This window comes from Rousettus aegyptiacus, unplaced genomic scaffold (assembly GCF_014176215.1).
Source record: "Rousettus aegyptiacus isolate mRouAeg1 unplaced genomic scaffold, mRouAeg1.p scaffold_m13_p_2, whole genome shotgun sequence".
NCBI lineage: Eukaryota > Metazoa > Chordata > Mammalia > Chiroptera > Pteropodidae > Rousettus > Rousettus aegyptiacus.
The window spans coordinates 14,212,295-14,338,653 of record NW_023416295.1 but is presented as its reverse complement, the minus strand read 5'-3'; the positions used below and the strand labels follow the sequence as shown (position 1 = coordinate 14,338,653).

At 47.3% G+C, this 126,359-nt stretch overlaps 4 protein-coding genes, 1 long non-coding RNA gene, 1 other non-coding gene and 1 pseudogene across 17 annotated transcripts; 5 read left to right on the top strand and 2 right to left on the bottom strand.

The window, feature by feature from the left end:
- The first annotated feature begins 4,689 nt into the window (after window positions 1-4,689).
- Window positions 4,690-31,930, top strand: LOC107516735 (sterol 26-hydroxylase, mitochondrial). 2 transcript variants are annotated; one of them, XM_016156760.2, is made up of 9 exons: window positions 4,693-5,480; window positions 27,636-27,826; window positions 29,232-29,431; window positions 29,559-29,756; window positions 29,923-30,095; window positions 30,656-30,822; window positions 31,028-31,109; window positions 31,189-31,398; window positions 31,537-31,930. In XM_016156760.2, the coding sequence occupies exons 1-9, from the start codon at window positions 5,211-5,213 to the stop codon at window positions 31,648-31,650; spliced, it is 1,605 nt and encodes a 534-aa protein (XP_016012246.2). In that variant the 5' UTR covers window positions 4,693-5,210; the 3' UTR covers window positions 31,651-31,930. The 2 variants fall into 2 exon arrangements, 1 of the variants encoding a protein (XP_016012246.2); XR_004955706.1 differs by lacking the exon at window positions 31,028-31,109 and having other exon boundaries at window positions 4,690-5,480.
- LOC118614777 lies at window positions 7,135-7,253 on the bottom strand. Its single transcript, XR_004956144.1, has one exon. It is a non-coding gene; the product is annotated as a 5S ribosomal RNA (ribosomal RNA).
- LOC118614785 lies at window positions 24,633-24,751 on the top strand (annotated as a pseudogene).
- A 2,319-nt stretch (window positions 31,931-34,249) lies between the features above and the next one.
- Window positions 34,250-44,511, bottom strand: PRKAG3 (protein kinase AMP-activated non-catalytic subunit gamma 3). Of its 5 annotated transcripts, XM_016156764.2 has the most exons (14): window positions 44,443-44,511; window positions 44,030-44,069; window positions 43,391-43,552; window positions 42,642-43,045; window positions 41,559-41,640; window positions 41,086-41,144; window positions 40,922-40,967; window positions 40,662-40,716; window positions 40,343-40,469; window positions 40,035-40,200; window positions 38,834-38,871; window positions 38,512-38,658; window positions 37,938-38,170; window positions 34,250-37,344 (listed from the first exon to the last, which is right to left on the bottom strand). In XM_016156764.2, exons 1-13 carry the CDS (start codon window positions 44,473-44,475, stop codon window positions 38,054-38,056), a joined length of 1,476 nt encoding a protein of 491 aa, XP_016012250.2. In that variant the 5' UTR covers window positions 44,476-44,511; the 3' UTR covers window positions 34,250-37,344; window positions 37,938-38,053. The 5 variants fall into 5 exon arrangements, with proteins under 5 accessions (XP_016012250.2, XP_036093515.1, XP_036093516.1 ...); XM_036237622.1 differs by lacking the exon at window positions 44,443-44,511 and having other exon boundaries at window positions 44,030-44,436; XM_036237623.1 differs by lacking the exons at window positions 34,250-37,344; window positions 44,443-44,511 and having other exon boundaries at window positions 37,610-38,170; window positions 44,030-44,436.
- A 203-nt stretch (window positions 44,512-44,714) lies between these two features.
- On the top strand, window positions 44,715-52,053 carry LOC107516789. Of its 4 annotated transcripts, XR_004955860.1 has the most exons (5): window positions 45,376-45,419; window positions 45,571-45,648; window positions 46,198-46,360; window positions 49,745-49,833; window positions 49,947-52,053. It is a non-coding gene; the product is annotated as an uncharacterized LOC107516789 (long non-coding RNA). The 4 variants fall into 4 exon arrangements; XR_004955859.1 differs by lacking the exon at window positions 45,376-45,419 and adding an exon at window positions 44,715-44,838 and having other exon boundaries at window positions 49,745-52,053; XR_004955861.1 differs by having other exon boundaries at window positions 46,270-46,360; window positions 49,745-52,053.
- Window positions 52,054-64,485: 12,432 nt separating this feature from the next.
- WNT6 (Wnt family member 6) lies at window positions 64,486-77,965 on the top strand. Of its 4 annotated transcripts, none has more exons than XM_016156882.2 (5): window positions 64,696-64,796; window positions 73,897-74,069; window positions 74,225-74,445; window positions 74,653-74,987; window positions 76,519-77,965. In XM_016156882.2, exons 2-5 carry the CDS (start codon window positions 74,062-74,064, stop codon window positions 76,978-76,980), a joined length of 1,026 nt encoding a protein of 341 aa, XP_016012368.1. In that variant the 5' UTR covers window positions 64,696-64,796; window positions 73,897-74,061; the 3' UTR covers window positions 76,981-77,965. The 4 variants fall into 4 exon arrangements, with proteins under 4 accessions (XP_016012365.1, XP_016012368.1, XP_016012367.1 ...); XM_016156881.2 differs by lacking the exon at window positions 64,696-64,796 and adding an exon at window positions 69,518-72,222; XM_016156879.2 differs by lacking the exon at window positions 73,897-74,069 and having other exon boundaries at window positions 64,486-64,796.
- Window positions 77,966-83,687: 5,722 nt separating this feature from the next.
- On the top strand, window positions 83,688-96,337 carry WNT10A (Wnt family member 10A). Its single transcript, XM_016156664.2, has 4 exons — window positions 83,688-84,226; window positions 85,265-85,527; window positions 92,453-92,832; window positions 95,161-96,337. Exons 1-4 carry the CDS (start codon window positions 84,114-84,116, stop codon window positions 95,656-95,658), a joined length of 1,254 nt encoding a protein of 417 aa, XP_016012150.2. The 5' UTR covers window positions 83,688-84,113; the 3' UTR covers window positions 95,659-96,337.
- Window positions 96,338-126,359: the final 30,022 nt, after the last annotated feature.

Here is a 126,359-nt window from a genome sequence, read left to right as displayed (position 1 = left end):
GATAGGAAATAGGAGCACTTAGCGATCTCTTGAGTTGTTATTTAATAAATGATTTTGGAATAATTAGACTATATGTTAAGATTCTAGGTCACACTGAAACCAAAAATTAAGCCCAGATAGATTGAATTGATAACTATGAAAAAAAATACAGTGTGTAAAAAATGAAACTATCAAATGTAAGGTAGAATATAAGATTTTTTCCCCCTAATAATATTGGGGCAGTCCAAAGCAAGATATGAAACTTAGAATTCATAATGGAAAAAAATACCAATTTGAACCACACAGGAATTAACAAAAGATACCCTCAATACAGTCAAGATACAAAAAAAACATGTCACCAGGAGAAAATACTTGTAATATATATAATAAAGGTTAATCTTCCTAAATAGAAAAGAACGACAACGAAACAGTAAGAAGAGACAAACAATACAATAGGGGAAAACCCAAAGGATATGGTTAAGGACGTCATGGAAGAAAGAGAAATGGTCAATAAACATTTTTCAAAAACAACCCCGAGCCTTTATAATATTTAAAGGAATGAGTATTAAGTTATCAACATGATATTTTTCACCTATAGGGAAAAAAGGTTTATATTAATATAGAACAAGGTCTAGAAGAATATGCGCTAAACTATGAATGGTGCTTCATTCCGAGGGAATATAATTGGAGAAGCAGAGCAGGGGTCTTTCATTTTATTCATATAAATTTTTTAAGTGGTAGAATTATGGGGGATTTGTATTTGGGAGATGTTTTTCTGTATAGTGTAATTCTTTTGAAAGCAATGCAAACATAAATTTCTTACTTTAAAGAGCTTTGGGGAAAATTTTGTTTAATCTTCAAAATCACAAAATGCATGAGTTAATTAAAATAATCAGATCAATTTTAATTACTCTCACATCTCAAGCCAATTTTCATGGATACTGCTTATCCTTGTACATAATTCATGGATATCTTCAATTATACATTTTTCACCCCATACTTCTTTCTGGGTAGCACCCCACTTCAAAAAAAAAATAGAAAAGAAAGAAGAAAAGAAAAAGTAAGGTGCTGTATGTATATAAAGGTTTAATTATTTTAATATATTGTTATTTTCTCTAAAGTTCTTGGCTCCGGTGACCAAGTTAATGGACAGCCAGACATCACTTTGGGAAACAAATTTTCACAAAGTTCAAAAGAAAATGTCCTTGCTATGTGACTTTTGGATAGGCTAGCTGAAAAACTGGATATTACGTATCCATGTTACATAATTCAGAGTTCAAAAGAATATTCTGTGAAATTCTTAGTGTTCCTGCCAGCTTTGTCCTTGAAGAAGATAGTTTTATAACTTTTTGTGTATCCTTCCAGAGATATTCTATGCATGTGCAATCATTGGGATAATTACATGGTAACTTACTCTGTTCCATTTCTTGTTCTTTTTATTTAAAAAATATATCTGTTCTGTTTCTTGCTCTTTTTATTTAAAAAATATATCTAACACTGTTCTGTATCTTGCTCTTTTTATTTAAAATATACATCTTGGAAATTGTTGTATATCAGTACATAAAGACTGTATCATTATTTTTTAAAATTTTTTAAATTAAGTTTATTGGGGTAACATTGGTTAACACAATTATATAATTTTCAAGTGTACATTCTATTATTATTTTTTTAAGGTTGCAAATGATTCCAATGCATGGATTAACCATAATTTATTTCATTAGACCCCTACTGATGGATGGTCATGTTCTTTCCAATATTTTATTTATCTGTACAAACAATCTGCGATAAATATACTTGTATATTTGTGATTTTGCAAATATGCAAGTTTATTTGTAGACTAAATCTCTAGAAGTACATAAGTACACCTTAAATTTTGAAAGCTTTGTCGCAATTTGCACTTCCTTTCCCTGATTGAGAGTTCATTTCCCTAGTACCCTCCACTACACAGTGGCATCAAAGTTTTGATGTTTGCCAATGTTAGAGATGAAAAATGGTTTCTAACATAGTTTTGATTTGTCTTTCTTTTATTATAAGCAAGGTCGAACATTTTGTATATGTTTAAGAGCCATTTATAATTCCTTTTCTATGAATTTATCCATTGTTCTCATTTCATTTTATTTACTTATTTTTAAACTCATTCAAATTATAAAAATAATATATGCTATTTAAAGATCCTCTTGAATAAGAAAAAAACTTGTAGCTACATGTTATTTATGAGAGATACTCCTAAATCAAAATAACTTACAGTGATTGAAAATAGAGGAATGAATAAAGACATATCAAACAAATGCTTTAAAACAAAGCAGGGGTATCAATATAAAATCAAACAAACTAAATAAAAAGCAATTGAATGTTTCAAATTTATAAATGGTGCTTTCATCAAGAATATGTAATATTCATGAATGTTTATGAGCCTAACAGCAGATCTTCAAAATATAAAACAAAAGCTGTTGGAAATACAGGAAGATTTGACAAATTCATATCTTTGGGCTACTTGACTGTACCTCTGTCAGAAGTTAACCAATAAAGTAGACAAAAATAAGTATGGCTATAGAGGATTTAAATAACAAAATTAATAAGTTAATAAACAGAATACATATTTTTCAAAAAATATACGCGGAACATTCAGAAAAATAAGAACATAAAATACATTTTAACAATTCTAAAAAGCAGAACATATATGCTTTGACCATAATGTGACAACATTATAAATTAACAACAAAAGAATAGTCTCTTTAAAAAACAAACAAAATTCCAACTACAAGTAAATAAAAACACCTTTTTTACATGACTCTGAAATGAAAAAGGAAATAAAAATGAAATTACAAACTATTTGGGAATAGATGGCAATGGGAGAAACTGTTTATTGAATCTCGTTGGATATGGCCAACATATCGTGTTGAAATATCATGTGAAAATGTATAGCTTTATGTGCATTTATTAGGAAATAAGAATATTTCATTAAACAATTTTTTAAAGGTTAAAAAATTTTAAATCAAGAAAATAAACCCAGAAGGGGGAGGGGAGAATTAATAAAGATAAAAGAATAAATTGAATTTCATTTCTGTTAATACTAGACAACTCTTTTTCTAAGGATAACTTGAACAGCTGAAAAAACATGACAAGCATTTACTTGAAGCCATCAGCATCAGAGAACAAACAAGGTAATAAAGAATTACTGGACAAGAACCAGAAGACAGAAATCCAGAGTTAAGTTTAGTATAGGTACCACTTTCCTCTTAGAGGTATATCTCATTGTCAGAAGAAGAAGCTGAGAAATGAATAATTTAGTCTCACAGGCCTGAGGGTAAAATCTGTAGTCCATGATCTTTTATACCAAAACTGTGGGTTGGGACCCAAAAGGATTAAGGATTGGAAATAAGACTAGCTTTCTAATGAACAGCAGCTGAGCTTCAAAACATCTCACTGCTAAAATTGAATTAGGGTGATCCTGTATTGCTTGTGTCTTCAGACAATTGTCAGTAACAAAAGCGAATCTTCCCTGAGGAAAATGAAATCATCCTAAACCTCAAATTAATTTTACCATAAACTTAGAGAATACATTTTTTAGCACACAATTGAAAGTAACCAGGCACAGGAAGAAATATAGCAACATGAACAAAAAAACACTAGAAACAATAGACAATAGAAATTGTCCCACATAGGTTTCAGACATGGGAGTTATTGGTTATAATTCTTCAAAGAGTTATGCTTACAAAAGTAAAGGGTATTGATAATAAAAGATAAAATTAAGAACTTGGCAGAAAAATAGAAATATAATAAGGACATAGATTTGAAAAATCTAATCAAATTGAAAACTGGAAAATGCAATAATAGAAATTAAGAATTCTGGATTTAACAGCAGATTAGACAGAGCCGAATAGAGAAGTAATGAGCTAAATGAGAAAAAAGGATGGAAAAGTACAGAAAAGAGGGTAAGAGGAAGAATACAGCCAGAAGGTCTAAAATATGTAAAATTTGAAGACCTGCAAGGAGAGATGAAAAAGGAATGGGTAGAAGCAATATTTGAAGAGATATCGTCTGAAAGTCTCCCCAAACTGATGAAAGACATTCAGTCACATATTTAAGAAACTCCACACCTACCCCTATTAGTTGTCAGTCTAATTATTATTGTCCCTTTTAGCTTAAAGTGCCCTTTCCAAGGTCTGGCTGCCTATAAATGCCCAATTTGAAGAAATGCTCTCAGAACAAGCTTTATTATCCTGCCAGCTCTGTCACTAATGGGTTGAATAATCTTTGACTTTGTGTTTTTCTATATTTGTATGAGTCGTGTTTTCAACTTTTTGAAAAGTATACTTTATATTTATGTGAAACAAAGAATTCATGAAATAACTTTCTTCTTGCAATATTATCTATACTCTTTTATTCTTTTCTATCTATTAAAAAATAATTCTGGTCACACTCACTAAACCTGGTCTCAACCTGCAATATGAAAAACCCTGCCTTAGCATACTTGGGGCTGGGCAGAGGTGGCGGGAAGAGGAAGAAGGGGAGAGGCTAGAATTGCATTAAAAATCCCCGATATTTACTTTTGTTCGTCTGTTTGCTTGGCTACCCGCTCCAGATATCAGATGACCTTGGATACTAGGCTGTTCTTTTGTTTTGTTTTGTTTTGTTTTCTTTCAGCGCTCAAACGCCGGGATCAGTGTGGGGTAGGAGATGGGGGAGGGGAGTCCTGAGGACAAGCTAGCGGCCAGTTTAATCTCAGCAGCGGGTTCCTGGGGTGGCAAACCCGCAGGTCCGGCGAGGGCCGGTCTCACTGGTTGGGGTCCTCGGCCTCGGAAGCCTTCCGGATCCCCGAGAACTTTTTTGCACTATTGCCCAGAGTTAGGACCAAGCGAATTTCAAGTTCTCTTTGAGAGTTCTCGGAAGTGCGAGGTTGGGGATCGCGGAAGAGGCGGCCAACGTCAGAGCATTCTGGGTCTCCATAAGTCCGCCCGTGCATCTTCTGCCTTTGTGTTGGCTGGTCCTTTCCGCGAGCCGAGAGGCATACAGTGGGAGAAGGTGGCTTCCGTGGGCTCGTTAGGTCCTGTTTGGAGGGACTGAGGTCCGCGAGGAAAAGTAAACAGTAAAGGGCCGGGCGGTCTTTAGCCCGCCCCTCCCCCCCCCCCCGGGTTTACTAGTGCCCTTGAACCCGCCCCTCCTGATCCGCCTTCGGGTGGATTGCAGGTTCTCCGCATTTGCAATCAAAAGGCGCGGCTGGGTGAGCTATGGATCGCATCGCTGCACTGGGCTGCGCGAGGCTGCGGTGGGCGCTGCTGCGGTCACGGGTGGCCTGCTCTGGCCTCGGCCCACACAGGGCCAGAGCCAAGGCCTCGATCTCCAGAGCCCTCCCGGTGCCCGAAACAGCCGAGGTTCCCGGAACTGGGCCTGGCGACAGGAGGCCTCAGGGTCTGGAGGAGCTTCCAGGACCAGGGAAGCTGCGCATCCTTTTCCAGATATTAATGCGGGGCTACGTTCTGCATTTGCACCAGCTCCAGGTAACCGAGCTAGGGCCTCGCGACTGGGGAATGGGTGGGGGGGTGCGCGGGGACAGAGTTGCTGAAGGTGCAGAGATGCTTGTTGGACAAAAAGTGAAGAACATGGGAACTTAGCTCGGAACCGGCTGGGGCTGCGGTCGTAAACTGTTAATCTGTAAGGATTATGTGCAAAGGGTAGGCAGAACCGTTTGAACTGAGGTGAACAGGTTGAGGAGTGGTAAGAACCAGGCTACTAGGAAGGAGGTGACTTAGCAGGTTAGGTTTAAAGTGGACAGACCTCGAGAGAGGAGGGAACTGCCTTGGTAGCAGAAAGACAGATGCAAGTGTATAAGCTGCCTTACGTTATAGATCCATTGTTTAATTATGTGGCGATATCGGCTACCATAGGCTTCTTCCAAAGGAAATGGCTTCAGGAGGATTCCAGAGGTTTAGCAATTAGCAAGGTAAATTTCTACTTAGGGGGAAAAAGATGTCGCTTCTAAGGGGGTAAAAGCAAAATGATAGACAATAAGGAAGAGGTGCGATTTTAAGAAATGTTATTATGAAATCGACTTCCAGTAAGAAGAGTTTATTCAGTGGAATGCTGATAGGAGGCGAGGATGAATGGATATAGACTGGAGTCAATGGGCAGAGACTAGAAAACCCAATGTTGGTTAAGTCGGAGAGGTTTAAGGAAATGAATCGAATTAATGCACTCACTCCGTGCAAGGCACTTTTTCAACCGTTTGGATTCAATGAGATGAGGCCATCATCCTCATGGGGTTTATATATACACCTTTGGGGAAGAGGGAGGTGTGTATTACATGCCACTGAGTTGGCTCCCACTGCTGGTGACCCTATGAAGGAGTGATGTCCACAATGTCCCGTCCTCAAAGGCCCTGCTCAGCTCCTGTAGACTCATGTCCGTGGCTTCTATTATGGAGTCAGTTCGTCTCTTATTTGGTCGTCTTTTTCAGGCCCCGAGTTGGTTTGGTGAACAGACTGGTTACTGTGTGGCTGTGCTGGACAATAGACAAAAAAAAAAAGAGGAAGAGCTGTGGGGACTGGGATAGGACAGGCCTTTGAGGAGGGATTTGAATACTAGACTAAGGACCCTGGTGGGCTCTGGAGCAGACATGAGGTAAAGATGGCTGCCGATGGACACTGTCCCAGTTATGCAGTAGGATGGATTGGACAGGAGAGGTGGATGATGAAGGCTTGGGTATGGTATTATCTGAGCCGCCCTCCGGAGAAAGCTAGAGTGGGAGTTGAGGATAAGGTAGAAAATGATCCTGAGCGTTTGAAGGTCTAAACTAACCATAGTCTCTCTATACTTGCCCAGGCTGCTGCCATCTCCCCTGGGACCTTCCCTTTGGGGTCAGCTCCAAGAAATGAAGCCAAGAAAGCAGAGTCCTATAAACTTCCTTTGCTTGATTTGACTTCTAGAAATTCGAAATGCCCACTGTGAATGTTCCAAGGGTCGGGGCTCAGGATTTCTCATCATTTCTCAGAGGGAGTTTACTGGAAGGTTTGGCTCAGGATTTTCTCTAGAGCAGTAAATATCAAAGAAATTCTAGATGGCCCTGGGAGGGGGAGGAGGAAGCAGGAGAAAGCCAGGAATTTGTGGCTTTTTATTTATTTAATTAATTTATTTTTTATTACATATTAGTATTTATTTCTACAGCACCTGGTCTTCCTAGGAGGTCTCCCATCCAAGTACTAACCAGGCCCAACCCTGCTTAGCTACCAAGATCAGACGGGATCAGGCTTGTTCAGGGTGGCATGGCTGTAGACCACGGACTGTGGCTCCACTGGGGTGCAAACCCAGGACCGTCTACGTGTAAAGCAGATGTGCTAACCACTACACTATGGAACCATGTCCTGTGTGGCCTTTGGAAGGAGAGGCCAGAGCTAGGATTTAGGAGAGCCCCCTGGCTCTAGCTCTTATATCCCAAAGATGCAGAGTCCATGGACCTGGGCTGTCTTATAGAAAATATATTAGCCTTTCCCACCTACCACATGTGGCTGGTGTGAGTTAATAAAAGTGGACTCCTGCACATCTATAAAACCGAGTTACTACCCCTATTGAGGAAGAATGCATTCCAGTGACCCACTTTCCATCAGTTCGAATTTATTTAGTTGCCACTCACACTGGCTTAAACTATAAAGCAGCTTTATTGGTTCATATAACCAAAAAGTCTAATAGTTGGATGACCTTCAGGTATAGTTTGCTCTAGAGATTCATGAGATAATCAAAGCTACAGTTTTGTTTTTCTGCAGTTCTCTTGTCTCTGCCATCTTGCAGAAGTTAGTTGACTGGCCTAGGTTAATTGCCTATCCCTGAACCCATCATAGTGGCCACAGGCATTCTCCAGTTAGCTTAGACCCATGCAATGTCATGAAGCTGGGATTGGGGTCCCTCCCTCTAAACACAAATGAGAGGAGTGGAATTAATATAAGGGAAGCTGACCATAATGTTCCCCGCATGCTCAGTGGTCCAAAACTGCATATCCCACATAAAAATAATGAAATCAGTTTAGGAAAGCATCATAGAACTTAAGGGAATTGGGACATGTGAAAATCATGCTAGTCCATAAATGCTAACTCCATTCTCTTTCCTAACCAAAATAATGTCAAGAGTGCTAGAATAATGAAATGTGAATATGTGTTAAATTTATATGTAAGTTTACGTGCAATTGGAATCTTTCAGAGATGTCAACCCTAACAACGATAAGATCAGCTCTCTATTCTGTAGCTCTTGTTGCAGACTGTCTGAATTGGTGACCCCTCTTGTGACCCCTACTGTCCCATGCACATACTTGTCATTTCATGTATCACGTTTCTTTTTTTTTAGTTATAAAATTTTTTGCTTGTGATAGAACTTTTAAGATCTACTCTCTTAGCAACTTTCAAATATATAATGCAGTATTATTAATTATAGTCACCATGCTGTACATTACATCCCCAGGAATTATTTCTTTTCTAACTGGAAGTCTGTACCTTTTGACCACCTTCATTCATTTCGCCCACCCCTCACCCCCTGTTTCTGGCAACCATCAATCTGTTCTCTGTGTCTATGAGTTCGGTTTTTTTGTTTTTAGATTCCGCCTGTAAGTGAGATCATATGTTATTTGTCTCTCTCTGTGTGCCTTATTTCAATTAGCATAATGCTCTCAAGGTCCATCTATGTGGTTGTAAACGGGAAGATTTCCTTCTTTGTATGGATGAATAATATTCCATTGTGTGTGAGTGTGTGCGTGTACATCACATTTTCTTTATCTATTTATCCATTGATGGACACTTAGGTTGCTCCCATGTCTTGGCTATTGTATATAATGCCACACTGAACATAGGGGTGCATATATCTTTTCTAGTTGTTTTTTCATTTTCTTTGGATAAATACCCAGAAGTGGAATTGCGGGATCACATGGTAGATCTATTTTTAATTTTTATGGAACCTCTGATCTATTTTCCATAGTGGCTGCACCAATTTACAGTCCCACCAAGACTGTATGAAGGTTCCCTTTTCTCCACATCCTTGTTAACACTTCTTATTTCTTGGCTTATTGATGATAGCCATTATAACAGATGTGAGGTTATATCTCATCAAAGTCTTGATGTGCATTTCCCTGATGATTAGTGATATTGATCACCTTTTCATGCATTTATTGGCCATCTGTCTATTTTCTTTGGAAAAATGTCTATTCACATCCTCTGCCGTTTTTTAATCAGATCTTTTTTTTTTTTTTTTTTTGGCCATTGAGTTGTATGAATACTTTATATAATTTGGGATATTAACTCTTATCAGATGTATGATTTACAAATATTTTCTTGGTAGGTTGCCTTTTCATTTTGTCGATGGTTTCTTTTGCTGTGCAGAAGCTTTTTAGTTTGATATAGTCTCACTTGTTGGCTTTTGCTTTTGTTGCCCAAGCTTTTGGTGTCAAAACCAAAAAAATCATCATCAAGAATGATATCAAGGAGCATTCTACCTGTGTTTTGTTCTAGAAGTTTTGTGGTTTCAGATTTTATGTTCAAGTCTTTAATTTATTTTGAGATAATTTTGGGGTATGATGTATGGTAGTTGTTCAATTTTATTCTTTTGCATATGGATGTCCAGTTTTCCCAGCACAATGTGTTGAAGAGACTATCCTTTCCCCATTGTTTATTCTTGGCTCCTTTGTTGTAAATTAATTAACCATATATGCATGGGTTTATTTCTAGGCTCTCTGTTCTGTTCCATTTGATCTATGCATCTGTTTTTATGCAAGTACATGCTGTTTTGATTACTATAGCTTCGTAATATAGTTTGAAATAAGGAAGCATGATGTCTCCAACTTTGTTTTTCTTTCTCAAGATTGTTTTGGCTATTCAGAGTCTTTTGTAGTCCATACAGATTTTAAGATTGTTTGTTCTATTATGTGAAAAATGCCATTGGAATTTTAATAGGGTTTGCATTGCATCTGTAGAATGCTTTGGGTAGTATGAACATTTTAACAATATTAATTCTTCTAATCCATGAACATGGACTATCTTTCCTTTTATTTATGTCTTCTTTGATTTCTTTCTTCAGTGTCATCGTTTTCAGTGCAAGGTTTTTCACCTCCTTGGTTAAATTTATTCCTGGATATTTTATTCTTTTATGCAATTGTAAATGTGATTGTTTTCTTAATTTTTCTATCTGATAGTTCATTATTAGTGTATAGAAACAACTGATTTTAGTATATTGATTTTGTATTCTGCAACTTTACTGCATTTATTTTTTCTAACAGTTTTTTGGTGGAGTCTTTAGGGTTATATATATTTTATATATATATAATATATATAATATCATATCATCTTCAAATAGTTACAAATTTACTACTTTTCGATTTGAATGCCTTCTATTGTATTGGTCTGTAATTGATCTGTTTAGATTTTTTTACTTTCTGATTCAGTCTTGGTTGTTTTGTGTTTTTACGAATTTGTCCATTTCTTCTAGGTTGTCCAGTTTGTTGGTGTATACTTGTTTATGTAGTCCTTTATGATACTTTGTATTTTGAGGGTATCGGCTGTCACATCTCCTCTTTAATTTCTGATTTTATTTATCTGAGTCCTCGTACCTTTTTTTGTATGTGTGTGAGTTTAGCTGAAGGTTTGTCTATTTTGATTATCTTTTTTAAAAAACAGCTCTTAGTTTCATTGATCTTTTCTATTGTCCTTTTTGTCTCAATTTTATTTGTTTCTGCTCTGATCTTTGTTATTTCTTTCTTTTTACTAACTTTTGTGTTAATTTGTTATCCTCTTTTTTAGTTCCTTGAGGGATAAAGTTGGGTTATTATTTGAGATCATTCTTATTTCTTAATGTAGGCATTTATTGCTATGAACTTCCCTCTTAGGACTGTTTTGCTACATCCCATAAGTTTGGGCTTTTACCACTCTCCGCATCCTTTCTTCAGAGCCTATAATCCCACTGTCCGATGGACATCAACATCAAAGGTCAGATGATCCGTGACCTTCTAAACCTGGTGGGCTTTGTTCTGCTCAACACAGAGGATATCATTTCCAGCTCCCACAGCTCTACCACCAGGTCAGCCTCCTTGCTTTTCTGTAGCTCTGCTGGCAGCATGAATAGCCTCTTTGTGACTCTGGGAATGAGTGGTGTCTGGGTGCTCCCTCCTGCTTGGTCTCCTCTGCCACTCTCCACCCCTACAATTTATGCATGCACTACTGCCACATCGGTGCTCCTAAGAGCATGTTTGTTTATATTGCTCCTCTGCTCAGAAATCTCCACAGGGCTTGGAGAATCAGCTTTCAACTCCATACCTGGACATTTGAGACCCAACCTCCTCTTCCCAAGCACCCCTCCCTTTAAGTTTTGGTATGCTGTATTTCCATTTTCATTTGTCTTTAGGTAGTTTTTGAAGTCTCTTTTGATTTCTTCTTTGACCCAGTGGTTGTTCAGTAGCATGTTGTTTAATCTCCACATATTTGTGAATTTTCCAGTTTTCTACTTGTAATTGATTTCTAGTTTCATATCATTGTGGTGGGAAATGATGCTTGATATGATTTTAATCTTCTTGCATTTATTTGTGATCTATTCTAGAAAATGTTCCATGTGCTCTTGAGAAGAGTGTGTATTCTGTTGCTTTGGGGTAGAATGTTCTATATCTATCTGTTATAAGTCCACCTGGTCTAATGTGTCATTTAAGGCCAGTGTTTCCTTATTGATTTTCTGTCTGGGTGATCTATTCATTGATGATAGTGAGGTATTAAAGTCACCTACTATTATTGTACAGCTATCTGTTTCTTCATGTCTGTTAATATTTGCTTTATATATTTAGGTGCACATGTTTTATATCTGCACCTGTATATATGGCTTAGAGACAAGACTGTGAAGCTGTGAGGGCAGAGCCTATGTTTTTCCCACTTCTGTGTCTCCCCAGTGGCAGACACAGTCCAGGGCACAGGGGAGGTTCTCAGTAATGTTTGATAAATGAATAAATTTCACATACTAGCCAAAGGGCTACGAGTGGTACCAAGGAGTGGCTATATCTGATGGTAAACTTCTTTGTGAGACTCTTCTCAGCTCCCCCATCTGGTTGTTTGATGTAAGGTAGAATAAAAAGAGACGATAAGGGAGGTGGGCAGATTAATTAGGTGTGGCCTTTCAGGTTTCAGCTTTCCAGCTTCAGGAACTAAATTTTGTCAGCACATTCAGCATGGGTAGACTGATCCACATTGGCCAAATCCACAGAAACAAATGGTAGACTGGAGTATCCACATATTTCTTACTGAGGAAGTTAGCCCTCACAGGAGTTCAATCACATAGAAACTTCCTATTCTGGTTATCTGTTGCTGCATAATAAAGTATCCCAAACACACAGTGGCTTAAAACAACATTTTGTTATGCTTATGATTTTGTGGGTCAAGAATTTGGGCTGTGCACATCAGAAATGGCTTATTGCTGCTTCACAACGAGTTGGGTTTTAATTCAAATGTCTGAAGATTGCTAAGGTGGCTCAATTGGGGCCATATATCTGGGCCTTGGGTCTGACTTTTGGTTGGCTTCCTCAGTTTTCCTTCATGTCACACATGCCAGGGCTAGAAATTCCAAGATGGCTTCTTTTATTGCCTGTTTAGTGCCTGGGCTGGTTTGGCCAGAACAGCTGAGTATCTCTCTCTCTCTCCATGTGTATAACTTGGGCTTCCCTACAGAATGGTGGTCTCTGGATCATTAGACTTCTTCCAGAGTGCTGGCTTCCCTCAGAGTGAATGTTCTAAGAGACAGAAAGTGGAAGTTGCCAGTGTCCTAAGGCCTGGGACTGGAAACTGGCACAACATCATTTCCACCGTAATTACCCACCAAGGCAACTACAGAGCCCACTCAAATTCCAGAGAAGATGTAGACCTCACCTCTTAGTGGGAAGGGTGTCAAAGAATCTGTGGCTATCTTTGATCCACCACCTCCTCTTCCTAGAATCCAGGTACCTGAGGAGAGACATTAGTCACTACATTAGTAGACTGGTGGCATGCAAGGACCCTAGAACTAAAGGAATATAATCATGCAGAAGGAAATTTCATCTAGGCCTTGGAGAAACCTGATTTAATGTGCTTCCCTGATGCCTGTCCACTGGGTTAAGTATCTCTCCCTTGAGAAATAAAGGCTGCCAAGTTCTGGCTGTTTGGCTCTCCTCTTTGGGTTTTGTGCTGGCCACTCCTATTCTGTTAATACATTCTTGCTTCAGTTGGGCTAGTCCCATTGATTAGATGGATTTTCTTCCTCGGTATTCACATTACTATCAAGCCTTTCAGAGATTATGCATTTTCATTTTCATCTGCCAAATATTTACAGTTGCCGTTGAGACTATAGCAGAATCAGATGTACTACTGCCTTTAAGCTCAAAGGATGAGAAATTTGAAACTAGATGTTAAGGTAAAAAATGCGAATCATACCAACTTACGAACTGTACTTCTAGAATTTTTAATTTACAGATAAAGAGAGATCTGAGCGTATTCGAGATAGCAATATCTCTGATTGGGAAAGATTGGAATGACTAACATGTCCCAGTAGGGGACTAATTAAATCAATTATAATACATTCATATAATGGAATTTTATGCAACCATCAAAAAGAATAGGGGTGGACCTATGTGTTTTAATATGAATCACTTGACAGGAGATGTGAAGAAAGTAAGGTGCAAATCTATATAACATGTCATTATTTGTAGATAGAAAAGAGTGTAAGATGTGTGTGTGTGTGTGTGTGTGTGTGTGTATGCATTTATATGTTTGTATGTGCATAAAATATTTCTGGGAGGGCACGAGAAATTTGTAATAATGGTTGCCTCTCTGTGGGGGTCTTGGGCTCTGGAGGTGAGAATTAGGAGGAAGACTTACTTTTTATTGCAAGACTGCTATGGACCTCCACCAGAGTTTCTTCTGTCTTCACCTTGCCCAGGCATAGTTCAAAAGAATAGAGAGAACAGGAGATAAAAAGATGTCTGACCAAGTGCCTCCTTGTCCAACATATTTTAAGGTCTTCTGATGGTCCTTCCTCTTGTTCGTCTGTCTGGGTCCTTACTTCTAGTGTCTCCTCCGTATTGACATCCTTTTCAACTCGGCATCTATTGTGGATCATCCATTCTTTGTTCCTAGAACGCTCTCATTGTCCTCCAGCCCAGCCCAGCTGGTAGGCAAGGTATGCTCAGAGTATTGAGGTTTGCCTCTAGGTGTGTGAGGACTGTGGGTGGTATGTGAGCAGTCCTTTCGTTTTTCTCACAGCTTCTCTGAGGGGCATCCCAAGCAATGCCTTTTCTTGGCTCATTCTTGGATCTTCCTCTACCCTCAACCTATTATTTCTCTTAGACTGCAAAATCAGGACATTCTTACTGTCCAGCTGTCTGGTAATTTATGACAGTTCTGCCTTCTCATACAAAAACACATTTTTTGATTATTGAAGTAGTGGCTGCACACTGCACAAAAAAGGTTTGTTTGTTTGTTTGTTTGTTTGTTTGTTTTTGCAGCTTTGTGAAATAAAAAATTTAGAAACACGTCAAATGCCAACCACCAGGATAAATAAATTGTGACGTATTTATTTAATAGAATAATATACAACAGTCATAATAAATGCACTAGCTTTTTAGGTAGCAATGTAGAACTCAAAAACAAAGTTGAATATAGAATGATATGTATAGTAGAATACTATTTCTATAAAATAAAAACCACACAAAAATACTGGAGGCTGTCATTGGATACATATATGTAGTAAAATTACTTAAACATTGTCAGAAAGGATACACTTCAAATTCAAAAGTTGCTTTGTGGAAGGAGGAAAAAGGGAAGGATAAGAAGGGGAATTGGTATCTGAAATGTTTTCATTTTTAAAAAGATATGAAGCAAGTATGACAAATACTAACAGTTCTTAATTCTAGAGGGTTTATAATGTTATTTTCTTTAATAATTCATATTAGAACATTCATAATAACAAAATACAAGTAATTTTGCTCATTACGAGTCGAGATGGTGCCACTGGCTTGGTTTGAGCTTAGAGGAGATCATTCAAGGCAAAATTTGGAGCAAAGAAAACCTGGGAATGTTGTTACTTATTTAGCACCTTCATTCACTTTGAAATGTGAATCCCACTCTTATGAGGAGATTGAGGCTAAAACCCTGACCACACTTTGATAACAGGAGACCTAGCTGTCCCTAGACGACTCCTCTTCACCTTTGACCCTGAATGGGCCTCCTTCCTGGCATTTGTCAGTGCAGGCCTCTGACAGATCTCTCCTGTTTTTCCAACTGATGGCTACTAGCTTTTAGGGATAGGTTTGTTGACACTTGCAAAACAGTTCTTGGTATCTGCTAGTTCACTTTTGTCCTCAGAGCTGTTGTTGTTTTAGTGTTGTTTTGCTGTGCTGACGATCTGCCTAAGGAGCGATAAACTAAACAAGGTCACTAAGTAAGAAAACAGAACATTGCAACACAGTGTCAGTTTTTTCAGGGGGAGATTTGGGAGGATTTTAATGTTCTTTTTTTTTTTTTTTTTTTTTCTGGCAACGGCTTTATTTATTACACAATTCACCCACTTAACAATTAAATGGTTTTCAATACCTTCACAGAGTTGCCCTACCATCATTAATTTTAGAATATTTTCATCACCTCAGAAAGAAACCTTATACCCTCTAGCAGTTACTGAAACCCGCTTCCCGCCCTATCTAATGACTCTATGTCCCCTATGCTGTTGACCTCCCTCATCAGCCCCTGGCAACCATTAATCTAATTTTTGGATTTGCCTATTATGGACATTTTATATAAATGGACTCATTCAATATGTGGTCTATTGTGAAAGCCTTCTTTCAGTTAGCATGATGTTTTCAAGGTTCGTTCATGGTATGGCATGCATCACTACTTTGTTCCTTTTTGTGGCTGAATAATATTCCATTGTAGGATATACCACAATGTGTTCATTCATTCATCTGTTGATGAATAATATTTGGGTGGTTTCTACTTTTTGGCTTAGTATTATTTTTTGAGTTTTCAAGGTACATGCAACTATTAAAGATAAGCATAGCTGGACAGTAGTTTAAGTGGTGAAAACAGATTTTATTCAGTAACAACTGACAACAGGACAAAGAGATAAACTTGTGCAGGGATGACTGGATGTTTTACAGAGAGTGTGAGGGAGTCGGGAGGAGGGTCCGCGGGAGCTTGAGTAGAGTCAAAGAAGGGAAAAATTACAAAAAAACAGGAGGCAAGTTGGTCCCTGTGAAACTCCTGGGTTTGCTAAATGGTGCTTATCTTATTGAAGTTAGGCTCCTGCCCTCCCACAGAGACTGGGGGACAGGAGCCCTATCTTCAGATGTTGGCTGGAACAAACAGGAATTCTTTTGGCAGCCTTGAGTTTCCTTAGTGTGTTAAAGTCTTTATAGGACAACGTTGAGGCCTAGTCAAGAAGAGGGCTAAGAGGAGCCTGATTAGAATTTAGTTCAGGAGAGAATCTTTATCACCACCCAAAACTAAGTTTCCTAAATTTGCAGCCTACCTTTTGAAAATCTGAAACCTATGGCACTTTGCTGCTGCAGGAAAAAATTAGTTTATGAACAAGGTATTGCATGAGATTTCAGCTCTCCACTCCCTCCCTGCCAGCCTTTGTACATACCCCAGGTTATCACCCCTTGCCTTGGAGGTAAATTAGTGCAGTTCTAGGCACTATACCTATAATTGAGATAATGGTCATAATGGGCTGCCTTGGGTTATGATCTCAGCACATGGATAGCCAGCCACAGTGCATCTTTGGGATCAACTAGTAGTATAATTCTTTTGTTTAACTAGTGAGGAAATGTCATGCAAGACAAGGCTGGTCCAAGGCCTGACTGCTTTAATAAGTAAAGATACAACGAGCCATATTTAGATTTAGATATGTCAGTGTTCCTGTAGTGAAAGGAAGAATGAGGCAAAGGTTCCAGCTCCTGGTGACCCTTATTCCCCCCACTGGAACTTCTCCTACCAGATGACTATAATGTGAGTTGCAGGGTACCCTGCTGCTAAGGAGCCCCTTCTAGACGGTAGCTAAGGGGCTTTATATTCTGCAGCTCTTTCCTGTAGGAGTGGACTGAAAGCCCATGTCTCATCAGAACCCAGGAAATGACAAGAAACTGTCTCATGACAGCCTCCCAGAAGAGATAGAGGGGTGAGTTAGGGGTGACTTCTTAATAGCTCTTTACATAAGTTTTGAGTTCCTGAGGTATGGCTCAAATCTTCTCGTGCACAGATATGTTCAAGGTAGCCCTGTAACTCCACCCTGACTTTTCACGTATCCACTCAAAATTCTCAAAGACTTACATATATCACCCCCTCGGATAGATATTCTAATTTTACTGATAAGAACTTGTACCAAATCTCTTCTGCTTGTCTTCGACAACATCAGATGAGAGTCACCACCACAACTATGGTTCTCTGTAGGTTGATTAGTCCTGTTTGGAGTGTAAGCTGCAGCCAGACTCCCGACCAGGAGGACAACTAGATGTGGCAGCAACCACGTATACCCCGCCTCAGCTGACCCCTAGAAGTCCTGGGCAGTATGATTACCTATTGCCACCCATGCTGAAGAATTTAGATCAACCCGTGGCAAATGAACAAAAGAGGTAACAAGATAAGGCTTAAGAGATCAAATCCATGTTCAGAAAGTTAATCCTGTTCTGCCACCTTTAGTGGAGGCTGATTCTTTCTGAAGTCAGGGGCTCTTGGGAAGTTTCTAAGAGTTTTTAGATTCAGATTCTCTTTGGCCAGCAGTCAAGGGTGAGTAGTAGCAGCCTGGGTCAAATTGACCAGATGCCCCATAGACAAGAGCTGAGAAAGAGAGATTAATAGCCCTTCCCTTCACCCACAATGGACAAGGGTTGACCCTCAATGTCCCACAAGCCAGAGGTGTTCATCTCCTTCCACAGCCATGTGACCAGTCCCTCCAGTAATTATTCCACACCTTGTCCGGGTTCTTCTTGTGTCTTACCCTCACGTGAGCCCTGGTGCCTCAGTCATTTCTTCCTTGTGTTCCTCAAGCTGTCCTGTAATATCTCCCACCCCCTGACAGGTGGGCCATGTCAGGACTACTTCGGTTGTCACCTCATAGTCGTGATGATTATCCTCAATATCCGAAATTGCCCAAGAGCAGCACGCATAGCCAGTGGCAGGAGAAGCACCCAGTTAGAGCAGTTCACCCCTGGGCTCTTCTTGCTGCTCACAGATTTCCATAGCCCGGTTTCCCAACGGGTAGGCGTGGGAAGAAAAAAGGGTAGAATGAGAAGAGTTAATTAAGTGCTTGAGTCTCTTACAGCCTCTGTGAGCCTCTTCCCACATCCCCAACTCACAATGAAAAATTCTGTTTAAATGGGAGGTGCCCTTCTGGTGAATTGCCACATGTATATTCCAGGCTGACCTTCTTAGGTGTATGTTCCACTGGGAGCTGAGCCTTCGCTGTCCAGTTATCTTTTTAGGATTCTCCTTTTAAAGTCCATTTCATCTTTTAGTGGCACCTGCTGCCTGGGAATAATCCAGGGCACGTAAGGTCCAACGAATGACCCAGGGAGCTGCCCACTGCTGGGTACTTTTTACTGCAAAGGTGGCATCATTGCCTGGTTGGATACTCTTGAGGAATCTGCATATGTAGCACAGTTCATCTAAGGGGGGGTCTTTGACTAGTGTGCTCCCCCATCTGCTGTGTGGATAGAGATGGCAGTGCCATACCTTGAAAAGGTGTCTACTGGAGTCAATAGGCATACGTTTGCCGCGGGCTGCGGTCTGCAGAATTGTGAGTCACTGACACATGTAGCTCAAAAGCCTCATGAGCACGGACTAGCCCAAGTTTAAGGGCGGTCCTTAAAGCCCATTGGATAGTTTTCTTGAGTACACCTGTGTGTACTAGATCTTTGATTGAGACGGTGATCTTCCCTGCGATCCCTTCCCTTTCTCTGAAACCCTGTCCTACTTTACTGATACCCCGTGGCTGAGCCGAGAGAACTAGGTGGACTCCTGGCGGTCCACTCAGTCCATTACATTATTCCAAATGTGGCGTTTCCTCATTGGGAACGCCCTTTACGATCAAGAGAAGAATCACATGCACTGAGCACGTCTGTTCCCACGATGCATTCAGCAGTATCCATGACAACCACTTAGTGTGTGTATTGGCTCAAAAAGGCTCATCCACTGTGAACCTTTTATATGTCAATTTGGCTAGGTCATGATGTTTGGTCAAACACCAGTCTAGATATCGTCGTGGAAGTAGACCTTGAGTAAAGCAGTTTACCCTTCATAATGTGAGTAGGCCTCATCCAATCAGTTGAAGACCTTAAGTGAAAAGACTAACATCCCCAGAAGGAAAGAATTCAGCCCCTTGACTGCCTGATAATCTAATGGGTTTTCCTTTATAAGTTACCATTTTCTTCTCCCTGGCTGCCCTGAGAATTCTATGTTGTCATTTTTTTTTTTTTGGTAACTTTAATACAATGTGTCTTGGTAAAGGCCTTTTTTGGGTTGAGATAATAGGGTGTTCTGTGGACGTCTTGAATTCCAAGTTCCAGCTCACTCCTTAAATTTGGGAAATTCTCATCAACTATTTGTTTGAAAATGCTTTCTAGTCCCCGCTCCTTTTTTTCGCCTTCGATAATGCCCATTATTTTTATGTTTCCTCTCCTGATGGTATCAACTCGTTCATGTATTTCTCTTTCATTATTTTTCATTCTTTGGTTTCTCTCTTCTTCTTTCTGACTTATTTCTAGATTTCTGTCTTCGATATCACTGATCCTTTCCTCGATTTGGTTGACTCTATTTCCCAAGCTTACTATTTCATTTCTCAACTCTTGCAGTATGTTTATCTTCAGAAGCTCTATTCTGTGCTTTTTGAGGGTTTCAGTTTCCTTGCTCTGCTCATCTAGGTATTTTTTCAATTCCCAAAATTGTTACTATGATTTGTTTTGGAACTCACTGAGTATTTTTCAGAAGTACCATCTCGACTTCTCTGTCATTTAAGTTGCATATTTCTATGTCTATAAGCTTATTTTCTGGAGATTTTTCTCTTTCTTTCTGAGGTGCCTCGTCACCTTGGTTGTTCATAGTGTTTAATGGACTGTTTCTCCTCCTGAGCATTAATGAAAGTGTATTCAACTGTTTTTCCAGAAAGAAGATTTACTATCTAAAGGTCTCTCTGTAGCCTGCGGCAAAGAAGATCCTTTTCTTTCGGTTTCCAGTAGGTGGCAACTAAGCTTCTTGGATCCCTGCTTTCTACAAAGCTTTAATGCCTTTTACATTTTTTTGTAGATACTTAATCACGCTCACTACCCTGTCTCAGTCCCCGTCACGTCAGCGACAGTGTCTGCAGCGTTCGCTCAGATCCTCCTGGGGCTCCTCAGTGACTGGGGGAGGGGCTCTCTGGGTTGGGGCTTGGGGGCAGCGGCTCAGCCTCGGTTTTGCAACGCCCCCGGTAAAAATCAGCGGTTGTTTTTCTGCCGTCTTGTTTCCCTGCTTTCTGCCCTGATGACTGGGCTCTGCCGCCAGGCAGCTGCGTGGAGCTCACAGCTTTCCCAGGCACGGCTGTTTAGGGAACTTGCTGCACCTTCTCCCTTCCCCCTCTCCCTACAGGGAGCTTCGAGGGCTGCGAGAGGCAGCTTCTTTATTTCTCCCAGTCCACCCTTCCGACGCCCAGGGTTCTGACCTTATGTGCAGATCCCACGCTCAGACGTGCTGGTGTGCAGTTTGGGTGTTTTTTTGTTGAGTTTTAGATGTTCAGCTTATTGTTGTTTCAAGGAGGGAGATCTGGGGGTGTCTCTCACTCTGCCATGTGTCTCCACTCTCCCCATAATCTCATTTTAACTGGATTCCTTCTGTAAAGACTCTATCTTAAAGTAAGGTCACATCTTGAGATACTTGGGGTTAGGACTTCGACATATGAATTTCGGTGTGACACAGTTCAACCCATAATACCCCCTTAGGCTGAAAGGCATTTATCTTGATCCATGTCTAGGCTTCCCTTCTGGGAAGTTTGTTGCCCAGAGCTAAATAGTTTTCCAGAGTCTATCATCAGGGTGCAAGAGAAGACTTAACCATCCTCAAAAGCCTGATGGTACCCATTGAACGAGCCACTCATTCTAACCTGAGTGCCACTCATTCTAACATGAGTACCCTGAGTGACCATCTCACCGTCTGGGCACTCATGTTTCCCATTGTAATTCTAGGCTAGGGTGACAGTAGTCCTAAGGGAAGTTATGGTTTACCCTCTTATCATCCGTGGGTGCTTATCAGGCGATAGTTTCACTATGGATCAGTCTTTACTTCTTCCTCCATGCTGATATTATCAGTGACACTGTTCTTGGCCAGGGCGGCTAGGAGCATGGGGTCGGTCCTTAGGTGAGGACTGGATTTCCATTCCTTCTCATCCAGCAGAACTAGTGTGGCTTTCTCTTCCTTCGACTGGTGCAACCAAACTTCTAGTGTCTCGTTAGGTTTTTGCCCAAACCTATCTCAAATTCCTCTTTTCTTCCTCCTTGTAAGAAGGGACCTCAGTATACCTCCGAGGAACTGAATCCTCTTGATGATCAGGAAGTATTTTATCTGTGGGTCACAGCTACCTGTGTGTACAAAGCAGTTTCATTTTCCTAGTTTTACCAAAGGATAAGGAACAATCATAAAATGCATTTAAAAACCTGCGTGGGGCCCTCTCCTTTTTCACTCTAAATACCAGCATAACTAACTCACGAGGGCTCTCAGGAACAATGGTCAAAGACCCTTGTCCCCTGGTCACTAAACACATCAGCAACCCAGTCTGCAGCTGCCTTCCAGGCTCCTGTTCCGTACCTTGATAGCTGACCTGCAGGGTCTCACTGTCTTTTTTTTTTTTACAAAAGGATGTTGTGACCTTATCAGCTTTGGGGAGGAAGGGGTTAAAAACCCCACGGAGTCAGTTTATAGGAGCAGCGAGGTGCAACTTTTATTTCTGGACCATACTGCTTGTTAGTCTGTAAAAGGCAGCAGTTTTTCTTCCCCCGCTGGAGGGTTTCGGTTCTGTCACTCTGCCCACACCGTTCCCAGAAACCACTTGACCGACCACTTGACCAGTCACTACCGCTGAGACTTTCAGCTTGCTAATTAATCAGCAAGACGTCATTATACAACGAAAACTTTGGACATCGGAAGAATTTTCCCAACACTTTCGGAATGCTCACAATTAAACATTTTATTGCGGGTTGCTGCACATTTTTGCAATAGTACATAGGAAGATAGGGCTCACAGGCATCTCTCACTCACCAAATCCCTTTCCCTTTTGTCTCTCCTCACTGCAACTCTTACCCCAACCTATCTGTCGCTTTTTACAGAAACACAGACCAAAGGGTTCAAAACAGGCACTGGAGGAATTCCACAGCTGCTGGAAGCTTGGGGAATCCCGGGGGGGGGGGGGGTGGCGGGGGGCAGGGGTTGGGGGTGGAGAGAGCGCTGCCAGTAAGAGCACTTTTTTTTACGCTTCCTTTAGGTTTCCAGTTGCCTGTCAAAATAGATAGGACTGTGGGAAGACCCCAACGCCTCTGCACTGCCAGTCTTATTTCTTCTAACCTGACCTGCATCATCTCCTAGTGAGAAGACCCTTCCCCTGCCACCCCACCCCCATCTCCACCCCCACCCATACTTAGCCACACCATGTGCTACTAGATCACAGGGAATCTATTTGTTGCCTACCTGCCCATGGCCCCAGGTCTCTAAAAGAGCATTGTAATTTTGCCAGCCCCGTGATGAGCACCAAATGCATCACGTTCACACATTAGAGAAGGCAAGGCGAAGGCCTAACAGATTCTTCTGGGAAAGATACAATAGGCCATGTTTAGATTTAGATAGTTTATTATTTACATAGAGTGTGAAAAGAAGAATCAGCCAAGGGTGTCAGTTCCCTGAGATCCTTGTCCCACACATGCAAAAGAGCAACCCTGAAATAAAAGGGGTCTGTCTGATCACTGCAATTCAAGTTGTGGGGTACCCTGTAGTTGAGGAGCCCCTTTCAGACTGCAGTGACTTTGTTTTATATTCTGTAGCTCTTTTCTGATGGGGGTGGCGCAGAACACTCCCACCTCATCAGAACCCACAGAGCATGAGAAATTGTCTCTTGACAATCTCCTAAGGGACTTGGGAGGTGAGTACAGAGGCCACCTCAAGGCAGCTCCTTACAGGCATCCAGGCCTCTAGCACCTGGGAGGGTCACAGGGCAATCGGTCTCAGAAAAGGCTGGTTTCAAGGCTTTCTGTATTCGCCAGGTCAGGAGGGTACCATGGTGGAGCTTTTACCCAACAAAGTGACAAAGCTGTTAGTGTTGGGGCCAGAGCTAGAACAAAGCCTACTGCCAAGTAGTCCCTGACCCCTTAACTGGTACCGCCAGCTGTGCGTAACTGAGCCGAGATAAAAACACGTGACAATGAGGCAGCCACTTTTTTTCCTATAAAAATTACCATTGTTTAGAGAAATCAGAAAATATAAAGACACAAAATGAAGAAATTCCAAGTCTTCTATAATCTTGCACATGTCAAAATGCCTTGTATACATAGGCGCTTAATAAGCATTTGTGAGATGAATCCATAAATACACACATAACCTTGGGGGTAAGTAAGCGTTGGCCCTGCTTGCTTGTCCTTGGTTAATAGGCATCCACCCATGTGTCATCTACAAACATGTGATTTTAAAAATGAAAGCGTACCGTATATTCTCTTTTGTAATCTGCCACTTGCTAAAAAATACATGTGGATATCTTTCTATATCAATTAACACTTCTATAACAGTTTTTAATGAATGAATTCAATGCTCACCCTCTTTGGAGTCTCACCTGGAGGAGGCCAGCTCTCCCATTCATCCTGGAAAGGATCCCTGGGGAACTCTGTTCTGAGAAGTGGTACTTAGAACTTTCTGAGAACCTTGGCGCTTTCTAACTGGCTCAGGTTACAGCCAGACAGAGCACACATCTCTCACCAAGTAATCTGTTGTCTTTCTAAAATAAGTTCTTATGTAAATAGATCCTGGTTAAGTTCCACTGAGTAAACTAACTGAGAGGAGGAATACAAAAGAAGAGCTAAGAAAGCGAGACTTAGGCGAAGGGGGAACCGTCCCAGAAACCTCCAAACTGAAAGCCAGGAAGTGGTGCCACAGACTTTGGATTCCAGGGAAGAAGCTGGTTCCTGAGAAAATGGTTATCGATTTAGTGTTTTGAAGCATGCCATTTTTTTTTTTCTGATTCCAAGATATGATAGAAGTTTTGAAAAACAGATCACAGTATAAAGAAGAAAGTAAACTATCTATAAACTGTGACTCAGAGATAACCACTGTTTGCATTTTTAATAAAAATCGTGACATGTGATTTTACTTGACCTTAACAAAAGGAAAAGAAACCGAACTTCAGATAAATATTTTTTCAAAACGAGATATTTTTTAAAAAGAGTCCTCTAAAATTAAATAGTGACGAGACATGGTAAGAGGTTGAGGTTATTGCAGAAGTTCTCAACCTGGATGTCTTTACCGCTGTGGAAATGTCTGGAGACGTTTTTGGTTGTCACAACTTGAGGGAGAGGGGTGCTGGTGGGTAAAGACCAGGGATGCTGCCCGATATCCTACTCTGCACAGGACAGTCCCCACAGCAAAGAATTATCCAGCCTCAAATGTCAGCAGTGCATCCACGGCCATGCCACCCTGAATGAGCCCGATCCCGTCTGATCTCAGAAACTAAACAAGGTTGGGCCTGGTTTGTACGTGGATGGGAGACCACCTAGGAAGACCAGGTGCTATAGGTGCAAAAAATTTTTAAAAATAAGGGATCGTAAGCTGACAAGGTCCTTGCAATCTGTGTGGTCAACCAAGGATTGCCTTGCCTAAAATATATTAATGAATTAAATAAAATAAAAATAAAATTTAAAAAATGTCAACCGTGCTGTGAGAAACCATGGGTTGTTACATAGTCGTGAGTTGTGGGGGTTTTAAATAGCACAGTTTTAAAGGGCATAAGTTCGATTCTAGTTAGTAGGACAGTTTTCTCAGGAATCAGCGGGGTAAGTGGTTGAAAGCACAGCCTCCAATCAGGTGGTATGAGTTTGACCTCTGACTCTTGCCCACTGACCAGTAAAGTGACCTTGAGTAACCTCTTTGGGTCTCTGTCCTCATCTACAAAATTGTAGTAATGTTAACCTACCTCATCCCGCTGTAGTCAAGACTGAATGAGCTCATGTAATTAAAATGCTTGGAACAGTGTCTGGCATGTACTAAGGTCCATGAAAATATTTGCAATTATTATTAATAGTATGTGTTATTAATATCTTAAACCAAATGGAATACACAAACTTACTTTTAGGATAATTCTTCTAAGGAATTTAGTAGAAACAATAGACACGTTAAGTATTTTTTAAATGGAAACGTTAAGAAAAATAAATAAAATGAATACCTAGGGCCCGCTTCTAAATCTAAAGAGTACATACATGAATTCAGAGGTTCAGCAAGGCTTTCCTATTTTCTAGAGTTACCTGATCAACGGCAGGTGGCTTATTGTTTCCCAAACACTTTCTGGGGTTTTTTTCCCCCTTTAGATTTAAAAAATTTAAATGCATTCTCATAGTTCAAAACTCGAAACAATAAAACAAGATCTACGTCGAACGGTCTTACTCACACCAATGTCCCCTCTTCGCTCCCACAGGTAATCACTTTAATTAGTTTCTGATGTATCAATCCGCTTTTTTCCAGACAAGTAAATGCAAATACTCTGTATTCTTATTTAGCCCCTCTTTCTTAGACAAAAGATGTCATACTTCCCCATTTAACGATGTATCTTGGCTACCTATTTTTCCATATTGCAATCTATCGTTTCGTATTAGCATACAAGGAGCAGATTTATTCTCTTTTAAGGTGATACGATATTTAATTATATAGATGCCCCATACTTTGTTTATAAATTTGTTTGTGATTTTTATAGATATTAGCACATGGGTTTGTGTTGTTTTAGACCTTTACCGGTAATGTATGAACATTCCTGTTTCTCTCCAGGATTCACTATAGTGTATAGACGATGAACTTTTCCAAATCGTAACACACTGTCAGGCATTACTGGGAGGTAGAAATGGAAACAAGCCTAAATAGACATTGGGGCCTTATCAAAGCTGCATTCCTAGGAACTGGCAGAATGAGTCATTAGGTCAGGGTGGATTCTGGGCAATTGTATAATATATTGAGGGTAATCATGTTGCATGCTCCTAGAAGAATTCAGTTTTTAATGCCAATAGTAAGACCCAGTAAGACTGGTGTTTTTTTAGACTATGAGTTGGGCGAAGTTGACATCTATAATTTGACTGATAGATCTCTACAATTTCGATGTCTCTTTTACAGAAGCCCTTTAGCCCAGTTTCTACACTGGAGCAGATTCGGAGCCTCTTAAAACCTCTTAGTAACAGATTGTGAGAGATAAAGGTCCTGGGAAACCATTATGTTTCATTTTCTTTCAGTTTGTGGGTATAAATTAGCCAGTAAATTTAGCCTCAATATTCGTGGATTTTTTTTTAAGTTTTAGCCCCACCCCCGGCCACCAAACCAAAATGTTTTCTCCCTCATTTTTGGCAAGTATAAAAACATTATAGCAATTTCATAGATGCTATGAGTATCAATTTTCAAATATTTTAGAAATTCTAAGATAAAATATTTAAGAATTACATTACCTAACACAACAAATATATATATATATATTTTAATTCAAACCACATAGTTTACTTCCTATCTGGATTCTGACTTTCCCATTCAGCTTCTTATTTTCCCTGGAGTTTATAAATGTATTTCTTTTTTCTTGTTAGTTGTATGAGATATTTATCTTCATCTTATTAACAACAAGCTGCACTAGATTTAAATGCTTCTATTATATCTCACTGAAGGGCTTGGTTTTTTAAAAAGCCTAGACCCTACGGTTTGCCACCGTAACACAGGAGCCCCCAGCCTGGAACTTGCACCTGGGTTTGTATATTCCGAGAAAACCACCAGTAGAACCAGAGGGGTGAGAGAAGGAAGCTTCAGCAGAACAGGCTCCTTCTGACCAAGTGCAAACAGAATGTTTATGCCCACGAGCAGAGAGAGGGATCATCTCACCGGGGGAGCAGCCACCTTCTCCGATGGATTGGAGCAGAATGTGCTGCTTAGTTACAGAAGCAGAGAGCGTTCATGAGAATGTGGACCTGCCTGCCACCTTCTTGAGCAGAGCAAGCAGGTAATGTCCACGGGGACAGCAGCAAACGTCCTCAGGAGCAGGCGCTGTCTAGAACTCTTTGTGCCCTGCCTTCCCTATGGCTGTAGGCCAAGAAGCCATCTGTCTTTTGCGTGCGTGGAGGGGCTATGTTCTGAGTTAATACTATAGCTACATATCCCATTTTTCTGAAATCTCTTTCTCTCAAGAACCTCAGCTCCCCCAGTTCCTCCAGTTACACCAGATACTCATCGCTCTCAATATTCTAACACCTGTGTGTCTATTTTTTTCAGTGTTCTTCTTTTGGAGCTATAGGCCATCCCAGTGCCTACCTCCTACACAACGTGATTTTGCCCAGCCCACTTGCTATGGTGTAGCCATCAGAACTCCTCCATCCCATCTTCTCTCCAGGGAGAGCCTGCCTGGCTGGGCCATGGTTATTCAGCTTTGTTTGAATCCTACAGGTGCTGCACAAAGCCAAGTATGGTCCAATGTGGGTAACCCGCACAGGGTCTCAGACCTACGTTCACCTGGCCAGTGCCCCACTCCTGGAGCAAGTGATGCGGCAAGAGGGCAGGTACCCAAAACGGGACAACATGGATCTGTGGAAGGACCACCGGGATCAGCAGGGCCTGGCGTACGGCCCCTTCACCACGTGAGCTGGGGCCTCAAGGGACTTGGACAGGGCCCCAGAGGGCCGGGCCCAAGGACAGTTAGTGGCACTGGGCAGCCAGTAGATAATGGGCAGGGTAGGATGTCCTTGCATCCTCTGAACCTGACACCCCATCTAGAAAGCAGTGGTTGGGATGGGCTGAAGCCCAGGGGACCATTCATTGTCTTTTCCACTAATATCTTTTATAACTTTGAACAAATGAATTATTTCCCCTTCCTTGGTTTTATTTTTCTCATATGTAAAATGGGAATTTTCAACTAGAGTATCTCCAAGGTAACTCTAGGACCTTTCCAGCTCCATTATCCTATATTATGGTTCAAAATATACCAACTCCAATCATAATAGGACATATCTGTTTATAGTTGACAAAATATCATTACCATGTTTGTCAGGAGAGCTCAGTTTAATTTTTAAAATAGTCCCCAAATCATGTATTGTATGCTTCTTGTCAGATGTAAGATTCATGGTGCTCTCCACACACAGAGATGTAAGTCTTAGTCTTGTCTTGAAGTTATACCTAGAAAAGTTATTATTATTTTTGCAGTGGCAAATTGAAGGATGGGCCGAAGGACAGGCTGAGTACATTGTATACCCATATGCCAATTGAGGTAAATAATTGAGAGTCACTGGTGATAAACCATTCCCAATGGCACGGGTTGTCATTGGATCTATTACAAGTTTTTTTTTTATTTTTATTCTTTATTTTTTATTTTGGCTATAGTATGTTAACAGAGCTCCAAAAACAATTAATGGCATTTTATTTTCTCTAGTTGCTTGACATCCATGTTTTAGTCATTTCTTAAAGGATTAAAGTTGATTCTGGTGGTAGTAATAGTAACAGCAACGAAGATAATAAGGAACTATGTGTTTATGGCATGCCAGACATTGGGCTAGTCTCTTTTTATTCATTCTTTCATTTTATCATCACAACATGCCTATGAAAGGGAGAGTAGTTTTATTCCCGCTTCGTAGATGAAGAAACAGACCCAGAGAGGTTTTCGCATCACTTGCCTGAGTTGACACAACTAGCGAGTCGTGGAATAGATCTGAACAACACTACTACAAGAGAGGCATTCTTATTCCCATTTTACAGAAAGGGAAACTGAGGCATAGAGGAGTTCAGTCGCCAGTAATCATCATTCTTGTGATTTGTCCCCTACACAGCCTGGTTCTAAACGCCCACCTTAGCCACTTCCGCTCTGCTGTGGTGAGATTCTGAAGTTTTGTGCTTCGAAGATCCTGTCATTTAAAAGTTTGGTGACTCTGTAATTTAACATCTAGGAGTCTGACATTTTCCTAGATTGTAGGGGCCTCAGGGTGGGAAGATGCCCTCTACGCTAACCCCTCTCAGCTCCTTACGTTTGTGCTGCTCCTCTGTTCCCTGCAGGCAAGGACAGCGCTGGTACGAGCTGCGCCAGGTTCTGAATCAGCGGATGCTGAAGCCAGATGAGGCTGCACTCTACACAGATGTTTTGAATGAGGTGATTGACAGCTTCATGGCTCGACTGAAACAGCTGCGGGCGGAGAGTGCCTCTGGGGACCAGGTGCCCGACATAGCTCACCAGTTCTATTACTTTTCTTTGGAAGGTACCTTTGTTGGGAGAGGGACTGGGTGGGCGTAGGTCGGGGGTAGGTTGTGCTTACCTTCCTCAAAGCTTTCTGGGTTCTGTGTGCCATGACACTGCCTCCTGTGACGGCCTTTGTGCACTGCTAGCAATTTGCTACATCCTGTTTGAGAAACGTGTCGGCTGCCTGGAGCGGTCCACCCCACGGGACACCACGGACTTCATCAATTCTGTCGGGCTCATGTTCTACAACTCATTGTATGCCACCTTCCTCCCCAAGTGGACCCGTCCCCTGTTGCCCTTCTGGAAGAGATACATGGATGGCTGGAATACTATCTTCTCATTTGGTGAGGAATTCAGGAAAGGAAGTTAAGGGGTAGGTCCCAGGGTCTGTGCATTAGCAGTTTCTCCCAACATCTTTGCCCTCATGCTACCAGCTGTTAGTGTGGCTCTTGGTCCTTGAAGATCATGACTTTTGGTTTTATACTCCCCTGTTCTTCATTGTCCCTGTAGGAAGGAAGCTGATTGACCAGAAACTCAAGGACATAGAGGCCCAACTGCAGACAGCAGGGCCAGATGGAGTCCAGATATCTGGCTACCTGCACTTCCTACTGAGTGGAAGACAGCTCAGTCCTCATGAGGCTGTGGGCAGCCTCTCTGAGTTGCTCATGGCTGGGGTGGACACGGTGCGTGCGGGGGGCCAACGAGGAGACCAGGGGCTCCCAGCTCCCATCCTGAACAAATTCCCCATTATCCCCCACTTGAGCCTGACCTTCGTCCCTCCAGGTACCTGCTTTTTTTTCTGTAACATGGATATAGAACTAGAAGGAGGGCAGGGAATTGCCCTTTTGTTAGAGGGATTCATCCATCACCTCCTAGAGCCTCTCAAACAGCTAGAAAGCTTCATCTCATATCTAATCCAATTCTCTTGTGCTATAATTTAAGTGGAGAGTTTAACAGGTTGTCCACCAGCACCTTCATTGTAGGACCTCTTTCCAGTCCTCTCTCATGTTGGCTTCCTCTCTGTTACAGTTTCCTCTGTTGTTAGAATGCAATTCTCCATCATTAATGCTCATACCGCAGTGGAGTCACATTTAGCGTGGAGGGTCCATCTTATTCTGCCATACTCATGGCAAATTAGTTTCTCTCCCACATTTTGCCTTCACCCACTCACATGCCCTCCCACTACCTAACCGGCTCTTTCCTGGAAATCCCTCCTCACTTCATCTCTCATTCTACCTCCTAGACATCCAACACACTGACATGGGCCCTGTACCATCTTTCAAAGAGCCTAAAGATCCAGGAGGCCTTGCATGAGGAAGTCGTGGGTGTGGTGCCAGCTGGGCAGGTGCCCCAGCACAAGGACTTGGCCCACATGCCTCTACTCAAAGCTGTGCTTAAGGAGACGCTGCGGTAGGTGCTGTTCCCTGGAGCACAGGGTCTGTATGTGGGGAGGACTCAGAGACAGGAGTGGGAAGTGGGAGCTGTTGGGCTGAGGTGAGGGTCAAGGGCGAGATGGGAAGAGGGGCTTCAGGGACCAGAGAGGTGGGGTCGAAGCGGTGGGCACTCTGCCCCTCCCTGAATCCAGAGACAGGTCTGTACTTTCTTTTCCTTGTAGTCTCTACCCTGTGGTCCCCAACAACTCTCGGGTAATCGTGGAAAAAGACATTGAAGTTGGTGGTTTCCTCTTCCCCAAGAACGTGAGTGGGGCTAGAAGGCCAGGGTTCCTAGGGTGCCCCACAGCCCTAAGCTGATGTGTTACCCATTCTTCCTGTGCAGACTCAGTTCGTATTCTGCCACTATGTTTTGTCTCGGGACCCTAGCATCTTCCCTGAGCCGGAGAGCTTCTATCCCCAGCGCTGGCTAAAGAGCGAGCCTGATAACCTCAGGGCCCAACACCCATTTGGCTCTGTACCTTTCGGCTATGGGATCCGGGGTTGCCTGGGCCGCAGGATTGCAGAGCTGGAGATGCAGCTGCTGCTGGCAAGGGTAAGTGGGAAGAGGCAGGTGTGTGCGTCAGGGAGCGGGGAGGCTGGCCTTGGGGAGGAATAGGGTGGGAGTGTGCAGAGGAGGGCAGTGGCTGGAGATCACAGACTTTAAAAGCCCTGTGTGCATTGTGTCTCCCAGCTGATCCAGCAGTACAAGGTGACCCCGACCCCTGAGACAGGGGAGGTGAAGAGTGTGGCCCGCATTGTCCTGGTTCCTAATAAGAAGGTGGACCTGTGTTTCCTGCAGAGATAGCACCGAGCTGGACCCCCGCCATCTCAGGGCTGGTCCTAGAGGCCCCAGCCCTGGCACAGGAGTTCCTGGCCACGGCTTTGTCTCAGATAAGGAGGGAACAAAGGCGGCTGCCAGAGTCCAAAAGCCGAAGAAACTCAGCGCACTGCCACGGGAGCGCTGAAATTTTGCCACTTTTATCATTTTGCGCAGTTCTCTCTTAGATAAAGAGCCATACCTTGTCACATTACTATCCTTGGGGGAAAATATAGAATAAAGGGATTTTTTTTTATTGATAATTGGAGACCTTTGTCATTCTTTTTGATGACCCACCTTCCAAAATCCTTTGTGTTTGGGGAATGCCCCCTCCCCACTTAGGACTCTTGGTGGAAGGCAGAATCACCTCCCTCCATGGACACTGAGAATGCCGTATGCTCTCCCAGACCTCGCGGAGAGGCCTTAGCTTCATCTGGCATTGGCTGAGGGCCTGTCTGAGCAGGAGCTGCAGGAGGCCCCCCAGCACTGAGAGCAGCACCCTATTTTGAACCCAAAGGACTTAGATATAGGAGGTGAGGTGCTACACAAATTGTTGAAAGAGCTCTAGGCTGGGCCTATAGGAACGACTCCTAGGACATCACTAGGGCACTGACTAACCTGGGGAGCACCATGTTGGCCACACTCAGGAGAATGGGAGTTGGCAAAGCTCTTGATACAACTCTTGGCCCCAGAGCTACTCCATGTCTCTCAGGTCTATGCTAGCAGAAAAAAAAAAGATACCCTCTTTGCCCCTACCTGTTAATACCCATGAAACCAGTAGTCACTGAACTTGAACCTCTGCTAATGCCTCCCGACCGCCCCCGCCAGAAAGAGCAGGAGCGGCAGAAACGTGGCATTTGTCACACTACCACTTTCCAAATCTCTCTCATGTACATCTGAGAGCTGGAACCTAAGTTCCTCCTAGAACTCTAGCTGTGAGGGAACCTGGGGATTGTAGTCTGTAGCTTTCAAGCCTATTTGGCACAGAAAACCAGCTAGAAGGAAAGTAGGGAGGTTGACATTGAGAGCCAATGTATCATATCACGGGCCTGAGAGGTCAGTAAGTCCCAACTTCCTAGAGTCCTAGTCTCAGCTGTAAAATTTCTGCTGAGTCATAGAAAACTGAAGTCAAGTTTCTCGTGTCTGTGGGGATTTGAGTTTGAGCCCATTTTAAAAAGCATGTAATTGCCCTGATTAAAATCCTTCAGTAGCTTCTCTTCTTAGCACCCAGGCAAAATCCAAAGTCCTTACTGTGGTTTAGAAGACTCGTATTCTGCTACCTTGCCCTCAACTCTTCCCCCTCACCCGCCCACCCAGATGCTCCTTCCACAGCTGAGCCCAAATTCTTTGTATTTCCCTGAGTACATAATGCACTCTCCAGGCTCAATACTTTGTGCTTAATGCCCCTTCTCCTTGGAACATCCTCTTCACCAACTGCCATGTCATCCCAGAGAACTTACTTTCCCTTAGGACTCAGCTCAAATGACACACTGCTTCTGCAAAGCCTTCCCTAGCCTCTCTGGGTGAGCCTGAGCACTTCCTCTTGTGAGTTCCCCTATACCCTTCCCTTTACAGGGCTGAGCACTAGGTGTGTTCACCTTATTATAGACCTGACTGCCTCCCCAACCAGCTGTGAACCCCCTGGAGGCACAAATCGAGCTCCTTTCCATTTGGATCCCAGTGTTCAACTCTGTGTCTAACACCTAGGAGGTGATTATATAATGCTTGTCAAAGGAGAAAAGAATGGGATTAGAGGAAGGGGAGGGAGGGAAAGAGGGAGGATAGTGAGCTTTCCATATTGAGAAGAGAAACCTGGAGAGAATTGGAAGGAATTCCTGATTGTAAAGGTGTGTATCTCAATCCAACCTGTGCGTGTTGGGGGGGAGGTGGGGAGGGTTCACCTGTGAGAGCCCCTTATAAATGCAGAGGATGGGGACTGGGCTTGGAGAGTGCCAGGATCTCTGTCACAATGTCACCCAAAGCAGACTTCTGCCTTTCCCAATGTGCTGCTCCTTCAGAGCACCAGGAGTGAGCTGTCCAAGCCATGTGAACCCTTCAGTGCTGATGCTTGGGTGGAGGGAAATCGATGTCATGTGGTTTAGGATTGCGGTTTTGTAGCATCTGTCCAAGGGAGTCAGCATTCATAATCTGCAGCTCAGTGTATGAACGTGTAGGCTAATTTCTCATTAAACTCTACGAAGATTATGTATATCCACAGGATAAAATATTATTCAGCTATAAAAAAGGGATAAAGTACTGATTCATGCTGCATCATGGATGAACCTTGAAAACATTATGCTAATGAAGGAAGCCAGACACAAAAAGACCACATCTTGTATGATTCCATTGACATGAAATGTCTGGAATAGGCAACTCTGTAGGGACAGAATGTAGGTTAGTGGCTGCTGGAAGCTGGTGGTAAGGGAGGATGGGGAGTGATTGTTTACAGATAAGGAGTTTCCTTTGAACGAGGAATATGTTCTAGAATTAGATCCTGATGGTAGTTGCGCAACTGCGAATATGTTAAGTGCCATTGAGTTGCACACTTTGAAAAGGTGAATTTAAATAATAAGTGAATTATCTCAGTTCAAAAAAAAAAGTCTATGAAGATGAGACTGTAGAAATAGTTGCCAATGCAAGCAATGCCTCTAGAGGCACTGCGGGGCGGGGAGGGGGCTTCTGAGGCAGCCCCGTACCGCCCTGCACCCACAGGGCCAGAGATCCGGCCTCCGATCACAACAGAAATGCAGAGCCAAAACAACGGCGAAGCAGTCGGTGAAATAATGGTATCCTTGTGAGCATTAATTAAAGAGCAGGCTATATTCCCTGACTTCTTGATGAAGTGTAGACACACCTTCAGAGGCTCCTCCCCACTTCCCCAAATTTTTGCCATCAATGGCAAGTGAAGGCTGCTTTCTACAACATATAAGAGCTGAAGAGCTATTAACACAACTATGAACTCTTGCCCATAGACACAGCTCTGGGAAGAGAATCAAAGACTTCTACCCTAAACAGAGAAAAACAAAATATAGCATGGCCAAAGAGGTTTTATCTTTATACTACAGGTTATTATTATATTTTTTTAATTTTAAAAGATTTTTATTGAAATACAACATATACCCGCAGAAAAATGTATATACTATAAATGTACATGAAATCCTTTTGCTTATCTTGGGAGTTGAAAATGGCCTCTATCAGTTTATGTTCCATCATAATGCCTGGACGAGACTTATTTAATGTAAATGAAAAAATTACTTTCTTTACGGTGATTCATTCCAACACATATGATAGCTATAGGATGAGTGTGATGTAATAGTTTGGGCTCTTTCCCTTGCAGCTCTACCTCTGCAGGGCGGAAAACATAAGCTCTGGTTTGAGGGTTGGCACAAAGCCCATCAATGGCAAATGATGGGCCACACTTCCACGGTCTGGGGTCTCCAGAAGTCACAGTGAGGCTCCCGTATAACCCACCCTGATCTGACTCTATAAGGAAAGAAGAATAATAGGATTTAGAAAAACTGCAGAAGAGTAAACATTAATTCGGCACAGCAGATATACCTTCTTTAGGATGGTGGACCCAGGAGGGTAGAGACCCCTGTGCTCTCAAGGGCAGAAGGAGGTGGAAAGAGCACTTTCCTTGGGCTGCCCTTTTCACCTAAACCCTGTGCTGTGACCTTTGATGGTCTACTCATGCAGAGCAACCCAAGGCACTGCCCCAAAAGACGACCCTGCCTACTTACCCTAGAGCCATCACAGCTAGAGGCAGCCTGCCCCAGGCTCCTCAAGGACACTGTCACTTGAGTGAGCAAACACTCCCTTCCAGCCTCCCACTTGAGCCCAAGACCCGAGACATTCCCGGGCAGGGCCAGAGCAAGCCAGCTCCTGACCCATGGATTAAAGCAAAGCCGGAAATGGAAGCTAAGATGCCATGAGAAAATGCCTTCATTTCCTGCCTGACTCATCAAGCACAAGTGTCTGTCTCCACTCCGTTGCTCTGTGAGTAAATGGGGTGAGAGCATCCTTTAGAAATATTAGACTCCTTTTCCCCACTGGATCGCTAGACCTGCAGTGTGCATTGCCACAGGGGCGGGGTGACAGAACGGAAGCTGTCTTGGCTTTGGAATTTCGAAAGCCCGACCCTTAAGGTAGGTGGTAAGAACTCAAGACACACACAGTGGATTTGGAAGAATATAAGAAGAAGAAAAAAAAAAAAAAAAAACCTCTACCTCTGCTAGGTAGAGACTCCACAGGCTGGTGGGGGCTGGGGAAGCAAAGCGTAGACAGTTTTTGAGTCCCCGAGAAAGAGCTATGTCTGAAGGAATGCAGGGAGAACGACAAGTACCCCAGAGAGGTTTAGAGGTCTTAAGGATAGTGGAGTCCATGTTTCTTGGGTAGAGTCTAGGAAAACTACGAGTTGCAGAGCAGAACAGGCCACTTGCTGTCCATCTCAGCAGATGGACTTGAGACAGCCCCTCGGAACTTCTCGAAGGCCAGAGGGGTAAAGAGCCAGGAGCTAGAATGTCCTCATGCCCCAAGAGAAGGCAGGCCCTAAGAGGCTTTGTGGTAGGGAGTGAGGGACCACCTAGCAGGGGCTACGCTTACCAGTGACCAACAAGTGACAACCGGATGGAACGGGGATGTTTTAGCAGGTGCTAGCATAGATGGGTAATGATGACTGAGGGAGGAACGAAGTCTTCCATGGCCGAAAGCTTCCTCCTCCTCACTGAACTTAACCCCAGAAAAAGAGGGGAGAGGAATCTCGAACTGATTGAGATTAATTTCTACTACCTGGTAAAGTGGGCTTCATAATAGAAATTACATTCGGTATTAGAAAAATTATGTTTCTTGCAAATTAGAGTTTGTGGAGTGAATTGTACCTACTACATAAGTAACTAATGTTCTCTTTATGGTTTTGTTATAAATTAAAGATGAAAGAAATTTCAGTGGAATAACACTAGGCACAAAAGAAATGCCCCTTGCGGTGGTTCTCCAGTGACGGATTTTCCTTTGCGTCTTTCAATTCAGATAGTACAGGGATCTTGCCACAAGTTCAGGTCAAATGACTGTAGCATTTCCTGAGGGAAACTGATAAAATCTAAGTTCATGGGTTATCCTCGTTCTTTTTTGTGTTCTTGATTGTTCATCCTCAGGATCTGAGTACAAGGCTATCGCTGGGGAGCGAGAACCTGGTTTGCTGGTGAGAGCTAAGGAGAAAGGAGGGAGGAACCCCATTGCCACAGGCAGCCCTGCAAACAGCTACTGCTCCATGGTGCCCCCCGCAGCCCTGAAAGGACACTGCAGAGAGCGTAGGAGGAAGGTGGCCAAGTGGGGAGCACCACTCAGGCAGTTAGTTTCTCTGGGGGAAGAACAGCTGGGACTCCCAGGAGCTGGGACACCGGTGGCAGGTGGTCTAGAAGCCGAGGAATCCAGAGCCCCTGACTAAACCCATGGGCCGAGGGCTCGCTGCACCACTGGGGCCAGTCGCCACCCAGGTAGGGGAAAGTGACGTGGGTGGACATGGAGCAGTTGGCCCTGGGGTAATCCCAGTGCCTCTGGTTCGGGGACCTCTAGGCTCGACTCAGCTGTTCTCCTTAATTGCATCATCCCATAGTGCACAGGGCATTCCCGAGGGTTTCTGGGAGCATACACAGGGCAAGGGCAATTAGGTAGGGCTGGAGAAGCCTGTGAGGAAAAGAGAAGGGAAGACGGTGACTACACGGGGAGGGAAGATTGCCTTTCCAACAGGGGAACCTCAGTCTTGTCACCCACTGCCAAGTAGGTGGAACCTATGCCCCTGCCCTTCTGTACCCCCCTACCAAACACACTACCAGGAAAACGTCTGAGATCATATCAGATATACTGAGATGAGTACTTAGATAGAAGCTCACTCGTTTTAGTCTTAGTTCTTACTGAGCGGGGAAATTTCATTCAACAAAGGTTTATTAACTTCCTTCCTTCCAGTAGGAGAATTCAAAGTAGGTGCGACATGAATTGTGAAAAGGCAGGTCAATCTCCCTAGAGCACCTGAAGTCACAGCACACTGCCTTGCCTTTATCCTGGCCCCTGTGCACCCCTCTTATGGGGGCCTGCATGACCTCATTTGAGACTGGAACAAAATGGTGGCCCCACGGTGTGTCCTGATACTCGTAGTTTTCATGGAGCTGTTCAACTATGAGCTGGCCCATCCCATCATCAGGGTGCCCCAATCTGAGATCTGGGAGCCCAGTAAGACCTAGGGGCTGGTGCTGAGGCCAATGGCCCAGGGCAGAGCCTACCTGAACCAGAGCTGAACCAGCTAATGGGGGTGGGGAAAGATGAAGGCCAAGTCCACTGGCTTCCCTCATCGGCTTTGGGTGTAGAAGGTGGCCTGGGAGTGAAGACTCAGATATTCTCAGGCATTGAGGGTATCCAGGCCAGCAGGGCTGAGCACCAGTGCCTGAAGGATGTCGGAGAGGGACACCACGCCCAGGAGATGCTGGGTCTTATCCACTAGCACCAAACGGTGTACCTGTAGGTCCACAGAGGTTCAGTAAGGAGGCAGAGCCATGTGGCTATGGCAGACAGCAAGGTTGGCACCAAGAATCACGGGCAACAACTTGACATAACCAAGGGAGCAAGGGCGTGTCTCCTAGAGACCAGTGAGGGGTGGTTCTGACCTCTCTGGGGTGACTAGCTGGCTGTCGCCTATGGCACCAGGGCCACACAGACAGGAGGCCAGTGTGGACACCGAGAGCTTTTCCACACACTGGGAGGATAGGGCGGGTGCCTGATGCGTAGGGAGAACTGGAGCTGCTTGTGAGAAGGATTGGACCACACGTGTTGGGAGCGTGTATGAGCGGCGTGGGGTACCTGCTCCCGGACGATCCGGTTGATGACTTCCTCTAGGCTCTCTTCAGGCTGGCAAGAAAGGACCCCCTCCATACACAGTGTCCTCTGCCTCAGTGCTTCTGCCACGCTCATGTCTAGGTGGTTGTAGGTTTGCTGGGCAGCCAAGTGCTGGGCAGGGAGGGAAGGTCCGGTCTTCATCACCCCTTCAGCCAGGCTCCGGTCCCACTGATATCATCGCCTACACACTGGTAAAGGCCCCCTGGTCCCCAGATGCCTCTGATTCTCACACCCGCAGCCTCCCTTCAGCACCCCCAGCTCCCCTCCGTTCCCCACGGACACTTACGATCACATCGAAGCGGGAGTAGAGGCCTACGACCTGACCTGCGGGGTGGTGGGCGGGGTGAGAGAAAGGCAGGGAAGAGGTTCGAATCGGAAGCAGGGTGCTGTGCAAGGACCTGGGGAGCACTTTCGGAATGAACTGCTTGATGTTCCCCACCCCCACCTCCAGACTTCTGGCTTTATAAGTGAAGCTTCAGGCTGCCACTCTTCGAACCCACAGATCAAAAGCATCACAGAGAGAAAGACGACCTGACATCATGCCTCCTGATGTGATACAGTGTGAGCACATGGCATCACCTGTGAAATATTCTAGCCTCACATGCATAGCCTGAATCCAATCAAGCCTTAAATCTAACTTCTGGTTTACAGGAAACAGGAAACAAGGTAAAGGTCACCAGCAGAAAGCAAACAGACAAATCTGGAGGTGAGACATTCTGTAAGACAAGGACCCAGGCTCTTCAACATCAATGTCGTGAAAATTAAGTGGAGAGGGAACTCCCCACTTCATGATCAACATTAAAAGAAACTTAGGGACAAAAGAAGCAAATGCAAAGTACAGACCTTAATTGATCCTGGTTTTAACAAATCAACTGTAAAAATAGATATTCTTGAGGAAAATGGGGAAATGAGAATTAAGATTGGATATTAGATAATATTAATAAAATATAGCTTTGTTGGGTGATATAGGAAATATACTTATTTTAAAAGATGCATACTGAAATGTTTAGGGGTGAAATGACATGATGTCTATAATTTAAATTACTTTAGCAAAAAATAAAGAAAAATATGTTAACGATAGTTAAACCAGGCAATGGATTTTAACTTTGAAATCATTTACAACCATAATTTACCAAATAATTGATCTTTTAGTTCCTACGACCCCTTTTTAGAGCAAGAAATTGAGGTCTGGCTGGGTCCCATGGCCCATTTCAGGTAAAATTAAAATCAAAAACCTCATCTACTATTTCCTCTCACCATGCTCATTTTATTGCACATAATCCTTTTAAATCATCCTGGGGAGTCAAAGGAAAGGTGTTGCTAAGATTCCCACTTTACACATGGGGAAACTGAGGCACAGAGAGGCCAATTGGTCCAAGGCAGAGACTTCTAACCCTGTCTCCAGCCTGGGCCCTGAGCTGACGCCATGTGGATTCTTGCCCTTCACTGCCCAGCCCCAGCCCAAACCCTATTTTAGGTACGGGTACCAGTTTCGTTGACCACGGGCAAAGCAGACACGCGCCGGTCCACAAAGATGTCCAGTGCAGTCAGGACGGGTGCCGTTTCCAGCACCACAGCCAAGTCTCGGAATGTGCCAATGCCCAAATCTTGGATGGTTCGGGAGATGAAGGATGGCCGGGGCAGCAGGGCACCCTGGTTGAGTTTGAGACAGGTAGTATCACCAGAATGGAGCAGCCCCAGGCTTCAGCTCCTCCTTCCTCAGTTTCCAGGGATACACGCCTTAGCCCCTGGGATACACTCACACGCCCCCTCAGCCCGGCTGGCCTAGACTCACAAAGATGTGCAGGAACTTGAGTAGCCGTTTGTGTGTGATGATGTAGAGCACGTTGCCTGAGACCGGGTCTAGGACAGGCAGGCGGTGGATCCTGTTCTTGATAAGGGTGTAGACAGCTTCAAACAGGCTGCAGAGGTGGGAGCAGTGAGCCTGAGGCCGCTGGGAGAGAGACACCTTCCATCCCAGCCCCCTAGAAAGGAGGGTAGGGTGCCAAGGCTGCCTGTGGGCCTCCCAGGGTATGCTGGTTTAGAACTAAAGGGCTAGGGAAGGGGACTGTGCAGAGCAAGGAAGCTCAGTTAGGTTTTAGAGGACGCTTAACCTGTCATTAGGAGAGATGGAGACCAGAGGCTTGAAGCAGCCTTGAAGGTAGATCTCTGTAGGAAAAGCTGGAGTCAGGCCAAGGGAGCTGGCCACCCTGCCTCACCCCTCAGCCTCCCAGACTGTCCCCCCCGTCAGGCCCCCCAGCCTCCCTGTCACCCTTCCTCTCCTCCCTCCAGGAAATCCCCGCTGCCTAGTCTCTCCTTCAGGTCTTGGACTCTGTATCCTCAGCCCCTTTCCAGGTCCCCTCTGTCCACTCACCCCTCCAGGTCTCGATCTTATGTTCTTCAATCTCATAGATCTGGACCTAGAGACACGGACAGGACGCCAGAAGTCAGACGTGGATCTCTCAGGCACCAGGATCCCTGAACTCCCCTCCACCCAACCCGGATGGGTGCCCTCGGGACTCCCAGCCCACTCCTCACCAGGGGAGACCGGTAATAGCGCTGCAGCACCAGGATGAAGTCTGTGATGGTCAGCATCCCTGCGGGGTTGGAGGGGGACGGGGGTTCAGCCTGGGGCCTTGTGGGAGGAGGCAGGTTGCAGGGTTAGACTCCCCTTCCCCGCCCTGCCACTGTCCTAGCACTGAGACAACAACGGTGGGAACTGTGGGAAGCAGGAGTAGGACAGCCCGCGCCGTGCCTGAGAAATGGGGCTCTCTCTTCTTCTCCTCTAATTTCTCTCCTCCCCCTACGCACCTGTTTCTATTTTCCCAATCTCTTCCGCTCCCTTTCCTCTTCTCCTACCTGCAATCTGTGACCTGGGATCATGGGGCAGTAGAGCGGGAGGGGTCGGCTGGTCACATCTCTTCCAAGATGGGGAAAGCCAACACAGAACCACCTCACTAGGTCCCTCCTTTCCTGTCCCCACCACCGCCGCCTCCCCAGTCCCTCCTTACCCACAAAGCTCTGCTTCTTGCTGTCCCACAGAGGTGCCGCCCGGACACCATTGGCCACCAAGGCAAAGAAGGCCTTTTTGATCTGAGGGCCAGGGAGAACAGTTGAAGGGTGAGTCTCCTACTGCCTCTCAGTGGTACCCTGCCCAACCCAGTGTCCTTCCATGAGATCTTCACTTGAGCTAGCCTGCCTTTCTCGCGTGTGGCACACACCAGACATGATCCTTATCTGTGACATTTGCTACAGAGATAAGGCTGCTGGTGGCCACAGGCACTCACTGAAGGTGACACCCTCACCAGGCACACTAGGGTGTGGAAAACTCGGTGTTTCTACTAGGAAGTCGTATGTGTACAGACATACACAGTATAATTTTGCTAATTTAAGTACTAGAGGTATAATTATTTACATAACATTTACAAAATATGTTTCTCCAAATAAATTTTACATTGATTCATTTTAACCTCATCCTTAGCAACGCTATCTAAACGTGATGGCTGTATTTTTCTAAAATATATGAAAAGAAATACAAAGCTACTAATATGTCACTAGTATCAAATTGTGAACTGTGGACAGCACACATATCATGCTTTGGAAAACACTGTTCAAAAATACATGATGATAAGAATGGAATCATAGGCATTTTGTAGCTCGGCCTAAATAGCAGAACAGAGAACAGAGCTCGTTCTGTTTATCTGGTACCGAGAGTCTCCTGTCCTTTTCCTAAGCCATGTCTGCAATGTCTTTCACATAATTTTGGGTTCAAAAAGTGCTCCCACCTATCCTAGGTTGCCTCAAGAGTCCTCTGAAACTTGTAGGGCAAAGCAAGCATTCTTATCCCTATTTTAGAGAAGATAGAAGTAAAGTGACAGACCCAAGATCCTGCAGATACTAAGGGGCAGAGCTGCAATAACAATTCGGGGTGCTCACAGAGAGGAGCAGCCCTCCCCGCACTGGTCTCCATGGTGCTAAGGAGAAGTTCTGGAAGGGGACTTTGCAGGGGGGCCTGGCCTGCCGGGGCGTCCCGGAGGGTGTGAGCAGTGCTTGCAGCCCCCTGAGGTTGGAGGTATACAGAGCCGTGGCCTCACCTCCAGCGTGGTGTCGAAGATGACCAGCTTGGAGCTGGTCGCCATGGCATCGTAGCAGGTGTGCTTCTGCATGAAGTGCATGTAGACCTGGGCCCCTGGCTTCTGCAGCTCGTCATCCCAGCCCTGCTTGGGTAACGGGGCCTGCGGAGACGGGCACAGCGCAGGCCTCTCTTCCACCAGGCCGAGCTCATACCTATAGGTTGCTGTAGCTGGGAACTCTTCGTCCAGCTCCAGACTGTCCATGCTGCAGCCAGCAGCTGAGTCTGTACACTCAGGGGAGAGGATGTCCCACTTTGTTAGTGGGGTGTCCACCCCAGCCAAAGTAGCAGACCGAGCCAAAGGTATGGCCTTGGGGAATGTGGCCTCCAGCCCGATGGACTCAGCATCTGGCCTGGATTGAAGACCTGTTTGGGATGAGAGGACAGTAATTCCATCTCCCAAGATACTTTACCATCTGCTGTCTCAGTTTATCCTCACAGCAGCCTTGGGAAGCCTGAATGTTGTGGGCCCCGGTTTGCATATGAGAAAGCTGGGTCTCAGGGAGTCACACAAGATAGTGGCTCTGCCTTGAGTAACCCATGCTGGGTCCCTGGCTCTGTGACGCAGTCATCTTCTCCCATGTCGGGAGACGGAAGCTACAAGATGAGGATTGTGTCCAGCTCTGTGCTATGGAGGCATCAGGGGCAGAGCCCCGGCCTCTGGCTCTGGGACTTCCCACAGCCCCTCCTTCCCATCTCCCCAAAACTGGCCTTGGCCTTCTCCCAGGTCTGGCACCTCCTCTTCTTCCACAGCCTCCTGCCTTGTCCATCTCGAGGCCTTGGCCCCCCGTTTCCCGTGGCTTCTTTCTGAGCTGGTGGTCATGGCCAGTGATGGCCATGAAGTGCTATCTCCTTGCTCTAGGAAGCTCATCTCTGAAAGAAGGAATGGGGCCTGTTTGGTTAATAGGGAGTAACATAATGAAATCAATTAAAATGTAGTTCATAATAATATCGAATACTTGCAAGCTTCCAAAGGCCTTTTCTCCAACATTTTTCTCATTCAAACCTCATAGCAATCTTATAAGGAAGAATATTATTACCATTCCTAGTTTACTGATGAAAGACCTGAGATGCGAGAGGTTAAGCAATTTGCCACAAATCACACAGCTAGTAAGTGGTAAAGTCAGAACAGGAGTCTAAGTCTTCAGACGCTAAATCCCCCTCCTCTTTTGAAAGAGAAAAGAGGAGGAGAGGAAACGGAAGAAGAAATAAAGAGGAACAAAGAAAGAAAAGGAGAGGAAGACAAAAGACAGGCTAGTGGAGTGAGTGAGACTGAGGGCCCAGAGAGGTAGGGGTAAAAGGAAGTGAGAAAAGAGGGCGGGCCCCCCAGGAGGGGGCTGCGCCACCTACCTTGATGTTCAGGTCCCACAAGACTGCTCCACCTTGGGGTCTGTGGGGAGAAGAACGTTTGAAGGAGAAAATGCCCTATGTTCTGAAACATAGGTCCTTCCCTTCCCACCACGAACACGCACACACCCCACAAACACACATCAACGCGCACGCCCATACACAAACCACTATGCACACTGAGGAGCACATACTCAACCATTCTCAGGCACAGAGCCATGTACACTCACACAAAGAATATACACACATAGACATCCACATAATCATATGCACAGAGAAAACCCAGGTCGAACACACACACACACACACACAGACACGGGCACACCGCACACACAGACACAGGCACACAGTGTTGTGTGTTTTCAATCTTCTGGCCTCAGCTGCCTCAGCTCACGGCCTCCCCCAAACCCTTGTACCCTGCGCAGTGCACGCTCCAGCTCGGGCTCCATGTGGCCAGTGCAGACCAACAGAGAGCAAGTGTGCGACACTGTGGCTGGGCAGCACTATTCTGGGCCCGGCCCTTGGCACCCTGCTCCCCTGGATCAGTTACTCTCTGGGTGTCAGGCAGCTGAGAGGGCGGGGCCCACCCGCTCAGCTGCTCCAGCCCAGCAGCCTGGGGGCAGGGTGGGGAGGAGAGGAGCAACCTGGAATCCTGATGTTTGGTCTCCGGCTGCCTCCTGGGTCCCTGAGGACTAGCAGGAAGGACCCTACTGTGGGGGAGGTGGCTTGGAGCATTGTGGGGCACAAGACTAGGAGAGGGTGGGCTCTGAGTCCTGGGTTCCTCCTCCAAGGGCCTCTCTCATCCATGTCAGGTACTAAAGGAGGGAAAATGGGGGTGGGTTGAGCTTAACTTTTTTCCTTGTACAGACTTCAGTCGTGGGTGGTGCTGGAGTTAGAAAGGGCAAGTCGCAGCCATCTAGGAGGCTGGGGGCAAGGGGTTTGTGGGTGGTCCCAGCAGAGTGACCAACATATGTCCCTGTTTGAGTTCCAAGAGCCTGTCCCTCTCTCTGATGGGGGAGTGGGTGATTTGGGCAGATGGGGAGCTATGATGCTCACCTCGAAGTGGTGTGGTGAGCTAGAGGGTACCAGGCCTACACTTGTCCGCAGGATGGGATGTACTGTTTCTACTTGTGGTTTTGAGGTGTGTCCAGGTTTGCAGGAGCCGCAGTCCCCCCATCCTGCTGTGTGTGCTGTCCCTACATCTTCTGGTGCCAACAGGATCGCAGTCCTGTTCTGGTGGCTGCCCATCCCCCTCCCTTGGCATTCCTGGGGCCTGAGTCAGTGTCCCAATCAGGAATGCTGACCCAGCTGCTCTGGTTCCTCTCTGCCCCTCCCTTCCCCTCTTCCTTTCGGGCTCTTCCATTTCAGTCTCCAGCCCTGGGGTGGACACTCGGTAATGGATTACTGGATTTCTCGCTGAATTTATTGAACGTATTTCGGGTCATCCCGCAAAGCTCCTGGGGGAGAACAGAGCGGGAGAGAGCTTTGCCTATCCATGTGTGTCTTGGATAGTACAGGGGGTGAATGCAGCTCTCTTTCCACAGGATCCGTGTGGCCTGTTCCTGTCTGGTCTCAGATGATGAAACTTCTAAGGCACAGCTAATGGGACACCTCAAATGGTGGTAAGATCGAGTGGAGGTGTGTGATGTATCGGACCTGGAAAAACCCCACCCCCATTTGCTCTGGGCCACCTTCACAGCCAAGCCAGAGACAGAATAGACTCAGCTCACACAATTGCCTTCTCCTGCGAGACTCCATTCTCCCCTCTACTTCAGACATGGCCCACCTACACGGCCAGTAGCAGGGGCACCTTTTAAGAAAGTCTCCCCCTGATTACATCGCCCTCACTGCACTGGTCTGATAGTGAATGTTCTGTGTACACACCTCAGTGTACACTGGCCTGGCATTTATCTAACTATTCGCATATAAATATCTTTTAAGTAAACAGCGGGCACCTTGATCAAATCTGTTGACTAGATGTGATGAAAACCTGTTTTGGTGGTGTCAGATGGACCTATTAAAATTTATGTTCTGCTGTTTGCTTGCTATATAACCTTGGCAAACATTGTTTTTTCCGAGCCTGTTTACATAAATGTAAACTGAGGATAAAGCATGTGGTGGCAGAGACTGCCCCTTGCCTCTTGATATCTATTTTTCTCTTCTTCCTTTAGTAATGAAGTTACTTGAATGGTAGCTGGAGTGGCTGCCTATCATAAAGACAAATTCCCCAGCCTTCCTTGCAGCTAAATATGGACTTGTCACTAAATTTGGCCAATGAATGTGAGTAGAAGTGATATGAGCAGCTTCCAGGTCACGCCTTAAAAGAAAAAAATCGTAAGTTCCTCTCTTCCTTTCCCCTTCTGTTGACTGCAATGCTAGTGTGATGGTAAGAGATAGAGCAGCTATCTTGTAATCAAGATGAAAGAAGCTCGTTAAGGGTTTCAGAGTCACCTTACTAGATGTGGGCTGTCTATAGACTTCTTTAAGAGAGAGAGAGATTTTGTTTGAGTCATTCTTAAACTGGGTCTTCATTACAACAACCAACATGGATCCTAACTAACATAGAAAGTGGTACCTGAAAGCGGAAAGGCTTTAAAAGCCTAAAACAAGTGGCATTGGTTTAGAGACTGGACAGCAGATGATAGCAAAGAAAAATATCATATACCAATAAACTGGCCACCATTGTTATATAACAGCGAAATATATGACATGTCTGTCATCTATGATGCCTTGAAAAGTAAAGCACATGCTAACAGAACCTATAAACACTCAAGGAAACAGGATGGAAACACTCGGATTGTTGGTGTGTACTGGCTGTTGCTCGCTGCTATTAGCAAAATCCAGCAAGATGCACTCAGGCTAATTACAAGAGGTAGTTTGGAAGAAGTAGGCATAGCGAGGGGTGAGCCTATGGTTCCAAACCTTTCTCAAGCACACCCTGTTCAGCAAAGCGTGGGAGTCCGCCCAGTGGGCAGAATAAGGGAGTTAGTTCCCTTCACAGCCACAGTTATTTTTTCCAGATGGTCTCAAGATAGCTAACTCCAGTTAGAGAAAGAATAAGAATATTCTACATCAACTCCGGAGTATTCAGGCATAGATGTTATGTCTGTATGAGACCACTGGCCGTGGTTACTCAAGTGTAGAATCAGTCAGAAGACTTCTAAGATTTTGAGGGTATTGTATTGTATTGTATTGTATTGTATTGTATTGTATTGTATTGTTTTGTTTTGTTTTGTTTTGTTTTGTTTTGTTTTGTTTTGTTTTGTTTTGTTTTGTATTGGCAAAGAAACCATAAACCTGGTCAGCAAAGCCTAGTTTGACGCCCTGCCCCCCACCCTCAGTTAGTCTCATTCCCCCAAATCTGCACCAGCAGGAAGAGGGCTGTGAAAATTGTAAGGTCTACCAGAAGGTGGGCATGTTCTCCAATGCAGCCGCGGAGGACGCTGGTAAGAAAAAACACGAGGCCGCAGAAGAGAGTAGAAAGAGGAGACCCTCCCAGGGAGCGGAAGCAGGGGTGGCCAGATGAACTGCCCAAGAACTTACCCTACTGTGGGGAAGTAGCTTTGCAATTCTGGCCCAACTGGATTTAGTATCTGTTAAGATTTAGTGACTGCTGGTTGTTTGCCATTCTTTCCTGTTCTGAGTAGATGTTTTAAGTTTATCCTGTTCTTCCTCCACTGTTGTCTATGGGGAATGAGAGAGCTAGATTACCTGCCTTTTGGTTGACAAGTCACCGGGCCGTGAGGACCTCATCCATGCCTGGTCCCCTCAGGGATCCTGGGCTCTGCACTGGTGCTGTGTCTGGTTGGAACACTGCCTTGCCTCCCCTTGAGGGGTGCTGAATGTGCTCTGTGTAAGGGGATGAACAGATGTTGGGCTCTGGCAGAGCAGTATCTTCTTCTTCTGCTAGTAAATCCCCACAATTTTAGCTAGAAGCAAGATTATATTTCCCAGCTTATTTAGGAGGTACGATGGCCACGTGACTCAGCTTGGCCAATGGGATCTGAGCAGCAATGTTATATGCAACATTTAAGGGCGCATTTAGAAAGAAAGGCTTGATTTCTCCCTTCCTACTGAATAGAATTATGATAGGGCGGTGGGAACTGGAGCAGCTATTTGAACCTAATGGTGGAAGACCTAGGTTGAACATGATAGACTCTCTCCACTCCCATGCTGGTCTGCTCACCTCTGGACAGTGATGTTATAAGGAAAAATAAACTTTCTTGTTTAAGCCACTGACGAATGGAACCTTTGCTACAGCAGCCGAGCCTCCCTCTAACCAATGCATTTACGCTGCAGGATGGAGGCAGGTTAGAAATTACAAAGGTGTCTGATGAAGCTTCGCAGTTATGCAATGCTTAATATCTACCAGGCTCTGTAAAACATGCTGTGTACCGTATCCCATGTCATCCCTCACAGTCCTATGTAGTAAACGCTTTTATTATTATAATTTTGCCCATGAGAAAATCAGGCCACAAAAAGATTAGGTAACTTGATTAAAATCTCAGAGCTAATGAGATGGAGCCAAGGCAAACCCAGTGTTTCTGGACCCCAACGTCACACTCTCAACCACTAAGCTTAATGTAGATAAAGCTCAAGCCTGGCCTATAATATATGCCCAGTAAGTGGTTACTACAATTATCACCTCACCATCCGCTTCTAGTCCCCTTGGACTTCAAGCTACGAGAGTCTCTGCAGGCAGGCAGGCATGGGGAGGAGGGTGCGTGTCACTGGTCATTTCAAGGAGGCATCAAGGGTCAGATAGAGCTGTGCTCCAACTGGGAGCAGACACCAGCACTGCTCAACACTAAAATCAGCAATTTTCCAGTCGTAAAAAATGAGCTCTCTGCCCTGTCCCAGCTCGCTGCCTCTCAGAGCTCCCGCACCTGCTCTTGCTGCCATCCTACCCCACCCACCCATTTTGGAAGCGCAAATGAACAGAAGGTACTGGCTTTGGTTGGGAAACAAATACTCCATGGGTGTTTGGTTTTCGTCTCTGATCATGGTATTATATTTCTTGAAACCCTATTTCTTGCCTTGCTCTCAAAACTGGGTGTAGTAAGGACACTGCACCCTGACCCTAGGGTGAATTTGGCTGCCATCTATGGATAGCTTATTTGTCTAGGACATGGGGTTGAGATTCTGTTTAAATGTTATTTTTATATTAGAGAAAGAAAAACAGCTCGAGGAGGCCAAGGGAGTAGCCCAGAGGAGGCCCATTACTGACAGGTCACAAACGAGGTCCCCTGTGCCAGAGTGGTGGGGAGGCTGTGAAGGCGGCCTTCATGTTGGTCACCCGCACACCCAGCTCCATCCTGTCTGCGCGTGGCTGAAACCAAGCAGCATCTATGCCAATGTCCCAAGGAGCTGGGCAGACCCAGCCACTCGTTCATGCAATTTAGTCTGCCCCATGTTGCTGAGCCATGGGAGATCGAAGTGGACAGGCGGTGCTTCTGTCTACCCAGAATCCATTTTACCCCCTTTTGGCCACCCCAAGTTTTCCTTCAGGGAACAACAATTCCTCTGATCTCAGATCACATGGTTTTCAAAGGGGCTTAACTGTGGATTTTAGGGAGTATGTCTCTGATTCGGACTTAGCCAATCAGCATATCATATTCCCCTGGCCATGTAAGGAGGGCATTGACCTAATTAGTCCCATGGTAGTGAATATTGGGACCTTTCTGGGGGCCAGTGGAAATCCTTTCTCATTGGATTTAGAGCTGTGATGGTGTGTGAATATTCTGCTACCATGAGCATGGAGCTGCCTGAGAATGAAGACAAAACACAGAGCTAAAGACCACAATATGGTAAGAAAGACCAGGTCCTCACGACAGTCACCAAGCTCCAGATCCAACCTGAAGACCTACCCCTGAGTTTTCCAGTTACATTAACCAACAGAATCTGTTTTTGTTCAACACAGTTTGAAATGAGTCTTCCGACATCTGCAGTTGAAAGAGTTCTGATACCAGAGTTAAAGAAACAAGACGTAGGCTTCTGGGGGTGGCGTTCAGCCACTGCCCTTTCCCAAGAGAAAGTGCATATTCGAAAAAGCAATTAGAATAAATGAAGGGGGCGTCAATGGGGATAAAAAGGTACTTAGAGAAAATACAGTAGAAGATGAGTTGGAATGGGACAAGGTTAATGCAGGAAAGCATTGGAAAGAAGGTGAGTTTGGATAGAGAAATAATAATCATGACAATGGCAATTATTTACCTTAACTATGGGCTGGGCACTGGGTTAAGCAGTTCACATATGTGGCGGGATAATATTTTGAAATACTAACCAAATTGAGAGGTACTTTCTTCTACCATACAGCCCTTTTCTCACTCAAGTTTAGAGTTTCCTTATTTATTGCCTCCGGGAAGAAACGATACGTGCAAAGAATGAAAAGCATCTTCTGGTTTTGAGTTTCAAAAGTGAGGTCTTCTGGGAGGAAAAGAAATAACTTTGGCCTAAACAAGAGATTTGGACGTTTTGGCAGGCTAGGCTATTTAGAAAGCACATTCCACTAAAAATCCCGAATAAAATATAAAGAGCATCTTTTTAAAAGCACTGAAAAGACAAGGTAGTAATGACTTACTTAGCCCAACTGAAAGAGAAATGGGCACACAGCAACGTTAGTGAGAAAAGAGTGGCTTCGCTCTAGAGCGCTTGCCAATTCTAACGAGAGCCATGGGAAGCGATGGGGCCCAGGACCCTTACAAGTTGGGAGTACAATGGAAAATCCCATCTATAAAAAGCTAGGATCTCAAAAGACGACACCCTCAGAGTAAGTGCAATCCATAGTAAACTACCCCTAATATCGATTTACAGTCAAGGTTGTCTTCGTCTGAGTGTTTCTGAGTGTGTCAAACCCTGAATTTGGCTTAAGGTGGTCCAAAGTCAGTAATGACCACAGATGCCGGACTGAAGCAAACATACATGTTCTCCGGAGAAAGTTACCTCCTCCAAATCCACAAATTATTCGAACAATATACAGGACAGGGTCGAAAATGATCAGATACACAAGGAAACTAGGAATCATGAGCAAGAGCCAGCAGAAAAGACAGCGGGACCAAATACCTACTCTCAAGGCCTGAATCTCTCAGCCTTACGTAAATACTTGGGAACTTTGACACAACCCCGGGGGAGCTGAGGAGATTGTGAATTAATTGAGATTGGATTTCTCAGCGGGCAGGCTGTATCAGTCAGGAGGATTTCAAGTAAAAGTAATAGAAAACAATTCAAATGGGTTTAAACAAGATGGAAATTTATTGATTCACTTTGGCAGGGCATCCAGGGCCAGGCTAGGCTTCCAGTTGATTTAAACCAGTAGCTCGTTATGTTTTCCTTTGATTCTCTTAGCTTGGCTTTCCTCCGGTGCCAGCTTCAAGTACTGAGGTAGGAGCAGCAATTCTGAGCTCCTTATTGGTACCCAAAGATACCCAGAAGAAGAAAGACCACCTTTTTCTGTACTTTCTTCTAAGAAAAAAAAAAAAAATCTTTCAAAAGCCCTTGGCAAATTTTTCTTTGTATCTCATTAGCCCAAACGGAGCCACACGTCGGGAGAATATGTTTGACATAGGCTAATCAGAGCTCATCCTTCACTGAGGTCAGTTCTCCCGATTGCACGGCTACTACGAAACTAGGAGAAATGGAGTGGGTATTGCAGAACAACCACAGATACGGCCCTCCCCTTTAGCCGCCCCGTGTCCGTATGTAACCTCCACACTACGTTACACCCAACTTCAGAAATGCCCATGCCTAATAAAATGCACTCAGACTCTTCTTTAAAAGGTACCACTCAAACGTCATCCAGTTCTGTATCCAGGTGCAAACCCAGGATCTCTGGGAGCTGTACAGGCTCCTCCGTCAAGTCAGTTCCGTGCACCTGGATTTAAAAGAAATCAGATAGAGAAATGAGGTGATCGTTTCTTATTCTGTGATCTTAGAAAACTCGGAGCCTGAGTGTCCTCTTGTATTAAATGATGTCTTCTATGCAGGATTGTGATACTGATTTAAAATAAAATATGACAAAAATAAACCAATGTGAGCTGCGTAGATTCATATCTCACCTGCTGATCCTAATAAATGTGCCACATTTGTAGCCGATATGCCAAAACCCAGGAGCTCAAAGTGATACCCCTTTGATTAGCCAAAAGACCTGTAATTTTCCCCTGGGACTAACTTCCTCCCCTCCAATTCTTTCTAGGACTTTGAGTATGTTCCATGCACACATAGCTGTCATAGCTGTCGTGCTGGGCTGCAGTCCCATTGCCTTGCTCTCCTCCGCACTTGCCATCCTTCCCTCCATGGGCTAAGGCCGCCCTACTACCCACACCACTGCCTGTGCCATTTCCTCACTCCTCTGACCACAGACTTCTGTGGCTTCTGTCTCCCCGCATTGGCCAACAGAAAATTTCCATCTACTTCTTCAGATCGGCTATTTCAAAAGCTGTTCCCACCGTCAAGCTGCCAGCCCCTAGTCGTACCCTTCCTTCCCTTGTATCAAAGAGACTTCTTTCCAGAGTCTCCAGGTGTGGAGCAGGGACTGGATGATTGTTGCGTGGAGCCTCACTTCTCACCGGACTCACAGCATCCTCCAAAGTCCTGGCCCTGCTGTCCAGTACCGGATTTCTTTCACACGCAAAGGCCTATTATAGGCCCATCAGAGCGCTGCGAGTGTTAATGCTCTCCCTCCTCCTCCTCCCCCAGTCTACCTTTTTCAGAAAATCCAAGTTTACCAGCTCCACCTGTTTAAAAGACAATAAGCCAAATTCAAGTTTACTCCTTCAGAGCCCCTAAGAACATTACAATTCAGGGGGACATTTGTCCTAAGAAGTCCTAGTTTACCCACAGGTTACAGGGGACCTTTGAGAAAAGTCTGGGCCTCAACAGAGCTCTTGCTCTGCCCAGCCAAGAGATGTTGCCACACTAGTTGTGTGGCTTTCAACAAATCATTTGCTTTCTGTGAGCCTTGAGTTCCACATCTCTAAAATGGCACCCGAGAGGGAAATTTATAGCGCTAAATACTTACATTAGAAAAAGGATGAAGAAGAAGATTACAATTTTTTTTTTCTTTTTTAGTAATATAGAAAGATATCCAGGACACATTGTTACATAGCATAAAAAAAAAGATGCAGAGCAGTGGACATAGTATGTCACCTTTTGTATAAGAAAAGGGAATTAGAAGATGCATTTGTATGGCTGGATTCTATACAAAGAAACACTGGCAGGGTAGATAAAACAATAGAAATGGTTACCCAGAAGATTCCTGACAGAGTTAAGTGCTGGGCCTCTCTGACTTCATCTCCTGCAAGCCCGCTTTCTTCCCATGCCTCCAGGCTAATAGCTTCTGCTGTCTTGAGTATAGACATTAGCAGAATTCTGTTTGCAGCTTAAGGAAATAAGGGAAGTATGCCTCAAAGATTTGTAGGAACCTTGTGACCAGACTCACATCAACCAGCCAATCTTGTTGATGGCGCCTAGATGTCTGCAGTGGTCAGTCACCTCTTGGCCCTTCTATCTCCCCTTCCCTTGACATAAAAGAAGCCTGAACTCTGTACTTTTGTAAGATAGATTTGAGGTACCACCAGGGCTTCCATCTTCTCAGTTGGCCCTTTCTGAATCAGTAAGCCTTGCCTTACTCCACACTCGGACATCTTGAGTTTTGGCCTTTTGAAGTGTCAGACGCATTAGTAACAGATCGGCAGACGATAGGCTGGGGGATGGGGAGGTAAGAGAGGGTAGATTGGAACAAAGTAAGATTTCCGTGCATATTTTGTTATATTGCCCTGATTTCTTCGTTAATGTGCTACCCATTCAAAATAACAAAACAGTTTTCATGTTTAAAAATGTAAAGTATAAAGATAAAAACAAACGAAAATGAGGCAGAATCTTCCCACCAGATAACCCCTGTTGACATTTAAAAATATCAATACATGCACATTGTTAAAAAAAAATTCCAAAGTGGTACACGAAGGAATGAACTTGAAAAGTTCATTCTTCCTTTCCCATTGTCCCAAAGGTAGCTCCTGTTAACGGTTTGTGTTTCCTTTCAGCAACTTGCCTATTTATAGGATTTACTGGGTGCACTGTACTTGTTTACTTCATGAACAGTATGTCTTGACTTCATCAGTATATGTAGTTTATATTTTATGGAAAGTAATCGCTATTGACGGACATTGAGGTTGTTTCTAGTTTTTTTGTTTATTTTGTTTGTTCGTTTAACTATTACCAGTAATATGCTAATGAGCTGTCTTGTTTAAATATCTTGACAAGACAAATCCATTCTGAACTTAGATGAGGTAAAAATGAGGCATTTGAGTCTTCTATAGAACATGATATTTTTCCATGATGCTACATTTCCCCTGCAAGTATTTAAAAACATTTTTTGTTAAGAGAGAAAGAGAGATGGAGAGAGAGAATATGAACGAGTCTAATCTTCAGCCCCCACCCAATGATGGAGGCCCCCAAGGGAAGGTTATGCTGGAATGAAATGCAGCCTTCAATGCCAGCCACTTGGTCTCTAATTGCTTTAGCCCAGAGATAGAAAATGCCTTGCCCAGAGCCAGGCTGAGACACAGCTCTCCCTGACCTTACACAGAGCTCGTTCTCTTGAGCAGTCCTGTGCCTCCAGTCAGTCCCAAGGGATTATCTCATCTCCGAAGTTGTCACTTTTCCCTGTCTCACTGTGGCTCTTTCTGGATGGTAGGAAGGTTGCTTTGAATCTGCTCCTTAGGGTCTGGCGCCTTCTGCTGGCCTTGAGGATTCACCACAATCGTTAAAGGTCTGCCCTACAGGCACTCACCTTAGTACTCATCCATTCCCACCCCCACTGTCATATGCGGAAACTGAAGCAGCACGTGGGGCAGGGACTTGCTTAAGAGCACAAAGCAAATCAGCTCCTCGGACCAGAACGTAGGCCCTTCTTCCAGCACTGTTTCCAGCACACTGTGGTTGGAAGGAATGAGGAAGACATAGGAGCTGTCAGACTGGACTCCCGGGCGGAGGGGCGGGGCAGGGTCTGCCTTCCACACACATCCCCCAGGAGTTCTCTGGAGCTCCCTATCAAGCTGGCGATTCCTGGATTAGAAGCAATGAATGCTTAGCTGTACTTGTCCTCTGCTGTGCTTTGTGGCAAATGGCCCTACTGCCCTCTCCGGCATGCTCCATTTCTCTCCTTAGAGCACGGATGGGTTTAGTAATGCTCTTGGATAGGCCAGGCTTCCCCAAAAGCTGTCATTTGCGGGCCCTCGCATGGATTTTGCCATTTTCATGTACCACCCAGGCTGTAATTTACCGAATCCTTTTCTTTAGATTGTCTTATTTTAAACTCGAAGTTCCAAGGAAATGCATCACCTTCCCCTGGTAGATGCATCTGCTTCCCTCGGAATTGTCTTGGAGTCCTCGTTGTCTTCGTTTAGTGCAGACAGACTTGATCTTCACCCTGAATTCCTCACTTAGAAAAACAATCGTCGCTAAGGAATGAGAACCTCATATCTTTCAGGTACTGATTTTGTATGTCTTCATGATATTATTCAATCCTCATTATAGCTCTATGAGATGAGTATTCTCATCCTCATGGGAAATTGAAGCATCGACAGGCTAGTTACTTGCCTGAGGTCCCACAGTTGGTAAATGGTTGAGCAGAATTTAATCTCACTCTATATCCAAAGCCAAATTATGTGACCTTGCTTGTCTTTCAAAAGTAACAGTAAAATTATGGAAAGCGTTGGTTACGAGATAATGAATGGGGCAGCATCTGTGCTATGGAGGGACTCGTTGTGCAGGAGAAAGACAGACAGTGGACATGTGAGTATAGTCAGGCAGACCGTGTTGTGACACAGGCATGAACGAGATGAGATATTCCAGCATATGGGAATATAGAAAGATCAGAGAACGTATGGGCCATAAGTCCAGGGGACTGAGGAGAAGATGGAGTAAATAAGAGGGGCATTCCAAGTCCTGCCTTCCTGATACACTGGGGAATATCATTGGCCCTAATGTGTGCCCTGCGTCCTGATCACTTACATGCCATCCCGTAACATTTTTCTCCATGGGAGCCCTTCTTGGTGGGGTGGTTCTCCCTGGGGCTTTCTCGGGGGGTGGAGCTGGGCCACTGTGAGGCAGATGGAGGAGGACGATAGTAAGGGAATAAACTGAACTGCTAGCTCTACCATTTGATGCATCTTATCTTGGCCTCAGTTCCCCCATCTGCAAAATATCCCATTGTCAACATGGAGATGCACTGCCCAGGCTCCCTTCATGGAAGGACTTGCTGCCCACAATAGAGAGTAGGGTCAGCAGACAGCGGTCAGCTGTCAGCTCCTTCAGGGTCAGCATCAGAGACACATTCTGCTCTTCTTGGGGCTGCCCACATATCTGGTGACAAAGTGAAGTAAGGGTGTAAAGACTCAGCCACTTCAACCCAGAAAGGGACATTGGTGGGCAAAGCTCTCTCCAGAGCTCAAGGATCCCGTGTCAACGGAAGCTTTGCTGAACCTGCGTTGCCATTCCACTTCTCTCTCTCTCTCTGCCTAATCCTGCTACGATCCCCTTCCTTTCATGGCTGTTGATTCCAAACATACCCCTTGGACCTCAAACTCCATCTCGGCATCTGCTTCTGGAAAACCCAATCTGTGGCATACCCATTTTAGGTGCAAAAGAAGCACGCCACCAGTTTTGAAGAAAAGATGCTGGGTACAAACCCAAAATGTGAGAATTATCCAGCTCATTGGAACTTACCTTCTGGCCAGTCCTAGATTCACTTTTGGTGGAGGTACTGAAGGCAGTAGGAAGGTCAGGCTGTGGGCTTCGGTGACAGCCTCACTGCATGATCTGGCCCTCATAGAACAACTTGAAGACATAAGAGCCAAGGGACAATTGAAAGGGGTGCGGAGAGAGAAGAATGGCACCAAGGATGATGGCTGGTATCCCACCACGGAGGATGATGGCCGATATCTCCGGCGCTGCACTGTTTTCATTTAGGGGCCCCACAGACATGTAGTGAATGAGTGTTATCTGCGAGATCTAGTGCTAGGAGACAGAAAGTTTTGGAGAAAAGCCTCAGGGAACATCTCAGACCCTGACTGTCCCGAAGGGACATTCTTCAGCCCTATGGGCTTTGGACATTTTCCCACTCAGTTCCCTATTTATTTTATTTCCTTTTATTAAATAACTGAAATTTTGCTAATAAAAACAAGTTTCAACCAAAGAGCAAAAAAAAAAAAAAAAAAAAAGGAAAAAAATCAAAATGCTTCTTTGTCATTGAAGAATATCAACTACATCTAAGATTTGTAAATCTTATTCAGCTCTTATTGCTGCATGCACTGTTTCTATTTCATAGTCTGTATAATAAAAATAACATTTTGGGTACTCTTTTCATCACTCGGCATTGGTTTATAGAGACTGTTTTCTGTTTGAATATAATGAACATTTTTGTCATTTTAATAGTGGCACAATATTCTGTTGTGTGGTCAAATCATACCTGATTTAACTATACCCTACTGCTAGCTAAGCATTGTATAAATTTCTAGCTCTTCACTAATATATAAAATGCATTTATAATCATATTTGCATGCATATAGTATGTTATTTTGTTTCTCTTAAGTAGCTTACACTGTGTATCACTCCCGGAAGGAAAATCACACAAAGTATATGACCAAACCCTCCAGAAAGTGTAGTCAAATTTATAGTGCCACTAGCAATGCACAAGTGTTTCTCCTCACCTCTGCCAGTTTTGAGTTTTATGCCTTCTAAAACTTGGTTGTTAATTTAACAGGTTGGTGTTCTTCTTGTTCTTATTTTTAATTTGCATTTCTCTTACGGAGACAACCTTTCAGAAAGTATTTTCTCTTAAGGAACAGTGTCCCATCTTGCCAGGAGATGGCGCTGTGACTCTGTGCTTCGGCTACCCTAGAAGGAGACTGTGCGTTGTGTGTATTCACTAGGAGAGAAGATGTTCTGAAATCTAGGGACCCCAATTTTCCACCTGAGTTCAAAAGACCTGGTTTTGGTGAGGAGGTGCCCACACCTGCTCGGTTTGTCTTGCCCTTCCTGGCAGCATATCTTTCACTCTCTCAAAGTTCAACAGAACTTTGAAGTGTCCGCTGCAGGCCAGACATAGTTCGCACTCTCTAAAAAACTCATAAGAAGGTGGGGGGTGGGGGGCGATATACAAATCAACTCTAAAGGCTCTATAAAACACATTCAAAATGCTATGGTTTATTGGGAATTGGAGAGATTGCTTTGAACTCTAAGTATGTGGGATCTTGGAGAAAGTGGGAGCTGAGCTGGGTGGGCCGGCTGGGGAGTGGAGTCAGGTGAGCAGAGTGTAGGGGGTGCAGATTGGGAACCAGGTTTTGCGGGCCTGACCAAGAGCCACTATGAGCCTGGAGCTCAGGTGAAGACAAAACAAAAGATGAGGCTGGGATGACAAAGAGACAAACTGTGTTGGGATGAACTTGATTTTGTAAATAAAGATGCGTCAATAGAAGAAGTCTTAAAGCAAGAAAATGGTGCACGCCCCCCTGAGCAGTCTCGACCAGGGGCTTGGCTAAATTACACCCTACACCAAGATGAGCTCCCCTCTGAGCTCCAGACCCATATAGCCAACTGCCTATTCGACAGCTCTTGTTAGTGTTTCAAAAGCATCTTTAATTCATGTCCTAACCTTGCCTAATGCTGGCCCTCTTCCAGTGTTCCTCAGCTGAGTAGACACACCATTCATCCTTTTAGGTCAGTTAAAAAATCCCAGAGGCCGCCTCCCTCTTCCTGACCCCCATTTCCAACCTCTCCCCAAGTCCACTCAACCATACTTCCTCCACACCAGCCAGAACTGTCTGCTGCTTTTCATTTCCTCTCCCATTCACCCAGGCTGAAGCTACGATGGCTTTTCACCTGGGCCATTGTGGAGCCTCCTAACTGGTCTTCCTGCTCCCACTCTGGCTCCCCTCCAATTCCCTCTGCACGCTGTGGCCAGAACTATTTTTTCAAAACGTGGAACTGACCGTGCCACTCATCGTCCCAGTAAAATCTCCACGCTGGCTTCCAATTGCTTTTTAAAACAAAACAAAACAAAAAAACAAAAACACACACACACAACCCTTTGATTAAGATGATACAGGAAAGAGCACAGAACAGATGTGCAACTGAAGAGCCTTGAAACCACCTGCCCTGAAAGGAGACAGAACCTTGCTAGCCATCCCACTCCATGTGCCCAAGACAGAACTGCCTCCCCTGCCACCCCCGGGGCAGGTGCTATCCTGACTTTTATGATAAACATCTACTTATTTTTGTCATCCAAACATGCATCTCTAAATACTATAGTTTATCTTTGCCCGTTTTGTCTTTTTATTTATACGTCTGTTAGTTCTCCTTTAATCTAGAAGTCCCCCTCCCCACATCTTTTTCTTCCCTCTTGCAATGTATGTGTCTTGTAAAATTCCCATTGCTTTCAAAAGAAGAAAATTCCCATCCATGCCTGTAAGGCTTTAGATGGTCTGATCACCCAAATACCTCCAGGCGCATCTCCCACGCTGCTGCTTGTAACTCTCCTTTCAACCCCATGCTGACCTTGATTCAGTGCCCACAAGCCTTGTCCACATCCCCACAGGGCTTTTACAAAGGCTGTTCCCTCTGTCTGAAATGCTTTTCCTTTCCTGTGGCTCCCAGCTAACCCCAGCTTAGTTTTATATCTCAGTGGGAGTGTTCCCTTCTCAGAGAAGCCTTCTCCAGGACTTGGCCAGCTCCGCCCCACCAGAGCCTCTCACAGCCCCCTCCCTTCTCCAGAGCACGGGTCAAGGTTGCTGTTTTCCCTTTTGTTTATGAGATGATAAGATCAATGACCATCAGCTCCAGGATGGTCACCATTGTTTCTCCACTATCTATCTGCAAGGTGCCTGGCACATAGTAGGCGTTCAATGAAAAACGTGTTGACTGCTGCTCAGGGAGAGAGAACTGGCAGGTACCAACATGATTGGGGGAAGTGGATGGAGGGAGCCCGAATTCCCTCAGAGGTGAGCAATGACACAGTGGGGGATAGGTGATATCCTCTGGAGAAGAATGGAGCAGGGAGAAGAGGGTAGAGGCTACCCCAGAACACCTGAGGCCATGCCAGGGTCCTTCTGCCTACCCCGCCATCTGTAAGGCGGGAGCCAGGCCTGGACTGGGATGGCTGGAGAGGCCCCTGGGTCCTACCACTCCCACTTAGGGACTGGGGCTGAGCTAAGTGGAAACAAATGTTCCCTGGCTTTTCCCAGTCCAGTCCCGGTGGGCCAGCAGCCCCTCCCTCTCCTCCGTCTCTCCCTGCCCCCTCGTTTGAGCTCTCCCCACACTCCTCATCCCTGTTCTTTCTCCCTTTGACTGATGGGGTGATTGGAAGGTTGGGGGCATGGGTAGGGTTGAGAGATGCGGAAGCTGGCAGGTGGGCTCTATGGGGAACTGGGACCTGGGGTGGGCGTTCCCTTACACGAAGGCCCAGAGAGAGTCTCAGGAAACTTGACCTGCAAGGTAGGGACAAGGCTGGTTAATGCTGGGACCTTAGAGTTCCCACCCTCTCAGCTGGGAAAGCACATTCTTGAGACTTCAGGTGGACTGGGAAGAGTTAAAGCAGAGGGATCTGATATACAGAAGGGAGACAAAAGTGACTCTTTTTTTCTTTTTCCTTCCCTCCATCTCTCTAGAGGGTTGGCTTGTCCTCCCTCTGTTCTTCTGGGACCCGGAGACCCAGGGCCCTTAGGAATCGTCAAGTCCTGCCACTATCCTGAAGGACTCAGAGTTAGGTCCCTTTGCTGGGGAAGGAGGGAGGGAGGGCAGTGGGGAGGGAGGGAGAGGGGAAGGTTATTGGGAGGGGAAGGGTCACAGGCCCAAATTCCTGGGCTCCTGCAGCTTCAGTCATTCTGAGAAACAAAGAAACAGAAAAAACTGACTTAGAGACAGACATAAATAGAGACCGAACTGTGGAGATGGGAGAGACGCACAGAAAGACAGTGAGAGAGAATCCGACAGAGACAGAGGGCTCTGCTCGCGCCTGCAGCGATTCCGATGTTATCTTTCTCCAGCTGCCTCTCTCCCCCTCCTGCAGTCCCCACCTCTGCCCCTCCTTCCTCTCCAACCCCACAGCCAGACACCCATGTCTCTCTTTCTCATCTCACTATGAGCCAGGGCCTAGAAGTGGAGTTAACAGATTCTCAGGACTTAAGGCAGAGTGATGGGGAAAGAGTGGAGGGGACCCGGTGCCTAGAGGACAGAGAGAGGGGGGTCAAAGTGGCATCTCTCCATTCGAGTTGCTCATATCTGGGCTGCTGTCAATCTCTTGTGACCGTTCCTCTACATGCATGTCTGTGCAGAGGTGGTGTGTGTGTGTGCGTGTGCGTGTGCGCGTGCGGGCATGTGACCTCTCTGGAGGCAGGCATGAGTCTTATTCTGAGCCAGCCCATCTGTGTGTTGTCCATCCGTACCTGTGGGTGAGAGTTATCCAGCATTGTCTGAAGGAGGTGAGAGTGTCTCGTGGTTTCCGTGGAGTCACCTAGAAGCCTGTGTGCCAAGCTGGTGGGTGGGGGCTGTGAGTGTGCATGTGTGCACATGCATCCTGAGCTGTCTTTGTGTGCCTCCGTCTCTTATCTCCTGGCCCCCCAGCTTCACTCCCTGCCCTGCTCCCTAGAAAGTCTTCTAAGGTTGATAGTGGTGGTTCGAAGCCCCAGTAACTTCGGAACTCGTCTCTTGGAAGATGTGGAGGGCATAGAGCAGAACTCATTGCTCTGGCTCTGCCCGGATGCCAGCCAACTCCTCAATGGAGGTGAAGAAAAGGCAAAACGGAGTGAGTAGAGACAAGGTTGCCTTTGGAACCCAGGCCCAGGGAACTGGGGCTGCAGGAGGCCTATCCATCACAAACTATAGCCCACACCTCCCCTGCTCCAGTGCTTCTGCAGGCACCACTGGGCCAGCTGATTCTGGAATGGGACTCTGGGGTGAGAGGAGAAGACAAGGAATTGAGGAGTCCAAGAATGGCCAAATATTCCACAAGATCTAGCCAGAGAGAGTACCGCAGGAGGGGTGGGGCCATCTGTGTGTGTTTGTAGGAAAGGTGGGGGGTGGGGGCAGAAAGGCTGCCTGCGGGGGAGAAGGCTTCTTGGCAAACACCCCAGTTTCCTGAGCTGATCCCTGCTCCCTGCCACTGCTCCCAATTCTGTTGTTTCAATAACATCATTTTTATCCACCCCACAGAGAGACTGTATCTTAGGAGGGGGAGGCAAGGGGCAGAACTAGGGCATGAGGGGGTGGTAATGGAGAGAGGCTGGGGTCTGGAGGCAGCCAGGACTAGAATTGGGGAGCTCCCTCCTCAGACAGACGCAGGGCGGTCCCAGAGCCTTGGTCCCCTGATGACAAAGACAAATACATTAAAATTCTTGCCTTGGAGAAGAATGCAGGATAGGGAGAGCATTTCATAATCTGCAATAACAGTAGCAGGGTGGGGGCAGGGGGTTCGAAACCCAGGCAGTGGCTGGGGGGTGGTGGCTGGTTATTGGCCACCTGCAGCCTCCAGGGACCCCCACAGGGCCCCCAGCCGTTCGCCACCATCTGGCCTGAGTATGTGCCCAGCCTGGGCATGTCTTTGAGTTTGCAGTGCCCAGAGTAGGCATTGCTCTGCAGAAACAGCAACTGTGTACAACATTAATAGGTGCAGGGACTGTAGGCGGCATCTGGGTGCTATGAAGGGTTAAAACGGGAAGGGGTAGCACTTGGGCCATGACCTCCTCACCATATCTTTCGGTCACCACCCATACACACCCAGGTCTCTTCCCCTTCTCTAGAGTGCCCTAGCCACTCACCAGAACTCTCTACCCAGGGTTTAGACTAACACGGCTCGGCTCAGACATCAGGAACCTGGGGTGGGGCTCCCAGCAAACCCAGGATCTTCCCTAAGTGCCTAGGCTAACATTTCTCCATTTCTCTTTTCTTCTCCACTTGCTTACCGTTCTTTGCCCTGATCTGCATCCTCCCATGAGGTAGACACCTATATGGGTTGTTGTTTGTTTGTTTTCTATTTTTGTCACATCCCCTTGGTCCCGTCTCACCTTAATCCACTTGTCCCTGCTCTCTGGGGGACTCAAAACTTTGCCTTCTCTCTGCTCACCAGGGGTGTTTATCTTTCTTGCAAGTGGCCTCACTCCCCAAGTTAAGCAGCGCCCCCCCCCCCAACTCAAACCACTAGGAGCTTTCCTTTGGGAACCTGAGGTATCTGAGCCACAAGCTCAAAATCCTAGATCTGTCCTCCCCACCCCAGTACATCCTAAGGATTGACGACTACTCTGGATGATGGGGGTACGGAGACTGGCCTTTGCTATGGAATGTCTCGCACTACCTGTCCCTCAGCACTCTTGGGGCACGTGGGGCTGGAGGGGAGGAGCAAGGACTGTAGCCGCTGCCAGCCTGCTTGCCCTGATGAATGGAGCTGTCCCTCCTTCACACGAAGCCTTTGATCCGCGCCCCCCCACCACCACCGTGGGGAGGGCGCCAGGGCCATCAAAGACATTTTTGTGGCATTAGAGAATCAGATAAACGCCGTATCACCTGCAGTTGACTCTCTCGCCCCTTCCGGCCCGGCCAGGTTGGGGAAGCAACGGGAGGCAGGGACCCGCGGATAAGCAAGGCTGGGCTGTAGCGAATTCTGACCCCTCGATCTTTTGCAAGTATGAACCTCAGCTCTATATCGCTCGCTTACACGTACGAGTGCTTGGCCGCAAGCTATCAAGAGGTTCCTCTTTGCTGTCTAATCTCCCCTCCGCACCGCCCCCCAAAAACGGGCTTGAAGAGGTGGGGCGGCTGGGGGGCGAGACTGGAGGCCTAAGGCTTCCTCTTTTGCTCAAGGAATGGCTGAGAAAGAGGAGTGCGGCACAGAGGCGGGGCTCGGTAAGAGGTGACTCCCTCCAGAGCCCACCCTTCCGAGCATCGAGTTCGACAGACACCCCTCCCGGGAGCACCCAGCGCCCCAGGCGGACTTCCTCTCCTGGCCACCGCTCCAGCATCGCCCCCCGCACCGCTCCCCCCCACCACCACCAAACTCCCTCATTCCTGGGAAGTTTTCTCTCTTTACAGTCAACAAACCTGTCAAACGTCTCCCTTCCAGCCCGTCCCCCATTCCTCAGCTACTCTTCCTTCCCCCCCTACCCCGCTCCACCCTACTTCCCCGCCCCTCCTGCGCCCGACTCCGCGCGGCGGCTGGGGGCTCCCATTCCGTGAGAGGCGAGGTGAGGGGGCGAGGCAGGCGGGTCCCGCAGCCACGAGCGCGCTCGGGCCCCGCCCCGGGCCCTCGCTCCCGCCCTCCGCCGAACTCCGCGCCTGCCGCCCCGGGGCGCACGGCTCCCTCCCCAGCGTCCCGCCGCCCGACTGTCGCAACTACCACCCCCACGGCCTCCCTGCCCCCCGCCCCCGCCCCGGCCCCGCTCCCCTCCCACCCCCGCCCCCGGCTCTGATTTCTTCTCCCGAGCGAGCTCGGCAGGAGACACAGGCGCTGGCTGCCCCGTCCGCTCTCCGCCTCCGCCGCGCCCTCCTCGCCCGGGATGGGCCCCCCCGCCGCCGCCAGAGCCATCGCCTCCCGGCCGCCGCAGCCGTCGCCGCGCTGGCGCTGAAGCCCGGGCCGCCGCGCGCACCAGCTGGCTCCGCAGCCTCGCCCCCTGCCCGCACTGGCTGGCGGTAGAGCGGTCACGATGCTGCCGCCCGTGCCCTCCCGCCTCGGGCTGCTGCTGCTGCTGCTTCTGTGTCCCGCGCACGTCGGCGGACTGTGGTGGTGAGTGCTGCATTGGGCGGTCCCGGTGCGGCTCCTGACGCTTGAGGGTGGGGACCTCGTGACTAGCAGCTCGGAACCACGGTCCCGCTGCCTCCGGGCTCTACCTGCGCGCTGGGGTGGTGCGGGGGAGGTGCGTAGCGCTCTCGGGCCGGCCTCCGCCAGGGGACTTCGGAACTGCCACTCAGGCGGCTCTAACCTACCCCCACCCCCGCACATTCTATTGTATTTCCTCCTACACCCCACCTCTCTCCCAGGTTATGCGCTTAATCCAGGTCACCAAGGAATTGACGGGTGGGTACGAAAGAACTGAGCAGACCGGGGAAAGATCTATAGTCAGAGATCCGAAGAAAAGCGTGTGTAAGGAGGGCTGTAGATTTAGGGGAGGGGAGCTGGATTTGAGGAGAGACGAATAAGGTGGGAAGCCACAGGCAGGTAGGGTTAAAAGGCTGCCTCTTCCCCGCCTCGCTTTGCCTACCAATCCACTAGCTTCTCTCTGGGCTTCTTCTGAATGGGCGGAAGTGGTGGGAAAGGGATGAAAAGGGGAAACTGAGTCAGAGCCTTGGCTTTCTCTATTTCTTCCTCCCCAAGCAAAGAAGAGGAGGAAAGACAAGAAAGGGACCCAGACGCCTGGGCGTTCCAGATGTGAGGTCAAGGATAAAGCGAATGTGCAGCTCAGGAGGTAGTGGGAACCCGGCAGGGTACTGATATAAGTGAGGGAGGCCTGGCTAGTTAAGGGATGAGGACTTTCCAGAACTGGCCCTAGCTAGAGCAGCTAGGCAGCGAAGGTTGCAGGAACTTCGAGTTTGAGGGGCTGGGGCAGGGGCTTGGAAGGTGGGTGCCGAGTTGGGACCACTGGGTTAGCTGGATCCCGCAGACTTTTTCCTTCCCAGTCTCCAGAGCTGCAAAGACCCGCCCGGAATAGCTCAGTGTTGAGGGAGGAGGGACTTGGACAATACCGCTGATGTAACAGCCAATCCTAAGAAGACAGGGCCTTGCCTATTTGCATATAGCCATGTAATTGGCCGGCTTCTTCACACTCCACTCCTCCCCCACACCCGGATTTGGAAGGGAGGGTGGAGCAGGCAGATCCTTCTTTTCTAGGGAGATAGCAGGATGCCCACACAGAGAGCTGCTCGCTGAGATCCTTCCTCCGTGAAGAGGGAGAGACGTGCCTCGGAGGTGTCAGCAAGGGGGCAGATCGAAGGAGACCCAGGTCTCGGCTAAGGAAGCTGTGTCCTTTGATCCTGGTTTAGCATAATGGAGTAGCAGCTTTGAAATAGACTTAAGATCTAATCTTCGCCATTTGTTAAATCAGTGACCTTGGGCAAGTCACTTATCACTGCTTCCCGATATCTCTCTACTGTAAAATAAGGAAACAATCCCCTTATCTGGCAGACCTGATAGGATTAGGTGGAATGATTTGCAAAATGATCTGACACTGGGAAGTACTCCATAAATTTATGTCCTCTTCTCTGCATCCCAGGTTCTGGCCAGAGACCTCATAGGTGCAAAGGGCATACATTTAAATGTAAAATCCAAGGTAAAGGGATCTTTCTCTTGCTTCGCAAACATACCTTTTCTAACTTTGTCCTCTCTCAGGGTTTGGGGACAGGGGCTTCTCCTTGACGTCTTGCCTTCTCTCTCCTCCCTCTCCAGTTGTCCAAATTGTACTCATCCTTCCAGTTAAAATAACACTTTCTCCATGAAACTGTCATTTTGTCTTCCCTCCCTTGTCTTCCCTGTGCTCCAAATGCACCCATGAGTGACAGTTACTGTGTTTCACTGACAACCATCTATCTCCCCTTGGGTCTCTTCCCTGCTCCTAGAAGGCAGAGCCTTGGTCTTTGGGGCCCTGGAGGCTAAAGGTGCTGTTTTGTGGAGTGTTGCTGAATTGGCTGATTCACCTTTCTAGGGTTTGTGTCTGTGGGGGTTCTTTTGTTCAGGAAGGGCTGCTGGGTGAGAGCCAAAACCAGAGGGAGGGAGATCTGGTCCCTTGGAGACTGACCCTGAAGCTGGGAAGCAGAAAGTGGGGGAGGAGGTGAGGAGGGCAGGTGTGGGAGAACACAGAGGCCTTCATGGCCACAGCTGCAGGGCGAGCAGGGTGAAGAGTGAGGGGCTGGGGTGATAAGGTGTCTGGAGACTGCCTCGCTCAGATGCTTCTCAGAGAACCTATCTCTCCTGCCTGCCTTGGCCCCCTCACTCTCCTCTGTCTGTTTTTGATACTTCATTCCTTTGGTCTGAGCCCAGATTTCCTTTCTCAGGATCTTTGACTCTGCTTGCTTACACTCCTGTCCTCACCACACCCCATCATTGCCCTTTAAGATAAGGTTTGGGCTAGTGGGCCGGACCCAGCATCCCGGGTGGCCTGAGGCTCCTGCCACTCTTTGTCTCATGCTCACCCTCCAACTTCACTTAGGCTAGGAGCTTTTTTAGACCAGGAACTTCCAAGCTGTTTCTTGATGTCTAGGAGCTGCTTGCTGGCCTTCTTCTTCCTCCTTTTCTGAGAATGCTAGCTAGGTCAGGGTGCCAGTGATGGACAAGAAAGCAGCTGGACCCTCAGCAGCTCACTGCAGTCCACTCTTACATTCTGGCAGTAGCCAGACTGGGAGCAGAGAGGACACCAGGAACTCTGAGTGACAGGACTCTCCTGTTTAAGAAAGGAGGGTCCTGGAGGCTATGGCCCAGGAATAGGCTCAGAGACCTGGCTCCAGGTTGCAGAGGTTTTCCTTTCACTCCTTTCCCTCTTTCCCTTTTCCCCCTGAAGAAATTTATCTTTTCTAAACTGCCTCCAGCCTCTGTCTCTCTCCCATGTGTAACCGTATCTTTGCGAATCACAGAATCCCAGATTCCAGGACATTGGCCAAGCTATCCTGAGGCCATCTTGTCTAGCCCACTACTTCTGGGCCATCCAGCTTGTACTCTGGCCCTGACAGATCTCATCTTGAGAATGAGGCAGAGAATGAGGTTATAGCTTTCTGGTCACCAGCTCCCACCCCTTCTACCCACTTTCTGTCCCCCTCCAGGAAGTTCTCAATGTCTGACCTATTTTTATGTACCTTCAATCAGTGGATGTAGAAAATAGCTCACTCTCACAGAATAGCCAAATCAATCTCCCTTCTTCTCTCTTCCTCTTTCCTCTTTCTGTTTTATATTTTCTGTGAAAGAAACTAACCCTCCCCTTGTTCCACTGGGAAAGACACCACCCAGTCTCACTTCCTTCCCCCATCTCATTTTGCCTTTTGCCCCCCACGCCAACCTTTCCTTATAGAAACAGAAACTGGAGGCCTAGGACAGCCTCAGATCTGGTCTCACGGGGAGGCAGGGAAGGGACCAGACTTCTTCCTGACACCCAGGTTTTCCAGCTGTGACCTCAACCCCAGGCTGGGCCTGGCCACCTTTCCCATCCCATTTTTATCTGGGGCCCCTGACCCTTCGTGGGCAGTCGTGTTGTTGGCCCCTGCCAAGCTCAGTGTGGGGTGGAGTTGGGGGTGGGGTAGCCATCCAGTCCCACCCTCCAGGCCTCTTGCCTTGGCAGCTTCCCCTGGTGGGAGACAATGGGGCTGTGAGCAGAAAAGGGCAGGGGCAAAGGAGGCTGGCGTGATCTGAGCCAGAGCATGCCCTGAGCCCACTAGTGTCCTGGCACTGTGGCACTTCCTGGGGGGGGTGTGTAGCCCTCTCCTGCCCTGCTCTCATCCGGAGCCAGCCATGGGGCGGGAGGGCAGTCAGTGAGAGGCTTCATCACCAGGGCCCAGTGAGGGGGATTCCAGAATGTGTACTTTGATGGAGAAATGCAGCTGTGAGGAGATGAGGCAAGGGCGGGGTGGGCAGCCGGGCCATGGTCAGGCTGGCAGCAGGGCACCCAGCCAGCCAGAGGAGGAGGCACTCAGGGAACACAGAAGCCTGTCCCTGGGGACTGGGGAAAGTGCCCTCTAGCCTGCATCCTCCTTCCTGCCTGGAGTGGGATGGGAGGGGAGACCGTGGGTACTTCCCCTGGAAGGCCTGAGGAAGACCTGGGGGTGGGTAAGGTCATTGAAGGGTTCTTCTCCTGTTTTCTACCTGACCTCTTTGGCTGTATCCTCCAGCTCTGAGCCCTCCATTTAATCCAAAAATGAGACCGGAAAGGACTTCGAGATCATCTGGTCTAATCTTCTCACTCACAGTGAGAAGTCCAGCAAAGTCCAGGGGCAAGAGGTGGCCTGAGGCACACAGAATGCAGGTGGCTGAGCGCTGAAGCTGGGAGTCTACCTCCTGCTGAGCATCTCACTCTGGTTGCCATGGGGTGGGTGTCAGGGAAGGGGTACAGGGCCTTCCACAGTCCCCTTCTGCTCCTACACCCCCGCTCTCACATGGGTGCTCCCCACCTCAGTAAGGGAGAGCAGAAGGCATGTGACAGGTTCTCCTCAGGGTATCCAGAAGGTCAGTGCATCCACTCTTTGGCCTCCCATAGCCTTGATCAATAGGAAGTCTCTCGTATGTTGAAGTCTGTCAGGGAAGGGAAAGACCTGGCCTCTCCCGAGAGTGTTGGGAAGGAGAAAAGGCCAATGTCCAGGTCTGGGTAGAGGAAAGCAGTTGGGGGCAGGATGGGAGAGGGGTGGCATGGGGTGGCCGGAGGGCGGTGGGGAGGCAGGGGTTAATGGAGCTGGGGCATCACTGGCTTTGATGTGGTGGTTGGGTGGGGGTAGGGGCTGGGGGAGGGGGAGCAGTAATTACTGAGTTAGACAGAGCAGGACAGGACAGGCTGGCGGGCACAGGCCCGGGCTCAGCCGCCTCGGCAGCCAGCCGTCAGGCAACATTTTTCTGCCCCTTCTCCGCCATCCACCTCCCCCACCCCTGTGCAGCCCTCACCCACAGCCCCAGGGTTCAGGGCTCCCTCTGCTGGCTTCTGGGAGGTGGGGGTCAGATGAGAGACCCTGGGGGTGAGTGTGGGGAAATAGAGAGGAGCTGGCTGTGAGACCCTTCAGAGGAGACTGGCACCAAAAAGGGTCTGTGATCCCTTTGGCCTCAGTGGTCCACCCAGGAGTGCTTGCTGGGGAAGAGGAGGGGTCCTAGAGGGTGCTGCTGGTCCATAAGGTGGAGAGACACACTGAGAAATAAGGGCAGAAAGTTGGAGAAAAGAGCGTTCTCAGGAACCCACAAATGTTGCCTGCACTCCTACTATTTGCCCTGCACTGTGCTGGCCAAGAGATGAATAAGGATGTGAATGGGAAGACAAAAAAAAAAAAACACTTGTGGTAGCCCACAGGCTCTTTCTATGTGTCACCTGGGAATTAGGCAGGTGTTATTATTGGTTCCCATTTTACAGTTGCAGAAAAAGGCTCAGAAGGTTAAGTCTCATTATCCTTTCAACAAATACTAAGTGCCAACTTCGCATGCTAGGGACTTGCTCAACATCATGGAACAAGCGAACGGCAGAGCCCAGTTCCAAACACAGGTCCCCTGGATCCCCGAAGCCCTGAGTGCGTTCTGCTACTGACATTTTGCTTCCTCACAAGATCTTTGTCTTTACGGAGTTTTCTATCTAATTGGAGAGATAAGACAGGAAAACATGACAAATAATTATGCCACTGGCAGAATAACGAGCACTCCCAAATGAGTGACAGGTGGCATGATGTGGGGGGGGGGGGAGCCAGCGAGGGCTGGAGCCCAGAGAAGGAGGCTTAGGGTAGGTGGGATATGAGGTGAGCTTAGATGCTGGGTAAGATTTCGATGACTTACTGGTGTAGAGGGGGTGACCCTGAGTCCAGAAATGTAGTGGTATAACCTGAGATGCCTGCAGCTGGCTGCTTACTCCAACCCTGCTAGGAGTAAGGGCTGTGTGGAGGATTGCATGCGAGGCCACTTGAGGTCTTCCGATACCTCTGGTGGCCATTTCCCTACAGCCTCTTGGGTTTCAAAATAGTCACCTAAGGTTCTTGCGATGGGGATCCCTCCACTGAGTGACCAGGGTCAGTCACCTCCCTTCTCAGATTGTTCATCTATATAATGGGGCGAGGTTGGTGGAGCTGGACTTCATGATCTCCAGCATTCTCTTTGGCCCTCTGAATCCGGGAAAGGAAAGGTAAATTAGGCCAGAACCTGGGGCCTCCCTTAGATCTACGGATGCTGTCAGTAGGAACTGGCTGGCCCCTGATGCCGCCTCAGTCAGCTATTGATTCTATTAACCAAGGTCCCTGGTGGGGAGATCTTGGCGCAGGCCAAGCCAGTTAGAGTGGCTAACCCTAGGCTTGTCCCTTCTTGTCTGCATTCTGATTTCTTTTAGGGTTAGCCTCATTGTTTCTATGCCCAGGAATGTCTATTTGTTCAGGATCTCAGACCCTGCATATTCTATATTATATATTTCTTACTACCACTGTGATTCAGACCCTCAAACACGCAGATGTTTCCAAAAGGGCATATCTTCTCTGGGCTGATCCCAGAACAATGCTGACTCAGAGGCACCAATAGCAGAGTTCATTTCCTAAGGAAGCAGAAGGGAAGGAAGGAGGATAAAGGAAGAGGGGAGATGGGGGAGTTATTTCTTGATGTCGAGTCAAGTGTTAAAGTTAGAGGGGGTGCGCGAGCCTTTCATGCTAACTCCTCATTTTTCTGAAGCCCAGAGAGGGAACTAACTGACTTGCCCAGAGTGGCTCACAGCCCACCCAGAGCTGAAAGAGACCAGGGTACTAAAGCAAGGCTCAGTGTTTTGCCCAGCGCCCCACTGCCACTCCTTTTCTGGAGTTTCCTTTTCTGTGACTTGAAGATGGGAGCGAGGACAGGAGGGCAGGGAGCAAGTTAGTCCCTTGGGATTCTGGCCGCTACTATTGCCCATCCCTTCTCCTGACCAGCTTGTAAACAAGTCCAGTTCCCAGGCAGGCAGCCAGCTTGGGGAGCCAGACCCAGACCAGGAACTGACTCTGGGGCAGCCCCTCAACTCCAAGAAGGGCCAGCCCCACCTCCTGAAGGGCCCTGCCCTTCATGCTCCTCCTGATTCCTTTATCTCTAGCCCCTGGAAAGCAGACAAGGTCAGGAGGTTTTTGCCTTTCTCCCCTGCATATCCCCTCCTCCTGCTTTCTTAGGGTAGGAGGAGGGAGAGGAGAGGGATGGGGACGCAGCAACCTTGGGAAGATAAGGCCTGTCAACCTTGGGAAATTAGGGAGTTAGCAGAGGGCAGAGTTGGGGAGCGGAACTAAGGAACTTAGCAGCATGGGGAGGAGGAGAAGTTTGCAGAGCTCCAGACTCCTAGGTGGAGTCCTGGGCATGTGGGTGGCAGGAAAGGCACTGGACAGCCTAGGAAGGCCTGCTTCCCTGCCTCTGAGTCCAGTGGGGGAGATAAAATGTTTACGGAAACTGATTAGGAGCCATGAAATGACATGTGGACAGGTGCTCGGCTCAAGTGAAGACCTCCTTAGGTGGCTCGTCCATTCAATCAAAAACGAAGTATTAAATGGTACGCACTGTAATATTATAGGAATTGTTTATAATTTGTAAATTTTCATAAAAATGGGGGGGGGGGATAAATATGCAGTAAGCCTTTAAAATTCTGCCTAGGAGACAAAGAAAAATGATAGTCCTAACTCTCAAGTTGCTTATAGTCTTACCTACTGACCCTGTATGAGCATGCTGGAAGCTGCCTCAAATTCTTTTTGTAACGAGGTGGAATAAGTGGATGGAGAGGAGGAATAGATGATAGATAGATAGATAGATAGATAGATAGATAGATAGATAGATAGATAGATAGGAGATAGAGGGACTGATCAACTCTTGAAGGTCACTAGACCTTTGGGAGCCAGCTTGGCTGCCCTACCCTTGGCCCACTGCTCACCACTTTATTCATCACTTCTCTAGGGTTGGGTAAGAGTTGGGGCTGGACCTTCCCAGGATACAGTTGGAGTGCAGTGATGGGCAGATCCTAAGCATGGTGGAGGGAATGTCTGAACTAGAAGTCTCTCCACTGAGGAGAGAATCTTAGCCTCAATTACTTGGGTAGGGATGATGACAGTGACCTGTAGAGTAGTGGGGGTGGAGGGCGCGGGTTGGAGGCCTTAAAGGACTGTGCTGTACACGTCTTCCGGCAACCCCCGCTTCAAGCATCTCCCTCCACAATGTTGAGAAGTTCCACCTTAAGACCTAAATTCCTCTTGCTGCTATTTAAGCCCATTACATCTCATTGTCGTGGAGCCAGAACATGCCTGGGCAGCCTGTACTGTGGAGCAAATGGGGACAGTGGAGGTGGATGTGCACTAGCACTAAACTGAAAAGAGGCCACCTTGACCTTTGACACATATCTACCACCATTTTCCTCTACATTTTATAACTCCTGGTGCCTCTTCTCTCTCCCTACCCAGAGTCTCTTTCTACCCTCTGCTGAAGGGTTTTTGAGTGGTCTCAAGTTACTTTCTCGAGACTCATTCCTACAAGAAAGGAATCCCGATTAAGCATTCAGATAAAAGCAGTCTGATGGAAGCCCTTCTTCCATCCAGGTGTGAATACCCAGCTGGATTAACCTTCAGGGGTCTGGTAGGTGGAAACCAAAGGGTAGCTCTCTTGTCAGGCGGAATGAAGGCTGGGAATGGAGGGATTTCTGAAAGTATGTGATACCCACCCAGCTGGTATCCCCTGTCTCCGATCAGTTATGTCACTCCAGCGAACAGGGGTTGGCTTGCTGCCACCCTGCTGTGGAAAGGCTACAGAGCTTGAAGCAGGAGAAGGGTGAGTATCACCTACTTCATGGCACTGCAGAGACTCAGCCTCCAGCTCTCATTCCTGCTCTCCAGTTCAGGGAAACAGGATATCAGGGTGGTAGGTCCCGCCTTAGAGATCAAAGCCCAACCTTCCCATTTTACAGGAGAAACGTGGTCTAGAGATGGAGTGTGACTTTCCTCAGAGGCTCCACTCCCTTGCCATTCTGACATTCTGTGGCTTTCTAAATCCCTGAGATTGCCTCTGCCTTTTTAGCATCGGGGCTGTTCAGCTGACACATATCTAACTTGTGGTCCACTAAGACCAGATTGTTTTCTGATACTGCCTACTTTTCTTTAATATCTATACATACTTTCTTTTCTTTGACAGCCTTCTTGATCTTCCTTCTGTTAATTTCTTCCTTGTCTCCCTTTTGGGCCAGGCCTGTTGAATTTTAGTCTTGGTCTACCTGGTGCCAGCTGCCTTCACCTTGAGTCAAATTCCTATAAGGATTTATTTATGAAGATGTGCACAGAAGGATAAGACTGAATCCTTGCTCTATAGCAGTTTCAGTCTAGAATCTAGTTAAGAGGTGACACAGACATGGATGACATGGTAAGAGAACCAGATAGGAGAACCTCAGCCTCAGCTGGGAGGGTGGGGTAGGGAAGAGGCGTGTCCCAGCTCCTGGCTGGGGGCTGAAGGGTCTGGTCTCCCTTACCCCCAGCCCTTTGAGTTATGCCCTTGACCTGCTGTGTTTTGCTTCCCAGGGCAGTGGGCAGCCCCTTGGTCATGGACCCTACCAGCATCTGCAGGAAGGCACGGAGGTTGGCAGGGCGGCAGGCTGAGTTGTGCCAAACAGAGCCAGAAGTGGTGGCTGAGCTGGCACGGGGTGCCCGGCTGGGGGTTCGAGAGTGCCAGTTCCAGTTCCGATTCCGCCGCTGGAACTGCTCCAGCCACAGCAAGGCCTTTGGGCGCATCTTGCAGCAGGGTCAGTGTGGAGAGGGGACCAGGGGTACCAAGGGAGAGGGTGGAGGTTTGGGGAGGCTGCCTGAGCCCCATCTCTTCCATGAATCTCTGGGTACCCTGCCCTGACCCTGTCGCCCAGGCCCTCCCAGCCCCACGCCTCACTGCCTCACTCATCATAGTCCTCCAGGACTCAGCTTTGCCAGCTGACCGCCCCTCCCTGCCTCCACAGACATCCGGGAGACTGCCTTCGTGTTTGCTATTACTGCTGCAGGCGCCAGCCACGCGGTCACGCAGGCCTGCTCCATGGGCGAGCTGCTGCAGTGCGGCTGCAAGGCACCCCGCGGGAAGGCCCCGCCACGGCCCCTGGGCCTGCCAGGCACCCCTGGGCCCCCTGGCCTCACAGGATCCCAAGATGGCAGTGCCGCCTGGGAGTGGGGAGGCTGTGGCGATGACGTGGACTTCGGGGACGAGAAGTCTAGGCTCTTTATGGATGCGCAGCACAAGCGGGGACGTGGAGACATCCGTGTGTTGGTGCAACTTCACAACAATGAGGCGGGCCGCCTGGTAAGTATGGGCAGGGCCATATAAGAGCTTGTGTGTGTGCGTGAGTGCGCAGATATGAGTGTGCATGTAGAAATATGTGAGTGGATGTGTAAGAGTGTGCGTGCGGGAATGTATGAGTGTGTCAGTGGATGTGGGAGAGTGTGTGAATGTCGGTGGGCAGATGTGGGAGAGTGGGGTCCGTGTGTGGGAGCGCATTTGTGGAAGCGTGTGAGGGAATAAGGGTGTGTATGTGTAGGAGTGTGTTAATGTGTGTGGGAGCCGGTATGGCGGTGGGGGGCGCATTGGTTAGGAGCCTGGATGGGCAAGTGGGATGTGAGGTGGCCAGCCTAGAAGATGGAGTCGTTTGGGGGTACATACTTCTAAGACAGGACAGGTGGGGTAAAGCTTGGGGTAGGTAGAGATATGGCTGCCTGAACAAAGACGGACGATAGAGACAAAGGTTGGGAATGAAAGGAGGGACAGAAGCTGGGGCAAAATTATGGGGTCTAGAGGTAGGGGAGCTGGGAGACAGGAGGGAAAGGGGCTAAAACAGGCCCGGGGGGAAACAGGCTTGGAAAGGAGTAGATCTTGGTGGAGGTGGGGGCCGGGGGGGGGGGGCCAGGTAGAGACCCGGAAAACTATGACTGAATCTGGGCTGTTGTCGACTGGCTGCCCAGCAACCCCAGACCAGGCCCTACACAGGACCTTGGCAGCCTCCCCCCTTCCCTCCACAAAGAAGAAGGCCCAAGAGGTCCTGTGTCCGGACAAGAAAGCCGTCTGGGTCACGTGTTTCCAGAGGGAAGAAGAAGGCCTGGGAGGGGGAGGAGGATCTATCTGTAGATCAGATCAGCCCCTGGACTCTGAGCTTCCGGAGATGATCTTCCTGGGTCATTGGATCCCATAAATCTCTAGTGGGGTCGAGACTCTTAGACACAAATAACAAATAAAGAGCAGGACTCCTGGGTTCCAGTTCTCAGTAGTGCATCCACCCTGCACCCTTTGTCTAGGTTCTAGCTCTAGGGTCACCCCCACACACATCCTGTGTCCTCTAGGGACTGGGCATGAGACATTGAGCAGGGGGGTAAAAGGGGACCCAGAGAAGAATGTCCTGACAGGCCCACATACCTGTCAGGGAGGATTGGGGAGGGGTGGTGGAGCCAGCGCTTCGCCTCTGCTCAGCCCTGCCTGGGGCCCAGAGGCTCGGCAGGAGAATGGGACAGCTACCGCCTCCCCACCTCCTCCAGGGGAAGCTCGCCCCTGCTGTCCATTCCGCTTTCTCCCCGATTCCCTGGCTTTGCATCTTGGAATCTCTGCGCGGCATTCTGTCCCCCACGCCCCACTTCTACTCCTCCATACGTTTCATTCATTCTCCTCTCGGAGCTGTCGCTCCCCCGATTTCCTTCTCCCCACCTTTCGCTTTCCCTCCCCCACCCCCTGCTCTTTCCTCTCTTCCGCCCACTGCCCCCATCTTATTTTACGTCCGTCCTCTGGGCCTTTTCGCACGCCGCACTCCCCGTATGTCCGCATTTCCCTCTTCTCTGTTCCCCTGCAGGCCGTGCGGAGCCATATGCGCACCGAGTGCAAGTGCCACGGACTGTCGGGCTCGTGCGCGTTGCGCACCTGCTGGCAGAAGCTGCCCCCGTTCCGCGAGGTGGGCGCGCGGCTGCTCGAGCGCTTCCACGGCGCCTCGCGTGTCATGGGCACCAACGATGGCAAAGCTCTGCTGCCCGCCGTCCTCAGTCTCAAGCCGCCGGGCCGCGCTGACCTACTCTACGCCGCCGACTCGCCTGACTTCTGCGCCCCCAACCGGCGCACGGGCTCCCCCGGCACGCGCGGCCGCGCCTGCAACAGCAGTGCCCCGGACCTCAGCGGCTGTGACCTGCTGTGCTGCGGCCGCGGGCACCGCCAGGAGAGCGTGCAGCTCGAGGAGAACTGCCTGTGTCGCTTCCACTGGTGCTGCGTAGTGCAGTGCCACCGCTGCCACGTGCGCAAGGAGCTCAGTCTCTGCCTTTGACCCTCCGCCAGCCTCTCCAAACTACGCGCAGTGTCGCTTCTCGCTACCCGCGCGACCTCTGGGCTCCAGCAGGGGGCGCTGTCCTGGCCCGGCTACCCGGAGTGAAAGTCCATCTCCCAAGCCTCTGGAAACTGTGAGGTGGAGAGGCTTGAGATACACGACCGCCCAGGAAGGCCCAGGCACCCGAGGGATGCTCGAGAAGCACTCTGGGGGTTTCTGGGGGGAGACTATACAGGTCCTCTCTCTCCTTGGCCCCCAGATGGAAACCAAAGAGCCCTTTACTAGGCTTCTGGATGCGGGGCACCTCAAAACTGCTGGCCACGGGTTGGGTGGGTGAGTTTAGTAGCAATAAAGATATTTAAACCAATAGAACTGGGCCCACAGTTTGGGAGGGGGACGGGTCTCCTGCGGGTTGTCATAGGGCAGGTTCTGGAACTGTATAAAGGGAACCAATTTTGATAGAACTAGCCATTCAGAACTCATCAACCTGGGTCCCTATCTTCACTCTACGGGACTGGGTTCTGGCAACTGCCGTCAAGAGTGCCAAATCTTCCCTTAGCGTTCTTGTTCACTCTTGTCACAAAGCTAGAGCCCGGATCTGCAAGCTGGGAAAGAAGTAGCAATCCCTTTTTGAAAGAGCAGACTGAGAGGACCTGGGGAGAGGACCAGAAGCTTCTGATGGTGTACTGAGTTCTCAGTTCAGCCCTCATCTTAATTCTAGCAGTGCGTGACACTTTTATCTGCCCTTCAGTTTCTGTGACCCCTGGGGAATCTATGGGTAGACTTTTAGGGGCACCCAAGCCCATAGGACTAAAGCACTTTATGAACTGTAGAATGTGATGAAATATGTTATCAGTAATATAAGACTTACCATTGAAACCAACTTCAACCCCATTTACATTGAATAGACTGCCCAGAACAGCATTTCTAATTAAACTGAGAGGGAGATGCAGAAAAGCTGTCCCAAGGTTTTTCTTGGCACACACATTTTCTTCCTTCTAGTTCTTTCTTGGGAAGCTGATGGTGATTAGGAAAGGAAGAAAGGAAGGGTTTGGGGTTCTGGGTTCTCCAGAGCTAATTGTCATACCCCCATCTTCCTCCAGAGAGAATGTGTGAGGGTATGGCCCAATGGCTGGAATTCAGGACCCCCAATTTCCCCACAGTCCAAATACTGCAGTGGGGGAATGACTCCCCCATCAAGGTATGTAGGGCAAAGCAAGACCTTTGGATTCAGGGGCTCTAGGTTTGAAGCTGGTTAGAAGTTTACAGCACAGGCCGTGTTAGTCTCAGTTTCTTTCCCTATATAATGGGGATATAATCCTGTTTCGGTTATCCATTGCTGCATAACAAACAACCCCAACATTACTCCTCACGAACTTCTAGGTCAGGAAATTGGGCAAAACTCAGCTTGGCGGTTCTGCCTCCTATGGAAGAACCATTGGCTGTAGTCATTCATTTGGCTGCATTCTGACGGCGGCTGGGCTGGGCTGGGCTAGACAGTCCATGAAGCTTCTCCCGTGTTCTCCTTCTCTTCACGTGCCTAGCTTGGGCTTCCTCACAGCCTTGTGGCCTCAGCGTAATTGGACTTCTTACATAAAGCTGGCTTTCAAAATAAGCCGTACCAAACTCAAAGGCAGAAGCTGCAAGTCTCTCCTTAAGGGCCAGCCTCAGAAGCTGCACAGTATTGCTGGCACTCCAAGCCAAAATTCAAAGAAAGGGGAAATAGACTCCACTTCTCAGTGGGAGAGTGGCAGAGAATTTGCAGCCATCATAATCCATCCCATGTTCTCATAGAATTGTGGGGAAGATATTTCAAATTATGAAAAACACTTAACACACCATTTGAGACAATAATTTATGTCAAATTTCTGTTTAATCAATGGTAGTTACTGTGAGAATGGGGCTAGAAAGCATATCTTTTGCAGCTATTAGGCAGGTTTTGATTGCAAATGAAGTTACCTGACTCGAACTAGCTTGGGCCAAACAAAATTAAATAATAGGTCTTATACCTGGGAAGTCCAGGGGTAAGACCAAATTCAGGCACAGCTGAACCCAGGGGCCCAAAGGATGTTATACGTCTCTTCTCCCACCCCTACCCATATATCTATTGTTTCTGCTTATCTCTGCCCCTCTTGTCTTGCCATCCTCATCCTCTCCTGCTGCAGATAGACTTTTTCTAAATATAGGCAGCCCTATGCCTACATTTGTAGAGCTTGTGATTTTAAAAAGAATGGCCTTCCCAACAGAAGTCCTGAGGAAGACCCTGATTGGGTCAGCTTGACTCACTTGCCTATTCCTGAACCAAAAGCAGTGTCCAGGGAGATGTGCTACTATGACTGGGATTGGCAGCCCCCCTAAGGCCACAGGGAATGGGGGTCAGGGGGAAGAGCAGTACTCTTCAAATGAAACAGAAGGAAGGGGAACTCATTCTGGATGTGACAGACCCTAATCGTGGATTCCAGTGCATCTGTTCTCTCCAGCACAATGACCCTGCATAACCTAGCCTGGTTCAACCCTCAAGGACCAGATTGAGGCCCCAGTGTGTAACTTGTATGGGGTGGAGGGGTGTATCAGGCTGCTGTGGGAAGAAAGAGGCATCTGGGTTTTCCTTCCTGTTTCCTCCTGGCTCCCTCAGGTCAAATACCTGGGCTTTGGGGGACGTGTTCTGGAGAAGTTGGACTCAGAACCTCTCAACTCAAGCGGGCTTGGATGACTTACCAAGTTGGGAAAGTGGAACTGGCATCGCGGGCCACAGGGAGGAGAAATAAAGCTCCCCGCTGATACTGATAGAGTTCATATGCGCAGCTCTGCCTTCCCTCAGAGGTTTGCGCGCTAGGTACTTTAATAAAAATTTCTTGTACTTCTCTCAGAGACCACCAGGGGGTGCCCAGAGCCCAGTTTCCCTATTAAAAGGGACCAACAGAACTTGCGAAACGCCTGGGGAACTCAGAGTAGTGGGCAGGAGAGGGTAGGATGAAAGGAAGCAAGGAAATCCACAGATAGCTTGGGTCAAGCTGCTAGGGTTGCAGACTGTCTGCGACCTCTGGGCTGGCCCAGACCTAGGGCTGGGATGCTCACCTCCCACTCTTTGCTTCCAGATCCTGGCAGGGGAGTGGTATGGGGTGGGTGATGCTGGACTTCCTTCTCCATGATGCCAGAGAGGGAAACTGAGGGTGTGGAATGAATTGATACCAACTCAAGCAGGTTAAAAGTAATTTAGGGAAAGTAGTATGATACAGTGAAGAAAAAAAAATAGCCTAATTTGCTACCTTGACTTTGATCAAGTCAGTTAATCTCTGAAATGTGGGTGCCTGGTAGCATTTCAGTACATTGTAAGAGTACACTGAAATCTTCAAACTGCTAGTCACATATTAGTTGTCCATCTTCTGTGACCAAGCCCAGAAGGAGTCTAGAAACTGTTATCTGTGGCGGGTGAGAGTAATGGCTCAAGAGGTACCATTTTGACAATTTTCCTGGTCTTCTTTGCTAAGAGATGACTCTGTGCTCTTGCACTGCTGCTTGGGAAGGTGGCTGGAAGCAGAACTCAGAAATGCCCCAGGACGTCACCCCCCTGGCTCACTCAGTCGCTCAGCCCCAGGCACAGTCTGAGCCATCGAGGTTTCCTGCTGACTGACTGGTGTGGGACATGTGGAGCTGGAAAGTTGGGAGAAGAGCAGAGAGATGCCCCAGATGTGTGCACGATCACATCAGGAACAGCTGGAGTACGAGCAGACGGGTGGGGAGGCCAGATGGAAGGCTCGGGATCAGCCTGAGGCCGAGGGCTCAAGCAACATTTCCCTTTCCCTTTAATGACTAAATATATTAGGAGTTTGGAAGACTAAAGCAGCAAGCTATGGCCTGTTACCTTGCTGATGAGTGGTGCTCCCTTAGACTCAGACAAAAGGGCAAAGAGCTCCTTAAGCAGTCTAGGACTCCTTTCCCTGTTTTTCACCAAGACAAACTTGTGTGGCAGAGCATCTGGACTGAGTTGGCCTGCTCTGGGCTGGGGCTGTGAGGGTCCCACCTGTTCTAAGTCTGGTGCCCCTCCAGCCCTCCCTTCCCTGCTACCTCCTCCAGAGTCACCACAGCTGGAACCATTCTCCAAGCTGCCTTTCATCCCTGGTGCTCCCCCCAACCCAGTGGGTCCTGTAATTGTGGTCTCAGGCAGCGGCTGTGGGGGCCGGGGCTGGGCTGAGGGCCAGAACCCGGGGCAGGTCTAGGGTGGGGCCTCGTGGCTGTTGATAGGGGCTTGCCCACGGCCATGGGTCATATGGGCCTGGGACTCAGACACATTTTCTGGTCCTCATTTCCACATACACCAACACCCTATTCCTGCATATGCCCTCTCCTCCCTAGACTGTACAGAGGTGTCCCAGGCTTGGGTGCCTTTAGACACTCACGACATCAGGCCAGAAGCACGCCTGAATGTAAGCAATGTTTGGGCATCATTATTTGCCTTCTGGTGTTTTCAAAGAAAGTGTCTTCTCTCTCTTCTGTACAGTTCTAGAATTCATGAACAGTGGAGGGTGCGGGAACAAAGAGACCCTCCCTCATTACAGGAGGCCAAAGTAAAAAAATCAGTTTTTAAAGCAGGTCGGCAGCTTTTTCCAAATATGGTCCTTACAAAAATCACCTGAGATATCAGTTAGAAATACAGAATCTCAGGCCTTGCCCCTGGAATGGCTGATTCAGCTGCTTGGGGCTGGAATCAGTATTTCCCACAATGGCCCACCCCAGGGGATAGCTATGATGCATGGACCATTGGAAATGCTAGTGTGAGCACTAGACAGGGAATAAGAAGAATTAGGAACCCATTCTGGACGTCATGTTCCCAATCGGGTGTGTTCCTAACCCTTTCTGGACCTCAGTTTCCCCAACAGCCAATGGGAGTTAGACTCTCCAGCCTGACTTGTCCCTGCTGGTGCCCTCTCCCGCCCTGGGCTCATGCCTCCTTCCTATGTTGAGTCTGGTCCTGCCCTGTCCCTCCCCATACTCTTCCTAAACTCTAGTCTCTTGTCCCTGTCCCTGTGGCATGGTAGGGGAGAGTGGGGAGGGCTGGGGGAGGGGGAGGCTGGGGTCAAACAAGGCTCTGGCTAAAGCAGACTGCTTCCTGCCCCGGGCTGTTTTCCTGCTGTCCAGCCAGACTGCTCCCCCCACTGCCCCACCCCCACCCCCAGCAGCCTCAAGCCCTTAATTCCTGACAGCTGCGGTGGCTGCTGGCAGAGATGGGGGAATGAAGGGGGGAGTATGCCATCAGCCTGCTGTTGCTCAGGCTGCCCCCACCACCTGACAGACTGAGGACATGGAGGGCCCCACCCCTCTCTTCCAATTCCCCAGGGATGGCCAATTCCAGGAAAGGGCCCCCTTTGTCTCAGAGCCCAGAGGCTTGGGTAGTTTGTCCTTAAACCAGGGGGGTTCTCTTCGGACAGACAGGACAGTGAGGTTGGGAGGGAGGGAGGTTTATAGAGTGAGAGGCTTGCACCCATTTTATAGAGGAAGCTAAGGCCACAAGTGGGAGCAGGATTCACTATCAGGGACTGGGCAAGAATCAGAAACAGAAAGTGGAGCCTCTATCCCCAACCCTCTGGCTCTCAGGCCCTGGCCTGGGTCCAGTACACTCACCCCATAATGAGCTGAGCTCAGAATTCAGCTATCGTGGGAGGACAGGAAGGGGTCCCAGAGAGGAGCGGACCTGAGTCAGGAGGGTGGTGTTGGAGAGCTCCCAGAGGACCAAGTACAAGTGGCAGGGCCAGGGCAAGACCTGGAGCATCTGCAGGAAGTACCTAGGCAAGCAGTACTCAGTGTTAACGCCTCTCCTGCTGTGCTCAGGGTCAGGCGAACTGGATTTGGTTACAGCTCTTCCACCTACTTGCTGTGTGACCTTGAGCAAGTCACAACCCTCTCTGAGCCTCAATTTTTTTTTTTTTTCTAATAGGAGGGGATGAAATAAAATGCCCTGGAAACACACTTTTAGTATTAAAAGGCTCTCTAATTCCTCCACCCAGGGTGTGCCACCCCAGGGTGATCTGCTCCCAGACAAGCATTTACTGTTGGAGTCACAGCATTTCTACCTTCATTGGCTAGGTGAAGTGACTAGATGAGGTGGGCCTCATTAACCTCATTTCGCTAAGGAACAGAGTGTTGGCTCAGTGAACAGCAGGCACCTGTTTAAGGTCCCACAGCAAAAGAGAATAAGATCCTGAAGCTGCCAAACCCCCTTGCAGGACCCCACACCTGTCTCATCAGCCAGGCCTGGGAATTCCCTCCTGAGGAGTGGGGAGACGAGCAGAGGGGCCATCCCCTCGCCTTGAGCCCCTGCAGGTGTGTATACTGGCGCGGGGGTTGGGGGGGAGGACGCTCTCCAGCAGCTGCGTCTCAGCCAGGCACCCACACCTCCCAATAACACACCTTCAGACGCAAAACAGCACGCCATGCGCACTGACACCTCTCCTGTGCGGGCGCGCACAGACCCCAACACCTCTCCTTCCCCTGCCCTCCCCGCGGCCACCGCTTCCACCCAAAGTCCTGAGCGGACGGACGCAGTGGCCTCGAGAAGTGTACACGCCTCCACACCCCCACCCCCCGCGTCGTGACGTCATGTGGGGTAGAGCCCTAAGACTCTTTACTGGGGTGGGGGGAGGGGAGGCGGCGGAGCTCCTGGAGCTGGGACAGTCACTTACTCTCTGGGCTGTGGGGCCGGCCACAGACAGCGCCGCCCCCCCCTCCCCACCCCGGCCCGCCTCACACGCCCTTGGAAGCACAGGCTCGCGGCGCTGCGCTGGGGGGCTCCACAGTACCCCAGCCTCTCGTTCCTGGCTCACAGCACCTCCGGGCCCCCCCTTACCCTCGAGAGGCACCGCGAGTTGTCGCAGGGGGGCCTTGGGAAATTCCCCGGACCCTTGTGCCAGGAGGTGCCCGGTGCGCCCGCCCGCCAACCCCCCCCCCCGAGGGCGGTGCCCGGGGGCGCTGCCCCATGGAGCGGGGAGGCGCCGTCTGCTCCCGGAGCCGTGACCCAAGTCGGAGCTGTGTGTCGCAGCCGCCCCGACCCCCGCGGATCATGCGCCGTCGCCCCTGACTCATCGATCCCACCAGGCTGTGAGCCCCCCATCCCCGCCCGCCACCGGGCGCGCGCCATGGGCAGCACCCACCCTTGCCCCTGGCCTCGGCTCCAACCTCGGCCCCAGCCACGGCCTGCGCTCTGCGCGCTCCTGTTCTTTCTACTGCTGCTCGCTGCCGCTGTGCCCAGGTGAGACCTCACCTTATGCTCCGCCCTCCTGGAGAGCTGGGACCCCCAGCCACAGGGGCCTCTGGTGCTCCTACTGGGGCAGAGGACCCCGGAAAGAGGGAGGATCAGTATGGCAGGAAAGGCCTGGTGCACAATGAAAGTCAGTGCCCTCACAGGAGGGGGTTGAACTGGTGGCAGAATATGGGCAGTCCAGAGAGAGAGGGCAGTGCCCAGGACAACGATGGCTACTAGAAGGGAGGGTATAGGGTAGGGGGCAAATCCTATCCTGGAGTCTGCTGTGCTGGGGGAATGCACCCCCACCCCAGGAGTAAGCTCGAACTGCTTTGCTCCACCTTGGAGATGACCCCCAGGCAGGGGCAGGGGTTGGGGGCTGTAGGGTATTGCCCAGGAGGGGTCAATGGGAGACTGCAGCTGGAAAAGCACTCAGTGTGTGTGCATGTGTGTGTGTGTGTGTGCGTGTGTGTGTGTGTTCCAGTGAGCCCAGCAAGCTGTGTTGTAAACAGCAGTCTGTGTGTGCATATGTGTGTGAATGTGAGAGCTCATGGGTCAATGTATATTAAGATGAACATGTGTGTGTACTTGCTAGTGCCTTTGTGTATGTGTGTGTGGCTGTTTAATGAAGTGTGCATATGTGTGTTTCTGAGCCTGTGTGTCCCCCTTGATGTGCAGAAGTATGTCTGTGAGAATATGACTGTCTGAAACCTGTCTTTGGGAGGGGTCTCCTATGGAAGGTTGCATATGTGAGCATCTATGCCTAGGGATGTACTTATAAATACTGTGTGCACAGGCACTTTGGATGTGTGTGCATTTGCACATATTAATGTGTGTGGGTGTGCAGCTGGGTGGGTCTTGTTGGAAGGGATAATGGTGAGAAGGGCAAGGAAAGGAGAATGCTTTAAGGGTATACTAATGGGCCCAAACTTCAAAGGCAAAGGTTGGAAGGGAGGAATTATGACCTTTAGGACAGATAGTGTATTGTTAGATGGGGTCCTCCTAGCCCCCCAAACACTCACCCACCCCCACCCCACACGTCTGCAGGTCTGCACCAAACGACATTCTGGGCCTCCGCCTTCCCCCGGAGCCTGTGCTCAACGCCAACACAGTGTGCCTGACACTGCCCGGCCTGAGCAGGCGTCAGATGGAGGTGTGTGTGCGCCACCCCGATGTGGCTGCCTCAGCCATCCAGGGCATCCAGATTGCGATCCACGAGTGCCAGCACCAGTTCCGGGACCAGCGCTGGAACTGCTCTAGTCTCGAGACTCGAAACAAGATCCCCTACGAGAGTCCCATCTTCAGCAGAGGTAGCTGCCCCTCACCTTGCCCCTCTGACCCATACAGGACCTCCACCCCAGGACTTATCTGCCAGCCATCCGCAACCCAATTCCTCAAGCTGGCCACCTCCCCAGGTGCACATGTGCCAATATCCTGCTCTTCTGCCTCTATCTGGTCTCAGAAAGGCCCAGTTGTGGGGAAGGGCAGACAAATGGGGCAGATGTAGTTCTAGGCTGAGCTGTGTGGGCTGAGGGTGGCAAGTTCCATGCCTGAGAATTGGACTCCTGGGTTATCCTGTCCTGTCATTGACACTGCATATCTCAGGCCCAGGAAATATTTATATCTGTGACCTGTCTTAGTTTACTCTCTACCTAGCAAACAGCCTTGTGGTTGGAGAGCCTGTAATAAAGTACACAGAATCAGCATGAAGAGGGGTCGGGGACTTTGCCAAATGGCATTAATGAGGAAAGCCTGGGCAGGTAAAAGCTCTGTGCTTCTGCAGGAGCTCTTCCTGGCGGGGTGCACTACCAGCCTCTGTGTCATCCTCGCCACCCCGGAAAACCCTCTCTGAATCAGAGGTACTAGGTGTGTGCATGCCTCATGCCCAGGAGGCCAGGCGGCCCTGACAATTCCTCTTCCCCTCACAGCTCAGAGAAACCACAGCTCACCCCTGTCTTTCCTCCCCTACTACTGGGTGACCTAGAGTCCACCCAGGCAACCCCTAGAGTGGCTTGGGCTGGAGATAGTGGAAGGTTTTGTTACTCATTTCCATTCACATCCTGTGTTAGTACCTTAGGTCTTGACTTGGGAAAGATGAGGGTCCTGCCTTCTGCATGGGCCAAGTTGGGTATCTGTCCCTCCTCTCAGCTGCTTGGGTGAGACTGTGTGGGGACCCTGTGTGGGGCACTGGGGGAACCTGGCTCCTTGGGACTTGTCCAATTCTCACTTGACAGTGGAGGAGGAAGAGGGAGGAATACCCCTATACCCTTTGGCTTTGGGGACCAAGGCTTCTGGGAGAGTCACACCCCAATGGACCCTCAACTTCAGAGAGAACTTAGGAAACCAGGCCCTTTCCCTTTTCACCAGGATCCTTCCGAGCACTTCCTGGGCCCCCAAGTCAGGGGCCACTCCGCCTGCGCCAGCCCAGCCCCAGGTCGCCGGCCCCGCCCCCGCGGTTCTACCTTCTGCCTCCCCCGCGCGCCCGAGGCGCTGTTTCTCCCCGGCAGAGCCCAGCCCGGCGCGTGTGGCGGCATGCAGCCGCGAATTAATCCCCGCGGGCCGCGGCAGACGGCTCCCGGGCCCAGCCGCGCAGCTCTCGAAAGGGCGCCCCCCGCCAATCCCCGACCCAGGCCCGCGCTCTGGCCCCGGCCTCCCTGCAGCCCCAAGCCTCTCAGCAGTCTGAGAGCAGCGGCCCCGACCCCGGCTGACCACCCCATCCTGGGCCGGGGGCCTCGCCCCACTGCTCCCTGCCCGCTGCGCTGGCCTACACGAAGTGACAGGCCTCTGCATCTATAATGCCCTGGCTGGGCTTGGCTGGCGCTCACCAGCTCCCACTGCGGGGTTTCGAGGTCACCCGCGCTCCCCAAAGCCCTGATCTCCCTTCAGCGCTCGTCCAGGCCAGCGGTGAGGACACAGTAACTTCAGGTTCAGCTCCCTGGGGACTCGGGCTGACGCTGAGGTTCTCACCTCTGCCACTTTGGGAGGCAGGCGTGAGGGAAAGCAAGCTCTTCACCCCTCTCCCAGGCCTCGGTGTCCCCTCTTCCCCTCTGGTCCTCCTGTCCCTTCTAGAGTTCACTCACCCAGGTGTTCTGTGCCTCGTGAGGGCCCATGAGGCCTGATGGAGGACATGGGGTCTTTGATACTAGGGGTGAATTCTGAGCAACCTCTCGTGTGTGCGTGGTTGGCATGGTGCCAAGCGCTCCTGGGTTCACCTGCAGTTTAATAAGCAAGAGGTGAGCTGGGGGAAACTGTGGGGGTTGAGGTTAGGGATAGAGGGGGAGACTTGCCAGGGCTAGTGGGGAGGGGGCGGCACCCAGCTGGGGAGGGGGTGGGACAGCTGATCCGGCCTCCACCAGTTGACTAGAGCTCATTCCACCGGCCTGGCCTCTGAATACAGAACTCCGTTTGTACCTCTGCAGCTCCTGCTCCCCGCATTCAGACACCTCATTTTTACCTCTGTCTCTGAGGAGGGGACTCTGGGGTTCTGGAAAGAAATGCTACTTTCCCCTTTGAGGGCCACTATTGTGCCCTTTCTTTACTCCACATCCAGGTGAACCCTCATTGGAGTCATTTCCTGGTCCATCTAGGCTCATGATCTCAAAGACTAGCTAAATTTAAATCCCAGGGAACCAATCCTGGTGGCAGCCAGCCTCTGTCTGGGCCCTTCCCCAAGACTCTCCTCTTTTTAAGCTATGGGCTGTCCATCGTGGGTGACCTCAGATTCACCTAAGTGGAATATCAGGGGGCCGAGCCTTCTTCTGGCTGCCAATGGGGTTTCTTAAAGGTGCATTCTGCCATGTTTAAAATTCAGAGCCTGCTGGAGGGAGGTAGACCCTTGGGCCTTCCATCTTAATACTGTCATCTAATTGTCCTGACACCTCCCCTGAGATGGGTTGGGCTTCTAATGTAGGAGAAAGTGAGAAGGGAGAAGGAGCACCTGGAGTGGGCAATTAGAAAGGCAGGGCCTATAATGGGGCTTTGCCCAGCCAAAGAGAGGGCATAGGGGGTGGTCCTGGAGCCTGGGGGCGGGGGTGGTGAGGAACAGGGAGAAGGGCATCTAGAGGCCTAGAAAGGGTCAGAAAAAAAAAAAGCTGTAGGAGAGCTCCCAGTCCAGGCCAGCTGCTTTACCGAGCCCAGTGGCAGCTGTGACCTAAGTGCCAAGGGCACTGATATCCCCAGCTTTTTGTTCTAGGACCCAGATGGTTGGTGCCTGGGCAGGTGGGGTGTTGGGCAGAACATCTGCTAGAGGAGAGCTTTTCATTGTGAGGACTAGAGAACCCATCCATCTCCCACTCAGGAGGCAGGGACCCAAGGGAGATTTGAGGAAGGGGCTGCTTCGGGCTAGACTTGGGCCCTGGAGTGAGAGGGGATGAGAGGACAGGGAGAGGCTTGATGGAAAGGAGTGTAGTAGAGTCACACAGCAGGTCCTGGGGTACTGTTCTTCCTAAGGGCCAGTCCCATTCAGAATACATGGAAAGATGGGGCATGTGGTCCTGCTGTGAGCCATGCTCCCAGCACAGAGAAAGCCATCAGTCTGATCGTCCAGCCTCTGCTCTCCAAGGCCCTGGCTCTTTCTTCTCCCATCTCCCTTTTACATTCATCCTCAGGTAGTCTTGTTTTATGCCTAGGTCTCCAGGCTTGGAGTATGTGGTGGCACTCAGATGGGGGACACAGAGGCACAGGCAATCATATCCCAGGATCATCTAAGGTCTCATTATTCTAATGGCACCCAACACATATTAAGTACTTGCTGTGAGTCAGGCACTATTCTAAAAACACTTTATCTGTACTTTAGGGTCGTTAATCAATCCCCATGTGGTAGGTCCTATTATTATCCTCATTTTACAACAAAACTAAGAGAAGTTGGGTAACTTGCCATTAGTCACACAGCTTGTAAGTGAGCTGTAGAACCAGGACTGAAATGCAGGCCAGCTGACTTTAGAGATTGTACTCAACTTCCTGTTGTACTGCCTCCCAAGCTACAAGGCCACCATGAGTTCTCACTGTGTGCCCAGAAGTGAACTGGTGCAATGGAAGAGTAGTCCAAGAAATGAAACTGACATGCACACACACACACACACACACACACACACACACACACCTACCCATGTTTGTGCAAACATGTAGCCACATTCAATGTCATCCCTAAGTGCTCGCACATGCACACAACTCTCTCCCTCTCTCGCAGCCCAGGCACACGAGAACAGCAGGCACAGGTTATTTGCACAGAGAGAATGGAGACCAGACCTTTCCCCTTCCCTCCTTCTTTGATTCAAATGGGTGGGGCTCAAGCGTCTCTAAGCATTCGGGGGTTCCCACTGGCTCCTGAATCCTCTCTCTTCTACGCTCCCCTGCCATTCAAACCTCCTCCCCCAGCCCCTTCCTAGCCGTTGGCTTCAGCCTGTAGCAGCAGCTGACTCCACTTAGATGCTGGCAGTCCCTGTCCCAGATCAAAGGCAGGGCGGCTAATTGTGCATCTTAACGAGTCCCCCCTCAATGCTCCGGGCAGCCCAGCTGGCCATGGCCCCACCCCCTCCCCCTCCAGCTGGCCAGATGGCACAGTGCCTGCGTCTGCCCCAGACAGTTGGGGCCAGGACCGAAACTGGGGCCCTGAATGGGAGCTGGAGGCAAACCCAGTAGGCTGGACATCTCCAAGTCCTGGATGCTTGGAACAGAGGGCAGCCACATAAACACTGCCTGGTCACACCTCCAGGAGTCTGTGACAGGTACCAGAGGCCATGAGATGGAATTTTTAGCTGCCTGGGGTAGGTAGGGGTGTCCTCTGCAGACTGTGGGCTACATTTCTCCATATTCCTTCAGACCTGTCCTTGAATGTAACAGAGCCTGGAGGTGATGGTTAGCCCAGAACATCCCTGCAGACTAGCCTCTTGCTCTTTCCTGGTGGAAAGGAGTGTAGGAACTGTGAACTGGGCTACCTGGATTTCTTACTCTGCAGGTCTTCCCTAGAGTCAAAATATCCTTCTGCAAAAAGTTGTCAGACCTGGGAGCTGAGAGAGCTGGGGCTGGGTCCAGCTCTGTAACCCTGTGACCTTGGGCATCCCCCTTTTGCTTGTGTGTGTGTGTGTGTGTGTGTGTGTGTGTTCCACGGGGTTTTTCTGAGGCCTGGGGTGCCTCTGGAGGTCTGAGTATCGCCATTTGTCCTGGGAGTATGCCGATGACTCTCCTTCAGCAATAAGAGAAATATTCAGAGTTCCACAGATAAAAGGCAAGGGATAAACACAGGGTGTGCTCCCCAGCTTGGGTCTGCCCTCCTTGGGCCCCACCTCCCACAGCAGTGTCTACTCTTCTGCAGCCTCCACCAATTCCCAGCCCTTCCTGTCTGCTCATAGCTAGGCTTCTTATGGAAAGGTCCTGAGATGCCATGAGCTGTAAAGAGAAGCTAGAGAGGGACAGTCTGCTTTGCATGGTTCTGATGCCCCAGATGTTTTATCCTAGAGTGTGTCATGAGCTGCTGGGCTCTGTCCCTGACTGAGGAAACAGGAAGCATTGGCCTGAATCTGAAACAGTAGTGAGTGAGGTCAGACAGCAGGAAGAACTTCTCAATGGTAGCTAATGTTTATGTAGTATTATTCTAAGCACTTTAAATTTACTTTTAATTCATTTAATTCTTGGAATGACAATAAGGCAGATAATAATAACAACCCTGTTTTACAGATGAGAAAACAGGCACAGAGAAGTCAAGCCATTTGGCCACGGTCACATAGCTATTAACATCTAGTAAGTGGAAGAGCCAAGTTTGAACCCAGGCAATCTGGCTTTAGAGTTCATATTCTTAACTACTACTATACACCTTGGGAGTTTTGTTTGTTTGTTTGTTTTGGCTGGGCAGGGAGAGGAGGACAGGGCCCTGTGATGCAAATAGTAAGTATGAGGGGTAGGATTAGGTTAGGGTCTCTGTCCAGGCCTGGTTGGCTCTCTGGTAGTCTGTGAGGCCTCCAAGAGCATGTCCTCCCAGTCTGATGCTAGGATAGAAGGACCCAGAGATTTCCCCCTGAATCTCTGGCCTCTCCCAAGGCCATTAGCCTCTGGCCAGGTTTGGGTTTCCCTAACAGAGGCCCATGGCACAGGTGGATTCTCTTCTATATGGGGGCTAGCATTGTTCTTGGCACCTCCCATTGCCTACACTCTCTCGGTTTCAGAGGCTGGTCAGAGTCTTGTACCAGACCCTGATCCTAACTCAGTTCTTTCTCAGACACAGATTAAGCAAGAAGAAGCTTGTGGGTCTGGGAGCCAGACACTCCTCTGCAAGTAGGCCTCCCCCTGCCACAGGCCCAGACCTACTAGGGCCTTCCCTGAGGATAGCTCAGGCTGAGAACACCGAGGAGGAAAGCAATGTAGACAAGTCAGTGGCCAGGCTGGCCCAACCCAGGCCCCCTTCGAGTGGCTCATCAGGGAGTCTTTGTACCCCCACCCCCAGCATTCCAGGGAAAGTGTCTGCCCTTAGCTCACCCTCCTCTATTTTCAACTGTATGTTTGACCCTGTGCAGGGCATGGGCTCACCTCCAACAACCTTCAAATAATCTTCAGTTGACCTAGACTGACTACAGGTAGCTGGGTAGTGTATTTTTCTGAGCAGACTTCAGGGATGTCCTGTGGACAAGGAAAAAGAAACTGCTGGCTTATTTCTCTGCCTCTCAACTCTGGCCCTCAGAGAGGGTTCTATGGTGGACCTGAGGGGGAGGCACCAGGCAGGCGATCTGGGGCCCAGGAGCTTTAGAAGTACACCAGCTCCTCCTATCCGTTAACATTTCCTGGGGTCTGGAATTCCATCACTGCTGATTTATTTTTTAGGTGACATTTTGACTTCTTTCTGATGGCTCATTTCAAAAATGCAAATATCATGTGAGAGGTAATAGATTAAGTTCCTGGTTTTAAAAAGAATGTTTCTCAGATACTTTCTGTCCAACAGGAGAGGTATAGACTTGCTAAAGGTGATGTTCTGAACTTGCTAAGGGTGATGTTAATGAAACCGGAAGGTAGTACAAAAAGGTGGGGGAGGGGGTTATAGAGGAGACTTCTGCCACCCCATCCTCTGTGCAGAACTTCTGGTGTGATTTCGGCCCCACCTTGACTCTGTCTGTGCTCTGTACCAGACCTCCCTCCAGCACCAGGCCTCAGTTTCCCTTCCTGTGCAGAAAAGGTTGCACAGAGAAGGCAGAAGGATGGAATGTCAAGGCTGCTCAGAGCCATTGTTTCCTGGATCTCTACTTGCAGGTTTCCGAGAGAGCGCCTTTGCTTATGCCATAGCAGCTGCGGGAGTAGTTCACGCGGTATCCAATGCCTGCGCCCTGGGAAAACTGAGGGCATGCGGCTGCGACGCATCCAGGCGCGGGGACGAGGAGGCGTTCCGTCAGAAGCTGCACCGCCTGCAGCTGGACGCGCTGCAGCGTGGTAAGGGCCTGAGCCACGGGGTTCCCGAGCACCCAGCCCTGCCCCCTATCAGCCCTGGCCTGCAGGACTCCTGGGAGTGGGGCGGCTGCAGTCCTGACGTGGGCTTCGGGGAGCGCTTCTCTAAGGACTTTCTGGACTCCCGGGAGCCTCATAGAGACATCCACGCACGCATGAGGCTCCACAACAACCGAGTGGGGAGGCAGGTGAGAGTCATCCCCTAACCCCTACCCCTGCTCCAAATCCCTCTGCCTAGAGCCCCTCCCCTGCCCCAGCCTGTCTCTCAGCGCTCCTTTTCACTTAGCAGCTTTCCTATTGCCCCCTCCTAATTCAGTCAACAAAAATGCGTTGAATCTCTGCTATGTGCCAGGCACTGGACTAAGGCCTAGGGATAGAGGGCAGAAACATCCCCTGCCCTCATTAGCTCACCCTCTGCTGAGCATCCTGCTCTGCCCATTTCCTCCCCCAGCAGTGGAGAGACTGGGCTGCAGTCAGACCTCTGGGATTTAGGACTGGTGCTGCCACCCTGTCCTCTCCTCTAAAGCGAATAGGTTGAACTGGATCGTCCAGAAGGCCCCATAAGCTCTAGTGTTCCATGATTCTGTGATATCCTCTGCCGCGACGCCCCTCTTCTCACAACCTTTCTGTGCACAGCGGGGAATTCCTCAAAGCGAGGTTCCTAGGGGCCACTGTGGAACTGTGTTCTAGTCGCCTTCTCCTTTCTCCCCTACCCTCGAATGCTCATACTACCTCAAAGGTCATTAATTTGGGGTGGGGGAAGGAGAAGAAGAAAGAAAAGAAAGTAATAAATAACCTGCATTTATTGAGTGTTTACCATGTGTTAAGCTATCTGGAACACTTTCCTACATATTAGCCCATTTAATCCATCTAAATGCCTGTGAGGGTACTGTTTTGATCCTCGGGTTAAGATATGGAAAATGAGGTGCCCAAGGTGATGTAACTAGTGAGGAAGTGGGAGAGTCAGGGTTTATCTCCAGGCAGGTGAGCTCTGAGGCCATGCTCTTTTGCTTAGAGGGTAGTCTACACTATTTGCACGCCTACACTAAGATCCCTCCTTAACCCTCGTGGTAGCTCAGCATCCTCCTTTCCTGGCTCTTTGGCTCTGATGCCTTCTCCCAGCTGGGCCTGCTCAGGCCTTGGTCCTGGCTTCTCCTTGCTCTGGCTGGCACCTTCATGTCACTCTCCTTGCTCCTGGCCTCTCAGCTCAGGCCGATTCAACTTCTTCCACAAAGACTCCAAGCTGATTCAGCTCTTCCCATTCTAACTTAGAGGCAAGGTAAACTGAGGCATATCCACCCTCAGGTCAGGTCCAGCTTCCACCCAGCCCTGCCCTGTCCATGCAGCTCTTTTCCCAAGCTTCGATACTATCCCAGCCCATACTGACTCCTCCTCCTCATTAAACTGGTTAATTAATGGCTGCTGCCTGTGGGAAGCAGATGTTCTGGAGCTGTTGGCCAGCAGAGGCATTGGGCTGGTTCCCATGTGGTGCTGACACCACAGGCTGTGTATACAAGCTTCGGAGTCCTTTAAGACTCAGAGAGGCAGGGTTCCTCTCATACGGCCCTACTACAGGTTTGAGGGCCCTGGATCATTGCTCTCCCTGTTTGAGGGTGTGGTTTTGGAGTGGAGCAGGGTGAGAGGAGGATGTGGTCAGCTTCCTCTGGGGCCTCGGTGAGGATAATGCCCAGGGCTTCTTTGGGAGGAGATTCCAGAGCAGGTTGAAAACAGGGCAGGGCATGGTAGGTTGTGATCTAGGAACTACCTCTTTTGGAGGTCTGGGAACCTCTCTCACAACTTTTGTTGGGTTGGAGATCTGGCTGTCTGGGTTCTGTTCCCATTCTGTATTCATGCACAACCTTTGGACCCTATCATTCACTATTTCCCAGAAGGAGATGGGGCACTCAGCATTGGGCAGAATAAGCCCCCAGCTAGTATAACGGGGGGAAGGAATGTCTCCCCAACTCCTGCCTGCCCCCTCCTTAGGCTCCCTGTAAATCGTTGCAGGGTCTAGAGGAGGAAAGGGGCTTTCTCAAACTCCCTGCATCCCCTACTCACAGCCTGGAGCAAGGCCAGAGGCTTTGGGGTGTAGTGGGGCTAGCACACTCCTGCTCCTGGCTCCCACCTGAGGGATGGAAGGAGAGGGAATTTCCCTGAGGATCTGGGATCCCCCCTCAGGAAGCAAGAGTCTCAAGCCCCAAGGGCCCCCTGCAGGTGCTGGGGAAAGTGGGTCAGGAGAGGAGGGGAGCAGGAAGGAGGGAATTCCCCCAGGGCCTGGCCTGACTGGAGGTGGCGGAGGGCAGCAGAAGAGCAGGCAGAGTCCTTCTCCTGACTGCCTGGCTCAGGAGCTGTGTCACTGCCCGCCTCCCAAGCCTGCTTCAGGTCGCCGCTTTTGCCTCTGTTCAATGGGAATTGGTTTCAAAAGCCTCAGATTCTCACAGGCCAATGTCTAGTGCTAGAAGGAGGGCGGTGTGGCTGGCCACTGGCGTCACCCCTCACGGTGCCTCCCTCTGCAGGCAGTGATGGAGAACATGCGGCGAAAGTGCAAGTGCCACGGCACGTCAGGCAGCTGCCAGCTCAAGACGTGCTGGCAGGTGACGCCGGAGTTCCGCGCCGTGGGGGCGCTGCTGCGCAGCCGCTTTCACCGCGCCACGCTCATCCGGCCGCACAACCGCAACGGCGGCCAGCTGGAGCCGGGCCCCGCGGGGGCACCCTCTCCGGCCCCTGGCGTTGCTGGGCCGCGCCGCCGGGCCAACTCCGCCGACCTGGTCTACTTCGAGAAGTCGCCTGACTTCTGCGAGCACGAGCCGCGCCTGGACTCTGCAGGCACCGTGGGCCGCCTGTGCAACAAGAGCAGCTCAGGCCCCGACGGCTGTGGCAGCATGTGCTGTGGTCGTGGCCACAACATCCTGCGCCAGACGCGCAGTGAGCGCTGCCACTGCCGCTTCCACTGGTGCTGTTTCGTGGTCTGCGAGGAGTGCCGCATCACCGAATGGGTCAGCGTCTGCAAGTGAGCGGAAGGCTTCCCTCGCTGAGACTGGCCCTCTGCCCCTTGCTTATGATCTTGGCCTGACGGTGTCGCTTTGGCTCCTGGGAGAGGATGCTGGACCACATGACGTCATAGGAAACTCCCAGTTCTGAGGGTCGTCGAGTTTGCAATTACGGGACAGTCCAGGCCCCACTACTCACCTCCGTGAGCTAGAGGACTGGTTTGCCTCCCTGTTTGTTTCCTACCCCAAGTTCAGACTGCTCAGTTGAGCTGGGGATTGCCCCACACCCTAGGTCAATTGTTAGCCAGGCAGCCCCAGGCCTGTCTCCTTTCATTCCTTTACCTCTTTCCCTGAAGTGGGAGGGAATGAATGGCAGCTAATGGGCAGATGGAGGAGAATTAAAAAGCAGAAATGGACATAATTGAGCTGCAGTGATTCTAGAGAGTCCCCAGACACCCTCCCCCACAGGCCTCTGCCCTTCATTATTCAATTAACAAATATTTATTTTGCACTCTTCGTGGCCTGGCACTCTGCAGGGAATGAAGGGCGCTGGGGATACAGATGTGAATAAGAGAGACACAGCATCTGCCCTCTTGGAGTTTACATTCTGGCTGGGGGAGATGGACAATAAACAAGTAAATACACAAGGACTTTTCAGACAATGCTATGTGCAATGAAGGAAACAAAGCAGGGTACTGGATGTAGAGAGATTTGAGGGGAGTGGGACTCCTTTAGATAAAGCCATTGGTCTGGGAAAGCCTCTCAGAGTTGTGATGCTGGTGCTGAAACCTGCGTGATGAGAACCATGCACGGATTGAGGGTGAGGGCTTTCCAGGCAGAGGCCACATGAATGCAAAAGCTCTGAGGAAGAGAAGAGACTAGTGCGACTGGAGTGAAGAAATCGAGTGGCAGGAGAGGAGCTGGGCGGCCGGGCCAGGGAAGGGTAAGGAGTTGGGATTTTTTTTAAGAAGGATGGGAACCTGTATAGGGTCTTAAGCAGGTGAGTGTCATGGTCTGATTCCCACACGGGTTGCTGTATGGGCAGCTGGCTAAAGGGGGACAAATTGACAGCCATCTTCCAAACCAGAAATGAGGCCTGGACTGGATGGGGGCAGGGGGTCTTGACGGGGGCTTGGATTGGGAGCTCTTGATGCCAGAGCTCTAGCAGTCCGCCTTGTGCCTGCACCTCTGCCACAAGCCAGGACGAGTGGCAGTGCCCAGCAGCACCCATCTGCAGAGACAGGAGGCACTCTGAGAGGAGTAATCCTGGGCAAGACCCAGCTCAACCCAGCCCAGAGCCCCGGGGAGCAGGTGGGGCTAGGAGGTGCGGCTGAGAGGAGGGTGGCGGGGGAGGGCCAGGAGACTCACTGTCTGGATTCTGGTCTCTCTTAGACCAGGCAGGGGAGGCAGGGTATATAGGGCTGGGGGTGGGGTTGCAGGACGTGCTTCCTGGGCCTCTTGTGGCCCCAGATCCCCATCTCAGGGTGCCCTTGGCAGGTCAGCAAGCCCCCGCCTCCACACACTCATGAGAACACTGCTGAGCTGGTCCAGTGTTACACTCTCTTCTGCTCTCAGATCTGATGTTTTTCTGGAACAGACCCTCATGGAAGAGGGCAGTGAGAGGAAGGTGGGATCAGGATCTCTGGGAAAGATTAGTTCACCTACTACATCCAGGCCTCCTGCTGCTGGCAGTTGGGGATCCAGCTGCCTGCCTCAGTTCACCTCAGAATGGTGCCCTTCTTGATGAATCACACAAGGATGAAGTCTTATTCCTCTCCCCGACTGGCAGCCTGCAAATTCCCCATCTTTCCCGACCTCTGTCCCATGTCTTCCTACCCCTGAGGAAGGGTAAGAAGGAAAAGATACACCCCTGTAGGCTCACCAGCTGGGAGATTTGGCCCCACTAGCTTGTCTTCAGCTCCCTCCCCTCCACTGCCTGCACCCCAGCAGTTCCCGGATGTGCCTAAGGCAGCATGGCCTTCCATCCACACGCTCAGCTCTACTGCCTCTGTGGAATACACCCTCTCTCCCCATCCCCCAAAAGACAGCCCCATAGGCAGGAAGGCAGGCAGGCGAGAGTCCCTAGGGAGGAGGGGTAGGCAGGAACAGCCAGACACACCTGCCTCATTCCTTTCCTCTTGTTCACCCAGGAGAGAGCTGTGGGGGCTGGGTTCTCCGGCCCCTTCTTCCCTCCCATCCCAGGGAGGAGGAGGGAAGGGGGGAATGGGTGGCTTGGGAAGGACACATCCACCCCCAGCAGTGTCCACTATAGCATTACCTTTGGCCTCACCCTCTTCTGCCTTCCAGGCTTAAGAAGGACAGAGCTGGGGGAGAAGAGACTGAAGATGGGGGATATAGGATCAAGGTTGGGATATTGAGACAGGACCTGTAACTTCGCAGAACATGCTGCCTCCAGAGGGAGGGGTGGGCTGCGGGGTGGGGCAGCGGGGCTGAACAGCAGTCCTATCAGGTCATAGTGATCTAACATGTGCTAATCTGACCTGTAGAGGAAGAGAGAAAAAGTTGGGGGAGGTACAACTAGGACGCTGCCTACCCCCCGATTCTCCCTCTTGGCCAGAAGCTGACTAGAGTCCTGGGTCCAAAGCTGGACCCCACAATCGAACAGAGGTGTATAGGGGCTTGGTAAGAGCCCTGAGGGAAATATGGAGGTGATAAAGGGAGGGAAAATGGGGCCTAAGAGGCACTGGGTTTATGCATACTGGCTGAAGGTTGAGGCAGGAATCAATGTGCTGATTCTAAACAGGAGAAATGAGCTGAACCAAAGTGTAACAGTGGAGATGGGAGGAAGAACTTGCCAACAGCTGGGAGAAGACCAGGGTTGAGATTTGGAAATGAGAACAGGTGGACCAGAGATCATTCAGAGGACAAGGAGACATCTTCACTCCCACCCAATACCTTTCACCTTGATGGACACTGAGCCATCTTGCAGGAGGAAAAAATAGTATGGTGTAATGGAGCCTGGATTGTCCCAACGGAGAGGAAGGGAGGGAACTAAAAGAGAATGAGGGTAGTGGACAGAGCAGCAGGCAGTGGCAGGATTAAGGGTCAGGGAGAAGCAGCCAGACAATTGGGGGTGAGAACCCAGGCATCCTGCTTTTCATTCGCCCTAGGTTCCAGGGTTGGAAAAAGAGGAGGAAAGAGGCAAAGGTAGAGAGGCCTTGGGAAATGTAGGAGGCTCTCAGTGGGTGAGAAGCAAGGTCAGGGGCATCTGGGCTCTCCCCCTCTCCCGGCTCCCCACCCAGAATTAAGGCGCCCCCAGCTAGCCCCCAGCAGGGGGCCTTCCACGTTGGAGTTTGGCCAGGCCCTAGTCGCGGTCCCCCTCCTCCTCCCACCCCCACTTCTCATGTGGTTGCCGGCAGCTGCCTGCGGTCGCCCCAACCCCTGCGCTCAAGGCGCGGGGACTTTCCAACAGGGGAAAAAATGACTTAATGAGTGGGAGCCGGGGGCGGGAAGGACAGGTCCCTGTAATCACCGCTCCGCTGTGGGGCCTGCGCGCCTCCGGGCCCTTCCCCGGCTTCCTGCTGCCAGCGCCCCTCTCGGGCACTGTTGGGGGAGGGGGACAGGCTGGTGACAGTGGGGATTCCTTTTCAGGTTCCAGTCTCACTGGGGCCTTCGGCTGCCTTTGCTCCCTAGACTTGCAGTGCGTGGAAGCTGGGACGTCCCATGATCCCGCTCTGGACTTCGTTCTTGAAGTCGATGGGGGGGCAGTCTCTCCCTGATGCCAGGGTCCTCTGCTGGTGGATTAGAAGGGTAAGGGATCTTGAGAGCCTTTTGCCACTTCGCGGCTGCGCACTTCGAAACGCCCTTGGTTGCTAAGGCAACTAGGGCAGTCGAGGTGTGTCCGCAGGGCTGGGAGGCGCCCACCCACCCTTTTCTTGCAGCCCTCGGGGCCAGGCTGGGCCGCTGCGGTACGCGGGGGTGGGGGTGTGCCGTTACCATGGCAAGGGTGCGCTAGTAGGGCACATTCTTCCCCAGGGTGGGAGCGCCCTAGGGACACGAGAAGGGGGAGCGGGTGATGGGGGCGGCAGAAAGAGAAGGGGGGTTGTCAGGACGAGGAAGGAAACTTGATTAAGACTAACCAGGGCTTCTGAGGTTGGGGTGAGGAGTTTGGAATCTGTGTCCCCCTCCCCCACCCTAGCCCTCTGGGGACGTTCCTCTCCTCTCGCACTCGCGCTGAGTGGGGTTCAAGTCCCCCAACCCTCGGTTTCTGGAGAAGGGATTCTCCATTACTGACCCGAAGGTCTTTCGGCTTTCTCCAAGGCAAGGTTCTAGAGCTAAGTGTCCGTCCCCTTCCCCCCGAGCGGATCTGCAGCCCAGACTGCGACCTGAAGCCCTGCAATTAAGCCCCTCGGCTGCCCCTGCGCCGCCCGCGGGTCCTCTGCCAGGCAGGGCCTGCACCGCCAATTACAGGAGCGCGCAGCAGCTGATTACTCTAGAGTCCAGGAAGCGACTGAGGGAGGGGATAGCAGGCAGGTCAAGGGGTTGTCCCCAGCCCGAGGTCCTTAATTGGAGCTTTGGGCTGAGGGCCTCTAGCCCAACTCCTCCGCTCCAGACAACATGCGGAGGACGGCTCTACTAAGTGCTCCATCCCTGTTCCTCAATTTCGATCTCCTGGAATGCACACCGCACCCAGGGCAGAAAGAGCGCAGGGAGGATGTGTGTGTGTTTATGTGTGTGTGTGTCTCTGTGTGTGTGTGTCTGTGTGTGTGTCTGTGTGTGTGTATCTCTGTGTTGGAGCTTCTGAAGTCAAGGGCTGGGTCCTCAAGTAGCTCAACGTCCTCAAGGCCGGTTCTCTTTTCCACCGCTGAAGGTCGTGTGGGTCTCCCATGGCCCGGGACCCCGCCCTGTCGACTGGGCTCTGTCTTGCCAGCGCCAGGGACTCTGCCGGCCCATGCCGCACTTTTGTGGGAATCAGAAAACGGCGCCCCCTCTAGGAACAGGGCACCGCCCCCTTCTGCCAAGAGAAGGCAAATCTGGAGCCTACAGAGCAGCGAAGGTGGGGTGTTCTGTCGCCACCCTTGCCCCTTGCCATCTTTTCTTCACTTCTCCCCCCGCCACCCGCCTGCGGGTCTGCAGAGCCTGGGGTAGAGCTTGCGTCTCCCGCGGTCCAGCTGCACACATCTGGCCAGCAGCTGGGCCCCGCCCACGGCAATCTGCTGCAGTCTCAGCGCCCTCTGTTGGTGACGAGCGACGGCGCACCAGCTTTTGGGCCTGGACCGCCCGCTGCCGCCGCCGCCGCCAACTTGGAGTTTCGCTCCATTTTCTTGCGTTTCGGGTCCGCACCCTTTGTCCCCGGGTACAACCAGCCTTATCCCTCGCATCGCTTACAAATCCGACTCTTTTAGGCCCTTTGCATTCCGCCAGCCGCGGCCTCGCTGACCCTCTTTCCTCGGTCCCCGTGCTTAAAACCTTGTTCGACGATCTAGCCATTCCCCAACCTCTCATCTTCTCCAGTCTTCCCGGCTTCCAGGAAAAGTGGTGCGGCGCGATCTCTTGGCGCCCAAGATGAAAGTCCGCAAATAGGAACGTGATTACATAAATCATCACCCATCTGCTCAATGGACTGCCTCGCAGCGTCATTAAAAATGAGATGGTTGAAGTATATTTAGTGAGTGAGACAGTGTTTGCTCTATATGGCGGTGGGGGTGCCAGATATAAGATAGCACAGGGCAGGATCCCTCCTTTATTGCAACAAAAATTATAGATGTGATTTACATTTAAAAAGTCTAAAATAGGCAGCAAAACGCTAACAGAAATTATTTCTGGAAGATAGGATAGTAAGTGATTTAAAATTTGTCTTTTTAATCTACATCTTTCATTTGTCTATAATGAACATACATTACTTGGGCACGATAGTAATTCCACATCCAGATTTTTTGTGTGTGTGTGCAAAATGTGATCATTGAATTATATCATTAGAATTAAAATATACTAAATTTTAAAAAGAACCCTTTTAAAACTAGGAATTAGGGAGATCTGACCTGACAAGAGCTAATATAATTATGTCATCATGATTTTCTTCTTGAAATTGTAATGATTTGTTGTGAAAGCAGGCTTTCAACTTCTGAATTTCAGGGCCCAGGGAATCTTAGGAGTTGTCCTCAAATCCATATATACATCCAGTATTGTCGTGAATGAAATAGCTGATTTATTTTCCATTTACTGCATATGTAATTACCAATATAGAAAAAAATTAATGTAAATACCTTTCGCTCAGTCTTGATCGTCTTCAATGTCTTTGCGACACTGCACATCATTAACTGTCCTCTCCTCAATCACATTCGACCCCTTGGTGTTGCACTTCCTGGCTCTCCTCTCGGTCTGCACTGCCTCAGGGATTTCATCCACACTTTCCTTGTCTTTTTTTTTTTTTTCTTTTGCTGTAAAAGAAAAGTTTCAATAGTACAAATAACTTTCCCCTTCCAGGAACCACTTGATAGTAATGTCCCATACATAATGCCCCATCACCCCTAATATTGTATTCCTTAAGGACATTTCCCTACATAACCTAATATAATACTCACAAATAGGAAATAAACATCAATTCATTAACACTATCTAACCTCCAGACCTATTGGACTTTATTAATCGGCCTAATGATAAAAGGATCCAGTCCAGAACTATTCATTGCATTTCATTATCATGTCTCTCTAGGCTCCTTCAATCTGAGACAGTTCCTAAGGCTTCCTTGATTTTTATGACCAAGACAGTTTAGAAGACTATAGACTTATCCTATTGTAGAATGTCTCTCAGTTTGGGTTTATCTGTTGTTTCCTCAATATTCAATTCGGGTGATATATCTTTGGCAGCAATATTATAAATGTGTTTTACTCATTGCCTTATTATTTATTTTGATGCTCAAAATCTCCCAGATTTGGCCAACTGCAAAACTGGCTCCTGTCACCATAATTCTTTGAGTACTTCCTTACTTTCTGGCACAAGATATTCTGGCTCATCTTGTACTTTCTTTGCTCGAGCCCTGCAATCAGCCACTCTTCAAGAGAACTTCTTTTCTTTTAAGAGAGAATGATATTTAGAAGATTTGGGTATTAAGTGTGTTCTTGGGGTATCACTCCTTCCAGGCCTCTCAGCGGACAGTGCTGGGAAATTGATATATGATTACACACACACATATCTATCTATCATCTGTCTATCTATCCATCCATCTATCCATCCATCCATCCATCCATCCATCCATCCATCCATCCATCATCTATTAATCTTCCTGTATAGAAAATTATGGGTAAACATTCTAATCCAACACCACAAGAGATATTCTAATTTTCTCCCTTTCTGTTTGTGTAAGTTCCTTCTCCCTTCTTGTTGGATTAATCCTTTTGTAAGTAACCTATTCCCCGTGGCTGCTGCTGCCCACTTCACTCACTCCTCTTGCAGACATCTTCTCTCATCTTGGCTTTGATAACCCATGCCAGTCCAATGTAACCCTCTGCCCCTACATGGATGCTTCACTTTGCTTGGCCCCACATCATGGTTTTTGAATTAAATCATTCAGAAAGGAAGGCAGGCAGGAAGGCTGGAGACAGTTTTACTCTCTCTTGAAGCTTTAGCTATAATTCTCAATCATTTCTATTCAGAAAATGGCAACTGCTCTTTCAGCTATTCTTGTTGAAAACTCTGGAGTCACTGGACTCCTTTATTTTTCTGACACCTCACGTTCAATCCATCAGCAGACCCTGTTGGTTCTCCTTCAGTTTATACCTAGAGTCTGGTCACATGTCACCTCCTCCATCATTACCATTCTGGTCCACGCCTCCATGGTCTCTTGCCTTGAGCAATTGCAGTTGTCTCCTAGTTGGTCTCTGTTTCTGCCTTCAACCCCACTCTAGTCTATACACAGCAGCCAGAGTGATCCTTTTAAAGTGTTAGACATGTAGATGTTGCCTGTCTTCATTCAGGACTTCACTCAAATATCTCCTTGAAAGAGAGGGCTTCACAGAACATCTTGTCTCAAGTAGCAAACCATCTCTTACTTTTTTCTCACTTTATTTTTCTTCATAGTACACATCACATATTTGTGTCCTTGATTACTGTCTGCCTGTGCACTCTATAATGAAAACTTCATGAAAGCCAAGATTCTTTTTGTTGTTGTTGTTGTTGTATTTCTACGGCAAGAAAAGTACTGAGTACAGAGTAAATAATAAATATAAGTGAATGAATGAATGTATTAATGTATGTTTGAATGAATGTATGTTTTGGGGAATAAATACTAATCTGTCTTTAGGCCCAGTCTTCCTTCCTAGGATCTTTCTTGAAATTCTGGCTGCCAGTGAGACACATTTTTCTGGGTTTCTGTGGTACCACGAACTAAAGCTTTATTAAGACAGTTTCATTATCTTATATATGTATTTGTTAATTTAAGGACTGAGACTTTGTTTTGTTCATTGTCTTCTAAATGCCTAGAACAGTAGCTGGCATAGAGCAGACATTTAATATTTGTTGAATAAATGAATGATGTCCCCCTCCAAACTTGTTCTCCCTGATTGGCTTGTTTCTCTTTGTACCATCATCATTTTTCCTAGTTATCAAGGCTCAAAACTCCTGCCAACTTAGACTTTTCCCTCTCTTCTCTTTTCCATATTTAATCAGTAGCCAAAACTTGCCCATTCACCTATTTCATTAGCACTGTCAATATTGTAGTTCATCACACACCTCAAATGTCACAACAGCCTCTCAACTGGCCCCTCATTCCTGTTTCTCCCTCTTCAATCCATCTCTATCAGATTTTTCTATTTTTCTCTTCCATAAAGTGCTCTGATCATATTGTTTCCTCTGGCTGAAGCTTTCAATGGGTCTTTGAACCAATTAGGATTCTTTATTGCAAATAATATAGAGTCTGGTTCACTTAAGTAGAAGAGTAATTTAGTAGAATGACATCAGACAGTCACAGAATTGACAGGCCTGGGAAATAGGAACCAAGAAAAGGTGGGCAGCCAGAACCTCAGCCAGGAGCAGCCTGATAAGGGGGCTACCACCCCTGGGCTCTAGGGGCTGTCTCTTGCACAACCACTGATCCTGAGATCTAGCTATTGCTGCTTCTAGGATGAATTACAAACAGTCCTCTGCTTTCTTGGATCACTTACTAAAGATCCATAGTCCTGAGTGGGATCATTGATTTGACACACTTTTGAGGTTACAGTTCTGTGACCTTCCTGCCAGGGGTCAAGGGAGCAAGTATCTGATTTCCCACTAGAGGGGATCTTCCACCACAAAAAGTAGGCTGAGTTATTGGGCAGCCGATGACCCAAGAATAGACCTTCATACAGGTTCCTGAGTGTGTCATCGAAACCCTTCCTGCCACAAATGAACATTTCCAGATTTCTCCCTTGCACACTGTGTTCTATTGAAATAGGACTATATGCACTTCTCTGAGCTGATCCCTCCTGCCTTAGTCCCTCACAGCTGATCTCCAAAGACGGTCCCCATTGAATCATGCTTTCTGATATTCACACCTATGTATTGTCTCCTCACCTCGAATCTGGGATGACCCTGTGGTTCATTTTCACTCATAGCATGCTGTGGAAGTGACATTGCATAACTTCCAAAGAGAGGTCATAAGAAGTCTTGCAGCTTCTACCTCAGACTTTTGGAAAGTTCACCCTGGGGGAAGTTGGCCACCATGTATCGGGTCTGTCTCCCCTGAGACCGTTGTGCTTTGAGCAACCTAAGCAAGCCACATGGAAAAATTGTAGATAGAGAGAAGTGTCTGGCCAGTTCTTGACTGTTCCAGCCAACTCACATGAGGTGCCTGACATGTGATTTTAAAAAGCAGTCTTGGACATCAAGCTCAGTTGGCCTTCAGGTGACTCCAGCCCCAGCCTCCATCTGACTGCAACCACATAAGAGACCCCAATTGAGAACTTCCAAGCTGAGAGTAGTCAGTCAAATAAGGATGTGAGAGATAATAATAAATTGTTATTTTAAGCTACTAAATTTCGGAGTGGTTTGTTACATGGTAATAGAGAACTGAAACAGCTCCTTTGTGGTACATGTTTTGCTGTCTCTGGAATGTCCCCCCACTCTCCTATCCTATTCATATACCTACTCATATCTGCACTTGTCAAAAAACCTCTGCTTAGTGTGACACAGAGCAGAGGAAAGACGCAGGCTTTGGGATCAGGCTGTGGGATGGGAGGGGTTGAATCCTAGCTTAGTCTTTTAGTATCCCTGTGGGCAAACAATTTCTCTGGACCTCAGTTTCTGCGTCTGCCATATGTAAATAAAACACCTATCTTCTGGAGTTGTTTTGACGAGTAGATATAAAATATGTAAACTATCTATGCATCTGGTCCAATTTAGTCTCATCGAATGGTGGCCTTTTCGAGATACTCGGCCTTCTAAACCTGCATCAAATGGCACTCCCAAGGTCTCCGTCTCATCACTTATGAGCTGTATGGTTTTGGAGAAAGCCCTTAAATTTCTGAGCCTTACCATCTTCATACGTACCACGAGTTTCATGATAATATCTGTGTAATGGGGCATCTTTACTGGATTAGAAGTTGGGCAATCTCATGGTGTTAGGCAACACTGCCCCCTCGAGGCAGAAGGCCCAGAACCTTTAAACATGTGTGGCATCAAGAATCCTTTGGAAGAGGATGCTACATGCCCACAACCCAGGTCTGGGCATGAACAGACATGTCTAATGGGCCAGGGGACTGTGGTGGATGCCAAACTGCAGGGAGGAACAGCAGAGGCCTTGAAAACCTGTCACTCTGAGTGAGAAAGTTTTTAATGGAAGGAAAAGGGAGAGACAGAAAAGGACTGAAGTAATGTTGTAGGAAATGGTGTAAAGCTAGGCATGACTGTCTTGTGGCTCAGGAAAGGTCTAGGGAATAATGGCATGGACAGGGATCAATCAGGGCACACATATCTCTAATGTGGAAACCCTTATGAAAGAGCTGAGAAAAAGCAGAAGATGCTTTCCTACTTCAGAGATAGTGTGCCAGGGGCCAATGGACACTGGAGTCCATGGGCTAGTGGACAGGCATAGAGACCCACCATGATGGTAAGATGAATGGCATTGATCAAGTAGACCTCACCATGTGGGAGGCTTCTTGGATTCCCACTGAAAGTTAGGAGACATGGAGATCCAGGAAGTTACGGAATGTTGTGTGATTCCGGTTGCATCCTGTGCCAAAACAGGTAAAACTATTTTATGATGTTAGAAGGCAGGGGAAAGAATGTCTAGAAGGAAACATGAGGATTCTGGGGGCTGGCAATGTTTTGCTTCTTTATAAGGGGACCAGTTATCCCAGTGTGTTCATTTTATAAAACCATAAGTGCACTTAAGAGTTGCCCATGTTTCTGTATGTTACTTCGATAACAAGTTAAAACACACACACACACACACACACAAAACTGTTTGGGAAATGGCGGATGAACGGTCATTTCCCACTGCAAGCCCTGTGAAGTGTCCCCACATCAGGGAAGGGGTAGGAGATGAGCGGGCTAGAGGGAAGGACTACCTAGTGTCTGGCCAGACATTTTATTTCTCCCTCCCTTTTTCCCTTCATTCATTCATTCATTCATTCATGGTTTATAATAGCACCTCCTACACATTGAACACTGTACACCATGTAAGGGGATAAAAAAAATTAGCAATAGCTTCCATTTATTGGGCACTTATTTTGGAGCAGGCACTGAACATACATCCAACGCTCACAGTGATCCCGTCAACTATTATTATCCCCATCTGTCAGTTGGAGTCTCAGAAAGGTTAAGTTGCTCAGTCATACAACACAGAAGATGTCTGGATTTTCATATGAATCTGAGTCTGTGTGAACCCAAAGCCAGGACACTTTTCACTGAGCTGCAGTGTCCTTTAGGATTCTAGGGGTCGGTGGGGTTTAACAAATTGCTCTACCACCGTAATGAGGCCTTAGAGCTGGAGTTAGACTGTCTGGGTTCATTTTGGTCTCATCCTTTCTGAGGCCCTCCACAGATTCCTTCGCTTTTGAAGCTCAGTTTCTCCATCTGTATAATAAGGGTCCCAAAACTATGCCTTTTCCTGGGTTATTAAATGCGACAACGTATGTAGAGCCCGGTGTTCGGCACCCTGGGAGCACATGGAACACGCAGTCATTAATATCTGAATTCTTATCACCCACACACGGCAAAAATCCTCTCGGGGCAGAACTCCACTAATTGAAGGTGGTTCCCTGCCCTTCCGCTCCTTATCTGAACTATTAGGGACTGGTGGACTTAAATGAGCCGGTGGGCCAGAAGAGCCCCATTCGTGCTGCTAGGAAATGGGCCAGGCGAGGAGCCCAGGTGCCGAACACCACACAGAGCAATGAGCACCCGTAGTAAACCACCCTGCGCAGCTCTCCCAGGTCTGTTTCGGCAGCCGAGAAGCCGTGATATCGCGAGACCTAGCGGGATCAACGGGTTTACAAGGCCGGAAGTGAGGGGCGAGCCAGGGGGAGCGCGCCCCTTTTGAAACCTGAGACTCAGGCCTGCGGAGGAAAGGGCTGGGTTGGAGGTCTCTATAGTTCATGTATATACTTAAATTATTACCATGCTTCCTGGTGAAGGAGTGGCTTTTAGGAATACTCCATACCCCACTGTGCTGAATTACAAGCGTGGTGACCTGAAAGTGCCAGAGGTCCTTTGGTCCTAGGATGTCCAGCACCAGAAGAATGAGGAGATATAAAAGCTTAATTACTGCACAAAAGAGTGTGAAATTCCTTGAAATCTTATAGCTTGTAAAGAGAAGAAGCTTGATAGAGAGTTCCTCAAATTTGACAACCATTCTAAAATAATGAATTGAGAAGCTGTAAGAATCTTTTCTAAACGAGCAATAATAAAGAACAAATTTTGAACCATGTGTGAGAGAGAAAAAGACTGAATTATCTTCCTGTTCTGTCCGTAGAAAACATTACAAAATTTCTGGCTTTGAGGAGGCCATTAGAGAATATGCAGCCAGAAAATATAATGGGAAAAAATAATATGCCAGGCAGTTGATTTAAAAAATACGTTATTTAAAATTTTTTCTTGACTATTTTGGTATTTATTAACTTAAAAAATTTGTAGTTTAATGTAATTTCTCATTATAAATATATATGCATATTTGTACCTAATTTTGTGTTTACAATTTTATATTCTCTTTCTTACAGGGATCTCATTAAATTATATAAACTTCAGGCACCACAAAATCTAGAGCTACCCTTACATGGTTGTTGTCTTCTCCTAACCACTCTGATCAAGGCAGGGCATGTGTTTATTCTCTTAATTTTTGAGATGAGATGGAAGCCCAGAGAGGTTAAGTTATTTGCCCAAGTCTTTGCTACTGTGACTAGCAGAAGTAGAACTAGAACCCAGCTCTTTAGGTTCTTGCTTCAGATATCTGGTCACCCCAGAGACGAGTGCCTTATTCCAAAACCTTTCACCTTCAGCCTTCAGTGACTAGGACTTGACGGTGTCTATTTGGTTTGACTTTAGGTTCTGGATTGTAAATAGTTCGGATGAGAGGCCAGGTGAAGTTAAAAAGGGAATAAGCTGTTTCTGAAGTGCCCCTTAATCTTAGAAGATGGCAGCCTTCTCTGTGCCCTCCCACCCACCCCTCCTAGAGATAAAAGAAGCCCAGCATCTGGTGAGGGAGAACTGCAGAAGAACTGTGGCCTTGGGTTCTCCTTCTGTGTCAGGGTAAGTGTGGAGCCCTTGAATCAACTGGTGAACCGGCTGTGTGTGAATATGCATGTGAACATGTCTTTTGTTATTTCTCAAGCCAAGTATATTTTTGGTTGGTTTCCCTGGAGACTTGGGAATATGGAGAGGCCTTACCAAGTGCAGTATAATTTTTCCAGCTCTACTTCCTTTCCAATTCTCAAAATTAGTCACCTTGTCTCTCCACCTGGACTAATTTTGTCACTAATTTCTTTGTTGCTAGATCCAGCTTTTCAGCCCTCATCTTAATTGACTCTACCCTGCTACCAGTATTCTTTTTAAATGTAAATCTGATCCACCACCACTTAAAATCCTTCTGTTGCTTTTAGGATTGAGATCCAAATCTAACCAGTCCTCTCCAGGTCATCCCAGTCATACACACTATCTTTTGTTTCTCCAGTGAGCCATGCTCTTTTCCTGATTACAGAGGTTTTGCACATGGTCCTTGTCACATTTCATATAAATACGTATGAAATATATCTATACTATTTAATTTATTTATTTATAGAAACATGCTATTTTACTTATTATATAAATATGCTATTTTGTTTATACCAACATATACCAACATGTTTATATATGTGTGTGTGTGTATCATGTCAGCACCAGTATACACACACACATACACACACTTTTATTTGTACCAACTTATATATATATACTATTTTATTTATATCTATTTATGTATGTGTACTATTTTATTTATACCTACTTTTATATACATACTATTTTATTTTTACCTACTATTTTCCAGAAATTGTTTTGGTGCTGGAGATACAACAGCAAACAAAACAGGCAAAAATTGTTGCTATTCTGGAGCTCACTTTCCGGTGATTGTTTCTTGCTGGAATGTTCTACCCCTTTCCTCTTTTGTTTTCATGGTAAGGAGTTTGTTTACTCCTACTTATTTATTATTAAAAAAACAGCTTTATTGAAACGCAATTCACATGCCATAAAATATACCCATTGAAAATGTACAATTCAATTTAGTATATTCAGAGTTAGGCAACCATCAGTGCAATCGATACTAGAACATTTTTATTACCCTGGAAACCCTGTGCCCACTAGTAGTCACTCCCCACTACTCCCTGCAAATCTCCCCAATCTACTTTCTGTTTCTGTAAACTTGCCAATTCTTGGGATCTCGTAAATAGAATTATACATTATGTGGTCTCTTCTGATTGGCTTCTTCCATTTAGCATAATGTTTTCAAGTTTCATATATTCCGCCATGCTGAGGCACATATCAGTACTTTATTTTTTTAAATGAGATATAATTAACATATAACACCGTATAAGTTGAAGTACTTCATTTTTTTTTATTGCCAAATAGTAATAATATTCTATGGTATGATATACCACATTTTGTTTATTCATTTATCGATTAAAGAACATTTGGATTGTTTTCACCTTTGGACTATTGTGAGTAATGTTACTGTGAATATTTGTGTGTAATTTTTCGTATGAACATTTTCTTGGGTATATACCTAGGAGTGGAGTTGCTAGATCGTATGGTAACTCTACATTTTACATTTTGAGAAACTGCCAGACTTTTTCAATGTGACTGCACCGTTTTTCATCCCCACCAGCACTGCATGAAGGTCCCAGTTTCTGTACATCCTTGATGTTATGCTTGAATTGTGTTCCTCCAAAATTCATGGTGACGTTCTGACCCCACCTGCTTCATAATGTGAACTTATTTGGAAATCGAGTCTTTGCAGATATAATTAGTTGAAGTCATATTGGAGTAGGTTGGGCTCTTAATCCAATATGACTGATGTCCTTTTAAAAAGGGGAAATCTAGAGACAGAGACTTACACACAGGGAGAGCATCTTGTGAAGATTGGAGTTATGCTGCTGCCACAAGCCAAGGAACTACAAGAAGTTAGGAGAGATTCTTGGGACAGATTTTTCCCCAGTGCCTTTGGAGGGAGCATGGCCTGCTTATGCTTTGATCTCAGACTTCCAGCTTCTGTTAAAAAACGAGACAACAGGCCCAAAATGGAGTCACTTATGCTAAGCCCCATGCCACAGATTCCAGACTTAACTTATTACCGGTTTAGCTCTCCCAGAAAGGGAATCTTAAACCAGTCAATCAGGAATCACTTGATCAGCACTAGTGAATGTAATCTGCCTGATATGTCCCTGCCATCCCCAAAAGGAAAGTAACCTTGCAATAATCAGCCTGCTTTTTGCCTAGTGTATCTTCCTAGTCCCTGCTCGCTTCTGCCTATAAAGGTGCTTAATTTTGTATAGCTCCTTGGAGTTCTTCTCTACCTGCTAGATTGGGTGCTGCCCAATTTGAATCAATGTTTGCTCAAATAAACTCTCAAAAATTTTAATATGCCACAGTTTATCTTTAAACACCTCCAAAACTAAGAGACAATCAATTTCTGTTGTTTAAGCCACTTGGTTTATGGTACTTTGTTATGGCAGGTTGAACAAACTAATACACTCACAAAAGCTTATTATTTTCCATTTTAAAAGTATTCATTATAGCCATCCTTTACAGTGTGAAGTAGTACCTCATTATGGTTTCGATTTGCATTTTCTTAAAGCAAATGACTTTGAGCATACTTTCACATGCTTATTAGCCATTTTGTACATCTTCTTTGGATAAATATCTATTCAAATCCTCCGTTCATTTTTAAATTGGGTTATTTGTCTTTTTATTATTGACTTTTACAAATTCTTAATCTATTCTAGATAGATGTCCCTTATCAGGTATGTTTTCCAAATATTTTCTGTGCTCGAGCTGTCTTTCTCACTTTCCTAATGGTGTCATTTGAAGCACAAAAGTCTTTCATTTTGATGAAGTCCAGTTTATCTGTTTTATCTTTTATTGCTTATGCTTTTGGCATTTTATCTAGCGCCCTTCCATCTTGATTTAGCTCAAATATCACTTCCTCAGGATTATGTTTGTAATTACAAATTTATTGGGGAGATTTGATTGTCTTTCTCTCTAGACTGTAAACTCCAGGAGAGTAGGGTTCGAGTCTGCTTTTTCTCTTTCTCTTGTGTCTCCAGCCCCCTGCATAGTGCCTGCTATGTAGAAGGTGCTCAAAGTTGTTGAGTGAATAGATGTGGACTTGACTCTATGGACCATTCTCTGCATGAAACACTATTCATATGGTCTTGATAATATTCACACTCTCTCTTCTACTCCTCTGGCTGCTCCTCAGGCTGCTCTGCTGGTTCTTCTTCCTTTATCATCCTGTGGACCAACATTCTTTTCTCATCCTCCACACTCCATTTACCTGGACTCCCAAGGCTTTAATTACCATTTGAAAGCTAATGACTCTCAAGTCTGTTTCCTACTTAGATGGCTCTCCTAAGAGCTGCATTCCTGCATATCTTACTGAAAAGATTGTATATGTCGTTTTCATTGAGAGGAGTGTTCTGTACATGTCATTTAGGTTAAGTTGGTTAATAATGTTGCTCATCTTCACATCAAAGGGCAAAAAAAAATCCCAGCTGCCCTGTGAATGTTCCTTCCGATCAGAGATATCCATTGATTTGAAATTTATTTATGAAATGCATGTGTTCTTCTAGGCACTGTTCTAGGCACTGAGGACATAGCATAACATAGAACAGATTCCAGGAGAAGGAGAAAGTCTAGAAACATAAAGAAATAAAGAAATATTCAGAAGGGTCTTTAGTTTTGACCTTCTGATCAACACTACCAGAAAAGGAAAAAGAGAAGTACTGTTATATTTGTCACCGGGTACTCTGAAACTGTGCCCTGGCCTAATTTCATTTCAGCAAGCCTTTACTGTGAATCATTTATATACCAGATACCACATGTGGAGGTGCTGGCCCAAAGATAAAGATGATGAGGAGCACAGTAAGGGAGACAGACAGGTAAGTGGATAATTATATTATAGGTGATCTGTGCTATGTTGGAGGTGTGAACAAAATTCTGTAGAGCAGAGAAGAGTGACTAATTCTGCTTGGGAGTATCTGATAATGTTTGATGGAGGAGGGGACATTTCAAATGGGCCTGAGGGAGGACTAGAGTTCTTTAATGGATAGGCGGAGCCGGGGAGAAAAGACATCTAGTCATTTGTGGATAGAATGACCAAGTTACAGATGCCGTCTAAGTTTTGGAATATGGACTGCTCATGGCAGCCTAGCACCCTCAGAAAATGGTGGGGTGGGAAGTCCATAGAGATTAATGATTTATCGAAAAGGATTGAGGCTTGTGTTACCACCAGTTGATAAGCGACCCAGCTACTGTTTCTCTACACAGAAACCATTCAGACATCTACCACAGTTTCTCTACTCTATGTGTAAGTTAAGGAGTCAAAAAGATTTAATGTACTGTTGTACACATTTGGGGAGGAGGGTATAAATTGGTACAACCTGTAAGGAAGGCAGATTGGCAACATCTATCAAAATTATAAATGCTACATACATCTTGCAACCCTGCAATTTCATTCTAGGAATTCATCCTCAGATGCATTCACATGTGAAATAACTTATGCACAAGTATTCATCACATTATTGTTTATAATACCACAAGACTGAAAACAAATTAAATGTTCATCAAAAGGGGATGGGTTCAATAAATTATGATATCTCTTTGAAGTGGGACACTATTCAGTCTAAAAAGAAAACAAAGAATAAGGTAGCTCATTGGTCCTGTTTGGAATGATACATTGTCAAATGAAAAGAGCAAGGGGTAGACCATTCATATAAAATGGGGGATGAAAATAATTCAGGTCCTCTATGGAGTGTTCCAATGGCTGAATTAAAGAACTCTGGGCTGTCCTGTCTCCAGACTCCTCTTGATGTGTGACAAGAAACTCCTTATTGTTTAAGCTAGCTGGGAATGAGTCTTTTGTGACTAGTAGCCAAAAGCCTCCAGTGTGCAGAGGTCTTTGTGTTTGAACCAGGAATATGCAGAAGAGGGAGTTAAATCTTTGATTTGCGGAAAGTCTCCAGTTTACCTCATTTAAACTATATTGAGCATTCCCAAGTGCTTCTGCTCTCCTGATATTCTGAGCTCTGGACCTGAGAGCAGCCAGCCATTCACGTGATGCAGCTGTGGGAGTTTCTGTGCAGAGATGCAACCTGCCAGGATTCAACCTGCCTGTCTTCTTTTTTAATACAACCTCATCACAGCAAAAAGATGTAAGACTGGTAGAATCTATTTGCAATCGGGGAGCAAGAGGGCAATGCAGTGGATGCTGGAATGAAGCATTATAATGTGGAATTCCAACAACTCACTTTCTGCCCTCAGGAGGACCCAGATTATCCAGACTTGCTAATAGTGACTGCAAAGCTGAGAACTCTCCAGACCAAGCCATGTGGTCTGAGAACTTGTCCACACAACTAAAATTGTCCCGTCAGTATCATCTAGACATTTTAAAGGACTTATGTGACTCACTCGTCCATTCATTAAAGAAAAACAAATATTTGTCCCTTGCACTCTGTGAGATGCTAGGAATACAACAGTGAACAAAACCGAAATGGCTTTGCCTTTATTGACTTACAATCTAGAGGAAGAGATGGCACTCAGTTGAATAATTATTAGGTGTACAATTATATAACCGAGCTAAGTGTTATAGTGGAAGGGTTCATGGTGGAAAAGAGTAGTTTAAAAATGCCTATTTAAAATGGAATCAGGAAGAGCTGCTTGAGGAAATGACATTTGAGCTGACATATGAAGAATGAGTGGGAGTTAACTGGATGATTGTGGGTGAAGAGCATTCCAGGCAAAAAGAATAGTTCCTGCAAAGATCCTGGGGTGGGTGTAGGGGAGCAGGAAACATTCGAGGAACAGGAAGGAGAATGTGATTGGAGGATAGAGGGTAAGGGAATTATGCTGGAGCCTGGCAAGGCAAAGCCAAGAGACGTGGAAAGCCTTTTGTAAGAGCAACGGAAAACACTTATGACACAAAGTGTTAGTTTTTCCCAGTATCCATTTCCCCTCTATCCCTTAGTATTCAAACCCCAGAGTTTTGGCTCAGCACATGGCTACCCAATTAAAGACCATTTCTCAGACTCCTTTGCACGTAGGTGTGCCCATGTGACCAAATTCTGACCAATAGGTTGTGAGCAGAAGGGCAGGCTTCCATTTTCTCCTATTTTCTCCTCACTGGCTAGAATGCAGACATGATCATGCATGCTGGAGGAACCATCCCAGACCATGAGATGTAAGCCATATATTGAGGTTGGCAAAGCAATAAGATAGAAGAAAACTGGATCCCCATCACCATGGAGCAGCCATAGTAGCCTCGCACCATTAAACTCACACTATATATGACAAATTGATAAACTTCTAACTTGTTTAAACTACTGTTGTTGTTGTTTTTATCACAAAAGTCACATATATTCATAGGGACTATGAATGTTTCTTTCACCCCAAAATTCATATGTTAAAATCCTAACCCTCAATAGTATTAGGAGATGGGGCCTTTAGGAGGTGATTGCATTGAGGATGGAACCCCATGAGTGGGATTAGTGCCCTTATAAAAGAGACTCTAGAGAGCTTTCTTACCCCTCTACCATGTGAGGGCACAGTGAGAAGATGGTTGTCTATAAACTAGGAAATGGACTCTCACCAGACATAGAATCTGCCAGCACCTTGATCTTGGACTTCTTTCAGAACTGTGAGATAAGTGTTTGTTATTTAAGTTACCAATCTATGGTGTTTTTATTATGGCAGGCTGAACAGACTAAGACAGTGTGACACACCATTGAATGTTCTAGCGATGGAATCAGATTTCCATCTTGAAATTATCACTCTGGCTGCTGTGTGTGGAAGGTAAAAGCAGTGAGAACAGTCAGAAACCATCACAAGCCCCGCATTGAGGAGAATGGTATCTTGAATCTATCTGCAAAGGAGCTATGAAGATGAGGCCAGACCCCATTAGAATACCTTTTGCCTGATGCAGTGGAGAGAGCATAGACTCTGGCCTCAGTTAAATTCTACTCCAGGATGCACTGCTCTGTAGCTGTGACGTTGGGTAAGTTGCTTAGCATCTCTGATTCTCATCTAGAAATTCAAATTAAGGTTCTTTTTAGAGGGGTAGATATGGCAAATTTTAAGACAGCCTTCAGACTTGAACTGCAATATTATCTGTTGCCTGGGTCTCCAGTCTGCTTGTCTACCCTGGAGATTTTTTTTTTGGACTTGCCAGTCTACATAATCACGTAAACCAATTCTCCCTCTCTTTCCATACACACACTCACATACATATACACACACATTCTATTGGCCTTGTTTCTCTGGAGAACTCTAATACAGGGGTAAACTTTCTATTGATTTATAATATACACACAAATATGTATATAATATTCACAGCAAAGTACACAAATATGAAGGGCACAGCTTAATGAATTTGTACAATATGAACACACCAGCCACCATCCACAAGAAGATACTGGAATTCTGTGAGGATAGCTGTGTCAGAGCCATAATATTTTGCTGTAAATCTCTATATAAAAATAGAACAATCAGATAGCAAAACTAAAAACCCATGGAAAACTAGACAGCCACATGCAAAAGAATGAAACTAGACTACTATCTTACACCATACACAAAAATTATCTCAAAATGGATCAAAGACTTGAATGTAAGACCCGAAATCATTAAATTCCTAGGAGAAACCACAGGCAGTAACCTCTTTGACAATGGTCTTGTCATGGCAATGATATATATATTTTTTGGATTTGACACCAAAAGCAAAGGCAACAATAAAAGCAAAAATAAAAAGGTGGGACTACCGAAAACTAAGAAGCTTCTTTCTCCCCAGCAAAGGAAGTCATCAACAAAATGAAAAGACAACCTATTGAATGGAAGAAAGTATTTGCAAATCATATCTAATAAAGAGTTAATATCCAAAATATATAAAGAACTCATAAATCAATAAAAAAAAAACCCAGTCTGATTAAAAAATGAACAGAGGATCTGAATAGACATTTTCCCAAAGAAGACATACAGATGGGCAACAGGCACATGGAAAGATGCTTAACATAATGAGTCATCAGGGAAACGCAAACCAAAACCACGACGAGATATCACCTCACACCTGTTAGAATGGCTAATATCAACAAGACAAGAAATAACAAGTGTTGGTGAGGATGTGGAGAAAAGGCAGTCCTTGTGCACTCTTGGTAGGAATGTGAATTGGTGCAGCCACTGTGGAAAACAGTGTGGAGTTTCCTCAAAAAATTAAAAACAGAACTAACATATGATCCAGCAATTTTACTCTGGGTATTACTGGAAGAAAATGAAAACACTAATTCAAAAAGATATCTGCACCCCATGTTTATTGCAACCTTATTTACAATAGCCATTCATGGATTAATGTATAAGTAAAGAAAATGTGGTATATACATTATACATATACAGTGGAATACTATTCAGCCATAAGTAAATGGAATCTTGCCATTTGTGACAGTATGAATGGATCTCGAGGGCATTATGCTAAGTGAAATAAGTCAGAGAAAGAAAAATATCATATAATGTCATATGTAGAATTTTAAAAAAGAAACAAGTCAAAACAAAACAAAATCTCATAGATACAGAGAACAAATTGGTGGTTGCCAAAGGGGAGGAGGATGAAAGATTGGTGAAATGGCTGTAGGGGTCAAAAGGTACAAAGTTCCAGTTATAAAATAAATAAGTCTTGGGGGTATAATATACAGCATGGTGACTATAGTTGATAATAGTGCATGGCATATTTGAAAGTTGCTAAGGGAATAAATCTTAAAAGTTCTCTTCACAACAAAAATATACAGTTACTTCTTTGTAACTATATGTGATGATGGGTGGTAACTATACTTATTGTGATCATTTTTCAATGTATATAAGTATCAAATAATTATGTCATATACCTGAAACTAATATAATGTTAGTTATGTTAGTTAATTATCCTTATGTTTTAAAAAAACTAAAAACTCATGGATAACATTTACAACAATACCAGGTGGCAAGGTACTTCCATGAACCCCAAAATACAAGTGGGCAAGGACAAGGCAGCACCACTTGCATGGAATTGACATCTGAGCAGAAGGAAGCAGAGAGAAGTAGGGTGCTTCTGACAGAACCAAGAACGAGAAGACGCCATAATAACCAGTAGGTGTTCATGGATCTATTTGAGAAAGCAGCAGAAATTGAGAGAGGTTTTGCCCAATTCAATAGTGGGTGAGCGCAAGCAGCCTGTGGCAAGGTCTGAAATAAACGGAGTGCTCTAGCCCTTGTAAGTTGTCAAGACCAGCCATCAGGGCTCCCTGTCAGGACAGGATCCCACATGAAGAAGAAACTACTAGGAGAAGAAGCAAAATAGAGCAGGATAGGGATGACAAAGATAAAGACAAGAGTAGTCCCAGATAAAAATAGGAAGGTGAGCAGAGCAAAGAGATCTCAGCGAACACAATGCCATCTTTTTTATTACCACATGAAAATAACAGAAATGGGAACCCTGTGAAGTTAGAAGAACTACCCTAACTGACATTTCCCTCTAAACCTTCAGAAAATGAATTTCATGTGTAAATAAGCAAAAGAAAAGTATTGAGGCCAAATCAATTACAGAGTTATAAGAAAATAAGAAGCAGAACCACAATCATACGTACAGGCAAAGAAAGCATGTCAGAAAGACATGCCCACAAAGCAGATAAAAACTGTAACCTGAGCTACTTAGAAAGAAGATAAAAGACGTTAAAAATAATACAAGACATAAAAGAACAACATAAATCAAAGTGAGAGAAACTCTGAAGTGAGGTAACAGAACTCAGAAAAGAATTAGAAATGAAAGGAAAACTAATTTCAGAAGGGAAGGCTAAATTGGAAAAACACTAGAGTGAATTAATACAGCAGATTATGCCTTAAGAGAAATAGAAGATGAAAAAGAAAAATATATTAGAAATTAAAATGAAATTTAAAAAGAGGTGAAAAGAATTCAAAGAAAGAAAATTATAAATATTAAAGATGGGCAACACACAGTAAATAGAAATCTTTGGGGAAAAAAAATCAAGGCAAGGGAACAGAATGAATATAATGGGGAGGCCCACACAGTGCAGATCTAAACCCTCAGACCAAACCTCTGCAAGGAACTCGAGCCTCCTGCCAACACCCATGTGCGTGAGCTTGGGCGTGGGTCTCCCAGCCACAGTCAAGTCTCTAAATGACTGCAGTCCTCTCTTTGTAACCCTCCTCGTAACCTCATAAGAGACCCTGAACCAGAACCATCCAGCCAAACTGCTCCCAAATTCCTAATCTCAGAGGTCATGAAATAATAAGCGTTTATCATTTTAAGTCACTAAGTTTCAGTCATTTTTTAGTGCGGCAATAGGTAACTAATATAATGGGCATTAGGGTAGCTTATAGGGCTATTTCAAATATCCCTGCTAAGTACACTCTAACACATTTGTTATGGCGAATATATGTCCATTTCTGTCGGGTATAAACTTAGAAGTGAAAAAGCTGAGTCACAGGGATACACATATGTTCAGTTTTAATAAATACTGCAAAAGTGTTTTCCACAGTGCTTGTATCGATATACACTCTCACCAGTAATGTATAAGATTTCTTGTTACTTTTATTCTAACTGACACTTGATATTTCTATCTTTTTCATTTTAGCCATTTCAATGCTTTGTGGTGAAATCTCACTGTAGTTTTTAATTTACGTATTTTTGTGGTGTCTAAGGAAGTTTAGCACCTTTTCAAAAGCTTAATGTTCATTGAGGCAATTCCATTTTAAAATACTTGCTCAAGTCTTTTACCTATTTTAAAAATTGAGTTATCCATCTTTCTCTGATTGATTTATTATTTTTTATAATTCTGGCCTGGCCCCAGAACATCAACAGGATGAACCTTACAACTTAATGTAAAACAAAAAAAAGTTTCAGATTAATATATTATAGTTTTACTTATATGAAGTTAAAACATGAACAACTGTCTCTCAATAGATAGACACATAGAAATAAATAATGACAGACAAACAGATAGATGATAGATGGATGGATGGACGGATGGATGGATAGACAAATAGATGGATAGATAGATAAATAGATAGGATTCTAAGATGGCCTCCTTGGTCCCCCTTCCCATGTTACTCCCATGATTATGTTATACTATGTGACAAAGGGGATTTTTGCAGATGTAATTGAAGTTACTCATCAGTTGACTTTAAAATAGGGAGATTATCTGGGCGAGCCTAACTAACTTAATAATATGAACCCTTAAAAAGCAGGAAGTTTTCTCCAGCTGGTCACAGAAGTGACCTCACATTTTTAGTGTGAGGATTCTGTAAATAATTACCGACTTGTGGCCTCCAGGAGGTAAGAGCAGCCCTTGGTTAACAGTCTGCAAGGAAAGGAGAACCTCAGTCCTATGCCACAAGGAACTCCTGACAACCTAAATGAGCCTGGAAGCAGACCCTTACCCAGAGCCTCAAGGTAAGAGTCCTGTAGTTGATTTTGGTCTTGGGAAATTCTAAGCAGAGAACCAAGCCAAGCCTACCTGGACTTCTATCTACAGAAGCGAGCTAATAAATGGGTGTTGTTTAAGCTTCTAAATACGTAAGTTTGTGGTAACTGTTATGTAGCAATAACACACATATTTGCTTAATCAAGATCTATGTATGTAGTAAGAAAATAAATACATGGAAAGGATAAACACCAAATTTAGAATATTGATTATTCTGTTGGGGGTTTGGTGATAGGAAGAGGAGACGATTGGGGAAGAGAAGAAAAGAGGATTAAAGTGTGTAGGGCAATATTTTATTGTTTAACCTAGGTGGTGGATATGTTGTTTTATTTCCTGTCCTTTTTTATATGTCTCACATATTACGTAACAGTTTTAAAGATTCCTAACCCTCAGTCACAGCCTAGAAACAGCAGAGATGCCAGACTTTGAGGGGCCCTTTGATCCTGGACAATAAATTCCCCCAAAGGACTGTGCTATAGACCTTTTTTCATTTTCTGAAAATATCATGTAACCTTTGGAAGGAGGATGGAGTCTCCATAAAAACTAAGATTGAATTTCCTTCCACTCCAATAGGCTGGGGTTAGAGTTGGGTTTAATTTAACTGGAAGGAAGGAAGGAAGGAAGGAAGGAAGGAAGGAAGGAAGGAAGGAAGGAAGGATGGAAAGGAGGGAGGGAGGGAGGAAAAGAAAGAAAAGAAAATTTCTTGTACACTCAAGTTTGTGGAGTGAATGAATGAATGGAAAGATGAATTATGAATGAATGCCCAAGTACCCATAGAATCACCATCAAGATTGTGTATTTGTGATAGGAAAAATATTGTTCCATTGCAGAATAATCCACAAACTACTTGAAAGTGAACAGTCTTGGAGTTAAAAAAAAAAAAAAGATATGAACCATGTTGTAATTGAAAATTTTGTTTTGGTCAGAGCCCCAGCCACTTTCTTGAGAGAGCTCCCCAAAGACAGTCTAGACAGAGAGTTCTGGAGTTCTGGACAAGAACTCTGGGGCATCTTAAAGCTCAAACCTGCCTTCATCCCTTCCCCCCAGAGACATCGTACTAATGGCCCTGATGATAACAAATGGTTCTGTATGACCACAGCTGCCTCTTACACCAGTTGGGGGCAAACTTGATTCAGAAGCATAATGGAAGGTGAAGCGTCAAATTTCTTATCTGAGCAGAAAGCCGATATCTAAGGAATGTAACCTGGCAGTAGCCCAGAAAGAAGACTTGACAATTGTGCAGGCTGTAGGGAAATAGCTTTCCTGTGCAAAGGCTTTTATTTTGAGGAACAGTCACTGGGACCTGATAAAGAACTCCAATCACCAGCTATGGTTTGGACAGGGAGGTTTGAGGAATCCAATAGGAAACACGCCTTGGGTCAGAACCCAGGTTGTGGTCAATAGTGTCTCTTCCAGAATCAGTCTTTCACTGACAATTAGATGTGAGAGACCATCCTCCTCAGTTACTAAGACCAAATATGTATCTCTCTATAACATTACTGACAATTTCCAGGCAGGAAGTTCTATTAGTCAGATTTTTTTTTTGCTTGCAAATACTAGATTTGTAACTCAAATTACTTTAAGATTAGGAAAAAAGTGGGGAGGAGGGGTGCTCATTGGCTCATGGACCTGCATCAGGCTGAGCTGGATCCAGGAGCTAAAATTATATCAGGAATCTCTCCTTCCATCTGTTGACTCTTTTTTCCTGTGTATTGGTTCAGATGACCTCTGTCCAAGTGGGGACAAGAGAGTCACCAGCATGTCAAGGCTTTCGACCCACCAGCTTAGCAACCTCAGAGAAAGAAAAGCATCTCTTTTCCAGTAGCTCTAGCAAAACTCCAAGAATTGAGTCTCATTGGACTGGTTTAAGTCGCCAGTCCAGCCCTGATCCATTGTAACCAGAATGGTGGGTAGTCAGCCCATGTCTTGACTCCTGGGGGTCTAGGGAGAGGTTAGCCCCATGTAGACCACATAAATTTGGAGTGTGGGAGAAGTGGTTTCCCAAAGGCAAATTAGGGTATTCTTACCTCAGGGAGGCTGGATGTTTGACTGGCAGCAACAACTTTGGCGCTCAACAGGAAGATAAGTGGTATCTCGCCATCTCCCAGAGTTTTCTTCTCTCTCTTAATATTTTCTGATAGCGATGCCACTTTGAACCCACCTGAAAATATTATTATTCTATAGCTCTGAGGTAGAGCTCAGAAATGGTATTTTTATGAAGTTCTCCAGGTGGTTCTGCTGGGCAGAGCAGTTTAGTAGTTTAGTAGCTACTAATTAATGTAATGGACAACTTTCTTATTCTTCTCTGCTCCCTCCTCAGAATCAAAAGAGAGTATATGTGGGCCTCTAGCTTATAAAATTAGAATTGCCTTTTTACTCAAAGGAAGTAAAAATAAAGGATTGTCAGTATTTTGAGATCGGGAAGAGGAAAGTGTAAATTGATGAGTTTGCTTCAAAGTCCATCCCTCACCCACCCCTAATCCTGGACAAATAGGAAATAAATAGAAGTGGCTCCTGTCCAACTAAGATGCTGGGCCAGAAGCAGACCCGCCAGGACTCTTCACACAAGCAGTTACTCATTAACCCTCATACTCAGAGGGCAGGAATCTGTCACTGCCAACAGGGAGTTGCTGAGGCCTGGCTCTGCCTTGGAAAAGGTGCTTATCATCACAGCTTGGAGTCAGACAGGGAATGCCATGGACTGGAGAGAATGCAATACCAGGCGGAAGAACTGGACCTCAGTTAAAAATTGATTTTAACTCCCTCCTAATGGTTACTTACCTGTGAGTACTCAGGACAAGCCGGAGATGGATTAGTTGCAAACATGGAAGGTGGAAGGGGATGGACAGGATTCGCTAAATGGTCCAATTCCATCCTCTGTAACTGATAACAGGTCATTGATCAAGTTACTACTATTTATTATTATTTTTCATATCTCTATCACCTCTGAAACCCTACCTCACACCTTTTCATGTTTCCAGCACCTAGCCCACTACCTCGTAGGCTACAGTTTCTCAAATCATACTTGCTAAAATAGATTTTAAAATTTTTGCAGAACATTTTCTCAAAGCCCTTGAAAAGTAGAACTGACCCTACATGGAGTCTCTGGAGCTTTGGAGAAACAGCAGGTGTGGGACGAGTAGCCAGAGCACACCCCTGAAAAACAGTTAAGAATGAGGGGCCGGCGTGGTGCCTGACACATAGCAGATACACAGAGGTTCAAAAAACTAATGATGCCTGCAGTGGACCAGAGAAGAAGACCAGTGCCTGACATGCTGTCAGTTCTTGGTGACTTCGAGAGTAGTCTGCGTAGCAATAGCTGCCAGCACAATAGCGAAGAAGAAAGGACAGCAATAATTTCAGGTCTCGACAAACAAACAGAAATGATAATGCTACCCTGGGCCATTAATGAAGAGTATCCTAGTAAGGAAAAAAGAAATGCTAATGGTACAAATCAAGTAAACGTTTCCTGTAAAAATAATGATGACAATATAATTTGTGATAACTAATATTTTTTGAGCGCTAAGTATGTGTGCACGTAATATACAAGCATTGTGGAGCATTGCGAGGTTAAACAAAATCTTACGACCACCCTATAGACTTTTATAGACCTCGAAAGAATTTAAAAATTTATCTCAAGTCTCCCAGCTTATAAGTGGAGGGGGCTGGATCTGAAACCAGGCCTTCATGACTCCAAAACCCACGTAGGAACCCCCAAACTGTCTCTTTTAAGGAGACAAATGTTTTCTGTGCTATTTGTGAATGAGTCAGGTCTCTTTCTGGCCCCTCCCTCTGTTAGCAAAGAATCTGGGCCAGTGAGTTCCTTGTTCAATCACAAAGGAGGACTGGACCCCAGGGTTCAGCCTCTCTCAGGAGGCAGCTCCTGGAACTCAGGGGTCCTGAGTGATTCCTGTAAGTCAAAATAAGAAAGGATCTCATGGTCATGGCTAGGGTCTAGGTTCCAGGTACCATGCAGAGGTCAAGGTTCCAGGTACCATGCAGAGGTCAATGGGGGCCAGATGAAAGTTAGCCTTGGGGCACAGAGTCAAAGGTTGTGTGTGGATCCAGGGAACATCCCAGCTAGAGTTCTCAAAGGCCCTTTTCTTTCCTGAAGAATCTCCAAGAGCAAGGTTTTCATACCTCACGTGGGACTAAGCCAGAGCAGAGGGTACCCCCTATGCCTGGACACAAGCATGGGGAAGGCAGGGCTCATGGAGGATTTATGTTCACAGAGTGGAACTGAGACAGAGGAAGACAGGAACAGGGAAAGGGACAGGGAACTAGATGAGGATCCAGTCACAACAGCAGCTTCCCTGCAGCCACCTGCCTGGTTGAGATGGAAACGCTGATTCCAGCTCCAGCCCCCAGACAGGCTAAGAATATCCCAGAAAAGCAACAGCCACCACCCCCGCCCTTCTTGATCTGCTCCTACATCTGGAGTGCTATGCTGGGCGCCAGCGAGGGCAGGGAAGAGACAACGAAGAACGGAGTGGCGGCGGCGGCAGCAGAGAGATGCTTGCTTGGGGTGGGGGTGGGGTGGAAGGGAGGAGGCCAAAAAAGGGGCTTGTGGAGGAGGCAAGAGGTGAACTGACAAATCAAGCTACTGGAGAGTGCTGGAAGGACTGAGCAGGGAGAACTGTTCTCAGGGGGCAACCAAAGGAGGCGGAGGCAGGAGCCAGGGGGTTGGGAGAGAAGACCCAGGGGTGAAGATGAGGGAGGGCTGGCATCGGTGACCTAGAAGGGAGACCAAGGCTTTATTAAAGAAAGAAGCAGAGCTTATGGTGAGAAAAAGGAGTCCTCAGCTCACCCTTGCTTTCCCTTACCCTTAACCTTGCGCCCTCCAGCATCTCAGCACTAGCCCTTGCTCTCCCTGCCCCAGGGCACCTCTTCCTCATCTGGGCTTATCAACTGTATTTTCTGTTACCAAAAAAACCCTATATTTGGGTTCCTCAATTAAGCTCTTCTAGCAAGGGGCTTGCTGGGATGTGAAAGACATTGAGAAGGCAGGATCTCCCTCCTGGCATATAGTAGCACCTCCTTAGTCAGGTCCATCGCTTCTCTCTGCTCACCCCTTATTGCACGGGGAGAGGTTCTGCTCCCTCCATTGCCTTCCCAGGGCCTATTCCTCCTGACCCCAGCTCTCCTGGGGTGTGGTCTTCAGGAGAGGGAGGGAAGGCTGGGCTGGTGCACGTGTTCTCCCTTTGCACACCTCAGGAGCTGAGACCTTGGGGCGGAGTAGTGGATCAGCAGAGGTAGGAGGACAGCAGTCATTCAGATGCCCAGACTGAGTTTCCAACCTGGCTGTTTGAAAAACCTGCATTGTCATCATCCTCTTTTGTAGGGGCCCCTTGGAGACGTGGGGGTGCAACGACCTTGGGTTCTGGGACCTCTGGCCTTGATGATTACTGGGTAGACCCTGGACTTCACCCATCTTAGCATCCTGTCATTTGTCTCAGGGGCTCCTCTAAAGCTTGGAGGGGCCTAGAAAGATTTACATAGCAGAGAGCCTGATCACCTCTCCCCTATATCTCCTGGGATGAACTGCAGAAGTAAAGGCTTCACACTGATGCTGTGCACACAGAG

Excerpts from the sequence above, each read along its gene's own strand:
- LOC107516735 (XM_016156760.2), top strand. The coding sequence starts at position 5,211 with ATGGATCGCATCGCTGCACTGGGCTGCGCGAGGCTGCGGTGGGCGCTG. Across the intron at positions 5,481-27,635 it reads TGCATTTGCACCAGCTCCAG|GTGCTGCACAAAGCCAAGTA; the intron begins GTAACCGAGCTA and ends TGAATCCTACAG. Across the intron at positions 30,096-30,655 it reads TCATGGCTGGGGTGGACACG|ACATCCAACACACTGACATG; the intron begins GTGCGTGCGGGG and ends TCTACCTCCTAG.
- PRKAG3 (XM_036237621.1), bottom strand. The coding sequence starts at position 44,246 with ATGGCTCTGTGCCTGAGAATGGTTGAGTATGTGCTCCTCAGTGTGCAT. Across the intron at positions 40,968-41,085 it reads GCTATTACCGGTCTCCCCTG|GTCCAGATCTATGAGATTGA; the intron begins GTGAGGAGTGGG and ends CCGTGTCTCTAG. Across the intron at positions 40,201-40,342 it reads TCAAGTTCCTGCACATCTTT|GGTGCCCTGCTGCCCCGGCC; the intron begins GTGAGTCTAGGC and ends AAACTCAACCAG.
- WNT6 (XM_016156879.2), top strand. The coding sequence starts at position 64,717 with ATGCTGCCGCCCGTGCCCTCCCGCCTCGGGCTGCTGCTGCTGCTGCTT. Across the intron at positions 64,797-74,224 it reads CACGTCGGCGGACTGTGGTG|GGCAGTGGGCAGCCCCTTGG; the intron begins GTGAGTGCTGCA and ends TTTGCTTCCCAG. Across the intron at positions 74,446-74,652 it reads TGGGCGCATCTTGCAGCAGG|ACATCCGGGAGACTGCCTTC; the intron begins GTCAGTGTGGAG and ends CTGCCTCCACAG.
- WNT10A (XM_016156664.2), top strand. The coding sequence starts at position 84,114 with ATGGGCAGCACCCACCCTTGCCCCTGGCCTCGGCTCCAACCTCGGCCC. Across the intron at positions 84,227-85,264 it reads CTCGCTGCCGCTGTGCCCAG|GTCTGCACCAAACGACATTC; the intron begins GTGAGACCTCAC and ends ACACGTCTGCAG. Across the intron at positions 92,833-95,160 it reads ACAACCGAGTGGGGAGGCAG|GCAGTGATGGAGAACATGCG; the intron begins GTGAGAGTCATC and ends CTCCCTCTGCAG.